Source organism: Spea bombifrons, chromosome 3 (genome assembly GCF_027358695.1).
Source record: "Spea bombifrons isolate aSpeBom1 chromosome 3, aSpeBom1.2.pri, whole genome shotgun sequence".
NCBI lineage: Eukaryota > Metazoa > Chordata > Amphibia > Anura > Pelobatidae > Spea > Spea bombifrons.
This window is the reverse complement of record NC_071089.1, coordinates 121,800,201-121,941,298: the sequence shown is the minus strand read 5'-3', so window position 1 is coordinate 121,941,298 and position 141,098 is coordinate 121,800,201. Positions and strand designations below refer to the sequence as shown.

The window sequence follows — 141,098 nt, the reverse complement described above, 5'->3', positions numbered from 1 at the left end:
CAATACAGCAATTAGTGCTGTTGGAGCACTGGCCCACCCCGCTCTTCCAGATGCTCCGCCCCAGGGACCCTTACCATGTTTTGCAAACTGCCAGTAGTGCAGTTTGTAGTCAAACATCTTTCCCTGGGACATATTTTAAGGCAGACTACTATTGACCAAGGCTGGTCTAATATACCTGCCATCTACCACTTTACCAGACCTTGTGTCACATATCCTCCCCCCCAGCTCAGACCTAAGGGGTTGAGCGACCATGGACATCAGAGCATGTACCCTGGAAAGGCCATCAGCATTTCCCTGTTTGAGGCCTGCCCTGTGTTCCACTGTGAAATTAAAGGATTGCAAACTTAAAAACCATCTGGTAATTCTGGAGTTTTTCTCTTTGTTTTGACACATCCAAGTCAAAGGTGCGTGATCTGTTATCAACCGGAATTTCCGACCTAGCAGGTAGTATTTAAGTGACTCTAATGCCCATTTAATAGCGAGACACTCCTTTTCTACAATAGAGTAGTTTTTCTCTTGTGGATTTAGTTTCCTGCTCAAAAAGAACACAGGATGTTCTTCACCCTGATATTCCTGGGAAAGGACAGCTCCTAAGCCCACATCAGAAGCATCTGTCTGAACTATGAAGCTTCTGGAGAAGTCCGGAGTTACTAAGACTGGCTGGGCACAGATAGCCTCCTTCAGTCTTTTAAAAGCTTTGTCTGCTTCAGGGCTCCACTTAACCATAACTGGGTACCTCGCCTTAGTAAGGTCAGTTAGAGGAGCAGCAATGGTAGCAAAATCTGGAATAAACCTCCTATAGTAACCAGTCAAACCCAAAAATGCCCTTACTTGTTTTTTCGTAAGTGGCTGTGGCCATTTTTGTATGGCTTCCACTTTTGCAGTTTGCGGTTTAACCAATCCCCTCCCAATTGAATATCCTAAGTACTTAGCCTCTTCTAAACCAATAGTACATTTGGAAGGATTGGCAGTTAAACCTGCCGAGCGGATAGAATCAAGCACTGCTTGAACTTTGGGAAGATGGGATTCCCAGTCTGTACTGTGGATGACAACATCATCCAAATAAGCAGCGGCATAGCGAGTATGGGGTTTAAGAATTCTGTCCATCATTCGTTGGAATGTGGCAGGCGCACCATGTAACCCAAATGGCAATACAGTGTACTGAAACAGGCCACTGGGTGTTGAAAAGGCTGTTATTTCTTTGGCCCGGTCCGTGAGAGGGACTTGCCAGTAACCTTTTGTCAGGTCTAGAGTTGTCAGATAGCGTGCTTTACCCAGTCTTTCTATTAACTCATCAACTCTTGGCATTGGGTAGGCGTCAAATTTTGAGATGCCATTCAACTTCCGATAGTCATTACAGAATCTCCATGTGCCATCAGGTTTTGGCACCAATACAATAGGACTGCTCCAGTCACTCTGGGATTCCTCAATGACTCCAAGTTTTAGCATTCTTTCGACCTCTAAGTTTATAGCCTCCCGCCGGGCCTCAGGTATTCTATAGGGTTTGAGATTAACCCTCTTCCCTGGTTCTGTCACTATGTCATGTTTGATAACATTAGTCTTCCCTGGGACTACAGAGAAAACATCCTTATTTCTTCTGATAAAATCCCTGACCTCTTGCTTCTGATGCATAGATAGCGTCTCGGCTATATTTACCTCTGGCTCGGCCTTAGGAGGCTCTGAAGGCTTTAAAGCCACCAAGACCTCTCTGTCTTTCCAAGGTTTCAGCAGATTTACGTGATACAACTGCTCAGGCTTTCTTCTACCTGGTTGCCTAACTTTATAATTGACGTCACTCACTTTCTCAATTATCTCGTATGGCCCATGCCAAGTTGCCAGGAACTTATTCTCTACTGTAGGGACCAGTACCAATACCCCGTCTCCAGGCTGAAACACTCTGATTCGAGCATTACGATTATAACTGTTTTTCTGAGCCTGCTGAGCTTTCTGCATGTGTTCCCTGACAATAGGCAAAATAGTAGCCATTCTATCCTGCATTTGAGCTATGTGCTCAATTACACTCCGGTGGGGTGTGCTCTCCTGCTCCCAGGTCTCTTTAGCTATATCCAGCATTCCACGGGGATGCCTCCCATACAACAATTCAAAAGGAGAGAAGCCTGTGGAGGCCTGCGGAACTTCCCTAATGGAGAACATTAGATATGGCAATAAAAAGTCCCAGTTTTTCCCGTCAGTGTCAATTACTTTACGTAACATACTCTTAAGGGTTTTATTAAACCTTTCTACTAAACCATCAGTCTGTGGGTGATATACTGAGGTCTTAAGGTGTTTAACCTGCAGGAATCTGCATAGCTCTTTGGTGACCCTGGACATAAAAGGGGTCCCCTGGTCCGTCAGGATTTCTTTGGGGATACCCACTCTGCTAAACATCAGCATTAGCTCCTTTGCTATTGACTTTGCAGAAGAATTACGTAAGGGTATGGCTTCAGGGTATCGCGTTGCATAGTCCAGAACGACTAGTATATACTGATGCCCTCTAGCGGATTTTATCAGTGGCCCTACTAAGTCCATAGCGATCCTTTCAAAGGGGACATCTATGATAGGTAGGGGAACTAGTGGACTACGAAAAGCCTTGAACGGGCCCTGTGCTGGCATTCAGGGCATGAAGAGCAATAGTTTGCTATAGCAGCAAGCACTCCAGGCCAGTAAAAACGTTTAAGGACTCTCTCTCTGGTTTTCTCAACTCCAAGGTGTCCTCCTAGTATGTGGCTGTGAGCCAACTTCAACACTATATTACGGAAAGCCTGTGGAACCAACAGCTGCTTAATAGTATCTGCAGCTTTCTTTTCTACACGGTAGATTAGGTCATTTAACGTTTCAAAATAAGGGAATGACAGTGCTTCCCCTGGCTGAGCAGCAACCCCATTTACAACCTTTATATTGTTTCGGGCTGCAACTAAAGTGGGATCTTCCCACTGGGCGCTTTTAAAGTTACCAGGACTGATCCCTATGTCTAATAATTCATCAGTCTCTGCAGTATTAGCCGGCTCCTCACTAGTTTGTACTGGGTTATCCCCCACTAGTACTGGTTTAGGGTAGTAAGATTAGCCCTGGTGTCTCTCCTGTTGGTCAAAATCCAATTCAGTATTGGCAAAAGGAAACACATAATCCTCATCAGCTTGATTAAATTCTGATGAGCTTTGGCCTTTCTTTTCTGCAGAGGCCCATAATTCTAGAAAATGGGGAAAATCTCTACCTATTACCACCTGCTGGGATAGTCTGGGTACTACACCCACTCTGTATTTTAGAGAACCATACGGGGTTCCAATATCTACCTCTGCTGTGGGATACTCTCTCTTATCCCCATGAACACAGATAATTCCCACCTTTTGCACATGATCAGACTTCACATAAGGTATTACAGATTCTGCTATTAATGTGACCATACTGCCTGAATCAAGTAATGCTTTAGACATTTTTCCATTCACATTCACATAGCACCAATAAGGGTTATCATAGTCATTGTTAATAGACGCAACACAATTAAACAAAAATGAATGCATTCCCTCATTTTCACCCATATTGCACTCCATAGGTTCATCCTTCAAGGGGCATTCCTTAGCCATATGACCAGCCTCATTGCATCTAAAGCACTTCACAACATAGTCTGACCCCCAATTAGTTCCTCTCCCAGGCCTATTACGTCTGGTTAACCCTCTGAGTCCTGGAGTATTGTCCCTGGTGTCCTGAGAATATAGCTGCAGTTCTTCAGCCCCCCTTAAACCCAGAACAGTCTTACCAAGTCTTGCAGAATCCTTGACCTTAGAATTTCGGGGTTTATCTGGTGAAGCAGGGCTTAACAGTTCTCCTGCAGCCACATATCTTTCCACCAAGGCAATTAGCTGATCCGCTGTATGTGGATCACTCTGGCTGACCCACCGACGCAGGGCTGCTGGTAAACCACGCAAAAATCGATCCATCACTAGGATTTCCACAATGTGGCTAGGTGAATTGACTTCAGGTTGTAACCATTTCCGGGCCAGATGTATGAGATCAAACATTTGGGATCTTGCAGCTTTGTCCTGGGAAAATGCCCATGAGTGGAATCTTTGGGCACGTACTGCAGAGGTTACCCCTAGACGTGCCAGGATCTCAGCTTTCAATTTTGGGTAGTCGCTTGCTTCTGCAGGCTCTAGGTCATAGTACGCCTTCTGCGGCTCTCCGCTCAGGAACGGTGCCAGTACACTTGCCCACTCGGTAGCCGGCCACTTCTCTCTCTCTGCTGTGCGTTCAAATGCCAGAAGGTAGGCTTCAACATCATCTGATGCAGTCATCTTTTGGAGGTAGTGGCTTGCCCGAATCATCTTTGGTCCTGGGGATCTTGCCTCAGGGTCCAAGTCCAGCTTTTCAGAAATAGCTTGGATCTCCTGCTGTAGCACACGGGTAGCATTTTGCTGCTCTTCACGGGTTACTTTAAATGCCTCAAGTTGTGCCACTGCAATCTGTTGCACTAAGGATTCAGTGCTTTCTATTTGTGCTTTGGCCAGGAGTTTAGCATTCTCTGCCTGGGTCAGTACCAATTGCTGCAGAACTGCACTGTTTTCTGTAGCTCTCCTGTTAGCCTCCTGTTGCACAGTGGTGGATTGGATCAACGCCTTGATAATATCCTCCATGTTGAGCTGTAACTGACTTCTACCCACAGACTTACGTGGATGCCCGCATTCTCCACCATATGTGACAAGCCTCCCTTTTCCTTGGGACTTTTGTCAAGGATCTTGGCTGTAACCACAGTCTTCTAGGGTAAATGAAGTCCAGGACACATCCAGCTCAGCTTCAATGTTTATTTTCAAGGAACAAACAGCAGCAGTTGTAAGCAGAATAACAGTCTTCGCTTAGAACAAAACAGGTCACAATTTACCATCAATATGGCTTTGCAGAGAGAAACCACCCCTCAGTTTATTCGCTCTCCTAGCTGGCATAACAGTGGCCTCCTCTCTGAATCAGGCTCAAACCCTTTTACCTTCTGCCTGCTAATTAATCAGCCACAGGTGAGCTGCTACTTACCCCACACCTGTGGAGCTCCTGTCCAGAACGCAGGCTCTGGACTGGACCAATACAGCAATTAGTGCTGTTGGAGCACTGGCCCACCCCGCTCTTCCAGATGCTCCGCCCCAGGGACCCTTACCATGTTTTGCAAACTGCCAGTAGTGCAGTTTGTAGTCAAACATCTTTCCCTGGGACATATTTTAAGGCAGACTACTATTGACCAAGGCTGGTCTAATATACCTGCCATCTACCACTTTACCAGACCTTGTGTCACACTAACCTACAGATTCCTTGGTTTGCATACCTGCAGCTTCAAAGTTATGTTGGTTCGGTCACTGCTCATTTCACCCACCATGACTGGCACAACCTTCTTGACAGACACATTTATGAACACAGAGGACATACACCTTCCATCAGTTTTTTATACAAATTTATTCGATCAGCATGTGACTCGACTGACAAGATTGGTGGACTGGACAGATGGACAAAATACATACCGACTGTTACCAGAGATGACATATGTAAAGCTACCGTTACCGCCTCCTCTGTTCTGCCAGTGGCGACGTATAAGGAAATGGCTTATAAAATAACTCATGATGTATATTTCTCTCCTGAGCGTCTCCACAAACTGGGTTTGCGGCCAACCTCTAATTGTCCTAAATGCAATGCTGAAAATGCACACTCCTTTCACTGCTTCTGGCAATGCCCTTTAATTCAAATTTTCTGGTCCCAAGTACATACTTTTGTTTTGAACCACAAGATTGTATCGTTTCCGCTATCTCCTGAGGTGGCGATGTTTGGTATGGCTGGTCCTACTGGCCGTTCTTCTAAAAAACTCACACATATTGTTACTGCTGTGGCCCGTAAATGTATACTTCACCACTGGATCCGACCTCAACCACCCACTCTCACTCTTTTCCAAGACAAATTGTTTTACCTATTTCGGATGGATTGTCTAGAAGCCACGCTGACAAAAGAAAAATCCACCAGTAAATTTTTTGACACTTGGGGCACATTTATTTCCACATTGAAAACAGACACACAATTGTTGATCCAATCCGCTTTTCAACATACCTCGTGGTACAGTCTCCAACTTTTTCAAGGCAGAAATCCAATTGTACCTGCATAGGTTCTGTCGCTGTGCACAACATGGTGTTTAATAACGGGCAATCCCCCCCCCCCTTTTTTTTTTTTTTTTTTTTTTTTTACCACCACGCAGGATGAGCAGAGGGTTTATTTGTTCTTGTTTGTTATGTTCTGTTTCATTTCACACTACATTTATACACGTTCACGTCTATGGATACATAATGTCATATTCACCTCACGACGAGTACCTCTGTACCTACCCATATGGCTGACACACACATTACCATCTCACCTCCTCTTTGTGGACCTCTACTTGATACCATGTCATTCTCCTCAAATGATGAGGACTACTCATGCTTTTCATTCTTTTTGCTACATATCCTCAACTTATACACATTCTTACTTATATTTATTTTACGACATTCCTATTGTGTTGGCTCTGTACCCTTTCACATGTACTGTGTGAATATGTTTGTCATTTGAAATTTACCATGGATCTGACACTGCATTTTATTTATTTTTTTATGACCCCCCCCTTCTTTCTTTCTGTATCCTTATCGTGACGAACCAAAGAAAACATAAAAAAGAAAAAAACTTTAAATAAAAAGAAGTTTGAAAAAAAAAAGAATTATAAGCCCTGGGACAGGACAGAGAAGGTGAGAAGGTTCAAATAAGGGTTTAAAGCTTTGATGATGAGCAAGAAACACATGGCAAAAAGCTCTCCCCGGACTGTGAGAAAAAATTAAAAGTCTACAACACCTGGTATTCCCAGGCGGTCTCCCATCCAGGTACTAACCAGGGCCAACCCTGCTTAGCTTCCGAGATCAGGCGCTTTCAGGGTGGTATGGCCGCAGGTGTGAAAGTTTTTTATTTTACTTCTCTTATTCTGTTGCCGCTGCTGCCGCTGCTGCTGCTGCTGCTGCTGCTGCTTGTCGTCAGACAGAAAGAATTATAAGCCCTGGGACAGGACAGAGAAGGTGAGAAGGTGCTGCTGCTGCTGCTGCTTGTCGTCACACAGAGAGCCCCCTTTCCGTATCTTGAGCTACACCTTTGCTTGTGAAATAATTTTATGAATGGCGTACATTCTACGCGCTCGGCTTCCCGAGTATATTTGGTCTAATTTATTACTTAAAAGAAATAACAAAGCTCACGAAGCTCAACAGTTTTTGGCCAAAGAGCACCTTTTCCCCTGTTATGTTTTGGCCACACGTACGGATATCGCCGCGACGCGCAGAATGTAGTGAAGACGACGCGCTGGGGGGAGATGTTTATTCTCTAAAGATAAAGTCAAGGTCCATGAACCGTCCTCCCCTCCAAGCCGGGAAGACTCGAGGACACGAAGATAACAAGAAATGTGAAGGATGCATAGAAATGGTGATGTCGTAGGTGATCTAATCTGCCCCGGTCAGCTGATGAGCCCTGGGGCAGGAATGGCTGGGGTGGCATTGGCTGCAGTCCCTCTGCTTTCCGTGACATTTGGTGAAGGAGAATCTGCCGGGAATCGGTGTTATTCCTGCATTCGCATGCAGGGGGCGCCAATAGCCTCGTCTCACCTGTGCATTTTTTGGTCAGCGACCTAAGTCGGAAACATTCAGCCAATCAGAACGCATCCCTGGAACAGCCTCCCAGCAGAGGTTGTCCCTCAGGGTTTTTACCCAAGTCTCGGGCTGAATGGGTAGATTCTCAGGGTTTTTACCCCAGTGATATAGCTGGAATCCCTCCTGCTTTATCACTCCTGAATCTCAAACGAGAACAACGACTGATTAAGGTTTGAGTTGTTTGAGTTGTTACAGTAGGAGAAACGGGCAACTAGGCGGGGGGCTCATCCTACACAGATTGGGGCCACAGGCACAGGGCCCGCCGGGCCTCTCCCTGCTGCCTCCGATCACATTGTGTCTCTCTGACCTGGAACCCACAGAGCCGCCGGGTCCGAGGGAGAGGGCGGGATGCGGAGCCTGAAGCAGGGTGACCCCATCCGCCATGTTTTCCAGAACATATAGAATATTCACATATTGCTGATCAGTGCAGGTAAAGTGCTGCCCCCTGCAGGGTGTGAGGGGGTATAAACCAGAGGGAGCAGCAATTTACCTGCACTGGTCACCAATTAGCTAAAAACATGGCGGACGGGGTCGCCGTCGCCCTTCTTGATAAGAGCGCCACCCACGTGCCAGCCAGAACCGCATGTCAGGCCCCGGCCGCGGTGCATGCAGGGCGCTACAATCTATAGACTGCTTGGTGAAGAAACTCCCTTTACAAACATGGCTGCTGCTTGCTTCCGGAGGGGCTCCAGCGCCTGCGCTGTCCGATAGTGGGCTGACACGGAAGGTTGAGGACAGAGGGCTGTGATTGGCTGGCACCTGTCAATTCCTCCGCCCCCAGCTGTCACTACGGGGCGGCACTGTCCTTGTGCTACACGCTGCTAGTGCTCGGGCATTACGGAGGGACCGGACTGGTACGGAGCACGCTGACACCGCCTGCAGGTACCCGCCGCACCCGGGAGAGGCTGCCGCCTGCCCGGGCTCAGTCCCCACCCACACCGGCACACCGCCCCGGGGCAACTGGTGGCTCCTGGCGCTCACCTGGACAGACACGGGGCATCTGGCAGCCAAGGGGTGTGTGTGCTGGTGGAGGCGCTCGCTAGCAGGGGCTTATGACCGTAACACCGGGCAGCTGGCAGCTATGGTAGATGTGATTCTGTGTATAGCCCTCGGTATGTGGACTGTCCCTGTAACTCCAGGGCAGCTGGTAGCTATAGACACTGTAGATTCTCGTGTACCAGACAGTAGTGCTGAAGTCTGTTTCTGTAACTCCAGGGCAGCTGGCAGCTATGGCTGTGCATGAACCCTGACACCGGGTTCCAGACCCGGGGGGGGGGGTGTTCTCTCTGCCCCGGGTGTCTCCCCCCCCGGGGGTTCTGTCTGCACCGTGCCCTTTTTGAGCAGATTACCCCAAAACGTACGGTTTCCTGTATTCCGTTACTCCTTGTGCTCCTGAATTTCAGGGGACAGTCCTGAGGTTTGAGCGGCTGCGCAGGAGGATGATGGGTAATGTCCCCTTTCTGCGCTCAGACACCTGGCGCCTGTGGCCCCTGTGAGTGTGGCCCCAGCTGTCACGCAGGGCCGGTACTCGCTGTGTTTGGGGGGGGCACCGTGTAACTTTCTGCTATTAACTGCCCCGTATTCCCCCCCCAGACTCAGTCCAGCTGCTCCCCAGGACTTGCCGGTGAGATCGGGACAGTGTGGTAAGTTGGACCGGATCATGGCACTGACTCCAAGCCACTCTTCTCTTTTTCCTCCCCTTTTTCGTCACACGGGTCATCTTCCTGGGGCCGTCTCTGGACGGCATTCATTCAGCTGCCTCGCTGGTGCCAGCTGTGACGAGCCCTGTGCCTGTGGCCCCCGGTTTGTGGCTGTGGCCCCCGGTTTGTGGCTGTGGCTCCCGGCTTGTGGCTGTGGCCCCTGGTTTGGGGTGTAAAGACGATGCAGCTCAGGCGGTTAAGGGTTAAGCTAATGTGGCGTGTAGCGTGTCCTCGCGTGTTATTGGCATGATGAGGCCACACGGCCCCCTGCTCTGTAACCTGTACACAGAGAGCCCCCGTGATGAAAGTGCAGGGATGTTCCATTGGTTGCTATGACAACTGCTCCACCTTTTATGTTTGGCGTGTAGAGTTGCTGCTAGACCCCGGTTAACCCTTTCATCTGTGCAGGCATTTGGGGGGGAGCCGTGTTACCCCCGCAGCAGGGGGCCGCCTGTGGGGTTTGTGATGGGCGGAAGGGGTAGATGTGTGTAGTTTTACCCCGACAGCCTCCAGCACAGCCCCAGATATACAACTCCCATCATGACAGCCACTGGCTATACCGGCCCCAGCTTGGGGGAGGGGGGTATTGCTGGCTTCTCTGTAGCCCCAGGAAGGGGTAATGCTGTCCTTTAACCCCTCCAGAACCAAGGCTTTCTATGTTTCAGTTGTATTTGGATTACCCCCCCATCTCTCCGTTTAGTTTCTCTTCCTCCGGGATCTCCTCTCGGTGTCTCCGGACTCCCGGTACACGCGCGTCACAAATACCCCGAAAATGTGTAATTCCAAAACGCAGGAAACTTCCCCTTTCACACCGGTCGTTCCGCGCAGCCCCCCTGCTTAATACCTGGGGGGGGACGGGGGGGTGCGCATTTACGCAGTCTGTGCGGTGCACGGCGGCTCCCGTCGGTAACGCTGCCCACAGCCGTGGATGGAAAGGGGTTAATCGCGTTTTGTTGCCCCGGTAACGGGATTATAGAAACTTTCTGCAGATTCCTGCTTCATAAACCGGATTACATCGCAGAGTCGGGCCGGGGCGGCCCCCGCAGGGCCAATCGCAGGGGGTCCGGGGCATTAAAATTCCCATCATATCGGATTAATGGCAGAGGAATGTGCCCTATATACTTCATCCATGATACAGGGCACCTCGCCCCTTTATACATTATACAGGGGGCCAGTCGCTGATTTATCTATACATTATACAGGGGCCGGCTCGCTGGTTATAATATACATTATACAGGGGGGCCGGCTCACTGATTATAATATACATTATACGGGGTATGATTGGGAGCTGATATAATGGGGGGGCTTTATCGATGGCTCCATGGCTGTCACTATTGAGTCTGGGTCTACCGCCACCGCCCTCTTTTTTGTTCCTGCCCCCCGCTCCAGCACTGAAGGGGTTGGCGGGCGCCCGCGGGCTCCTCGCGTTGCCGTTAATCATTGTCACCGCCAATAACGGCTGTAAATCTGTAACCATCAGCGGCCATAACGGGTAATCAGTCACCGAGTGTGAACCCCGTCACCCCCGCGGCCCTCGCCCCCCCCGCACGGCCCTCGCCCCTGGGAGTGGGATTTGGGTGTTTTTACCCTGAATCAGCGCATTCTCGGCTTGCGGAGCGGAGTTACCGGGGTCCCCGTACCCGAGGCTGAGGAATCACCGGTCAGCCCCTCATACGGAGCTCCCGCTCTCCACGGGTCAGTCAGACCCCCATTCACAGCAAAACAAGAACTTTATTTACAAACACACAAAACTTTATATATAACCTCAATTCAATGAGCACCGAACCCAACTCCCATCACTCACATCCCATCACAAATCCCATCAGTATACAGGGGATGTATCAGGTGAGGGGATTAAGGGATACGATGGGTTCCCCCACCTGTGTTATCCCCCCTGTAGTGCGGGGGCCGGTGGGGCAGACAGGGCAGACACAATAATACACAATATAAAAGTCACACAGACATATCAGCCGGCTAGCCCGGCCCTGTCACAAGCGGCGGGTTTGGTCCGGGGAGGAATAATCCGCGTAGAATTTAGGTGCCATGTTCAAGGGTCCAATGGGGAGGCCGACTGCCATGAAGATTGGACTCTTAGTTGCCATGGTGACACTGGGTAAATATATTTATATTATTTGGCCCCCCCGTTTGGTGTAAAGCCCCCCGTTGCTCCTGGCCGTTCAGTCTCTGCACATGCGCAGGCGGCGCTGCCTCGGCTCCCACAGGGTGTTCGCTGTGAGTCTTAATCCTTCCTTATGTAAGTTACCCAGAACTGTACTTTAACCCCATAACCTCTGGGTCGCCCCGGCTCATTTCCAGCAGTGAGCTATTAACTATTGCTGCACCAGATTGCGGTTTGATTGGCCAATGAGAATGCGGCTTGCTGGAGATATATCTGACTTGTTAAACGTTCTTTTCACAGACCGCCGTGCGAGAGCGTCCGAGACGTCCAGAGGAGACACCGAGACCCTCTTCCCCTCCGCCAGACGTTAGAGCGAGCGTGACGCCCAGAGCATGCTGATAGCGTGTGCGCTGCGTGTTCCTGGCTTTATGGGGCTGTCTCCGGCATCATGCGCGAGTCAAAGGCTGGACTGAGCGCCGCTGATCCGTCAGAGAGACACTGAGGGGGGGGTGCTTCAGCGCATGCTTGGCTCCCCCACCGGGCTTCACCATGCGCTTCTCCACCGCCGATTACATCATCTTTGCGCTGCTGCTGGTCCTGTCCTCGGCCATCGGGCTGTACTACGCCCTGAGCGGCGGGAAGCAGCGCACCACGCAGGAGTTCCTCCTGGCCAATCGCAGCATGAGCTTCCTTCCCGTGGCCCTGTCTCTCCTGGCCACGTTCCAGTCGGCGGTGGCCATCCTGGGGGTCCCTTCGGAGATTTACCGCTTCGGCACGGAGTACTGGTTCCTGGGCTGCTCCTACATCATCGGCCTGCTGGTCCCGGCGTACATCTTCATCCCCATCTTCTACCGGCTGAGACTCACCAGCACCTACGAGGTGAGGCCCGAGACCGCTGGGCCGCTCAGCCTGCGGGGGGTCTCTCTGAGCGAGAGGAGTTACCGCGTGCGGCTGCTTTACCCTCGCACGCTCTGATTCTCTGATTTCCCCCCGCCCCCTCGCGCGCTCTGAATCTCTGATTTCCCCCGCCCCCTCGCACGCTCTGATTTCCCCCGCCCCCTCGCGCGCTCTGATTCTCTGGATCTCTCCCTCGCGCGCTCTGATTCTCTGGATCTCTCCCTCGCGCGCTCTGATTCTCTGGATCTCTCCCTCGCGCGCTCTGATTCTCTGGATCTCTCCCTCGCGCGCTCTGATTCTCTGGATCTCTCCCTCGCGCGCTCTGATTCTCTGGATCTCTCCCTCGCGCGCTCTGATTCTCTGGATCTCTCCCCGCGCGCTCTGATTCTCTGGATCTCCCCTCGCTCGCTCTGATTCTCTGGATCTCCCCTCGCTCGCTCTGATTCTCTGGATCTCCCCTCGCTCGCTCTGATTCTCTGGATCTCCCCCCGCGCGCTCTGATTCTCTGGATCTCCCCCCTGTCCCCTCGCTCGCTCTGATTCTCTGGATCTCCCCTCGCTCGCTCTGATTCTCTGGATATCCCCCCGCGCGCTCTGATTCTCTGGATCTCCCCCCTGTCCCCTCGCTCGCTCTGATTCTCTGGATCTCCCCTCGCTCGCTCTGATTCTCTGGATATCCCCCCGCGCGCTCTGATTCTCTGGATCTCCCCCCTGTCCCCTCGCGCGCTCTGATTCTCTGGATCTCCCCCTCGCCCGCTCTGATTCGCTGGATCTCCCCCCTGTCCCCTCGCGCGCTCTGATTCTCTGGATCTCCCCCCTGTCCCCTCGCGCGCTCTGATTCTCTGTGCTCCTCTCTCCCGCAGTATCTGCAGCTGAGGTTCGGGAAGGCCGTGCGGATCTGTGGTACCGCAACATTCATATTCCAGATGGTGAGTAGCTGCTAACTGTCCCGTTTTGTTGCATTCTGTGACTTGGTATTGAATGGTGGACTGCGGCCTCCTGCCCCAAGAGGCATTGGGGGTTGTTTTACCTGCAAACCCCGTGTGACTCTCTGCCCCGGAGGCATTGGGGGGTATGTTTGTGATCAGCCTCTGTGCTGGCGTAGGCAGTGAAATGGTTAAAGTGCCTCCTCTCTGTTACCTTCTTGCCCCCGTGTCTCCGCAGGTGATATACATGGGAGTGGTGCTGTACGCGCCGGCGCTGGCCTTCAACGCAGGTAATGCCCTCCGCTGCCACCACATTGTCTTTAGGGATCTTTAGTGAATTGGGGCCCCCTGTAATGGATGCGTCTCATCGCGGGGGCAGCTCCCGGGTATAGATAGCTCTGGGTCCTGCGTGGCCCCCGGGCCCCCTAGTGTTTAACAGAATGCTGTGTTTGTGGCCCCTGTTGCCAGCACTCTCTCTTACTGGATAGGCTGGCAGATCCCCGGGGGGGGTGTCACTGGTGATAAATGCCCAGAACCCCCCATTCTCTGCTACGTGGTGCGGCCCCCGGGACTGGCTCATCTGTAAGATTCTTTCTCTTGTGTATGGTATTGTCACGCGTGTGCGGAACATGCCTGCAGTAATGGCTGTTTGTATGTTTTGTTGCAGTTACTGGATTCAGCCTCTGGGGGGTGGTGTTGACCATGGGACTGGTCTGCACTCTTTACACCACGCTGGTAAGCTGCTCCGCGTCCGCTGGCTGGCAGAGCGTTATGAGAGTTGTAGTTGGCGGTCTGTCGAAGAGGATGAATGTCGATGAATGACCGAGCGTGTCTGTCTCGTGGGGGGGGGGTGCTGTGTGACTGTCACATTGTACATAGACTGTCTGACTGTCGCCGACGGTAACCCTTCCCCTCCGCTCCTTCCAGGGGGGTCTTAAGGCCGTCATCTGGACGGACGTCATCCAGACCCTGGTGATGTTTGCCGGGCAGCTGGCCGTGATAATCGTCGGCACCATGAAGGTGGGGGGCATCGGGGAAGTGTGGCAGATCGCCACCGAACACAACAAGATCGCCGGCGTGAAGTGAGTCGCCGGGTGACGTGAGAGCGGGCGCTGGTTGGCTGTTGCCGTAGAAGGGAAAGGTGCCGCGTTTGGCGTGTCTGTTAACCGCCTGTCCCGTTTTCTTGCTCCGCAGCTGGAACCCCGACCCGTTCGTCCGCCATTCCGTCTGGTCTCTGGGCATTGGGGGGATCTTCATGATGCTGTCCCTCTACGGGGTGAACCAGGCCCAGGTGCAGCGCTACCTCAGCGCCCGGACCGAGAAGGAAGCCATCTTGTGAGTGGCAGGCGAGCAGCGGCTCTGAGTCGCGTTACCCCCGTGCGGGCAGGGGAGGGAGTTGGGGGGCATCATGGAGTGAAGATGGGATGGAGGCTTTTGATATCAACTGGTAGAGACTGCTATGAGCCGTTCATGCGCGAGGCCTTGGCCGCCCACCCGCCGCGTTTCACCGCCGTCTCTCTCCTCCTCCTCCTCTTACCGCCGCCGTCTCTCTCCTCCTCCGCCGTCTCTCTCCTCCTCCTCCTCCTCACCGCCGCCGTCTCTCTCCTCCTCCTCCTCTCACCGCCGCCGTCTCTCTCCTCCTCCTCCTCTCACCGCCGCCGTCTCTCTCCTCCTCCTCCTCCTCTCACCGCCGCCGTCTCTCTCCTCCTCTCACCGCCGCCGTCTCTCCGCAGGTCGTGCTACGCGGTGTTCCCCTGTCAGCAGCTGGTGCTGGCGCTCGGCTGTATCACCGGCCTGGTGATGTTCTCCTACTACCAGAAGAACGAAATCCAGCACCCGGAACTGATCGCCACGCCCGACCAGGTGAAGCCCTGCCCCCGGCACCATAAATAGTTAAATTAGTGAATGGAGGCGCCCCTCATCCTCCATCATCCCGCAGGTGAGGCCTGCCCTCCGTGATGCAGTTAGACTCCAATATGGCCGACCCATGGGGAACGGGACGCTGCGCAGGGGTGTAATAATATTATATTATGATTTGGGGAGGGCCGTGGCTTATGCCGTTGTGACCGCCATGTTTGTCCTCCCCAGATGGTCCTGTATTTCGTGATGGACGTGCTGAAGGACCTGCCCGGCCTCCCCGGACTGTTCGTCGCCTGCCTGTTCAGCGGGGCTCTCAGGTCAGCACGTGGGGGGCGTGGCTCTCAGATCAGCACGTGGGGGGCGTGGCTCTCAGATCAGCATGTGGGGGGCTGGGCGGGAGAACTTTCCCATATGCGTAATGATGTCATAAGCGGTGGCATGATGTATATGATGGTGGCGGTGTGTCGGCGGCCTGTGGCCGGCACTCGCTCCCCGTGGCTTTAACGTCTCTCCCCTCCCCCGCAGCACTATCTCCTCGGCGTTTAACTCCCTGGCCACGGTCACCATGGAGGATTTCATTAAGCCACATTTCCCGGGCCTCACGGAGGCGAAGGCCACCCTGCTGTCCAAGTGCCTCGGTGAGTGGCTGGCTGAAGTGATGGGATTTGTGGATTTCATGTATTTCCGCGGCCGGGTTTAACCCCGTCTTGCCTGTGTTTGCAGCTCTGGGTTACGGCCTCCTGTGCCTGGCCATGGCGTATCTCTCGTCTCTGATGGGCTCCGTCCTACAGGTAACTGAGGGGCCGGATATGGTGCGGCGGCCCCGGGGCAGGGAGGCAGGTTTGGTCACTCCTGAAATCTTCACCTCGCTAGGGGCCCCGGACCTGTGGATTCATGTGGGATGACTTGTTTTTCCTCCCCAGGCTGCGCTCAGTATTTTCGGCATGGTCGGCGGCCCTCTCCTGGGTGTCTTCTGTCTGGGGTTCTTCTTCCCCTTCACCAATTCCGCGGTGAGTGCCAGTTATGTCCAGTAATACTCATGTGGTTATATATATCTCTGTTCCCGTGTTGGGGGGTGACACGCCTTGTGCTGCGTGTTTTGTTGACCCCCCCCCGTCTCCTCCGTGTAGGGTGCCATTAGTGGTCTTGTCACTGGGCTCGTCATGGCCTTCTGGATCGGGATTGGCAGTTTTATGTCCAGAATGTCGCCTGTGGCCCCCCCTCTGCAGAACGTGACCGGGGTCCCCGAGGTGGCAAATCTCACCACAGCGGTTATGACCACGCTGCTGACATCACAGGCCCCCCAAACAAGGTGAGGGCACGGGGGGGTTCCGGGGGGGGCTTCTCTGTGGTAACGGGGCATTTTCACTGACCGGCGTGCCTCTCCACAGCGTCGGCGGCCTCCAGAAGTTCTACTCGTTGTCGTACATGTGGTACAGCGCCCACAACTCCACCACCGTGGTCATCGTGGGCATCATCGTGAGCCTGCTCACGGGTAAGTACCACTGCGTGGGGGGGGGTAAATTCCATACCCCCTGTATGAGAACCCCCTGTATGAGAGCGCGTTGGGACGGCCCCAGCTATAAATGTATCCGTCCTGTACTCTCTGCTCAGGAAGCGCTCGCTGGGTGGGTGCGCCGGAAAATGGTTTCCCCCGGTGGCGAAGCAGTGTATCCCAGTTTTGTGTTGTGTGTTTTGTGTGGCTTCGCCTCCGGAGTTATAACTCGCGTGTCGCTGTGACTTGCCAAGGTGGCAGCCTGAGGGCAACTGCTGTGCAAGCATCCCGGTGTCCGTGCCTGCGCATGTCCGGCAGGAGATGGTAACGGGGAGCGTTTTACAGACTGTTATTCTGGTGGATTTGTCTTTTTAGGTCCAATCAAGGGGGAGGACATTAACCCCCGCACGGTCTACCTCGTCCTGCCCAAGCTTTTGTTCTTCTTACCGAAGAGGTATAAGGAGAAGCTCCGCTTCGGGGTCCCGCACATTGCAGAGGTAGGGGAGCGTCCAGCCGCCAGACTCCTGCAGGTACCTCGGCTGGGGAGGAAAAAAAAATACCTACATCTGGGTGGCTTTTGGTTTGGTTTATTGCATTTTGCAGAATGGGGAAGGACTTTCCTGTTGCACCCCAGGTGCCGGTGACCAGGAAGTGGGGGGCGGGTGTGAGATTTATAGGGGTGTGGGATTTATTTGTTGAATTAAGTTGTGTCTAACCCCCCTCCAGTCAGTCGGTGGGATTTGGGGGGCATTTAAATGTCCGGGGCCCGGACAATAGTTCTAACTTCCGGTTATACCGGGAGGTCCTGCGCGGAGCTTACACTCTGCAGCACAAACCGCCTGGGCCCCCCGACGCACCCCATCTGCCCCGAACCTGCCCCAATCATCTCTTACCCCAAACATCTCTTACCCCCCTCAGGAGCTGCCGAAAGCCCCGGACGCTGAGAAATCCTGCAACGGCTTCCTCAACGGCAGCGTGAAGCCAACCGAGAAAGAGGAGATGGAGGAAAGCCACGGGGGCTTTACCCGTCCCGACGGGGGCCACTCGTACGTCGTCCAGGAGACCTCTCTTTAGAGAGCTGACGGACACGTGAGATACGGAGGGTCTCACGCTGTCGCCCGGCAGCCCCTTTAACAGAGGAGCACGCGGGGGACTGAATGTTGGATCTCCGGGACAGATGGTTTATCTGATTCATCGCGATACCTGCCGAGTTCTGCCCCCGCTGGGTGTTTAGAACGTCTCCCGTCAGCTGCTTTGTCTAATGTTACCCGGCAGAGAGCTGAAAGGGTTAACCGGTGCGCCCCTCTAGCTTTGGGTTTGCCTTTTCTGCCGATGGGGGGACAGAAAGGGTTAATGTTGTAAGATGCCAAGAAGCTGCCGCGAGCGCATGCATGCCACCCCCGGGGGCTGCGCAGACGCCGAGCCCAGGGGGTATTTACCGTCCCTGGGGGGGTATTCAGAGGAAGCCTGGTGCAAAGCTTAAATTGTGGTCTTATCACCATAGCAACCAGTGGACCGTTCCTGGGCCATCCCAGTTTTTTTGCTGTATTAATAAGACCAACCTTTTTAAAGCTGCCCCAGAGTCCCTCTGATGCCCCGGGTGCCGGGTTTAATGCCTTGGCCGTATGCGGCGTCGGCATGGAAACGCTTGGAAATGACCGTAATTACTGTGTTTTTGGGGTATTTTGGATCGGTTTGGTGTCGCTGCTGTCACGCGGTTACGTCATAGCCGCCCGTTTATTGGTCAGACATTTTCATGGCTTGGACTGGAATGTGGGGGGCATCTGGTGGGGGGGGCGGCAGAGGGGTAACTGCAGGCTGCTTCCTCCCTGAGAAATGGTTAAATTAATCAAATCTTTGTGTCTTTTTAAGGCACTTTAATCGTATTTCGCTGCTGAGCTGTTTTAGCGGGGTGGAGGTTGCCGGCCGGTTGCCAGGGGTCTGTGTGATTTGGATCTGTGATGATTATGCAGGGGGGTTTATTTCAGTTTAGGGGTCTCCAATGCCTTAACCCTTTCTCCTCCCTGGGTGGATGGGGATCTGTGTGGCCCCGGATGGACGGGGATCCGCGTGTCCGTGTAACGTGGCCCCTCTGCCGCGCGTGCTCAGGTTTCTTCGGCTCGGAGTAGTTATTTAGTGAAACGCTGCTGGACTCGGCTGGGATAAAACCAAGTAATCTCCGGCCCGTCTCCCCCGGCCCGCTGAGACCGCGGAATGCGTTGGGGGGGGCAGTGTATTTATTCGGGGTTCTCTTGGAATTCTTACTTTTGATGTTCAGTAATTCCGGTCGGGTTTAGAAGCGGTCGCTGCGGTGGGAGTAAAATGTGGTGCGTGTGTTTAATGTGTGGGGGCAGCGGCTGCGCAGGTGCGGGGGGCCGCGCACAATACAGACCTGGCTGACTGTGATCTGATTTATGTAAATGGGTATAGCGCCTCCGCCTGGCTGGCGTGGGGAAGAGTCTTGATTTTCTTCCCCCGTAGTTGCTTAATGTGATGTATTTAAAATGAAAAGTGTTAGTCCTCCCCAGCCGGTGCCACGGCGCGCTCCCTGTTCTGTCGTGGCCGGTAACTGATCTCGTGTCGTGCCGCTCCGTGGCCAAAGTGATTCTTGAAATCCTTTCTGGGATTAATTGCACTGATTTTTTTGTAACGTGAAATATTTGTCCATTTCCTGTCATTCCGTGATTTATAAATAAAAGCAATAAAGTGACGTGGAGCCGGACGTCATGTATGTGTAATTCTACATATATAAAACACACACGTGAGCGTGGAGCTGGACGTCATGTCTGTGTAATTCTATATACCGTATTTGCTCGATTATAAGACGAGGTTTTTTCCAGAGCAAATGCTCTGAAAAATAACCCTCGTCTTATAATCGGGGTCGTCTTATAATCAGACCTCAAATAGGTCTGATTATGAGACTATGATCCAGATCCCCCGCAGCGATGCAGAGGACCTGGATCCTCCTGTGTTAACCCCCCCCCCAACTTACCGGTGCTTCTGAGTCCCCGGTGCTTAGTCCGGGCTGCGTGTAGAGCTCTACGCGATACAATTGCGTTGAGCTCTACACGCTGCCCGGACTAAGCACTGGGGACTCAGATGCAGGGGACCTGGATCCTCCTGTGATACAATCGCGTAGAGCTCTACACGCTGCCCGGACTAAGCACCGGGGACTCAGATGCACCGGTAAGTTGGAGGGGGGGCATAACACAGGAGGATGCAGGGGACCTGGATCCTCCTGTGTTATGCCCCCCCCCTCCAATTTACCGGTGCTTCTGAGTCCCCGGTGCTTAGTCCGGGCAGCGTGTAAAGCTCTACGCGATTTGTGTGGAGCTCTACATGCTGCCCGGACTAAGCACCTGGGGCTCAGATGCAGGGGACCTGGACCTTCCTGTGTTATGCGCCCCCCCCAACTCAGAAGCACCGGTAAGTTGGGAGGGGGAGTGTTAAAGGGGGGGTGTAAGGCACTTCTGGAGGCAGAGTGCTCTGTGAAATGCCTTTTAACCCCTTTAATGCCACTCTGCCTCCTGAAATGCCTTAAACCTCCCTATATGCCACTCTTCCCCATAATATGCCTTTTAACCCTCTAAGTGCCAGAGTGGCATATAGGGTTAAAAGGCATATCATGGGGCACAGTGGCATATAGGGTTAAAAGGCATATCATGGGGCACTGTGACATTTAGAGGGTTAAAAGGCATATCATGGGGCACAGTGGCATATAGGGGGTATAAGGCACTTCTGGGGCAGATGTGCATAACTGGGGGGCAGGTTGGAAAATAGAAGGAAATAAAACCAAAATATTTTTCTCAAGCATAGCTTTTATTAAAAAAATAGTTTACATGAATTAACATTTACTGGTAAAACTTTTTTCCTATAGGGTCGTCTTATATTCAGGCTTTTTCTTTTTTCCTAAATTAATATCAAGATTTGGGGGGTCGTCTTATAATCAGGGTCGTCTTATAATCGAGCAAATACGGTATATAAGAAAAACCATTACATGAGTTATTATATAAGAAAAACCATTACATGAGTTATTATATAAGAAAAACCATTACATGAGTTATTATATAAGAAATACAAATTACATGAGTTATTATATAAGAAATACAAATTACATGAGTTATTATATAAGAAAAACCATTACATGAGTTATTATATAAGAAAAACCGTTACATGAGTTATTATATAAGAAATACAAATTACATGAGTTATTATATAAGAAATACAAATTACATGAGTTATTATATAAGAAAAACCATTACATGAGTTATTATATAAGAAATACCATTACATGAGTTATTATATAAGAAAAACCATTACATGAGTTATTATATAAGAAATACCATTACATGAGTTATTATATAAGAAAAAACATTACATGAGTTATTATATAAGAAATACAAATTACATGAGTTATTATATAAGAAAAACCATTACATGAGTTATTATATAAGAAAACCATTACATGAGTTATTATATAAGAAAAACCATTACATGAGTTATTATATAAGAAATACAAATTACATGAGTTATTATATAAGAAATACAAATTACATGAGTTATTATATAAGAAATACCATTACATGAGTTATTATATAAGAAATACAAATTACATGAGTTATTATATAAGAAAAACCATTACATGAGTTATTATATAAGAAATACCATTACATGAGTTATTATATAAGAAATACAAATTACATGAGTTATTATATAAGAAATACAAATTACATGAGTTATTATATAAGAAATACCATTACATGAGTTATTATATAAGAAATACAAATTACATGAGTTATTATATAAGAAATACAAATTACATGAGTTATTATATAAGAAAAACCATTACATGAGTTATTATATATGAAAAACCATTACATGAGTTATTATATAAGAAATACCATTACATGAGTTATTATATAAGAAATACAAATTACATGAGTTATTATATAAGAAATACAAATTACATGAGTTATTATATAAGAAATACCATTACATGAGTTATCATATAAGAAAAACCGTTACATGAGTTATTATATAAGAAAAACCATTACATGAGTTATTATATAAGAAATACAAATTACATGAGTTATTATATAAGAAATACAAATTACATGAGTTATTATATAAGAAATACCATTACATGAGTTATCATATAAGAAAAACCGTTACATGAGTTATTATATAAGAAAAACCATTACATGAGTTATTATATAAGAAATACCATTACATGAGTTATCATATAAGAAATACCATTACATGAGTTATTATATAAGAAATACCATTACATGAGTTATGGTGAGTAAAGGTGATGGAAACCCTTCCACTAAAATTAATGGGATAGTAGAAGTATTATTATTATTATTAATCACTCATCTACAGACACCAGACACGCCAGAAGACTTGTTTTTCCCTCAGAAATCTCATGGTGCTGCCACAACCACAAGGGATTCTGGGTAGGCGCATGCAAATAAGGTCAACAATAATCACCTTTTGCCTCTATATCCCCTTTATACACAAATCCGGTGAAAGTAATCGCCCCGCTGCACAGGACAGACTTTACACAAAACCCGGGTAAGAGGAGCAGTAACCAGATCACCGCTCATTGTGGTTGTAGCAGCACCATGAGATTTCTGAGGGAAAAACAAGCCGTCTGATGCCTGTAGATGAGTGATTCTACTTCTACTACTACCCCCTTATATATATATATACACGCAGCCTCCTACCTACTGCTTCCTGCATATAACCCTCCCAGCACTCAAAGGGTTAAAGAGTCACCTGTGCGCAAGTTTATGACCATTAGGCAGTCATTGGGCCTTCCTTATAACCCCCTCCTTGCGTGATGATAGTAATTCCCCCCGTTTCCCTGCGTAATGGTAGTAATGTCCCCCGTCTCGACTGTGTGATGATAGTAATGCGCCCCCCCACCGTCTCCCCCCATGATAATAGTAATGCGCACCCCCCCGTCTCCCCGCGTGATAACTAGCCCGGGTTGCTTTGGCCGTGTGAGAGCCGGATCTGCCCCGTTCACTGGCTGGGCTCTGTGTAATTGGGGTGAGATTGTTGTGGCCCCGGCCCCCGGGTCAGCCGCCTCTCCGTGGGAAGCTTTTGCTGCTCAGGTTCACGTTGGCAGTCTGGCCGGGTCTGATCTGCCTGATTATGGGTGAGAACGTGGCCCCCCGGGCCGTAACACCCCCCCCCGTGCCGTGGCCCCGTGCCGAGGAGCAGAAGGTGACGGGCGGCTTAGCGTTTGGCCGGTTAATGAGCTCGTTGGCTTTGAGCCTCTGGAATCCGCTTTCATCGCATTACGGCCGGGATTAAAGCGGATTTTTATTTGGGTTACAGGCACCGCAGAATAGTCCAAAAACGGTGAAAAGAGGAAAATAACGTAAATAATATATAAAGTGCCGCGTATGGAGCGTCTTCGCCCCGGAGTACGAGCCACTGCGGCCTTCAGTCACATACTTCCTTCCATAAAGTCCTGCTGTGTGCCGTGTCACGTGATCTGTCACATGATATATATGTAATATATATGTAATGTACACACACGCCTGTTCTGAGTGGCCCCGAGGAGCTCCCACGCAGCTCGGGGACACCATTAGGGGTACGCATGTTGTGTGAATCAAATGATCCGAACCCCCGACATCTCCATCTTCACGCCTCGCTGTAATGCCACACAATGGGGCAGATGCCCCCGGTGGGGGTAAACACTTTCGCGAGGCGCTGCAGATAACCACATCATTTAAAAGTTACCTGGCTCTGTCCGTGGTGCCGGCACCAAGCGCATGCGCCGAGGGACCCCCTGGCAGGAAACACGGCACAGATGGGCAACACCACGCAGAGCAGGGATCACACACGTGACACACGACTGCTCTAATCCCCCAAAGCACAACACGTGAAGACGCAGCAGGTCCGTGTGTTCCGGCCTCAGCACAACTCCACTCACTCTCAGCCGCTCACTCTCCATGGTTCCCAAACACATGATGCCTATTCTAAGAATGTGGGCGGAGCTGACCTTTACCCCAACATGTCGGCCACGCCCTCCGGTCTTGCCTTTTTAGGAGTTCTGTCAAGATTGATACAAATTGGTGAAGATGGTAACAAATTTCTCCCTCCCTCTCTCTCTCTCCCTCTCTCTCTCTCTCCCTCTCCCTCTCTCTCTCTCTCCCTCTCTCTCTCTCTCTCTCTCTCTCCCTCTCTCCCTCTCTCTCTCTCCCCCTCTCTCTCTCCCTCTCTCTCCCTCTCTCTCGCTCCCTCTCTTTCTCTCTCTTGTTCGCTCGCTCCCTCTATCTTTCTTGGTCGCTCTCTCTCGCTCCCTTTCTCTCTCTCTCTGGCTCGCTCCTTCTCTTTCTCTCTCGCGCTCCCTTTCTCTCTCTCTGGCTCGCTCCCTCTCTTTCTCTCTCTCTGGATCGCTCCCTCTCTCTCTCTCTCTGGCTCACTCCCTCTCCCTCTCTGGCTCACTCCCCCTCTCTTTCTCTCTCTCTGGCTCGCTCCCTTTCTCTCTCGCTCTCTCACTCTGCCTCTAGGTGTCTCGAATTGGGGAGAGATCTGCAAACAGAGACAAAATAGCAGATTTTTTTTTACCGCTTTTCATATATTTTGATCATTAAACACCAAGCGGGGAAGCGGACGCCGCGCATGAAGTTCTGCCGGGAGGAGACGTGGAGGCAGCCGGCGGGGAAATCAAGAAGAGACCATCCTGGCTTTCAAGCTCATCAGCCCCTAGGCCTGGTCCGGGGCGCATCGCGCAGGCACTTCTGCCTCCAGGGCTCCGGCGTAAAGACGGGATCTCATGGGCCACTTCTGGAATACAAGATAAACGAGGGTAAAAACGCGGCGGGGCAGAAGGGGCAAAAAGAAAGAGGAGGCCGAGAATATCGTCTGTTGTTTGTTTTAGAGGGAGCCGCATGCAAATCAGCCAAAGAGCCGGCAGCTAATTTGCATAGAGGGGCAGCGTTTATAGTGGAGGCCGGAGGGAGGTATATAACAGATATCTATATGTGACATATTTACGTTATAAGATTAACCCCGCTGCTGCCGGTCTCACTGCCGGTCCCAATGGATAGAGCGAGGAGAATAATCGGCTGATACCTTCATGGGGTGCAGGAACCCCCTGCTGAGGTGCGGGGCCCCCGGGAAGCGGCCCTCCTGGTCCAGGGTTTGCGTGAGGTGGGCGATGTAGCTGGTGGCCAGGACCAGTACGTCCAGTTTGGAGAGCTTGGTGTCCGGCGGCACGGAGGGCAGCGCCGCCTGCAGGGACAGGAAGGCCTGGCGCAGGGTGCGGACGCGGCTCCTCTCCCGGGCAGCGTTCTCGGGGCACGGCTTCAGGGGGCCGGATAAAGCCTGAAGGGTAACAGAGACGGGGCGGACGGGCAGTTAGCGGGTTCTCGCCTGCCCCCGAGCTGTCATTTACCGGATGTCACCCCGGAGGCCCCAACGTCGCCCTCAGGCAGCCTTTAGCTAAAGCCTTATTGTAAGACTGGCGGTAACAGCATGTCTGGGTTTCCGGTCTGTTCTCATCACACCTGCTGTACGGTTGTTCCAGGAATCCACTACTCTTTCAGTATTGGAAGCCGCCCACATGTTGAATCCACCCTGCCAGGTGTCTAAGGGCCACATTATCGGAACAGAACCGAGACAACTCTAACCCGTAGGCACGTTTCTAGGGCGATTAATGAAGATTTAGCCGTTTGGCCCCCAATTACCCCAGTCGGCCCCGATAAAGCCCTCTGGTGATGTAGAAGGTACTCACAGACGGGGCTGCTTTCTGCCTCTTCGTGCTCCAGCTTTGGGGTGGCCGGTCCCCCACATCTGCCGGCCCGTGTTGTCTTCTCTCTGCCGTGTCGGCCGCTAGAGTGTCGCCGGCCGGCCACCCCTGCAGGTCTGCTGCTCCAGTAAACGCTCCCTCCATACTCCTCGCCTCACACATTAAATAACAGCCGATCTCCCCGGCGCCGCGTTGAAGGAGTTGGAAAGAAGAGCGGATTCCGGGGATGATTTACGGCGGCTCTCTGAGGCGTCGCATCCCCCAAAGCGCGGATAATGAGGCTCCCGTCCGGCGATGTCCTCCTTATCTGCTGCAGACGGGTAATGAGGGAGCGGACGGCTCGCTTGGCTCGCGCCGTTATCTCGGTGACCATCCCACGTTGGCGGCTCGCTCACAACCATCCAAAGAGAGCGAGACAGCACCCCGCGAGACGTATTCACCGAGAAGGGGGTAGATGAGTGGAAAAGCCTCCCAGCAGAGGCGGTACAGTGTAATACAGTGAGGGAATTAAACATGAATGGGATAGACATACGGCTCCTGAATCTAAGACGAGACCAACGACTGATTAAGGTTTGAGTCTTTACAGCAGGATAACCGGGTGACTGATTATTATTATTATTTATTGGTTTGTATAGCGCCATCATATTCCGTAGCGCTGTACAATGGGTGGACATAACAACAAGTAGTATGTAACATAACAAATTGACTACCAGAGACAGCAGGTGAGGAGGGCCCTGCGCACAGGAGCTTACAGTCTAAAGGATTAGCAGTATGTGAGCGGCCCCTCTGCCGGGGTAATGTGAGGAGATTACCGGATTAATCCAGTCAGAGCGGCTCCTCCCCCCAGCACCATCCCCACCCAGACAGAAAGAGAGGGAGGGCTTTAGGGCACAGAGTGAGCTCTAATTGGCTGTTCAGCCTCTTCCCTTTCCCTCCATTTTGTGCGCAGTCACAGGCCGCGCAGGAGCCGCTACCTGCTGGGGAGAGGCCGGCAGCCCTGGACAGCAACGGCTGAAGGCGGCTCCAGGTCAGTTTAAGGGACTAGTTTCTCCACCCAGAGCTGTGTGGTATCTGTGATATTATGCTGCGCCCCACATTATATACCCCGCGTATCTAATATAATGTTCAATTACATCTGATCACACACTTTAATGCACTTTTGCTTTAGTGGGTGTGGTATGGGGCGGGGCTATATGTGTAACTGGGCGGCATTGAGAAGAAGAATAATGGGTTTATTTATCCCGTTTAATTTATAAAGCCGTTATCGGGGCTTCTAGGGCCGTAGAACCCTGCGATACCCTCATACCCAGCAAACATTCTCACCTCCTAGAAAAGAGGGGCATCAGGGGAGGGGAGAGGGGCATCGGGTGGCATCAGGGGAGGAGAGAGAGGGGCAACAGGGGAGAAAAGAGGGCCTCAGGGGATGTGAGAGGGACATCAGGGGTGGAAAAGAGGAGCATTGGGGAAGCAAAGAGGGGCATCAGAGGAGGAGAGAGGGGCACGGGGGGAGGGGGCATCAGGAGAGGAAAGAGAGAAATAGGGCATTGAAAAAGGGACTGGTCAAGCTAAATAGGGATAGTTAGGAGGTATGCTACCTCAAGCTGCCTTCCAAGTGTGCTTTTGCAGAATGAATAATCTTTTCTTTTCTGTTTTTCCTCCCCGCTGGGCCTTCCCAGGTGGCAGCGAGTTACTGTGAAGGCCACGAGCCTCCACGTTCTCACCGCAGACATTTCCTCTATGAAACAAACATCTCTCGCCAAATCGTTTATAAGAAATGCCTTAAATCACCCGAAATGCTAAAACCTTCAAGGACAGGACAGAAACGAGACGAAATAAATCAGCCACGATGAGGCTGTGGGGGCGGGGCTGGGGGCGGGGCTGGGGGCGGGGCCAGAGTGCTGGCTTCATAAACCATACATTTATTTCTAAATAGATCTAGAATTATTCTCACATCTTGGTTTTCCACATTATTGACCATCTTTGAAAGGCATGTGGGTGGAGAGAAGCAAAGGCCCAACCCACTCCTGCCACTGTCTTGGGTGGAGACAAACACAGACCCAGCCCACTCTTGCTGCCAACATTTTAGTGACTTTCGCCTCGGACACACCACTGCTAAAGGCATCGCCCAAATCCCACAATGCAACAGAAGCGTTAGAAGGACCGTCTGAAGGACTCCCAGCAGTAGTCCAGAAACGGTCCCTCTCTGTCCAAGCCTTACGATAGGCCGTCCAGGTAGTGGGGGCCAGTGACCGCTGGGGCAACTCTATTGCTGACCGACCACGAAACGGCACATCCAAGCCAGGCAAGAATGACCTTCCAACTCCGCCTCTGGTGCCGGCGGCCGGAACCGAGCCCATTGCTGCCGAGATAGAGTGTCAGTGATGACCATGTTTAACTGTAAACACCGAAGGACCAAGTGCCAGAGCAACCCAACCACCAACGGAGAGGAAGCCGAAGCCACCTCCATGTCATCACACCGGAACTCAATCCTCCTGTCCCGCAACAAGTCGCTCCATAACTCAACGGCCACCACAACTGGATTCCTAGCCACATCCGCTCCGGACCAACCTGCTGGCCACGTGCCGGGGCCACCTACCCTTCAGATGTGGCGGACGTGGCGGTAAACAAGCCAACCTCCCGATCCTCGACCTCCTCCACCAACCAGAAAACCCCCCCGAACCGCCAGATCATCCTCCAAGAAAATGGTGGGGAGCCTCCATGCCGGCCGTCGCCAGCGCCAGCCGCACCCCCCCCTACATCTAAGATCCAACTAAGAGAGCGCCGACAACTAAGACAGCGTCACCTCCAATTCCCAGACACCTCGACCCGGACCCGCGATCCAACCCCGCGCGCGGGGGCCTCCTCGCACTGGGCTCCCTTGGCACTGCCACTGTGTAAAGGTCACATGTTCATCGTTTGGGGGGCTCACTGGGACACTGGGGGGTCCTGTTAATAAGGTCAGGGGTTAACTCTTTGCACCCTGGGTACTGTGACAGGTCTCTACAGAGTGCAAAGGTGTCGGGGGTAATTAGAGAGGGAGGATCGGTGCGAGGCGAGCACAGCGGGGAGGTTGCTGTGGATGTCGGGTCTTAATGACCCTACAAACACGCGGTGAGATCGCGTCACAGCAGGCTGTGTTTGTGTAACGTTCCGTGTCAGCAAACATCGTACGGAATCCGGACACCATGATCTGATTAGGAATGGGGGCCTCTGGGAATTATTTGGCCCCTGGAAATATATCCATGCGCGGTTATGGAACGAAAGCATCGCAGGGATGCCGCTCGCAGCACGGTACTTCCATAATTGCAAGCCTCCCGACTGTCCTGATTGCGCAGGACAGTCCCGATTTCTATCCCGCCTAGCTCTACCTTCTGCCCCGTGTCTCGCACGGTTTCCCAATTTCATCCTGCGGTGACTGGGACCCCGGGGAATGCACACGCTGTGATGTCACATCAGGCTCCGCCCACATAAAACGAACTGCGCGGTGATGCGCCAGCACGGTACTCGATCTCCGCTAACGGATGGAACACAAGCCTGTTTGTCCTGACTGTTGCAGCAAATTTGTGACTGTTGACAGCTATGCACCCAAGAGGAATCTGTGTTTTAGAGCAAGAGGTAACGTCTCGGGTCTTATCGGCCAATCAGAAGACAGCCTGGATAATGCAGAGGAAATAGCGCCCCCTATCTGCAGTAAAAGCACCGGACTCCCAGCTCTGTTAAACGCTGTTAATGTCTCTTTAAGTCCCCACGAGCTGCCCACAGAGCTAGCACTCTATGGATCACACAGCGCAGGCAGATGGGACTCGGGAGTCTCCCCGTCACCCTCCGCCGCTTGTTTATGTGAAAAAGGCCTGATTTGGTTATTTATTTAAATGGTTAAAGTTTGCAGAGCCGGCCCGGTATGTGTCTTATGGAAATGAGCGCGTGCGGAGCGCAGGCGGCTGTGTTTGTAAAGTACACAGCGCCAGCCGGGGGGCGTCTGATGAGCTGGAGGGTATGTCACGCAGGGGCAGCTCGGGGGCAAAATAAACCCGGGGCAAAAACATGGGCTGGGCAGTAAGGGTGTTCCCTTACTGCCCCGTAATTTGCCCCGTGTCCCCTGATGGCCAGTGATTTCCCACGTGTCCCCTGATGGCCAGTGATTTCCCACGTGTCCCCTGATGGCCAGTGATTTGCCCCGTGTCCCCTGATGGCCAGTGATTTGCCCCGTGTCCCCCGCTGGCAGGTGATTTGCCCCGTGTCCCCTGATGGCCAGTGATTTGCCCCGTGTCCCCCGCTGGCAGGTGATTTGCCCCGTGTCCCCCGCTGGCAGGTGATTTGCCCCGTGTCCCCTGAAGCCGGTGATTTGCCCCGTGTCCCCTGATGGCCAGTGATTTGCCCCGTGTCCCCTGATGGCCAGTGATTTGCCCCGTGTCCAGTGTTCCCTCTAAGCTGTGCGCTTGTGCGCGCGCGCATATCTTTTTTAGAGAGCGCACATGTCCAAGAATTGTGCGCACAACCGTCCCCCCCCAAGAAAAAAAAAAAATTTGGGAAACTTTATACGGCGCGGGTATTCTGCGCACAAAATTTTTGCTCTGTGAAAGTTTTTGCACAAGAGAAATTTTCTGCGCACGCCAACTAAGAAAAATTAGATGGAACATTGCCCCTGTCCCTGATGGCCACTGATTTGCCCGTGTCCCTGATGGCCAGTGATTTGCCCCGTGTCCCTGATGGCCAGTGATTTGCCCCTGTCCCTGATGGCCACTGATTTGCCCGTGTCCCTGATGGCCAGTGATTTGCCCCGTGTCCCTGATGGCCAGTGATTTGCCCCATGTCCCTGATGGCCAGTGATTTGCCCCATGTCCCCTGATGGCCAGTGATTTGCCCCGTGTCCCCTGATGGCCAGTGATTTACCCCGTGTCCCCTGATGGCCAGTGATTTGCCCCGTGTCCCCGTTGGCCAGTGATTTGCCCCGTGTCCCTGCTGGTAGGTGATTTGCCCCGTGTCCCTGATGGCCAGTGATTTGCCCCGTGTCCCTGGTGGCCAGTGATTTGCCCAGTGTCCCTGATGGCCAGTGATTTGCCCCGTGTCCCTGATGGCCAGTGATTTGCCCCATGTCCCTGATGGCCAGTGATTTGCCCCATGTCCCCTGATGGCCAGTGATTTGCCCCGTGTCCCCTGATGGCCAGTGATTTACCCCGTGTCCCCTGATGGCCAGTGATTTGCCCCGTGTCCCCGTTGGCCAGTGATTTGCCCCGTGTCCCTGCTGGTAGGTGATTTGCCCCGTGTCCCTGATGGCCAGTGATTTGCCCAGTGTCCCTGGTGGCCAGTGATTTGCCCCGTGTCCCTGGTGGCCAGTGATTTACCCCGTGTCCCCTGATGGCCAGTGATTTACCCCGTGTCCCCTGATGGCCAGTGATTTGCCCCGTGTCCCCTGATGGCCAGTGATTTGCCCCGTGTCCCCTGATGGCCAGTGATTTGCCCCGTGTCCCCTGATGGCCAGTGATTTGCCCCGTGTCCCTGTTGGCCAGTGATTTGCCCCGTGTCCCTGCTGGTAGGTGATTTGCCCCGTGTCCCTGATGGCCAGTGATTTGCCCAGTGTCCCTGGTGGCCAGTGATTTGCCCCGTGTCCCTGGTGGCCAGTGATTTACCCCGTGTCCCCTGATGGCCAGTGATTTACCCCGTGCCCCCTGATGGCCAGTGATTTGCCCCGTGTCCCCTGATGGCCAGTGATTTGCCCCATGTCCCCTGATGGCCAGTAATTTGCCCTGTGTCCCCTGATGGCCAGTGATTTGCCCCGTGTCCCCGTTGGCCAGTGATTTGCCCCGTGTCCCCTGATGGCCAGTGATTTGCCCCGTGTCCCCTGATGGCCAGTGATTCGCCCAGTGTCCCTGGTGGCCAGTGATTTGCCCCGTGACCCTGGTGGCCAGTGATTTGCCCCGTGTCCCCTGATGGCCAGTGATTTGCCCCGTGTCCCTGGTGGCCAGTGATTTGCCCCGTGTCCCCGTTGGCCAGTGATTTGCCCCGTGTCCCTGCTGGTAGGTGATTTGCCCCGTGTCCCTGATGGCCAGTGATTTGTCCAGTGTCCCTGGTGGCCAGTGATTTGCCCCGTGTCCCTGGTGGCCAGTGATTTGCCCCGTGTCCCCTGATGGCAGAATGGTGAAAGTGTTTTATTTTACTTCTCTTATTCTGTTGCTGCTGCTGCTGCTGCTGCTGCTGCTTGTCGTCAGACAGAAAGAATTATAAGCCCTGGGACAGGACAGAGAAGGTGAGAAGGTTCAAATAAGGGTTTAAAGCTTTGATGATGAGCAAGAAACACATGGCAAAAAGCTCTCCCCGGACTGTGAGAAAAAATTAAAAGCCTACAACACCTGGTATTCCCAGGCGGTCTCCCATCCAGGTACTAACCAGGCCCAACCCTGCTTAGCTTCCGAGATCAGACGAGATCGGGCGCTTTCAGGGTGGTATGGCCACAGGTGGGAAAGTTTTTTATTTTACTTCTCTTATTCTGTTGCTGCTGCTGCTGCTGCTGCTGCTGCTGCTGCTGCTGCTGCTGCTGCTGCTGCTGCTGCTGCTGCTTGTCGTCAGACAGAAAGAATTATAAGCCCTGGGACAGGACAGAGAAGGTGAGAAGGTTCAAATAAGGGTTTAAAGCTTTGATGATGAGCAAGAAACACATGGCAAAAAGCTCTCCCCGGACTGTGAGAAAAAATTAAAAGCCTACAACACCTGGTATTCCCAGGCCGTCTCCCATCCAGGAAGCAGAAATCTCAGGTGACCAGATGTGTGGTAGATACATGGAACAGGCTTCCGGCACGAACGGTAGAGTTTAATACAGCAAGAGGGGGTTAATAAAGAACGGGGGGGGGTTTATTTCAAAGCAGGAGAAAAGTTACAAAAAGAGACCGGAATCTAACACTAGAGAGTCAGAGACTGAGATGGAATGGAAGGAAATTTTACTTGACTGAGAGGGTGGTAGATACGTGGAACAGCCTCCCAGCAGAGGTGGTAGAGGGTAATAAAGGGAGGATATTAAACATGCACGGGATAGACATACAGCTCCTGAATCTAAGACGAGACCAACAACTAATTAAAGTTTGAGTCTTTACAGCAGGAGAAACGGGCGGCTAGACGGGGGCCATAATATTCTCGTTATGTCCAGACAGGAGTCTTTGAATCCATGTGAGCCACAAGAGCTTGCACTTCACACACGGCGGGTCTGCTCTGAGTTACAGGATAAATGGCGCTTTGTACAGATGCCGATTAGTATTATTTACAACAAGCCGTGCTAGAAACAATTTGTACTGGAAAAAAGAGGACGAGAGCCCTGCGCCCAGGAGCTGACAATCTATAGCAGGGGTGTCCAAGTTTTTTCTGCAGTGAGCCACTTCATCAGAATTGTATACGTGCGCGGGCCACACTCATTTTTCACTGTAAGAAAATATGGCCTTTAATAAAATATGCAGATTAAAATAAAGTAAATGACACAAAACCTTTACTTTTGTGACTAGAAATTTAGGATAATTAAAAATGAAATAGTTCTATTCATTCTAGGGAGGCACCAAAATGAAAATTCTGGACCAAAACATTCACGGTTCACTTAGCCAAAACCAAAAATGACCCCCCACCTTTATAAATAAAAATAAAAACTCACATTTTTAATAAAAGTAGGTAACACACCACAATTGGACAAAAAAAATTAGAAATCACACTCCTATCATACCCAGGCAACCAGTAAATGCTGGTACCAAGGCATGATGGGACTGTGCTTGCTATGATTGCTGTTAGCAATCACACTCCTATCATGCCAAGTCAGCCAGTACATGCTGGTACAGGGTGGCTGTAAGTGATGTGCAGACCCCATACTGCTGGCAGCATCAATACACAAGGGGGGCAGCTTGCTAGGTTTCAGCATGTACTGGCTGACTTGGAATGATAGGAGTGTGATTGCTAACAGCAATCACAGTCCCATCATGCCTAGGTTCCAGCACTTACACATCCATGCTATCACACACACACTCATTCATTCATATACTCATTCATTCACAGATTCATTCCCTCAATCACGCATACTCATTCAAACACCCTCCCCACCCCCTTACCAGCACTGCAGCTCCTCGATGCCGCTCACAAACTTCAGCAGGGGCGCGGCCTCCCTCTGCGTTCTCTGGTACTGAACAGAGGAAGCAGGACTGGAGCCATGTGATGTCACGTGGACTCTGCTGGGTTCCGCTTACTCTGTGCAGTACAAAAGACCCTCCCACAGGTAAGTACCAGGGCTCTTGTTGTAGCAGGGCTCGAGGTGCAGCCCGCGTAAGATCGGTTGCCCTGGCTGCCGATCTTACGCGGGCCGCACCTCGAGGTCTCACGGGCCGCATGTTGGACGCCCCTGATCTATAGGTAACCCCCACCAAAACCACACCTTCCAAAGACCCCCACCAAAACACACTCACTAAAGCCACACCCACCAAAACCACACCCATTAAACCACACCCACCAATATATCCAGATTTATTCACACACACTGATATATCCAGACACACAAACACTAGTTTATTCACACACACTGATATATCCAGACACACACACTAGTTTATTCACACACACTGATATATCCAGACACACACACTAGTTTATTCACACACACTGATATATGCAGACACACACACACTAGTTTATTCACACACACCGATTATTCATTTAAAGATGTTTTAAGGCATCGGATTATTCATTTTCAGCCCCCGGGGCCGACGCGCTTCGCAGGCAGGATCACGGCTTTTGTCTTTATTACTAAATGGAATCCTTTTATCTTGTTTTTATTTGGTGAGGGAGCTGATAAGACGCCGCGGGCGCAGAGAAGCCGTGGCTGGTGTCAGCCTGACCCCAAAGGACATTCCGAGGAATCTCGTGAGGTTAAACTAGTTGGCTTTAGAAGATTTTGTTTTCATTCTGGAAAACAAATGTGGTGCAGAGCAAGCGGCTCCGTAAAACTTTTCCCAGTCCTTGTCTTCAGGAGCCATATACCTATCCCGTGCATGTTTAAACCCCCTCGCTGTTTTACCCTCTACCACTTCTGCTGGGAGGCTGTTCCAGTAATGTTAAACTCTATTCCATCTAATGTAATCGGTGCTGTAATTCCGGACACGCGGCTGTGAATTATATATATTTTCCAAAAAGCTCCTTTTTGAGGGTAAAATCCCACCCCGTTTCGTGCCACGAGGCAGCCGCTGCAGTGATGCGTCTTGTTTAAGGATGAATTTGCATCGGAGTTCTCCTGGTCAGAGGAGCAGCGCGCGCTCCGCTTACACATCGCTTGGCTGATCTGCGAGGCTCCAGGGATGGACTGGTCGGTCAGTTTGCTCAGCTGTCTTCTGCTGGTCTTCATCTCCTTCTTCCTCCTCCAGGCGGAGGCTCTGGAGCTGAATGTGAGTAGGACCTTCTCCGAGTGCCTGCAACCTGCGGGACGGGACGCGGAGCAGGACCCAGAAATTTAATAAATGGGCCCCAGGGGCCCTTGTAAAGAAAACTGCGTGTGTCTGAGACAGGCCCAGGAGCCAGAGAGAACATCTTCCTGCCTCCGGCTCTTACATTAATCGCATCTTCTATTTCAGTTAAGTGCTTTTGGGCAGTACGGGTGCTATAGAGAGAGCGCTATAGAGTGCTATAGAGAGTGCTATAGAGAGCGTGCTATAGAGAGTGCTATAGAGAGTGCTATAGAGAGAGTGCTATAGAGAGTGCTATAGAGAGTGCTATAGAGAGCGTGCTATAGAGAGTGCTATAGAGAGCGTGCTATAGAGAGTGCTATAGAGAGCGTGCTATAGAGCGTGCTATAGAGAGAGCACTATAGAGAGAGCGCTATAGAGAGTGCTATAGAGAGAGCACTATAGAGAGTGCTATAGAGAGAGCGCTATAGAGAGCGTGGTATAGAGAGAGCGTGATGTTTCTCCGGGGGCTGCAGACTGCGCATGATACTTCAGGATGGCTCCACGTCTCGCAGACGCCTCGGACTTTGCGTTTTGTTGCCGCTGATCCAGGGTCTGCTACGAGGGGCAGAAGAAGCTGGCCGGGCAGGAATTGCCCCCCTAGCCATTTTTCCCACCCCAACATGTTTCTCTCCTCTCACAATCTTCTAACTTTACTCCCCTCAGAGTTGTTCTCTTTCTCATCCCTCCGTCCCCCCCTCCCCCTCACACCAGCCTTTCCCTTTCTTGCCACATCGACGTTTTTTTTATTTTATTTTTTAATTCTGTGTTTTTTTTCCCCAATTCCAAATTTCTTCTTCTTCTCTCTCCCTACATTTTCCTTCCATATCTCACGCCCTCCAATCTATTCTTGCCCTCCCTCTCTTTTTTTTTTTTCTCTGCCCTCCACTCTCTAAAGCCTTTTTTCACCCCAGTGGTGGGAGCAGAGCCTGGCCCCTCGTGTAGTTAAATGGTGCGGGGATCTGTCCCTCGTGGGCAGGGGTCTCTGTAGAGTTACCCCCGGTGTAGTCATACGCCCCGCGTGATACCCAGTAACAGAGGGTATCGGGGTAAGATGTCATATCCACGTGGATCCCATCACTCACCCCTGGTACTAATTCCCATTAGCGCTAATGCGGGGGTGGGGTGGAAACATTTAAGTTGGGGGCAGATCCCAAGTAATAAAACTGCGCAACGTGCTGCATGTGCACCCCCAGAACGCATAAAACACATTTACAGAACGAGACCGCACAGAAAAGCCATCAAGCATGCCCAGAAAGGATCTGCTCACGGGGTAACTGCTGCCTGCCGCATATGTGTTACGCTATGTGGCTGTAAGTGGAACTGCAAGTAAAACATGAAAAAGCTGCAGGTCCAAGATCTGGGAAGCAGAGAAGCCCAGGGGCCGCTTGTCTCCACTGCGCTCCTCGGCAGCCACCCCCTGCACCCAATGTAAAAGAAGGAATATAATAATAGTCTGCGGGTCCATGCGCGGGTCCATGCGCGGGTCCATGCGCGGGTCCATGCGCGGGTCCATGCGCGGGTCCATGCGCGGGTCCATGCGCGGTTCCAAGCGCGGGTCCATGCGCGGGTTCATGCGCGGGTCCATGCGCGGGTCCCGGGTACCAGGGCATCATTTAGCTTTTGGGTAAAAATGCTAATATTTAAAAAGAGATAATAAACTATAATCTGTGATTTTATATCAGGAATTAACCCTACGTTAACTATCTTTATGCTAAAAGCCCTAAATGCTGTGCTTTCTGCCTCGCAGGGGAACACCAGCCTGGTGGGCAAAGACTTATGGCTTCCTGGAGCAAGAGGCAAGAGAGCTGCGGGTAGGTACCGCGAACACCCCACGGAACCCCACGGAACCCCACGGAACCCTCCCCACCAGTCAATGAATTCCTGATTAATATCCAATTACATTCCCAAAATATTCATATATATATATATACCGTATATACTGCCCCACCGGTAGTTTTTGCCCCATAATATAAATGTTTTCAGGCAGCTGCCGTTTGTATGATTCTCGCTCTGTTATCTGATCCCCGATCTACTAAACCCCCCCGACTCCTTATCATACTGCCTGTGGGGAACAATAGAATTGCTCAGTCTCAATCACCCAGCCAGAGTCTTTGACTAATGAAAGTCTATGGAGGAAGGGACTTCATTAGCATCGCCATAAAGCATCAGCTCAGTGTGGTGTTGGAGCCAGGAATGAATGCAGGTTTATTTATTTTATACATGAGGGTAACAGAGGAGTCCGGAGAAAAGAAAAATGGGGTTCATTACTTCCTGATTCTGAATGCCCGGCATGGAAGAGGGAGGCACTTCGGGGTATTTAGAACTCGCAAAGACAGCAGCCCTATCTGCCCCACCAACAAACCCCCCGCTATTAAAAATAACAGATAAACAAAAGTCCTGTGAGCCCCCAGGACAGCGTCCGCGCAGGCATGCACCTGGGGTTTATTGGGGGCAGGTAGCTTGCTGCAGGAAGGGTAAGTGAGGGTGAGACCTTGTGATGAAGGGGCAGTTTTTTTAGAGGGTATAGTGGGGCAGACAGTGGCTGGTCCAAGGGAACGCATGTCTGTCTGACCTCTACCACCTCTGCTGGGAGGCTGTTCCACTTTACTACCTCCTTCTCAGTAAAGTAGAACTTCCTGTAGCGTTATTCTCTTGTCATGCCGTGCATGTGATGGGGCCGTTACCGGGTTACCGGGGTTACCGGGTTCTAATAACGTTTCCTCGTTCTTTCTCAGCTAAAGGCCCTGAATGTTACTTCCCGTTCGTGGCTAACGGCGTGCCATACAAGCAATGCACCATGGTGGGACAGACCAGAGCCTACTGGTGCGCCACCACGGACAGCTTCGACCGCGACGGACAGTGGTCATGGTGCACCGGCCCAGGTGAATTGCCGTTCCATCATCACATGTGCCAAATGCCCCTGTTCCGTCGGGCCAGTCCCTCCTAGCTAGCAATAGGTCACAATTAGGAACAGTCCAACTTCTCCAAAGAACTTCATGCAAATGCCCCCCCCCTGTGATGTCCATGTGACGATGTTTTAATGAGCATCCTGTGATGGGGGTCCATACATGAGTGGGGCCCTCAGCAGCCGCTTTTATTTTCCTGCAGGGACCAACAGCTACCTCGCCTGCTACTTCCCGTTCCTGTATAAGGGGGTCCTCTACTCGGAGTGTCTCCTGGACTCTCGGACCGGGGATAAATGGTGCTCCATCACGGCCAACTACGACAGGGACCTAAAGGGCATCTACTGCTTGGTCGTCGGTAACGCATCTCTCCGGGGGGGGGGCAAAGCGTGATACGTCTCACCTATAGGAGCCATTTCAGGGCCTGTCAAGCCACGCTGGGCCGAGAACTCGTCTTCCCAGCCCTGTCCACAGAAGCTCACAGTCTAGTTTGGGCAGACTAAGGCAGGATGACCTTGTTTTGCCTTCTTGCTGTGATACTCTTTGGACGTGTAAGGGGGCTAACGAGGAACTGCCCCTGAGACCCCCCAATAACTCGCTAATAACCCATCGCACTTCCTAATGTTGCAACCAACTGGTTCTTGGCCCTTATGGAAACCAGGACTTGTCAGGAGGTAAAGATATTCTCAATGAAGTCACCTGTATGCAAGCAGGGATCCCAGCTGTGATATAGCAGGGAGAAAAGCACCAATCAGCAGGCTCAGATTTCATTAAATCAGAGGAGAGTATGAAGGGGTCGGCTCCAGACTGTGTGACCCCAGAATCTGCCCATTCCCCCCGAGACTGGGGTAAAACACTAAAAATCTGCCCATTCACCCTGAGACTGGGGTAAAAACCCTAAAAATCTGCCCATTCACCCCGAGACTGGGGTAAAAACCCTAAAAATCTGCCCATTCACCCTGGCACTGGGGTAAAACCCTGAGAATCTGCCCATTCACCCCGAGACTGGGGTAAAAACCCTAAGAATCTGCCCCTTCACCCCGAGACTGGGGTAAAAACCCTGAGAATCTGCCCCTTCACCCCGAGACTGGGGTAAAAACCCTGAGAATCTGCCCCTTCACCCCGAGACTGGGGTAAAAACCCTGAGAATCTGCCCATTCACCCTGAGACTGGGGTAAAAACCCTGAGAATCTGCCCATTCACCCCGAGACTGGGGTAAAACCCTGAGAATCTGCCCATTCACCCCGAGACTGGGGTAAAAACCCTGAGAATCTGCCCATTCACCCTGAGACTGGGGTAAAAACCCTGAGAATCTGCCCATTCACCCCGAGACTGGGGTAAAACCCTGAGAATCTGCCCATTCACCCCTAAAGCCCCCTCTGACCCTCCCCCCCACGGCCTGTCACATTGGGTTACAAATGTTTCCGGAACCATCCATGGCCAGAAAGTCCCAAATCTGACTCGTGGTGAATCCGAAACAATGTTTCCCGGCAGAGATTCCCCGATAAACCCCCGGGGGCCGGCGGTGACTTCTTTCCGCTCGTTGCAGATTTTAGGATCGCCGACACCAGTCTGATTCCGAGTGACGTCGGCGGCGGATTGCTTGCCACGACCGCGATGATCTCCACAATGAACTCCACATCTGCGGCCACAGAGACGGCGCCCCCCACTGTCACAGCCGGGGCGTCCGCCGTGCCGGGACTCCTTCACTCCCAGACAGAGCCGTCATCAGCCACAGCAGCCACCAATTATAAAGACGGGTCAGAGGACGAGCCGGTATCTGCCGCCACCACCGGCATAACAGGTACGCTTCACCTCGTAAAGAAAATATACAATTACTAAAACATGCAAATATATGGCACTCGCCACACGTATGTAAGCGGACTAAAACACGGCTTCCTCTGCCTCAGTCGTGAGCAATTAATCGCGGCCTCGAGTCCTGGGCGATTCCCACGACACGCGATGGGGTGCAGGATCCGTCTTTCTTATCTCACTACACAGCGGGTATAAAACCAGCTCTGACCACCGGGAAAAAACTCAGCAGGAGAAAAGCCATCAAATAGAAACCCAGGACCCGCCGGCGGATCGGCCCCATCCGGCCCCCGACTAGTCGCCCGTTTCTCCTGCTGTAAAGACTCAAACCTTAATCAGTCATTGGTCTCGTCTTAGATTCAGGAGCCGTATGTCTATCCCATGCATGTTTAATCCCCTCACTGTATTACCCTCTACCACTTCTGCTGGGAGGCTGTTCCAGTAATGTCTATTGGAAACTACATTTCTCTCCCGTTTAGTGTTAGATTCTGGCCTCCTGTTGTAACGTTTAAGCCAGCGTGAAGAGCGTTTGTGCGGCCGGGGGTTTGTTGGCTGGGATGGGGGATACTGGGAGGCAGACCTACGCGAGGGGCTCGTGCCCCCAACACTGCATGAAAAAAACTGAAGAAGTGTCATTTATAAGCTGATAGCGTGAGCCGCGGTCTGAGCTGCCGCCTGGTGGTCAGATGGGGTCATTGCACCCATTTATATGAAATGCTCCATTCAGGGTCTTGTTTCTTGTGGGTCTCCCCATCGAGCTCAGCGCCCGCTTTCCATTCACTGTATACCAAGGCCGTGCTGACGATTTAAGACACGTATGTTATATCTGAAGCATACGTGCCTTGGTTGCCATGGTAACAGAAAAAACCTGCGCAGCCATTAGTAGCCGTTAACCTAAGACCATTATCCTGTAACCTTTATTGGGTTATAATACAAATATAAAACATAAGAAATATAAAATAAAATCCCCCCATGAATTTAATTAATTAATCAGCAAAATATGGGGGTTCGGTTTATAATTTCTCTATTTGGATGTTTTTTTTCTGCAGATTATAAGGATTTAGGGACCACTGAAGCCCCAAATACCTCCAGCGTAGCGGGTAAGTGGAAAATGTAGAAAATAATGTTAATAAAAATAATTATGGTTTAAGTGATGAAATAAATAGCTGGACAGAACCCCTGGTGATGTCGCTGAGATATTGTTCCCCGGGTTCTAGGGGCAACAAGGCAGCACGTGGTTGGCTTTGTAAGGAAAAGACCGGGGGTTAAAATCCAGATGGGCCCTTTAAGGCCAGCGGCCGATGAACCACCTGCGTCCAGCCGCTCGCTCTAACACCACATGCAGGCGCTGTGTGTATCCAGCAGGTGGCAGCAGAGCGTTAGCAGCAGCAATAAAGGGAAGAGGCACCGCGCGGCGGCCCACCGGCCAGGTGTACCTGGTGGTCTGTCCAGGACCGGGGCTTGTTGTTCTGTTGGGGTACATGTGGGAGCAGCTGTGGGCCCCCATTTTGTGTTCCAAAAGACTAGGTCAAATCAGGCCAGGAGGTCAGCAACTGAGGTCAAGCAGCAAAGGGGCAAACCACAAGTGCAAGTCCAATAAACAGGCCAAGGTTGTAAACAGGTAACGGGGACAGGTAAACAGGTAACGGGACAGAGAAACAGGTAACGGGACAGACAAACAGGTAATGGGGAAAGGTAAACAGGTAACGGGGACAGGTAAACAGGTAACGGGACAGGTAAACAGGTAACGAGACAGACAAACAGGTAACAGGGACAGGTAAACAGGTAACGGGGACAGGTAAACAGGAACAGGTAACTGGACAGGTAAACAGGTAATGGGACAGACAAACAGGTAACGGGACAGACAAACAGGTAATGGGGAAAGGTAAACAGGTAACGGGGACAGGTAAACAGGTAACGGGGACAGGTAAACGGGGACAGGTAACGGGACAGGTAAACAGGAACAGGTAACAGGACAGGTAAACAGTTAACAGGGACAGGTAAACAGGTAACAGGGACAGGTAAACAGGGACAGGTAACGGGACAGGTAAACAGTTAACGGGGACAGGTAAACAGGTAATGGGACAGGTAAACAGGTAACGAGGACCGGTAACAGGACAGGTAAACAGGTAACAGGGACAGGTAAACAGGTAACGGGGACAGGTAACAGGAACCGGTAATCCTGCAGGTAGAGTCACAGGGCGAGGAAAACCAGGTTCAAGCAGAACAGAACACTAAGTCACGCTGGTGCGGGCAGACGGGTACGACTGAGCACCTGTCTACAGCTGTTCCGGGTTTAATAATGGGGTATTGTGTGTGGGTATGCTCCTCCTGGAATTAGGTTGTGGGGTCTGTAGGAGCGCAGGGTGGGCGCAGGAAGAGGCCGTGTAATGCGATGAGGTTGAGGGGCATTATGATGACGCCCACCGCAGGGAGGACCTGGAGACGCTGAGGCGTAGCCCCTCGCGGGAGGACGGCCCGGTGTGCGATGGGCACCAGAGCACCCACCGCGGGGGTTATGTCGGTGTCGGGATCGTGACAGCTGGACTGTCAAGGGTTACAGCAGCCGGGTCTGCTGACCTAACGGCCGACCCCAAAGCTAATAAAGAACCCAGAAACATGTATTATTGGCATTTCCTCGGATTTTCTAATTGGCGCCCTGTTCTTTGTTGAGCAGATAGTGAGGGGAGCTCAGGACCCACGCGCACTCGGGGTGAGTACAGCTTATAACAATGTAACAACAGTATGTGACGGCCCGGGGGAGGGGTGAATAAGACAGAGGCATTCTAATGAAATAAACGCAAATAATTCCCTACTATTTTAGTTTTTGACGAAGCGGGTTCAGTGACGTCGAGCTCCCCGAAGACGTTTTATATTAAGACAGGTGAGATGTTTACATTTTCTACCTGCGCCGGTGGGTCTCCTTATAATATAATCTGAAATCTAACAATAGAGCGGCACTGAGTATCTGTGATATACCTCAGACGTAGCCAATAGGGGCAGCCGCAGCATTCAAATAAGACAAACTAATCGTATACAAGGGGGTGTGGCTAACAGGTAACCCCACCCACTCACTCATTTTGACCAAGCAGTTCCCATCTACACAGCCAAATGTCCTTGTCTCTTGAGAGGGCAGTAGATAAGTGGAACAGCCTCCCAGCAGAAGTGGTAAAGGCTAATACAGTGAGGGAATTCAAACATGCATGGCATAGACATAAAGCTATCCTCACTATGGGACCAGACCAAGGACGGATAGGGGAAATAAAGGTGGTTCTTATCTGGCGTCATATTCTGCGGGTCTATGTTTCAGTATGAATGTTCCTTTATTGACTTGTTATAATGTGATGACCCCGATAGGGACTTCAGCAGGTCGGGGTCCGGAGACCTCGGGGGATTATTCCCCAAACTCCACCAAGTGGCATCAGCTAGAGCAATGGCTGTCGCTGTCATCCTGGGTAGGTGCAACTGATGACTTTTAACCCTTTTAATGTCCACGAATCATTATATATATATATTATTATTACTATACATTATATCATCGCTTTTACTGCCTCCTGTAACCAGAACAGCTCAGCAGACCTGGGCACGGGGATCATCCCCGATTTGCAGGAATACGCGGACGCCAAGAGTCCTTTCGGCTTTCATAAGGATGAAGTGTCGTTAATCCTGTACATTCTGGGGAATATAACAGAAAAAGCCGTCCAGTCGAACCAGAGCTTCGGCGTGGCCACGGTGCTGGTGAGTTCATTGCTGTATTGGATTGGAGGGCCGAGGACGCTCAGAAGCCACTAAATTATTCTTTATTACCCCCTATACCCCACTCCATGGTTTTGGTAGCGGTGGTTCTCAGAGTCAGACAAAGCCTAGGTCAGGGCAGGAGGACAAGTATCAAATATTTGTGTCGTTGCCCAAAATCCACGTTAGGGGCCATCTGTTAAACCCAAGCTGGGTATGAAACCAGAGGTCAAACCGGGTCAAGGGAGCCAACTCGCTCCTTCCACGGTCAAGAAAGCCATGACCACAGATAATCATATCCAGAAGCGTCATTAAAGTGACACCGTCAGGGGCTCTCAGAAAGACTCTGCAACAGCGAGTCCAGCGCGGACTCTGTAATGGTCAGAAGAGGTCTTCTTCTCTCTAGAGGACAAGGACATAAATTAGATTGTCCTAGATACAACTCTTTCATTAAGACCGTTCATGGCGTGGTTAAACTATTTTAAAAATGTCTCTTATCAGCTATCTTGTTGGGGCAAAGGCTGCAGTGCCAATTTTTAAGGGTTTCCTGTTGTATGAGAGCCTATCCACCAGACTCTATGGTTTCCTTACAGGATATCCTATATATTGCCAACCAGCTGCTCAACGTGTCTTCGTGGAAGCCGGCAGCCAGCACAAACACCGCCCTTGGCCCCCACGTGCTCCAGTTCTTTGAAAGTATTTTGGGTGCGATGGAAGAAACTAACCAGACTTTCAGCGTCTCTTATGAGAACATCGAGTTTCACTGCCTCAGCAGGCCGTGCAGCAGCATGAGGAATCAGACCGCGCTGGGGCTTCCCACAAACGTCAGCGTTTCACTACACGAGGAAGACAGCGAGCACGACTTCCATGCTTCATGTTTGGTCAACATTATGTCCTTGTCCTACAGAGGTCTCAGCATGGACTTCCCAGGTGAATATGCCCACAATGAAGATCCAAGCATCTCCTTCGAACTGGAGAGCCGCATTCTGACAAACTCCATGCTATTTGACAAGAAGAGCTACCATTCAGCGCACGTCAACATGAGTTTCCTTTGTGACTCTAGAGATTGCCACCCGGCAGCCATATGCGTATTCTGGAACTTCTCTCTAGGAAAGTGGTCTTCCGAGGGGTGCAGCACAGAAATCGTCGACGGGGTGGCCAACTGCTTTTGTCATCACCTGACCTCCTTCTCTGTGTTAATTTCAAAATTCCTACCACAAGGTCTCCTAAACTCCTCTGTTCTCGATTACATCACAAAAATTGGTCTGATAATCTCCATCATCTCCCTTGTTTTGTGTATTTCATTACAAGCCTATCTGCTTAGGGTTACTCTGAACCTCGTCGCCTACTACAGACACTTGGCCATACTCAACGTGTCTACATTCCTCCTTTTGAGTAACATCTCTTTCGTGGCAGCCACTTATATCACACCCAAGGATTATCTGAGGCTCTGCATCGCGCTGACCTTCTGCACACATTTTTCTCTGTTGGCTTTCTTCTGCTGGACCTTGGTGCAGAGCTTTTTTCTGTTCTGCCGTTTGGTCTTTGTCTTCCACCACATAACAAAGCGAGAATTCATGACCTTGTCCACCGTGCTGGGCTACGTGTTTCCAGCATTGATTTCCATGGGCACCTTCCTGTACTACACTCCAACCGATGAGTATCGGAGGGAGACTGTGTGTTGGCTACAAAGTGACTCAGGGGCTTCCCAGGCGTTTACAATCCCGACGATAATCGTCTTATCTGGAAATTTCCTGGTGCTGATCGTCGTGATCCGTAAACTTCTCAGACCGTCCATTTCTGAAGGCAGCGGCGAGGACGAGGAGGTTGTCAAGAAGCTGGTCAAAGCGGTTGTCTTCTGCACCCCCCAGTTTGGGTTGACTTGGGCCATTGGGATCCCACTTCTCACTGATTCAAACTCCCTGGTTTTACATTATATGTTTGTGCTGCTCAACCCCCTGCAGGTAACATAACTGAAGAGATGGTTAGTTAAGGGTTAACTCGGCTGACCACATTTAACTCCGGTCGCATGCACTCGTAGGCTAACACTTGATTGTTATTTGCAAGATCATGCAACTACGTTTTGTGACTTACAGGCGAGGGCATGTGAGTTTAATGAATCTGCATATCCTCATCTGAAACTCGCAAAAATGATGCCCTGGGGAACAATTTAAAATAAAAAAAATAATTTAAAAAAAAACAAAGAAGGGGAGGGGCCATGTTAACTCCCTGCCCAATCCCCTGCTCATGAAGATGGGGATGGTTAAATGATATTTAAAACACCTATGGAGGCACAGAGCCCATCACCCCTAATCTCATTCCTGGTGGAATGGAGGGTTACAATAAAACAAATGAGTCTCAGAGGACCATCTTTGCCACCCCTGCCCTCCACACCCTGCCTTTTGGGGTGATGGGGGTTAAAAAAATACTTTGAAGGGGGTTAAATTACAGCCCCCCCCAAAGAAAAAAATCTGATAAAAAAACAGTCCTCACCTGATGGCTGTAGGTTGAAAAATGGCTGCCGCGTTTGGGTGAACTCTGCAGCCAACAACCGTTTCTCGAGCCAGTGCCGTCCCGCTCTCATTAACCCATGGTTTTAGGACCCCCTACACCGGGGATAAAATGGCAGCTCTGCCAAGGTTAATCTCCGAACATATTGAGGAGCGCAGTTCATGTTTTAACTAAGTGGAACAGCAGCTTTAAAGTAACAGCTCGTTTAAAAAGGTTTCTGTGACGACGACTGTGATAACCGTTTCTAACCAGATAATAATCTGCTTCTCCGCAGGGATTTTTCATCTTTCTCTTTAGTTGTCTTCTGGATAAAAAGGTGAGTCGGTTATGGAGATCTCAGCATTATCTGTCGCACGTCGCGCTTCACTAACCCCCAGCGCTGTATACAGTAATATCACCCCCAGCGCTGTATACAGTAAAATAACCCCCAGCGCTGTATACAGTAACATAACCCCCCAGCGTTGTATACAGTAATATAACCCCCCAGCGCTGTATACAGTAATATAACCCCCCAGCGCTGTATACAGTAATATAACCCCCAGCGCTGTATACAGTAATCTAACCCCCAGCGCTGTATACAGTAATATAACCCCCAGCGCTGTATACAGTAATATACCCCCCAGCACTGTATACAGTAATATACCCCCCAGCACTGTATACAGTAATATAACCCCCAGCACTGTATACAGTAATATACCCCCCAGCACTGTATACAGTAATATAACCCCCAGCGCTGTATACAGTAATATAACCCCCCAGCGTTGTATACAGTAATATAACCCCCAGCGCTGTATACAGTAATATAACCCCCAGCGCTGTATACAGTAATATAACCCCCCAGCGCTGTATACAGTAATATAACCCCCAGCGCTGTATACAGTAATATCACCCCCAGCGCTGTATACAGTAATATAACCCCCAGCGCTGTATACAGTAATATAACCCCCAGCGCTGTATACAGTAATATAACCCCCCAGTGCTGTATACAGTAATATAACCCCCAGCGCTGTATCCAGTAATATAACCCCCCAGCGCTGTATACAGTAATATAACCCCCAGCGCTGTATATAGTAATATAACCCCCCCAGCGCTGTATACAGTAATATAACCCCCAGCGCTGTATATAGTAATATAACCCCCCCAGCGCTGTATACAATAATATAACCCCCCAGCGCTGTATACAGTAATATAACCCCCAGCGCTGTATATAGTAATATAACCCCCCAGCACTGTATACAGTAATATAACCCCCAGCGCTGTATACAGTAATATAACCCCCAGCGCTGTATATAGTAATATAACCCCCCAGCACTGTATACAGTAATATAACCCCAGCGCTGTATACAGTAATATAACCCCCAGCGCTGTATACAGTAATATAACCCCCCAGCGTTGTATACAGTAATATACCCCCAGCGCTGTATACAGTAATATAACCCCCAGCGCTGTATACAGTAATATAACCCCCCAGCGCTGTATACAGTAATATAACCCCCAGCGCTGTATACAGTAATCTAACCCCCAGCGCTGTATACAGTAATATAACCCCCAGCGCTGTATACAGTAATATAACCCCCAGCGCTGTATACAGTAATATAACCCCCAGCACTGTATACAGTAATATACCCCCCAGCACTGTATACAGTAATATAACCCCCAGCACTGTATACAGTAATGTCAGTCGGTGACAAAAACCTGGTTTTATGTCATTTTCTCCCAATAAACTCCCTTTATCTGCAGAGCTGGAGCTGCCATCGTTGTCGGCTCCAGCAAACTGATGCTTTATGGCAATGCTAATGAGGTCCGTTCCTCCATAGTCAGTGTCAGTCTGGGTGATTAAGACTGAGCCATTCTAGTGTTTTCTACAGGCGGTGGCATATGTATGTGTGTTTATGTTAGAGTGTATGTGAGGAGTGTCTGTTACCATGAGCTTGTGTGTTAGCATGAGTGTGTATGAGTGTTAGCGTGTGTAAATATGTGCTCCAGCATGTATGTTAGTTACCTAGTGGGGTAACTTTACATGGGCTAGGAGGCGCCAGCCTTCTTCTCCCTGCTATTAACGTTTCTTCCTGCTGTTCAATCACTTGTTTCAGATCATGGATCTCGTGAAGAAGAGGTTTTCTAAAAACTCGGCTTTCAGCAGCACGGTAAGAATAATGGTGGCTGGTGGCAGACTTTTGGGACCTCAGATATCTATTTTGTTGAGCAGGAATTGAGTTCCCCGTCCCCTTGGTCTCGAAAGCTCGCAATTAAACTCTCAGTTAGCCAATAAATGGTATCATTTAGTAATGTCTGCACATTTATCCAGTTTATTAGTACTGTCTGTCTATATATCCACAGTTTATTAGTAATGTCTGCATTTATAGCTACAGTTTATTAGTAATGTCTGTCTATATATCCACAGTTTATTAGTAATGTCTGCATTTATATCTACAGTTTATGGTGTCTGTAGCCAGAATACTTGTTTTTCCCTCAGAAATCTCATGGTGCCGCCACAGCCGTTCATGAGCGGTGATCTGGCTGCTGCACCCCCGGGTTTTGTGTAAAGTCTCTCCTGTACAGCGGGGCGATTACTTTCACCGGATCCGCGTATAAAGTGGATATAGAGACAAAAGGTGGTCATTATTTACCTTATTTGCATGCGCCTACCCAGAATCCCTCGTGGTTGTGGCAGCACCATGAGATTTCTGAGGGATAAACAGGCCTTCTGCACTTATAGTTGTTGACTGTGTTAGCGTGAGGAACACCTTTCCACTTGACCATTTGGGCGTGTGAGACGCAATTTTTTTTCATTTGGCTGCGCAGATATGGCCGGACACTTATTTATTTCACTATTTGCACTTTCCGTTGGTTCCTATTAATTAGGATGGATTCACGGGCTTTTGATACACGGCCTGAACATGATTTTCTTTGGACACGTTTTTAGTTTGATGTTTTGGAGCACTGGACTCCAGTCATTTGTTGGGAGAGGTCTCGTGGCTTCCCACCTCTTCCGTACAGCGGATCTCCTCTTTGGAGGGAACCAAGAAGATCTGACCCTCCTGCAGGCCTTCTGGCCGGGGTGGGAAGGAAAGGCCCTGGCATACCCCTTTGTGCTGGATTCACGGAGCACACAAAGAGAAGCACGACACCTCAGGCTTCCAAAAAAATAAAACAGCCGTCCATGAGCGGTGATCTGGCTGCTGCACCCCCGGGTTTTGTGTAAAGTCTGTCCTGTGCAGCAGGGCGATTACTTTCACCGGATCCGGGTATAAAGTGGATATAGAGGCAAAAGGTGATCATTGTTGACCTTATTTGCATGCGCCTACCCAGAATCCCTTGTGGTTGTGGCAGCACCATGAGATTTCTGAGGGAAAAACAAGTCTTCTGGCGTGTCTGGTGTCTGTAGATGAGTGTTTAATAATAATAATACTTCTACTATCCACAGTTTATAAGTAATGTCTGTATGTATATCCACAGTTTATTAGTTATGTCTGTCTGTCTGTATACATGTATGTATACACAGTTTATTAGTAATGTCTGTGTGTGTATATATATATATATATATATATATATACGGTAATGGTATATCCACAGTTTATTAGTAATGTCTGTGTGTGTGTGTGTATATATATATATATATATATATATATATATATATATATATATATATATATATATATACGGTAATGGTATATCCACAGTTTATTAGTAATGTCTGCACACATATGGTTTGATAATTATTACTTTTATCTATTACAGGCCACAACACTCAGTTCATATTAATGATCCTGGACTTCATGGTGAGATATTATTGGATGATTTTTCTGCTCCCACCTTCTCTCGTCGGTCAGTGTGAGATGTCGGTAACTCCATGGTTACCGCTGGGGTCACCACTGGGGTCGCTTAGCAGAGTACAGAGTAGGAGCATTGTCCATGTGTTAGTCGCCGACCGTATCCCAGATCCCTGCCAAGAACCCAACTTCCTTAGAGGTTCTGAACTGGAGGCAGCGGAGGGGGTTAACATCAGACCCAGTCAGTACCAGTCTAGCAATGGAAAGGACTGTCCTGTCCCAGTTTAACACCCCTTTAACCCTTTTACTGACAGTGCTTCAAATGCACCTCTAGCACCCATCTGAATGAAAAATATTTTTAAAAAAATGATTTGACTAAAAATATTGATAATTTATTTGTAATCATTTTGAATTTATTCATTTTTTTGCACCCATTCAGCACAGGATCCAGGAAACCCACATGGAAACTCAGAACCGGGCCACAGACATAACGATGAGACCAGCTCAGAGTGTACGGTGTGAGACCCCGCTTCATGTTACCATGGCAACAGATCCAGGGAATGGGAGGAAATCTCTGACAAATCAAAATTTTCAGATGCTTCTCAGAGAATCCGATCGAAAAAAGAGATTAGATTTGAATATTTCTGTAAATTTCTCTTTTTGGAGAGTAAAATTCCTGAGTATTGTTCCTGATTTTGCGTCTTTCTTGATTACGGTCTTTCTAGAAGTTATTTTCTGGAATAAAGCATCGCAGATTCACCGGCAGTGGATTCCGCATCTCGACTGCCTTTACTGTCACCGGGAATGAAGCTCTGTGTGTGGCAGGGGCCCCGGGCGTTAGAGCCCAATGTCTCAGCCAGGAGCCCTCCACCATATTATTATATATATTATATAAAATATTCATGTTCTGGTTTCAGGGGCCACGGGCGTTAGAGCCCAATGTCTCAGCCAGGAGCCCCCCCACCGTATTATTATATATATATTATATAAAATATTCATGTTCTGGTTTCAGGGGCCCCGGGCGTTAGAGCCTGAGTGTAATGTCTCAGCCAGGAGCCCTCCACCGTATTATTATATATATATTATATAAAATATTCATGTTCTGGTTTCAGGGGCCACAGGCGTTAGAGCCCAATGTCTCAGCCAGGAGCCCCCCACCGTATCATTATATATATTATATAAAATATTCATGTTCTGGTGGCAGGGCCCCCGGGCGTTAGAGCCCATTGTCTCAGCCAGGAGCCCCCCACCGTATCATTATATAAAATATTCATGTTCTGGTGGCAGGGGCCCCGGGCGTTAGAGCCCGAGTGTAATGTCTCAGCCAGGAGCCCCCCACCGTATCATTATATATATTATATAAAATATTCATGTTCTGGTTTCAGGGGCCCCGGGCGTTAGAGCCCGAGTGTAATGTCTCAGCCAGGAGCCCCCCACCGTATCATTATATATATTATATAAAATATTCATGTTCTGGTTTCAGGGGCCCCGGGCGTTAGAGCCCAATGTCTCAGCCAGGAGCCCTCCACCGTATTATTATATATAGTATATAAAATATTCATGTTCTGGTTTCAGGGGCCACAGGCGTTAGAGCCCGAGTGTAATGTCTCAGCCAGGAGCCCCCCACCGTATTATTATATATATATTATATAAAATATTCATGTTCTGGTGGCAGGGGCCACGGGCGTTAGAGCCCGAGTGTAATGTCTCAGCCAGGAGCCCCCCACCGTATCATTATATATATTATATAAAATATTCATGTTCTGGTGGCAGGGGCCCCGGGCGTTAGAGCCCGAGTGTAATGTCTCAGCCAGGAGCCCCCCACCGTATTATTATATATATATTATATAAAATATTCATGTTCTGGTGGCAGGGGCCCCGGGCGTTAGAGCCCGAGTGTAATGTCTCAGCCAGGAGCCCCCCACCGTATTATTATATATATATTATATAAAATAACGTGAATGGAGGACTGGCTGTAATCATTATTTATTTAATGAATTCAATCATTTAGATAATAGAATTTCTTTGGTTATTTCCCGTTTATTGATAAATACTGTGAATTATCTTTTTTAGTTATAGATATTGGTGTAAAAATTCACTTTCTTATCGGGGAGGAAAGAGGATTCAGTTTTAAGGAATAAAGGGTTTTTTCCTTCGAGTTCCTGCTGTAAGGATAAAGTGCTGTTGGGACGGTGACATCACGCCCAGATACTCTCTGTGGGGGGGGCATTTTGTTGTAGGGCGAGTAAACACTCACCAGGTGCTTATTCAAATGAGTGCTGCGGTGCCCGCTGGTCTGCCCTTCCCTGTACCATTGTAACGCGGGTATTATCAGCAGCACGCAGAGTCCCGGCCCCCTCCCCGGCATGGACCCCCCTCGCTATTCGCTCGTTTTCACCTTTCTTCTAATCTCCGGCTCTCCTCTGAGGACTCGTGAAATCCCCCCGGACGACGCGGTGAGTCTCAGATCTACTAAATGGCGTTTATTGCGGCTCCCGGGACGCTTTACTCAAACTGTTCCGGATGGTTTGTCGCTTTTCCTCCGTTATGGCGCATTCTATACAGGCTGTCCTACCCTGGCTGTGATGAGCTTCTGCCGTGGCAATGACATGGTCTTATTATCCGCACAGGGGTTAGGACGTGGAAGTGGCGCATGCATTCGATTCGCTGCTTCGTGGGCATTTCCCGTAGAGACCTCTCGAGTCTTAATGTCATTTCACACAAAAGCAACTTTTTTTATCCCAGTAAAGGTGTGGCTGGGGCTGATGAGAGTTATTTTCCATTGACCTAAATGGGAGATAATCCTCAGCACCCTCAGCCGCCTTCTGGTAACGTTTCTTTTTCATTCCGCCGAATGCTTTCTCCGTCCGGCATTGATATCCCATTACGCCGATTAATATAGCGCCCGCAGATTCCATAGCGCTGTTACAACACGGGGGGGGCTTAACAATAATATAATGAAAACACATGAAGACAAGAGGAGGAGAGAGCCCTGGTCCTAGGAGCTTACAATCTATTAGGAGGATGAGGGGGGATGAGACGGAAGGAGATGCATGGCTGAGGATGATGGGATTGTAGTGAGCCGGAGATCTGGAAGGTGGGGAGGATTTCTTCAGGATGCTGGCTGAGGGTATTAGATTGCAAGCTCCTCTGAGGTTTTAAGGTTAAGTAGGGGAGAGTCTGACAGAGCGGGGCGGGAGATCCCCGAGAACAGGAGCGGTGCGGGTGACATCACGGAGATGCTGGGGGGGAGAGGGGGTAACGGATGGAGGGACGGAGGGGGGGAGAGAGGAGAGGTGATTTAGGGGAGTATTTGGAGATAAGGGATGTAGAGAAAGGTAATGGATGGAGGGGGAGAGCGGAGAGGTGATTTAGGGGAGTATTTGGAGATAAGGGATATAGAGAGAGGTAAGGGATGGAGGGGGGGAGAGCGGAGAGCGGAGAGGTGAGTTAGGGGAGTATTTGGAGATAAAGGATATAGAGAGAGGTAAGGGATGGAGGGGGGAGAGAGGAGAGGTGAGTTAGGGGAGTATTTGGAGATAAAGGATATAGAGAGAGGTAACGGATGGAGGGGGGAGAGCGGAGAGGTGAGTTAGGGGAGTATTTGGAGATAAGGGATATAGAGAGAGAGAGGTAAGGGATGGAGGGGGAGAGCGGAGAGGTGAGTTAGGGGAGTATTTGGAGATAAGGGATATAGAGAGAGGTAAGGGATGGAGGGGGAGAGCGGAGAGGTGATTTAGGGGAGTATTTGGAGATAAGGGATATAGAGAGAGGTAAGGGATGGAGGGGGGGAGAGCGGAGAGCGGAGAGGTGAGTTAGGGGAGTATTTGGAGATAAAGGATATAGAGAGAGGTAAGGGATGGAGGGGGGAGAGAGGAGAGGTGAGTTAGGGGAGTATTTGGAGATAAAGGATATAGAGAGAGGTAACGGATGGAGGGGGGAGAGCGGAGAGGTGAGTTAGGGGAGTATTTGGAGATAAGGGATATAGAGAGAGGTAAGGGATGGAGGGGGGAGAGCGGAGAGGTGAGTTAGGGGAGTATTTGGAGATAAGAGATATAGAGAGAGGTAACGGATGGAGGGGGGGAGAGCGGAGAGGTGAGTTAGGGGAGTATTTGGAGATAAGGGATATAGAGAGAGGTAACGGATGGAGGGGGGGAGCGGAGAGGTGAGTTAGGGGAGTATTTGGAGATAAGGGATATAGAGAGAGGTAAGGGATGGAGGGGGGGAGAGCGGAGAGGTGAGTTAGGGGAGTATTTGGAGATAAGGGATATAGAGAGAGAGGTAAGGGATGGAGGGGGAGAGCGGAGAGGTGAGTTAGGGGAGTATTTGGAGATAAAGGATATAGAGAGAGGTAAGGGATGGAGGGGGGGAGAGCGGAGAGGTGAGTTAGGGGAGTATTTGGAGATAAAGGATATAGAGAGAGGTAACGGATGGAGGGGGGAGAGCGGAGAGGTGAGTTAGGGGAGTATTTGGAGATAAGGGATATAGAGAGAGAGGTAAGGGATGGAGGGGGAGAGCGGAGAGGTGAGTTAGGGGAGTATTTGGAGATAAGGGATTTAGAGAGGTAAGGGATGGAGGGGGAGAGCGGAGAGGTGAGTTAGGGGAGTATTTGGAGATAAAGGATATAGAGAGAGGTAAGGGATGGAGGGGGGGGAGCGGAGAGGTGAGTTAGGGGAGTATTTGGAGATAAAGGATATAGAGAGAGGTAATGGATGGAGGGGGGAGAGCGGAGAGGTGAGTTAGGGGAGTATTTGGAGATAAGGGATATAGAGAGAGGTAATGGATGGAGGGGGAGAGCGGAGAGGTGAGTTAGGGGAGTATTTGGAGATAAGGGATATAGAGAGAGGTAATGGATGGAGGGGGGAGAGCGGAGAGGTGAGTTAGGGGAGTATTTGGAGATAAAGGATATAGAGAGAGGTAAGGGATGGAGGGGGAGAGCGGAGAGGTGAGTTAGGGGAGTATTTGGAGATAAAGGATATAGAGAGAGGTAAGGGATGGAGGGGGAGAGCGGAGAGGCGAGTTAGGGGAGTATTTGGAGATAAGGGATATAGAGAGAGGTAAGGGATGGAGGGGGGGAGGGGAGAGGTGAGTTAGGGGAGTATTTGGAGATAAGGGATATAGAGAGAGGTAAGGGATGGAGGGGGGAGAGCGGAGGGGTGAGTTAGGGGAGTATTTGGAGATAAGGGATATAGAGAGAGGTAACCGGAGTGTCACGGAGTCTCTGATATCTCTCCAAATATGAAAATGTGATATGACAGTTGGGGGTCTCGGGGGCAGTGAGGCTGCCCCGGGGTATGTATATCATATGTGTCTCGCACCCCCTGACCCCTTCGCTCAGGGTCACTGCCGCATATATCTGCCAGTAATGATTTGTTTATTCAAACGGCCCCCGCGGACGGATACACAGCTTGGTAAATACTCCAGCACAGCTCTGTTTGCACAGCTCAGGTTTGCATGCTTAGAACACAGCTTGGGTGTCACACGCATGTCACATCCTCAGCTCCGAGTCAGGGGGGCAATAATATCATTACTCACTACCTCCGGGGTACCCCAGGGCTCAGAAGGGGGGCAATAATATCATTATTCACTACCTCCGGGGTACCCCAGGGCTCAGAAGGGGGGCAATATTATCATTATTCACTACCTCCGGGGTACCCCAGGGCTCAGAAGGGGGGCAATAATATCATTATTCACTACCTCCGGGGTACCCCAGGGCTCAGAAGGGGGGCAATAATATCATTATTCACTACCTCCGGGGTACCCCAGGGCTCAGAAGGGGGGTAATAATATCATTATTCACTACCTCCGGGGGGGCCCAGGGCTCAGTAGGGGGGTAATAATATCATTATTCACTACCTGTGCCCCAGGGCTCAGTAGGGGGGTAATAATATATTTACTTTTTCGATACTTCCTATACTGTAAACAAAAGCGAATGTTCTGGAATTTTGCAATTAAAAAAGGCTCAGTCTTAATCCCCCCGCCGGACTCTCATATTAATGAAAGTCTATGGACGAACGGACTTCATTAGCATCGCCATAAAGCATCAGCTCAGTGTGGTGTTGGAGCCGGGAAAGTCACCCAAAATATCACATGACTGACACCAGAAATCTGATAGCAGAAATCCCGGCCGCTGAGGTTGATATCGTTACCCCCGGTAACATCAGCCGAGACGGAACCCCTGAGGCTCAGCCAGGAACTCCTGACGTCATCACCAATCAAACATAATGAATGTAAAACAAAATACGTTTTTTGCAGATTCCGCCGCAATCCTTCATGATGTCACTTCCTGTTCATATTAAATGATGACATTACATTATGCCCCCCCCCATTCCAAGGCCCGGACGGTGCATACACAATCCGTGTTTCCCGGTAAAATTGGCGCTGCGCATGTGCAGCCAGTGAAAGGCCAATCTGTGGTGACAGAACCGTGGGCAAATGGCACAGAACTCCTGTCAGGACTGGCCCGGTTATATCAGGGCAACTGGTACAAATATAATGTGGGGCGCAGCATAATATCACGGCCTGTGACTGCACACAAAATGGAGGGAAAGGGAAGAGGCTGAACAGCCAATCAGAGCTCACTCTGTGCCCTAAAGCCCTCCCTCTCTTTCTGTCTGGGTGGGGATGGTGCTGGGGGGAGGAGCTGCTCTGACTGGATTAATCCGGTAATCTCCTCACATTACCCCGGCAGAGGGGCAGCTCATATACTGCTAATCAGGGAAATCTACCCTCCGGGGCCCGGGGCAATTGCTGCATGTGCTCCTTGGTTAATCGTGATCTGATTATACCCCCCATATATCCCATTGGATCTGCAGGATTATTCCTCCCCTTTGAGTTGCTGATTGGTTCAGGCAGCCTCTGTAATGGTAATCAGATAATGCTGGCTCTGCCACGGCTGCCTCCGATCCCGGCTTCCCTGAGGTAAATTAGAAGGTTTTAAGCCAAATATTTCGGAAATGATCACTGATTGATAAATACCGAGCTGTGTGGAGATTTTCCCCAATCCGGAGATTATTACCCCAAAAAGTTCAGGGTGTTTTTTGCCGCCATCTTGTTCTTTGCATTAAATGGAAGCTGTGACTGACTGTTTCAGGCCGGAAGCGTTTGCCCCCGCGCAAGACTCCGGGTCCGAAGCTCTGGATCCGGTGAGTATTTTATATCCTTTTATTATCATTAGAATTTGCCTCTACCTGGGGCAGAAAGGATCTCGGCTTTCACTTTTCTAGGGACACCCAGGAGGCAGGTGGGAGGGGCTAAATATAAACCCCACCCACATTGTGCCTTAGCCTCTGCCCCTGCGGGGTCACTGTTTGTATCCACATATTTTGGGGGGTCCCTGAGATGGGGTGGGGGTAGTTAATGAACGATTGACGGCAGTAATGTCTTGCAGGCGCGGTTTCCGCGGCGACGTACGTAAAGTTTACCCCGCATAGCTGGGATGCGGATAACTTCCAGCTCGTCACAGAAATTCTCCAGAATGCGGTCTTTCCAGAGACCGCCATCAAAATCACAAAGATCGAGACAACAACAGGTGCGTGGCACAGACGCCCAGAACCCGCCGGCGCTCCGGGCCCCTCGGTCACTGTATCACCATCTACCACCTCTGCTGGGAGGCTGTTCCACTTATCTATCACCTCAAAGCCCAGGCCTCCGGCGTCATGGGTTTCTGACGGGTTTCTCGGGGATACATTTTTGTTCCGTTTTAGTAAATAATCTGTATTTCGGTGACGGATTCTGCTGGTTAAAGGCTGATGTTTCCGTGTCTCTCTCTAGAATGTTCCAGAAGACCAGGCGGGATTCAGTGCCAATGTCAGCCCGGCTATTTATTCAACATGACCAAGTGCCGAGCGACCCCGTCGTGCAGCGTCCCGATGGGAATCGACTCCTACTGCATGTGCGCTCAGGGGTCCGCGTGGAGCATGGTCTACTGCGAAGAGCCACCCCCCAGTACGAGCGGGGCACGGGGGGGGTGAGGGGGGCACAGGGGGGGCACGAGCGGGTTAGATCGCCAGCTGGTGACTACGGTCCTAGTGTGCTGATTAGCAGCGCAGATTATGCCCTCTCCCTGAGAGGAGAAGCCGCCATCTTGGTGCCAGCGCTCGGATTTGCTCTCTGGTCGGGGGTCTATGTCATTGCGTCGGGGGGTCAGACTCACCGGCTCGTAGTTATCGATCATCGCTCTGTTGCTAATCGTCAGCTTGTTTCGTAGACCCCGGCAGCATATCGCTGTTATCGAGCCACGTCGGCGTGGGGGGGGACGTCCATCTGCTGTTCAGCTCCTCCGAAGAAGTCACCAACATTCAGTGGTTTTTGGTAAATGTGATTCAGAAACAGACGAGGGAACTTCATAACGGCACGAAGACCACCATAGTGACGACCGGCGCGGGCTCCGTCCTCAGCATACGGGAGATATCCAGGAGCTGGGAAGGTATAAGCACTGTGTTTAGCAGATACAGGTATCAGAGTTCCGGCTGTCAGCTGGGTAATATGTTTGCTGCGTGTCACAGGTGTATACGTGTGCAGATACAGGTATCAGAGTTCTGGCTGTCAGCTGGGTAACATGTTTGCTGCGTGTTGCAGGGGTATACGTGTGCAGATACAGGTATCAGAGTTGCGGCGGTCAGCTGGGTAACATGTTTTCTGCGTGTCACAGGTGTATACGTGTGCAGATACAGGTATCAGAGTTGCGGCTGTCAGCTGGGTAACGTGTTTTCTGCGTGTCACAGGTGTATATGTGTGCAGATACAGGTATCAGAGTTGCGGCGGTCAGCTGGGTAACATGTTTGCTGCGTGTTGCAGGGGTATACGTGTGCAGATACAGGTATCAGAGTTCCAGCTGTCAGCTGGGTAACGTGTTTGCTGCGTGTCGCAGGTGTATACGTGTGCAGATACAGGTATCAGAATTTACTGTGGCAGTCGATCTTCACGTTCCACCTGCCGCTGCAGCCGGGAGAGATCCGGACGAACCCCGCGTCGCTGACTCTTTGGAGAGATGACCCTGATTTCGGGGGGGTTACCCTGGAATGCTGCATCCTGGATGACGGGGAGTTTTATAACGTGGTCTGGGAGCCCCACAGCACCCCCGCAGGTAACACGGAATGCACCCGAACACAAGCGTGACTGTGTGACCGTCCCGTGTGAGCATACGGTGTGAGCGTGCGGTGTGAGCGTGACTGTGTGACCGTGCCGTGTGAGCGTGCGGTGTGACCGTCCCGTGTGAGTGCGCGGTGTGACCGTCCCGTGTGACCGTGCCGTGTGTCTCTTTCAGACATCGAGGTGAGGCACGGCGAGGTTTGCTTCTCGCTCTCTCTAGACGTCGCTCCGGAGAGTGATACTCGCTACCGCTGCGTCTTCCAGGACAGCGCCAATCGCTCTGTGGCCGTCGGCGTCCCCGTGGCGGTCATACAAGGTGCTTGACGTGTAACATGTTACCGGGTCCCTACAGGTGGGCCTAACAGCGCTGCTGGGGGCCCCTAAAATCTTTTCACTGAGGGCCCCTATAACCCCAGGGGGTTGAAATCAGCCCCCACCGATCGTGACCCTGCGCATGGCCGCCCGCCTGCTGCACGTGTAATGTGGGGGGGGGGCTGCAGGGCAGGGCACGGCCCGCTAAGTGCCTGGGTTGCCCAGCGATCCGTCCCGGGCCTGATACACAGTTATATAAATACAGGGGAGGGGTATTTAACCCCTTAAGGACAATAGGGGTTTTTACTCGTAGTATATTGCGGGACAATGGCTATTTTAACATTTTTCGGTGTTCCTGTTTAGCTGTGATTTTCTTCTTTCTCATTTCATGCTCCCACACATATTATATATTGTTTTTTTCAGGACAAACAGGGCTTTCTTTAGATACCATTAATTTTATCATATCATCTAATTTACTATAAAAAAAATGATAAAATATGGGGATTTTTTGTTAAAAAATTACTTTTTCTCACTTTTTAAAACAAAAAACTTTTACTCATCTGCAAAAACGAATGAAAAAACCTGCTAAATAGATTCTACTATTTGTCCTGAGTTTAGAAATACCCAATGTTTTTATGTTTTTTTTGCTTTTTTCTGCACGTTATGGGGCAATAAGTACAGGTAGCGTTTTGCTATTTCAAAACCTTTTTTTCCAAATCTGGTAATTCTTCCCCCCATGTGCCATTTCGGGTATCTTTGAAGCCGGCCAATGCAATTTACCCCATCAAGTCATATATTTTTAAAAACTAGACACCCCAAGGTATTTCACATGCTGGTAATTTAACCCTTTCCATGCACTAATTTTACCACCAGCCTTTGTGAAACTTTATGGTAGTACATTTTTTTGTATTTTTTTCACACACGTTGTACTTCAGGTATAAATTTATCGCTCCTGGTATATGTCCGTGTCACACAACACCCCAATATGTGTTCAGTAACATCTCCTGAGCGCAGTGATACCCCACATGCATGGGTTTGTTGGGTTATTTGGGAGGTAAAAGGCCGCCTTTGTGAGGTGTGTATTTTTTGCCATTTAGACATCTGGTCCTACTGCCCTCATGTCCCATATTTGGGACACCTTTGAACCCCCCGGCCAATTCAATTTATCCCATCCACTCATGCATTTTTTAATACGAGACACCCTATGGGCATTTGTAATGCCAATATGTTAACTCTTTCCATGCTGGAATTTTTGTAAAGATAAAGAATTTTAGGACTTGCTTATTCATTTTTTTTTTTTTTTTGGTCACAGTGGGGATTTTTATGTTACCATATTATTTTTATTTTTTTTAAAAAAAAATTTTAAATTTATTTATTTTTTTTTAATTTATTTATTTTTTTTTTTTTTTTTACTAATCACTCATTAGTGAGCTGGGCTCCATTTACCTTGCATGGTTGGATGCAGTACCTGCATTCAACCTGCAGGAGGAGCTCGAGAGTTCACAAGAGGGTCTGGATAGACCCTCTATGAACTCAAATCTATTGTTGTTGATGCCATCCTGTGAATGACGGCAACGTCATTTACAGGATGGCACTTGTGGTTGCTCTTCGGAGCAATCACAAGGTGATCGGGGTAGGGGGGTAGTGTTACTGACATGCCTCGATATCGAGGCATGTCAGTAACACCATTTATGCTTAGGAAGCGATTCAGATCGCTTCCTAAGCTGTTTTAGCCGGGCGCCGCCGCGATCTTTCATGATCGGTGCGGCGGCGGTCATTTTTCTTCCGGGGAGGGCTGCCAAGGGCTGCCCTCCCCGGATCCACGGTCAGCCTCACTTGGGAGGCTTCCGTGGATGCTGCAAAGCCGCCGATCGCGGCGAAAACGCCGCGATCGCGGCAATGCAGCTATTTAACGGCAGCCCGTACATGTACGGGCATTGTCGTTAACCCGTTGCACGGCAACCCCGTACATGTACGGGGATTGTCGTTAAGGGGTTAAAGGGTAAAGACGTGGGGGAGGTGCGTTTTGCGCATGTGGTTCTTACTCATAGTATCTGATTGCATGCCCCTTTTTCCTTTACATTCTGTTTTTCCTCCCCACAGTCACAGATGTATTCTGCCCCGTTGAATATGGTTATAACGCCGTATGGAATGTCACCAAGGTGGGGCAAGTGCAGGAGATTCCCTGCCCGCGGGGTAAAAGAGGCAGGGTAACCCGGAGGTGTTTGAAAGACGGGGAGTGGGAAGCCCCACAAGCCCAATGCGTGGACGCCGCCCTGCTGGCCCTGCTGGGGCAGATACAGGTGAGATACAGATTCATTTCACTAATTCCTCCCCAATTACAGGCACCGGGGCAATAACCGTTACAGGTGGCGAGTCACCCTGCAGAGGGCGCTACACGCATTGCCACCAGTGTCTCATATATACTACATAGTCCGCACCCTACCCACAATCCTCCGGAGATTACCGGGACCACTAAAAAAAGTTTTCTTTATTTAGTGCGTTGGGGTAATATGACAGCGTGACACGGATAGGTAACGGGAACAGCCTCCCAGCAGAGGTGGTAGAGGGTAATACAGTGAGGGTATTAAACATGCGCGGGATAGACATACGGCTCCTGAATCTAAGACGAGATCAACGACTGATTAAGGTTTGACTCTTTTCAGCAGGAGAAACGGGCGACTAGACGGGGGCCGGATGGGGCCGATCTCCGGACAGGGTCTATGTAAAAAAAAATGTTCTTTGTCAGCCAAAGAATTAACGCAGAATTTAATGATTTAATAATTTAATAATTAACCCTGAAAGTATTATTATTATTTATTATATTTAACTATTAGTGAAATACAGTATTATTATTTTATTATTGTTCTATTATTATTACTATTATTTATATTATTATTATTATTTATATTATTTTTATTTATATTATTATTATTATTACTATTATTTATATTATTTATATTATTATTATTACTATTATTTATATTACTATTATTATTATTATTACTATTATTTATATTACTATTATTATTATTATTATTACTATTATTTATATTACTATTATTATTATTATTATTATTATTATTATTATTATTCTATTTTCAAACCCAGATGAAAGCAAAAAAAATAAAAAAAATACTCAGGCCAAATTCCTTAATTTGTTTTCTTTGTGAATAACCTGTGTGGATCTTTTTCCCCCCCGAAATGCCTTTAACTTCGTTTCACGTGAATAACGGGGTAACGGGGGGCCGGGTTCTCTTCCTCCATCAGCGGCTCCGGGCCGGGCTGGGAATCCCGGAAGAGGAGATTCCCGGGAAGATTCAGACGTTGAGAAACTACACTCTGCGGCTGGAGAAATCCGTCCATTCCTTCTGGGAGGTCGTGACCTTGGTGGAGGCGATACGGGGCATCTCGCTGGCAGCCACCGAAAACCACGTGAAGATTAACAGCAGCACCATGGCGGTCAGTGCCAAGAGACCATTTCTAAAAGTGGAGGTCCATCCAAATACAGATAGAGCAGCCCCATTATTGCCCCCCCCCCAGAGCAGAGGGCAGTAAAGTCATAACAAGCAGGTTATACGGAGTAAAATCTGTAAAGGGACCCTAGGGGCCCATATCTAGCCAATGGACCTGCGCAGGTAAACCTGGCCATGGTGTTTAGGATGCATGTTGTGGTGGGCCTGGCGCTGAGCTTTATGTCAATTTACTCTTTGTAGGACTTTGCGACCGCGTGCAGTCAGGTTTTGGACCTGGAATCCCAGTCCGCGTGGGCCGATGCATTCATTCGCTTCCCTTCGTTGGGGGCCGTGTTCATGCAATCTGTAGAGAACATGACTAAGAGTCTAGAACCCAACGGGAGAAGTCTCAACCTCATCCTGCCCAACGTTCAGATGAAGGTTCTGGCGCTCAGCAACCTGTCAGCGAGCGACTACAACCTGACGTTCTACGCAAACCCCGCGGTGGAGGTGTACATCAAGAACGCCACGTTACAGAGGCTCCTGGACCTCGGCAACCTCACGGCGGCCAGCGTGGTGCTTAGAAAACTGGCGCCGTTTCTTCCAGGTCATTACGGCGAAGGCCTAGAGGACTCCAGTTACGTCACTAAAAGCAATATCCTCATCAACGCGATTGTAACACAGAACGGCAGCATGAGACAGGCTGATGTGGATTTGGTTTTTGCCCAGGACTACGGGGTAAATGACACGAGGACCGGCTTTGGTCGGTGTGTGTTTTGGGATTATACGTCCTTTGGAGGCGTCGGGGGATGGTCCACCGAGGGATGTCTCTCTTTCCCCGAAGATAATGACACTTTATGCCGTTGCGACCGTCTGGCTTCCTTCTCGATTCTGATGTCTGCCTCCGAGGCCCCCGAGGATTTCTCCCTGAAATTTATCAGTTACTTTGGTGTTGTGACATCCGTCGTGTGTCTCGTTATCTGCCTCGTCATATATGCGGTGGAGTGGAAATCAATGGTCACCAATGAAATTTCCTTCTACCACCAAATGGCTATGGCCAACGTGGCCTCGTCTCTGCTCATCGCTGACGTGTGGTTCCTGGCCTCGTCCTTCATGGAGAAGAATCACACCAACTCACTCTGCATATCCGCGGCCTTCTTCCAACATCTATTCCATTTGGCGATCTTCTTCTGGACGCTCTTCCAAGGCCTTGTTCTTCTTCATCAACTCGTCTTCGTCTTTCAACAGCCCAGCAGACTGGCTGCCTCAGCCATCATGGCGGCCACCGGATACCTCTGTCCGCTTGTAATTGCCGTAGTGACTCTTGCTATATATTATCCCATGAAGTCGTACATCGAGGACGGAGCCTGCTTTCTCAACGGAGACAACGGAGCCATACATGCCTTCTCGATACCCGTACTCTGTGTTGTTGTGGTGAACATCTTCATAGCGACGCTCGCGGTCTGGAAATTACTGCGATCCGCGGTCCCCGAAGGACCCGACGGGGAAGACAAAGAGGCGTTGATGTCAATCTTTAAAGCACTCATCGTCCTCACAATCGACTTCGGCCTGACCTGGTTGCTTGGAATAATAACCATGGTCATGGATGTGGACGTTGTCTTCCATTATCTATTTCACGTGACTTCATTTCAGGTGAGTGAGAGGATGCGGCATACGGCGGAATCTGCCCCGGTTACAGCAGATTACCGAGCCGCTTACACGCGCCAAACGCCGGTTAGTAAGGAGCATAGAGGCAGTAGATTTCCAGGAGGCTCCTTACTGAGGTCCCCAAACCGTGGTTTTCCCAGCCAACCCAAAAAAACTGCAGAAGATGGAGTTTCTTAATAACCGGCACATTTTCCTCCACTTTAGCCGTGTCACGGGGGGTATAGCGTTTAGGGGTTTAGACCCCCATCTCTGGGATTGTAACCGTATACACGGTAAACTAACCCCCGCCGTTACCCATCCGCCGTTACCCATATATATATATATATAGTGTATATACATGCATGCAGACCATATACATTACATGTGACGCATCAGCGAGAACGATGAATGTTACTGGAAATAACCCGAGAACGTTTATTCATTGTTACCCCTCAGGGGCTGTTTATCCTTCTACTCGGATGTCTCACGGACAAGAAGGTAAGTCTCGTGCCTGTATCTGTTGCACGGTCGCATGGCGGGGCGCGGGTCTTTTGGGGCGTCTGATGGACGGTAGCTCGGAGCTCACGTTCTCTCTTCTTCGCAGATAAGAGACGTGCTTTCCGAAGGGTGCCTGAAGCTTCGCGCCCGGTGTCCGGCTCTCCCATCCTTAAACGTCTGCGGAAGAGACTCATACTCCATGGTGAGAGCTTCACCCCGTTTATAAACGTCACCGTGAGATTTAGGGACAAGTCCCCGTAAATCTGCGTTTTACTCGCCCGGATCTCTCGCGCCTTCACAACTCGCAGCGCCGTTCAGTAATTTTGTTCTTTCGTTTCCTTCACAACGTAAAACATGGAAAAACTTCATACAAAATATCTGGAAAAAGTGTTTTTTAACAGAATTAAGCGCATTTTTTTTAAATCAAAAAATCTTGTTTATTGTCCTATACTCAATGACGTGGGTTACGGTCGCTCCGGCAGACGCTTAGGAGGTAGATTGCAGCTCAAATTGTGCAATAAAATAAAAGAGCATGTTTGGACCTCACAGGCATCTAGAAAGCCCCCGTCTCAGCTCCCGGTACAGGGGGTGCGAGGGGATTTTACCCGCTTGTGAAAAACCAAAAGACGGACTTCATGCTTCATGTTTTCTTTTGTCAGGACCAGGGGAGCGAGGAACAGTCTTTAGAAATCTACAAGCCGACGGAGAGCGGCGTGTCGGGCGACGGGTAACCTGGGATCCCGAGGAGAAAGAGCGGCAGATGCCGTGAATCCCACCGCGGTCCTGACCAACGCCACAAATCCCGAGACTCACGACGGCCGTCCTGACCAAAGCCATAAACCCCGTGACCCACGGCCGTCCTCACCCATGCCACAAATCCCACCGCAAAGCCCGAGACCCACCAGGGTCCTGACCGACGCCGCAAATCCCGAGACCCACCGGAGTCCTGACTGATGCCGCAAATCCCAAGACCCACCGGAGTCCTGACTGATGCCGCAAATCTCAAGACCCATCATGGTCCTGAACGCCGCCGCCTGCATCTGCTGATCACCCCAGACAACCCTCATTAGAAGCGCTAATACTGTCTACCAAGAGCAAAGCCTCCCGCCCTCCCCAACGCTATTAAACTTACTTTCAGAAACACTTTTTGCATTTGTATGCATTCAGGTTGTCACGGGAACCAGGACCTTAATCTCGGTTTACATGTAGGAGATATCTGCCCGTCTCTATGCGTAGAACTCCCTTCCCGTATCGGCCTCCACAATGATGCTGATTCGCTTCTCTTTCTCTGCAAATCTATCGACATTATTCCAGCCTCCGGGTGCACTTCTGCAAAAGGGGTGGATCCAAGGGGCCGGCCCCGTTCCACCAAACAGGGGAGGAGGGTGTGTCCAGAGGATCTCCGCCCTTTCACAGAAGTGCACCGGGAGGCCCGGCTGACAGAGAAGCGGATGGAGAAAAACGACACGGGGAGAAGCGGACTAAGACAGGACTAGCAGAGGGATGAGAAGCGGATCCGCAGTAAAAGAGACGGTCACACGGAAACAGTTGGTGGAGAAGTGAGACACAGACAGACACGAGAGAGTGAGAGTGCCATAGACACGAGGGACATGGACACAGAGACAGAGAGATATAGACAGAGAGACATAGACACAAGAGAGAGAGAGACATAGACACAAGAGCGAATGAGAGACATAAACGCGAGAGAGAATGGGACTCAAAGTACTTTACAGGAGTGAATTATCTGAAGGATTGGGAGAAAAGATGGGTTTTAAGTCTTTTTTTTTAAAGTCTCTAAAGATGGAGCCTCTCTGATTGACAGCGGTAGAGAGTTCCAGAATGTGGGAGCCGCGTGACAGAATGAGTTGTTGCCGGATTTCGTGCGCACTTTGGGTAATGAGAGAAGAGACATATGTGTGGATCGGAGGGGGCGAGCAGGGATGTCGGGAGTTAATAGCTCTTTCAGGTAACAGGGTCCCTGGTCCTTTAGGGCTTTAAATGACAACACGCCTATCTTAAAGTGGATTCTCCATTTGATAGAAAGCCAATGGAGTAACCGTAAAACAGGTAAAATAATATGGCAAGAGCGGGGTTGATTTGTTAATAGTCTGGCTGCTGCGTTCTGAGCCAACTGCAGTTTGTGAAGATCTTTTTCTGGGAGGCCTACATACAGAGCATTGCAATAATCCAGACGAGATGTCACCAACGCACGGATTAGGGCGCCGTATCCTCCGGTGGGATTAGGTGCTTTATCCTGGCTATATTCCTCAAATGGAAGAAGGCAGATTTTGTTGCAGCAGAGATTTGACGTTTAAGTGACAAACCACCGTCACGGAGTACAACGAGATTTCGCACTTCACTTGACCGGAGTAGCTCTAAACCCCCGAATTCAATGCCAGTTGTGTTAGTATTTCCTAGGATCGGCCGAGTTATCTTTTGTCCTCTGATCCACAGGACTTCCGTTTTATCAGGATTTACCTTTAACCAGCTGGCCTGCATCCATTCTAAGAGATCTGCTAAGCATCTGTTGAAAGGAGATGTTGGCTCATTAGTTCCTGGTGTAACGGGAGGTGGAGCTGCGTGTCATCTGCATAGCAGGGGTATCTTAATCCATGATGATGCCCCCCAGTGGCAGCAGGTATAGGGCAAATAGAGTGGGAGATAGAATGGATCCTTGTACTCCACACGTTGGTGGTGTGGGAGCGGAGGAACACGTTCCTGATGACACCCTCAGTGACCTGTTTGTGAGGAAAGATTTAAACCATGTTAGAACTGTGCCTCCCGGCCCGCGTAGGGCTTTCAGCCGCTCAATCAGAATCTTATGATCAATGGTGCCCAATGCTGCTGACAGGTCTAGAAGAATTAGGATTGAATGATCGCCCTTGTCTCTTGCCATCAGGAGGTCATTCAGAACGCGAATCAGGGCAGCTTCAGTGCTATGAGGTTTTCTGAAGCCTGACTGGAAAGAATCAAATAAATTATTACTTGACAGATGGGCCTCTAGTTACATTAACACACATTTTTCAATGATTTTTTTCAAAGGTTGGAGACGGGCCCTTTTAGAAGAGGTTTCACGATTGCTTCTTTCAGTAGGTCTGGAAAAACTCCGGCGTCCAGAAAACATTGGATATTTTTGTAAAAACCGGGCCTGCTGTTTCTGATGTAGGGAGGAGATATGCAGGTCCACGATCTAAGTCCCAGGTTTTGTGAGATTGAGAAGATTTCTTCCTTGCCCAGAATGTTAAAACTTGTCCACAGGGTGGGGGAATTTGAACCCCCGTTTTTTTACCTCTGTAATGCCTTTGGCCGTCCTTCTGGAATAGAGGTCTGGAGGGAAGCTATCTTATCTGAAAAGTAGGCTGCAAGATCTTCACTTTGGACTGTGTGAGATTTGTGGAGGGATGCGGGCAGAGCCTTTCTACGCTGCGGAAGAGCTGGGCTGGTCGGTCTTGCACAAAGCTGATTTCATGAGACAGTAAAGTAGATTTTTTCTTAGTTATTGTGAGTGGGTGGTCGGTAATGCGCTCGGTGAAGGAACGCTTATCATCCTGGTTGTGTGTTTTATGCCACCTTCTTTCAAGCTTACAGCCTTTTTTTCTTCAGCATTCTGATGGTAGGGTGACCACATTTTATTTGCCATTCTGGGACACACTATGAAGCCCATGAGATCACACACACAGATGTATATATATATATATGTTAGACATGCATTTTTAACTATATAATATGTAATTATCTCTTTGAAGTAAAGACTATGATTGAAACATGATTTCAAAATAACAGCTGAACTGCTCAGTTTCTTTAATATTAGACCCTGCTGCCGATATACATAAATTTTAGCCCCAACTGTCAATATATATATATAAACTCAGCACCGAAGGTATAGATCAAATAAACACATGGAAACAGCACTGCAGATATTTATCAACTGAATAAGACATAAAAACCCTGTACTTGCAAATATACATAATGTATGGAAACATAGCACAGCAGATATGGATCTACAGAATAACACACAAACCCAGCTTTGCAGGTACAGATCAATTGGAATTTGCATAAAAACTCAACATTAAAAAGGTATAGATAAAATCCCATAAATTACAGGCACAGATCACAGGTTGCACCCCAAAGCCAGCCCTGGCATCCACATCCCCCCACATAGAACCTGACCAGCACCCAGATAACACACACAAGACTTGCCATCTTTGTCCCCAAACAGCCCAGCATGAGTCAACTTTGTCTCCAAACAGTCCATCCTATTCCATCTTTGTCCCATAAACACCCTGCTTGTGCCATTTTTGCCTTTCCACATATAAATTATACATCTATGATACACACAAACACTTTTACAGTCACTCACCGATTCACACTTTCATTCACATAATGGTTTATTCTCTCACTCACACAAATCATTTACACAAATTTATTAATGCATTCTCACAAATTAATTCTCTCCCTCATTCAATTCATCCACACATTAATTCATTATCTCCCTCATTTAGACAATTCATCCACAGATTAATTCATACTCTCTCATTCAAACAATTCATCCACACATTAATTCCTACTCTCCCTCATTCAGACAATTCATCCACACATTAATTCATACTCACCCATTCACACAATTCATCGACACACTAATTCATTTATTCTCTCACTCAATCTCACGCTTTATTTCAATATTCTTACAACCCTCTTCCTCACTATCTAGCCCCCCTCTCCCTCCCAATGCATTGTCCTGGACTGAGGCTGCCTGGGACCCGGGACTTAAAGTCCCATTGCGGGACTGTCCAGGACGCGTGGTCACCCTGACGGTGTCATAAAAACCATCAGCCATGCTCCGTAGTTTGACAGGTTCAATGCGTAGCGGAGCAAGACTGTTCAAGATATCGCTCACCCTCTTGTTATACTACTTGGACTAATAGGTTGGGGTCTTTGCAGGTGCCCAGTAATTCTGTTAGGTGGAGGTTTGATAAAAAGATTGGTGAAGTCAAACCCTTTAATGAGCGGCGTTTGGCTAGCCTTGGAGGGGGAAGTTTGGTTCGCTCTGAGGAGATGGAGAAGTTTAGGCAGTGATGATCTGACCATATTACTGGGTTTACTTTTACAGCAGGGATTTCAAGTTGGAACACCAGGTCGAGTATGTGGCCTCTTTTATGCGTGGCAGACGTGACAGTTCGTGCGAAGCCAAGACTATCCATCACGTTTAGGAGCTCCTGCCCCAGTTGGGAAGCTGTGTCATCAATCCAGGCATTGAAGCGCCCCAGGATTAGCCATCTTGGGTGTTCCAGGATTAGTCCTGTCACTGCGAGTTCCTCTGTGAATCTCTTCCTATCACCAGGTGGCCTGTATATCAGTATACTCCTGAACCTATTCACAGTGGAGATGCGGGCAGCAATGCATTGAAAATGCTTTGCTGTATTAACGGAGTGGACCAGGATTTAAAGGAGACGCAGACACGAGAGCGATAAAAAAAAAAAAAAATTCAAACCAAAACTCAGAGCTCTTTGCTTCGTTTTCGTTTGTTTTGCGGCGCCCTCTCTACTTCGAGACATCCGTACAAATTTACAAATTTCCGTAATATTAAAATTCGTACAATTCCGACGACACACGTCTAATGTTGTGGGGCGGAGCGGAGCGGGTAATAAATGAGACGACTGCAGCCAAACGAGCCGATTTATTAGGAATGGAACCAGGTCTTTCATCCTCCGCAGAGCAACAGGAAGGCGATAAAACCCAACAAATTAAATCAGGCTTAAGAATAAATAAACCAATCTACAGAGAGGAGCTACAACAAAGCAACCGCGCAGGCAGATCATCTAACCCACTTCGGGGGGGGGGATGGAGGATCCCCTCTATGCCTACGTTCTCCATGCTCTCATACATTCAACCAATCAGATCAGTGGCTGCCTTTTCCGTGCCCAATAGGGATCGGTCCAGGCCGCCTCTTCTCCGAGGCACCGGAACTCCAAATTCCACCCATCACACCAAAGCATCGCGCCAACGCTATCGGCTGCCGGGAGACGCGTGCCTCTGCCGTGTTGGAATAATAAATGATATAATAAAGGAAGGGCGTTGGGGCCGACGCGCCTCACATCTTCCCAGTTCAAGGGTATTAAAAAAATAAATAAATAAATAATAATAAAAAAAAAACCAAAACAATATTTTGCAACTAAACGGCCTTCCCAGGAGTATTTTTTTGTGTAACTTTTTTTTTGCCATAAGAGAAAAGCAGGCACTGACGGGTCGGGCAGCTTTTATGGGGTTAAACCTTCAGAGTAAGGAAGAAAAAAAAACGTGCTTAATTCACACAGAAGACACGCTGGGATTCATTGGTCGTGGCCATCAACATATTAGATATATATCACATACGCACGCACATATACACACACACACACTTTTTAATTAGCACTATAGTCTATCGCCAAGGTTTTACTTAAGCGTTCAGGCCGGACTTTAGAGCGGTAACTTTCTCTTTTCCCCATCACTAAACCTCCCCGTCCACCAGCCAAGGGCAGCACAACGCAAGCCCACAGGGGCCACAAACATGCCCAGGACCCCAGCCTGAAAGCAGTAGCGGGTCCTGTGAGCCATCAAGGGCTGGAGTTGCACGGTCGGGGAAACTGTAAGCAGCCCCCGCGAGGCGGCCGGAGAGCTTACTATTCGGGATCTTGTTTCCTCGGCGTAGATTCTCAGCCAGGCTGATGAAACCTAAGTTGCCCTGAAAGACAGGCGGACGGCGAGGAAAGCAGAAGACAGAAGACAGGCGTAACGTTCACATTTATTAAAGCTGAAACCCCACCAGTGAACATCCTGCCCGGGTGGGGGAGCCGCACAGTGAATACACACGCGTGTGCCAGGCGTGTGCTCTGGGTCATAGTACGCAGTGTAATAACTCGCTTATGAGCGTTGAGCACATCGTAGCCAGTCGCCCCCGCATACAAACTTACTTCCTATAAAAGGGTTAACAGGAGGGTGGTAAGATTATGCGGGGAGCGGGGGGGTGTTAGTGCCAGTCCCCCCCCCCCCCAAATACAAATGTTATTTACTCCAGATTGCAGACGAGGCGACTAAAAAATATTTACAGAACTGCAATGTTTTCTTAGCCGGAAAGAGACTTTAAGGCATTTAGTGCATCGCCGGCGGCAACGGCCGGGAAATCAGTGAGGATAAACTTCTACGATCATCCCGTGACCCTAAAAACACAACAAACAGTCAGTTACACATTCACTAACCACACATTTAACCATCACGACCGCATGCTCGCCCCGGGGCCGCCGGTGAACCAGCCGGGGTATTTACCCCCCACGAATATAACTTTCTAAAACAAATTCTAAAACAAATCTTTTTGCCTGAAAAAGCATTCATTGCATCGCATAACATTCTTAAGCTGTGCTTACTACACATGTAACACACGCGTGTGCGCCTGGCACTCACCTGCCCTCCTGCCGCACACGCAGCCACAAGGCCGTACTGCCCTCCTTCCTTCTTAAGCCTGTGAGCGGCGGCCATGACGAGGCGGCAGCCGGTGGCTCCGAACGGGTGTCCCAGCGACAGAGATCCGCCCCACGTATTAAACTTCTCCAGCGGCGGGGCCCCGACCTGCGCGAGACGGACTTATCAGGTGGGGGGCGAGACGGACTTATCATGCGGGGCGAGAGACGGACTTATCATGCGGGGCGAGAGACGGACTTATCATGCGGGGCGAGAGACGGACTTATCAGGCGGGGCGAGAGACGGACTTATCAGGCGGGGCGAGAGACGGACTTATCAGGCGGGGCGAGAGACGGACTTATCAGGCGGGGCGAGAGACGGACTTATCAGGCGGGGCGAGAGACGGACTTATCAGGCGGGGCGAGAGACGGACTTATCAGGCGGGGCGAGGGCGCGACCTCTTACCAGCAACCCCGAGTCCCGTCCCCCCCAAACACAGGCCTCAACGTCCAATCAGCAACCCCTGTGTATAATTATTTATATAGCGCCATCATATGCCGTAGCGCCGTACAAAGGCTTGGTTTGTTATAACGCACAGCCGGCCTTTTATTACCTTGGTTTTCCGTCCCATGTAATTCTCCGCAAACCAGTCGGACTCCATGGCTTTTAGGTTGGCCACGATCTGCCCCTACGGGAGAAAGGACAAACTTCAGCAAGCGGGCTCGCAAGGGTTAAACCCGCTCCTTCCAACATGTGTGGGACACACAGCTCCTGAATCCGAGACGGTGGAACAGCCTCCCAGCAGAAGTGGCAGAGGGCAGTACGGTGAGGAAGTCAGAAGGAGCAGGTTTAACCCCTTAAAGACGCCATCCATTCACACAAAACACGAGGATCTTACAGCAAACGCCTCGTGGAACTCGAAGACGTCGATGTCGGCCAGGGACAGTCCGGCTCGCTCCAGAACTTTGGGCGTCGCATAGGTCGGGCTGAAAAGAGAGAGAAAAGGTTCATCCCGGCGCGGCCAATGAGAGCGAAGACAGTAAAGGGGGCCGGCCTACGCCACACGCGGGGCATTATCCAGAAGTCAGGGGGAAATCCCCGCGCGTCACCCGTGAGGGCCACATACCCCAGAAGCAGCTGGTCCTTGGGGTCCTGAGACACGTACACGAAGTCCCTGTGGAGAAGAAAGGGTAAACGATCATTCCCAAGACCCTCGCCCTAAACCGGCGTTCCTGCAGCGCTGGCACTTAACGCGCGGGACGGACGTCACATCGAGACGGCCGCCATTTCTTTCCTCCCGCCCGCCGCTACGGACTCGATAAACGCGCAGCGAGCGCAGTAACGGAGTGTGTTGAGAAGTGGCCCCTATTCTGCGTTTTCTCTCCCCAAACACTTTTGAAGAGGGTGACGGGAAACGCGGCCGCATGAAGGATGGCGGAAGAGGAAAGATTACATTTACAGGCAGCGAGACGCGCAGCACGATATCTGCCGCCGCTCATTCTGGGTGCGGGAGAATGGCTCTAAGGGGTTAACCTGTAACCTACCGGAGGTACGCCTTGGGCTTGTAACCCATCGCCAGGGCCTTCTCCTCTGACATGATCAGCACCGCCGAGGCTCCGTCCGTCTGCAAACGACAACACGGTGAAATGAGGTCATGAAGGAGTGCACGCTCGCCCCTGCCCCCGACGGAGCGCACGCTCGCCGTTCTGAGACAGCATCTTATATAACATTCACACGCATATCCCTACAGACCGCCGGCCACACCGGTATCTGCCTCCCATTTCACATATATGACATAAGATCCCATATCCTCTGACAGGTAACCCGCAGCCAACGTACTGCGCATGCACCCAGCGGGCGAGCCGCGGGGACAGTTACCAGGAACCTGTAGCCCGCCGTGTGGACAGTTACCAGGAACCCGTAGCCCGCGCATGCACCCAGCGGACGAGCCGCGTGGACAGTTACCAGGAAGGAGGAGTTCGCTGCCGTGACGGTGCCGTGCGGTTTGACGAACGCAGGTTTCAGTTTCGCCATCTGCTCCATCGACGACGGACGGATCCCGTTATCTTTGTCAACCGTCGCTTTGCCTGCGAAGAGGAAGAACCGACTGATACCGACGACACAGAGCGGGGTGATCATACTAACAGCACGGGGGGGGTCACACGCAGATCAAACTAACAGCGGGGGGGTCACACGCAGATCATACTAACAGCGGGGGGGGTCACACGCAGATCATACTAACAGCGCGGGGGGGGGATCTCGCGCAGATCATACTAACAGCGGGGGGGGATCACACGCAGATCATACTAACAGCGGGGGGGTCACACGCAGATCATACTAACAGCGGGGAGGATCTCACGCAGATCATACTAACAGCGGGGGGATCACACGCAGATCATACTAACAGCGGGGGGATCACACGCAGATCATACTAACAGCACGGGGGGGTCTCGCGCAGATCATACTAACAGTGGTGGGGGGGTCTCACGGGGGGTTAGTGTAGAAGAGACGTAAGCGGCAGCGGCTCGTTACCTGGCACTTTGTAGGCGATGACATCAGACAGGTGGCCGGCGTCTTGCGCTTTCTTGGCCAGGTTGTGCGAGCGCAGAGCGTATTCATCCTGCTCCACGCGAGACACGGAGAACGCGGCGGCCAGCCTGTCCGCAGAGTGCCCCATCGTCTCGCTGGTCGAGAACTCGGCCACCGCCGGGAGCTACGGGAAGACGACAGCGAGGATAAGACAAGCGACTCGTCGGCAGCAGCCCAGCGCAAGCGAACCCGCGGCCAAGCGGCCTCTTACCTCCGGGGCAAAGTAATCGGGCCGGATCCTGGAGATCATGGAAAGCCTCTGACCCAAGGTCTTGGCCTTGTTCAGACCCAGCATAGTCTTCCTCATCTTCCGGCTGTGGCGAATGGGAACATCCGACATGAACTCCACGCCGCCGGCCACCACCACGTCACACTGGCCGGAGGCAATCAGACCCACCGCTGCGGACAAGACAGTCAACGCGTTGAGCGAAGGTCCGAGGGGGCCGGGTCTCCAGCGTTACACACATGTACGCATTCCCAGTGAGGAGCACACCAACATTATATTTGCTAACCCGCAGTATGTTGGAAAACCCCCTGTACTTCTATATGTTCTGTAACACGAAAGTGTGTGACGTGCCAGGTACGTCATTGGTCCTCTAGGGACATCCTTTCATGATGTACAGGGTACGTCATTGGTCACGAAGGGGTTAGACAACATGTAGCCTCGCTGAGGCCTCAGAGCCAGCTTTACCTGTAGTCATTGCCTGGTTGGAGGAGATACAGGCCATGGTGACGGTGTGAGCCGGGGTTTTATCGGAAAATCCGGCCCCGAGAGCCGCCTGGAGGAGAGTCGGGAGCAGAGAGAGGCAGTTAACAGCTGTCACCGGTTCAGCAGCAGCCCACAAACACCGGACACGGGCTGGCACCTCAGCAATAAAAGAGTTAACAAGCAGCGGGTCCTCACCTCACGCGCCACGTTGCTCGTCTTCACTTCTTGGATAACCGTCCCGTACACGATATAATCAACGACCTCGCGGGGAACGTTCGTACGATTCAGCAAACCCCTGGCAGGGAACAAGTCAGTTCAATGGAGCGCACGGCTAGTGCATGCGCGGGATTTACTGGCACGGGCACGACTGCTACGTGCCAGACTCATAGCCATGGAGATACTTACTGCAGCGCGGTCCTGGCCAGGTCATGCGGCATTAAGTCTGCGTATCTGGAACAGACAGAGGGAGAGTGAGCATGCGCAGAAGTGTGAGCGCATGAGACCACAGGACTGCTGATTAATGCAGAGACTGTTAGCAGCTATATATCAAATGTATTTATTATAAGAAACCCCCCACCTCCCCAGGTACCGAGGCAGGGGTAGGAGGAGCATTTATCCAGCAGGGGGCAGTCTGGACGGACGCAGGCCTGCCCACTCTCTCTACACGCAACGGTCACGTATGTAAGCGCTCAGGATTACAGTCCCGCAATAAATAGAGAGATATATACACACACACATATACACACGTTGGACTCACGTGGTTCCCGAGAGCAGAAACGGGGTGCGGACGCCGTCAACCACGACGACATTCTTCACGCCCGGCCGGGCCAAAGTCTTCTTGCTTTTGGTCTGGACGGCTGGAACGAGAACGGCCGCTTTTATGACTTTAATATAAAAATAATCAGGGAACGCGGCAGATATCACCGGAGACGCGGCCGCTCGGCGGGAAAGGACGCCACGTTAACAAAATACACCCCAAATCCCAGCGCCAGCACCCCCCCCGGAATCCACCGCGCAGCAGAAGCTGGGATCGCCAGCTCTAGCAAGACGAAGCATGTGATTGGCTGGAAGTTTGCCAATGGCGAGATCAACCCCCCTCCTCCCCATTGGCCGATCCCGTAGCGCATACTACACAATGCCCCCGCCACAAAACAGTCGCAGGAAATTAACCGTCTGAGCGCTGTCTGGAAACAGAGAACCCGACGGGAACCCAGATGGGCAGAGTCAAAACCCCAAACATTACCTGGAGCCAGCACGGGGGCCGAGCCGCTGAGGCATCTGACGCCTGCAACACAACAGACAGCGTAAAGGAGCAGCCGGGGGCCACACGGTCAGTATACATTACTATATACGTTTATATATACGGCGCGGAGAAGCCACACTGCAGCCGGCGACCGGATGAGATGGTAAAAGGTAACCGAGTCCCGTGTATCCTACAGACCTAGACCACGGCGGCTCAGGGGATTCTGGGTAATAAACATGAAATCTCACAGCACGTTCGGCTCATCTACTCCGCTTCTTCCCACAGTAAAGACCCCGATTCTTAATCAGTTCTTAGCCCCAATACCCCCCTCACTGTATTACCCTCTACCACTTCCGCTGGAAGTCTGCTCCACTTATCAACCCCCTCTCCGTAAAGGGAAACTTCCTTCTGTTCCATCTCAGTCTCTGGCCCTTTAGAGTTATATTCCGGTAACGTTTCTCGTCCCGTCCTTTATTAACCCCTTCATGTAAGAGTCTCCCCTGGGGTCCGGGCGGTCACGCCGTTAAAGTCTTACCGTATCTGGACGCCGCGGGGAGGCCTCGGGCGCTCTGTCTCAACATGAAGGCCATCCTGAGATCTACAAGTAAGAAGAAGCATCATTCGCTGGCGTGTGGCAGAAAATCCCCCATAGACACCCCCCAAAATCCACCCCGAAGCACAAACACCTGCCCTGGCCCGCCGCGGCACCTGCAGACAGGGGCAGCCTTTCTATTGGAAGGTGATCGGTTAGGGTAGTTTCACACAGACAGCCGGCGTTGGGCTATTTTGTACCCCCCCGAGCTATAATGAATTCATACGTGCAGGGGGGGTTCCACCGGTGTCTGCGGCACAGCTCAGGCCACAAAACATGGAGAGAAAACGGTTAATAATTATTTTCGCTATCATTAAGGGGGGGGCATGCCCACTGCTCCTGGCTCCTCCCCCCTGCATGTGAACCTTCCCCTATATCACGTCTGAGCCACAACCTTTCACCCAGTTCCCCAGACTCACCACGTGGCCCATACCATGCATAACACAGAACAAGGTCACGCACTAGTCCAAGGGCACCCCCTCCCCCACAGACGGGCGAGGAGCCACACAGGTGGCCCAAATATTCCAGGAGAGGGGTGACCCTCAGCCCAGCGAGTACATATCATACAGGGCCCTACCCACAGAGGTTAACCAGGACAGATCAACCCTGCCCCTGTAGTGTATAGATAAATCAGTGACCGGCCCCTGTATAATGTATAGATAAATCAGTGACCGGCCCCTGTATAATGTATAGATAAATCAGTGACCGGCCCCCTGTATAATGTATAGATAAATCAGTGACCGGCCCCTGTATAATGTATAGATAAATCAGTGACCGGCCCCCTGTATAATGTATAGATAAATCAGTGACCGGCCCCTGTATAATGTATAGATAAATCAGTGACCGGCCCCTGTATAATGTATAGATAAATCAGTGACCGGCCCCTGTATAATGTATAGATAAATCAGTGACCGGCCCCTGTATAATGTATAGATAAATCAGTGACCGGCCCCCTGTATAATGTATAGATAAATCAGTGACCGGCCCCTGTATAATGTATAGATAAATCAGTGACCGGCCCCCTGTATAATGTATAGATAAATCAGTGACCGGCCCCTGTATAATGTATAGATAAATCAGTGACCGGCCCCTGTATAATGTATAGATAAATCAGTGACCGGCTCCTGTATAATGTATAGATAAATCAGTGACCGGCCCCCTGTATAATGTATAGATAAATCAGTGACCGGCCCCCTGTATAATGTATAGATAAATCAGCGAGCCGGCCCCCTGTATAATGTATAGATAAATCAGTGAGCCCGCCCCCTGTATAATGTATAGTTAAAAAGCCTAAATTTAACCTGATTTCAACAACTCCTCCCTCACACAAACCTGTGTATGGCGCGAGGGTGCGTGTATGGCGCGAGGGTGCGTGTATGGCGCGAGGGTGCGTGTATGGCGCGAGGGTGCGTGTATGGCGCGAGGGTGCGTGTATGGCGCGAGGGTGCGTGTATGGCGCGAGGGTGCGTGTATGGCGCGAGGGTGCGTGTATGGCGGAGTTGTGTAGGGTGTATTTATAGTATGGGGCTGTATGGTTGTGAATAGTGTAGGGTGTGAGGGTGTATGTAGCGTGAGGCTGTAGCGTTGCATAGGGTGTGAGGCTGTAGCGTTGCGTAGTTGTATGTATAGTATTAGGGTGTAGAGTTGTGTAGTTGTATGTATAGTATTAGGGTGTAACGCTGTGTAGCTGTATGTATAGTATTAGGGTGTACCATTGTGTAGTATGTATAGTGTGAGCAGTAGAGTTGTGTAGTTGTATGTATAGTATTAGGGTGTACCGTTGTGTAGTTGTATGTATAGTATTAGGGTGTACCGTTGTGTAGTTGTATGTATAGTATTAGGGTGTACCGTTGTGTAGTTGTATGTATAGTATTAGGGTGTAGAGTTGTGTAGTTGTATGTATAGTGTGAGGCTGTAGAGTTGTGTAGTTGTATGTATACTATTAGGGTGTACCGTTGTGTAGTTGTATGTATAGTGTGAGGCTGTAGAGTTGTGTAGTTGTATGTATAGTATTAGGGTGTACCGTTGTGTAGTTGTATGTATAGTATTAGGGTGTACCGTTGTGTAATTGTATGTATAGTATTAGTGTGTACCGTCGTGTAGTTGTATGTATAGTGTGAGGCTGTAGAGTTGTATGTATAGTATTAGGGTGTACCGTTGTGTAGTTCTATGTGGTGTATTAGGGTGTGCCGTTGTGAGTCTGTACGGTTGCGTTAATAAGCCCCGCTTCTCGCCTCGCACTCACCTCTGTGTCCGGTGTCCGCTCTCAGGGCCTCTGAAGCGCCGTGTGACGTTCCTGTCAGTGTGAGGCCCTCTGACCACGCCCACCGGGGCTGCCCTCCATCTGCCTGATCGTTTTCGAGCTCTCGTTACCGGGTATTCCGGGGTCTGCGGGGTGTCTTCGGGGCATTTCATGGGGTTACCTGTATCAAACTCCTTCCTCCGCCGTATAGCTCCTGGTTGGGGATTAATCTCCCGACAGGCCAGAAAGGCACCTCACGGGGCAGCCCCATCCCTCAGAAAAGCCCCAGCACGGCCTGTCAGTGTCACACCGGGCAAGATGGCAGCAACGAGGATCATCGGGGTTCTGGCGCGCCTGGGCGGATGCCCCACGGCAGGTAACCCGGGACGGCAGCTAAGTTTACCTCGGGTTTATGATAATGTCCCGGGCAGCAGGAAGGAGATGGGGCGGGTGGGTGCGGAGAACGGGGCAACTAGTCGGGTACACGGGGGTCATGAGCCGGTTTCGGTAATAACCCGGGCTGTGTATTTGAGCTGTAACTGCCTCCTGAGCCTGGGGGTTATTTACCAAACACAGGGCTTAACAGTCGTGACCTGCCCTTCACACCCTCTCCTTGGGGTCAAGGAGAGTTGTGTAGTTGGGTGGAGGAGTCGGGCCCCCCTGTATAATGTATGGTTGGGTCGGGGAGCCGGGCCCCACCTGTATAATGTATGGTTGGGTCGGGGAGCCGGGCCCCCCCTGTATAATGTATGGTTGGGTCGGGGAGCCGGGCCCCACCTGTATAATGTATGGTTGGGTCGGGGAGCCGGGCCCCACCTGTATAATGTATGGTTGGGTCGGGGAGCCGGGCCCCACCTGTATAATGTATGGTTGGGTCGGGGAGCCGGGCCCCACCTTTATAATGTATGGTTGGGTCGGGGAGCCGGGCCCCACCTGTATAATGTATGGTTGGGTCGGGGAGCCAGGCCCCACCTGTATAATGTATGGTTGGGTCGGGGAGCCGGGGCCCCCCTGTATAATGTTGGGTTGGGGAGCGGAGCCAGGGCCCCCCTGTATAATGTATGGTTGGGTTGGGTCGGGGAGCCGGGGCCCCCCCTGTATAATGTATAGTTGGGTCGGGGAGCCGGGCCCCCCCTTGTATAATGTATAGTTGGGTCGGGGAGCCGGGCCCCCCCTTGTATAATGTATAGTTGGGTCGGGGAGCCGGGCCCCCCCTGTATAATGTATAGTTGGGTCGGGGAGCCGGGGCCCCCCCTGTATAATGTATAGTTGGGTCGGGGAGCCGGGCCCCCCCTTGTATAATGTATAGTTGGGTCGGGGAGCCGGGCCCCCCCTTGTATAATGTATAGTTGGGTCGGGGAGCCGGGCCCCCCCTTGTATAATGTATAGTTGGGTCGGGGAGCCGGGCCCCCCCTTGTATAATGTATAGTTGGGTCGGGGAGCGTATAATGTATGGTTGGGTCGGGGAGCGTATAATGTATGGTTGGGTCGGGAAGCGGGCCCCCCTGTATAATGTATGGTTGGGTCGGGGAGCGGGCCCCCCTGTATAATGTATGGTTGGGTCGGGGAGCGGGCCCCCCTGTATAATGTATGGTTGGGTCGGGGAGCGGGCCCCCCTGTATAATGTATGGTTGGGTCGGGGAGCGGGCCCCCCTGTATAATGTATGGTTGGGTCGGGGAGCGGGCCCCCCTGTATAATGTATGGTTGGGTCGGGGAGCGGGCCCCCCTGTATAATGTATGGTTGGGTCGGGGAGCGGGCCCCCCTGTATAATGTATGGTTGGGTCGGGGAGCGGGCCCCCCCTGTATAATGTATGGTTGGGTCGGGGAGCGGGCCCCCCCTGTATAATGTATGGTTGGGTCGGGGAGCGGGCCCCCCCCTGTATAATGTATGGTTGGGTCGGGGAGCGGGCCCCCCCCTGTATAATGTATGGTCGGGGAGCTGGGGCCCCCCCTGTATAATGTATGGTCGGGGAGCTGGGGCCCCCCCTGTATAATGTGTAGTCGGGGAGCCGGGGCCCCCCTGTATAATGCTATACGCCCTTATAGTTAAAGGGTTACTGCGGCCATTGAATGCACTTTAATGTATATAAGTTGCTGTTCAGCCCCGTGGCATGCGCAGAAAGCGCTCCTTTGCTTTCAGGCGGCCTCCTTTCCTGCCTCTGATTGGCTGCGTGTTATTGTTAAAGCCCTGGCAGGGGTCGGGGTGACCCGCAGGGCCCTGTAACATGCTTTGTCTCTGAATGCACCGGGTTGAGTCCGTGACCTTCAGCGGGACAGGAACGCGGGGGGGGGTTCATGAGCTATTAATACCGCAAGCACGCGACGGGGCTTCACATGTTCCGTGTTACCGTCCTCAGATGACCTGCTGTGTGATATTGCACATGTTCTGGGTTCGAAGTGGTCCTGAAAGCTTGCACTCTAGTGCCGTCGGCTGAATTCATCCTTCGTGTCCTAAAGAACCAGAGGCCGTAATCAAAAACTGTGCTCTGTATATATCTATATAATCTATATACTAATCATCTATATCATCTATATACTAATCTATATACTAATCATCTATATCATCTATATACTAATCATCTATATCATGATCATCTATATACTAATCATCTATATCATCTATATACTGATCTATATACTAATCATCTATATCATCTATATACTAATCATCTATATACTAATCATCTATATCATGATCATCTATATACTAATCATCTATATCATCTATATACTGATCATCTATATCATCTATATACTGATCATCTATATCATCTATATACTGATCATCTATATCATCTATATACTGATCATCTATATACTGATCATCTATATACTAATCATCTATATCATCTATATACTAATCATCTATATCATGATCATCTATATACTAATCATCTATATACTGATCATCTATATCATCTATATACTGATCATCTATATCATCTATATACTGATCATCTATATCATCTATATACTGATCATCTATATCATCTATATACTGATCATCTATATACTGATCATCTATATACTAATCATCTATATCATCTATATACTAATCATCTATATCATGATCATCTATATACTAATCATCTATATACTGATCATCTATATCATCTATATACTGATCATCTATATCATCTATATACTGATCATCTATATACTGATCATCTATATCATCTATATACTAATCATCTATATCATCTACATATCATCATCCATATCTACATATTGGTAGATAAGTGTCCGCCTCTTCTGTTGCCATAGAAACTCGGGTATTGGCGATGGCGAGCGCTTCGGTTTCGGTCTGGATTGGATCCCCTCCTATGGCCAGGATTCTATCAGACGCCCGATATCTCTCTACTGATTGGATGATTGTTGTTGTTTATTGATGTATATATCGTCATCATATTCCGTAGCGCTGTACAATGTGTTATTTATTGGTTTATATAGCGCCATCATATTCCATAGCGCTGTACAATGTGTTATTTATTGGTTTATATAGCGCCATCATATTCCATAGCGCTGTACAATGTGTTATTTATTGGTTTATATAGTGCCATCATGGGTGGACAGGACATAAGTGGTGTGTAACATAACAATTTGACTTACAGAGACAACGGGTGAGGGCCCTGTGTACAGGAGCTTACACTCTAAAGACAGGGTGTATTGCGCAATAGGTAAAAGGTATAATCGGCACCGTTGCCATAAATCCTGTTTCTCTGTGACGCGGCTGGCTTGTGCCCCGCGTGTCGCTCATGTATGTAGGACAAAGGTTGCCGTGTAGATGGAATGATAAGATGTAGGTTAAAGGTCTGCCGGCTCACGCTTGGCGGGGGGGGTAGCCGTGTTTATGTAACGGGGGGGGTATGTATATGTAGTATGTGTGGTATTTGTACGCCGGCATTTCAGTTATGCGTGTAAACTGTCTACGTGAGACATCCAAACCCGGAGTGTCTGAATAGTGAGCGCTACGCATCGGAGCAGTCTAATGCTCAGCTGGCAGCGTGGGAATGTGTATGGGCTATACTGCAGCCGGGGGGGGGCTGGCATTGTGCTCCGTGAACCCCTGTGTGTTAGGGCGGTGTGAATGTAAGTCTGCGTGTGGCTGAGGGTGCTAGGAGTCTGTGTTTTATGTTGGTGTGAATCGCAGCTGACAGTATGGTCAGTGGCTCGTGTGGCAAACGTGGGCAGTATGAGTAGGTGCTAATTGGGTTGCGAGTGTGGCTGGCTGAGAGTGGTGAGTGTGGTTGGCTAAGCGTGTGTCTTTGGGTCACGCTAAAGAAATGGTCCTCTGTTTTGGGGAAAAAAAAACCCTGTGAAGACTACTGGCTGTCCAGCTCTTCGTAATATTACGTGTTGTTATGACGTATACATAGGCTGGTAAGTCTGGGGCCCGCCGGACGGCCCTGAGCCTCTCATTCTGCCCTCCGCACCGTGTTACTGCGACCGGATACATGCGTTTATTTAACCCCTAACCGTCTGTTATCTCCATCCAGCAGGCTTCACATGCAGACCCCTGTCCATGTCTTCCGCTGTACTCAGTAAGTAGCGTGGTGCCCGGCCCTCGCGCTCTCCCCCGGCCCTCGCGCTCTCCCCCGGCCCTCGCGCTCTCCCCCGGCCCTCGCGCTCTCCCCCGGCCCTCGCGCTCTCCCCCGGCCCTCGCGCTCTCCCCCGGCCCTCGCGCTCTCCCCCGGCCCTCGCGCTCTCTAACCCCCCCCCGTGTAACGCTGTCATTCCATATTCTCTTGGCAGCGAGGACACACGTCAGCTACGAGCTGAAGAACGATGTGGCCGTCGTCCGCTTTAACACCCCCAACTCAAAGGTAAGCGAGGGGGCGCACGCTGTGTTACTGTATGCGATATATAATGCGTACTCCGATACGGAGGCTGTCTAACCCCTCATACCTTAGGTTAAAGGATGATATATATGTGTAATATGATATTACATATATGATGTGTGTAATGCGTTGTGTGTAATACGATATATGTAATATGATATATGTAATATGTGTGTTATGACGTTGCAGGTGAACACTCTGTCCAAACAGCTGCAGTCAGAGTTCGGGGAAATAATGAATGAAATCTGGGCCAATGATGCCGTAAAGAGCGCCGTCCTGATATCCTCCAAACCGGGCTGCTTCATCGCCGGGGCCGACATCAAGTGAGTGTTAGAAACGTGCCGGCGCTCGCTCAACCTGCTGTACCGGCCGCTCGCTGACTACCACGCGAGTGTCAGCCGCCGTTCCCCGCCGTTTATAAACCGCACTCGCCCCGTGGAATGGCGTCCCAGTCACCCGCTCGCTCTGCTCTCTTCCCAGCATGATCGAGTCCTGCGCCACGGCTCAGGAGGTCACCCAGCTGTCTCAGGAAGGCCAGAAGATGTTTGCCAAGCTGGAGACGTCTCCGAAACCCATTGTGGCCGCGATTAACGGCTCCTGCCTGGGCGGGGGGCTGGAGGTAACCCCAACACCCTGACTCTGTGCTTACCCGCTCCGCTCGGGGGGGTCCTAACCGAAGCCTTCCGCGCGGTGCCGGCCGTGACTGTGCGCTGTCTGATTTCAGGTGGCCATCGCTTGCCAGTACAGAGTGGCCACAAAGGACAAGAAGACTGTTCTGGGCACTCCTGAGGTCTTACTCGGGCTCCTGCCAGGCGCCGGAGGGACTCAGAGACTCCCCAAAATGGTGAGTGAGCTCTGGCGGCTTCCATAAATGTCTTCCTCGTGTGATCGTGGGCATGCGCGCCCTGGGTGCATATCCGCAGGAGCACATGTTATACACATTGTTATACACGTGAAGGGTATATAGCTTGCTGCGTCCCTTTCGCATGTGGGGGTTATTTAACGGTCTTGGGCAGCTGTCCCTTCTCTAATACCCCCGCTGTCTGGGGGTTACGAAGCCCCTTCATGGCATCGTTTTCAGAATGGCCTAGTGCTTCCCTGTTTTATGGCGTTCTGGTGACCTTCTACGCAGAGGTCATGCTGGGGTTGCCCTTTGGCGCTGTGTGGGGGGTGCCGGTGGGGGATATACTTGCGTTTCGGCCCTCTCGTGTAACCCTGCTCTGTGTGTAGTTGGGGGGGGTGCCGGTGGGGGATATGCTTGCGTTTCGGCCGTCTCGTGTAACCCTGCTCTGTGTGTAGGTGGGGTGGCGGTGGGGTTGGCCGGTGGGGGATATACTTGCGTTTCTGCCCTCTCGTGTAACCCTGCTCTGTGTGTAGGTGGGGTTGGCCGGTGGGGGATATGCTCTGTGTGTAGGTGGGGGGGGGGCGGTGGGGGATATACTTGCGTTTCGGCCCTCTCGTGTAACCCTGCTCTGTGTGTAGGTGGGGTTGGCCGGTGGGGGATATGCTCTGTGTGTAGGTGGGGGGGTGCCGGTGTGGGATATGCTTGCGTTTCGTCCCTCTCGTGTAACCCTGCTCTGTGTGTAGGTGGGGTTGGCCGGTGGGGGATATGCTCTGTGTGTAGGTGGGGTGGGGGATATGCTTGCGTTTCGTCCCTCTCGTGTAACCCTGCTCTGTGTGTAGGTGGGGTTGGCCGGTGGGGGATATGCTCTGTGTGTAGGTGGGGTGGGGGATATGCTTGCGTTTCGTCCCTCTCGTGTAACCCTGCTCTGTGTGTAGGTGGGGATCCCGGCTGCTTTCGACATGATGCTCACCGGAAGAAACATCCGTGCGGACCGAGCCAAGAGGATGGGGCTGGTGGACCAGCTTGTGGACCCTCTGGGTGAGTCTGCGCTGTCCGCAGGATAACGGGAGTATGCGGGGGGCACAGCAGGGTACCTGTCTATTATCCGGGCACCACCTCTTATTAAAGTAAATAGTATTCATAACGCTTTATTTTTTCTCCGCTTTCTTGGGAAAAGTAATATTACAACCAAATAATTTATTCGTATTCGCTACTTCAAGCAGCCAATCCGTGACAAGAAAGTGAAATCGTATGAATAGGATTTTTATTGGGTTACTGTAGAGATTCTATACCTGATGCTGGGAGCCCCCCTCTAATAGGCGCAACTGATAATAAAAGGTTTTAATGTGGGTCTTCTCTTCTTATCCATGCCAGGCCCGGGGCTGAAGAGTCCGGAGGAGGGAACCATTCAGTACCTGGAAGAAGTGGCTGTGGATTTCGCCCGAGGAATCGCCAACAAGAAGATCTCATTAAAGAAAGACAAGGGGCTGATCCAGAGTAAGAGCCTGCGGATACCGCCGCCGGGTCTAAACACGTTAACGCGCGGGATCCGTGTGACGGGGGGGGGGCTTCCGTGTGACGCGTGGGCTGTTTGCGTGAACGTTTATCGCTCGCCTCACGTTCACCTGACATTAAAGAGAAGGTGAAGCCACCCCTGCGGCGGGGAGATATGCGGCGCTCTTGCTCCGTGGGGGGGGGTGGGCATCCCGTGGCGGGGTAGGTACGCTCACAGGTTACAATGCTTTCCTCCTGTCTTCCAGAGATCACAGACTATGTCATGTCCGTGGCGTTCGTGAGGCAGCAGATCTATAAAACTGTGGAAAACAAGGTGAAGAAACAGACAAAGGGGCTCTACCCAGCCCCCCTCAAAATTATCGAGGTACGTTCACACCAACCAAAACCCCCACCCCACCGGGCCGCCTCTCTCCGGTGCCCGCGGCCAGTTTCATGCCGCTCTTTTATTCCAGGTTGTGAAGACCGGTTTGGAGCAGGGACAGGAAGCTGGGTATCTCGCAGAGTCTCAGGTCAGTTTCTCCATGCTTCGTTCTTCCCGTTGCAGCTTCTACTTCAGCGTCTGCGTTCCGTGACTTTATAACCCCTTCTTGGCTCTTCTGCAGAAATTCGGTGACCTGGCGATGACCAGCGAGTCCCGCGCACTGATTGGCTTGTACCACGGACAGGTCCTGTGCAAGAAAAACAAATTCGGAGCCCCTCAGAAAGAAGTGCAGTAAGTCGCCGTTAGAAAGCCCCTCGGAGATCAGGTCGCTGTGTGTGACTGTTTTATGCCGCGTGTTTCCATTTCCCTCAAATAGAAGCTGAGCGTCGTGTATGTTGGGGACTCTGTGATGCCGCGTCAGGGCACGGGGGGGGCTCTGTGATGCCGCGTCGGGGGGGGCGCACTGTGATGCCGCGTCAGGGCATGGCAGGTGGTATTGGTATTCATCTTAGGTCACGCTGTATCCGTCGTCGATTTTTCTTCCTGTCCGTGTATTTTAGGACACGTATGTATATGACATGAATGCGTGTATGTTCCTGCAGGAAGCTGGCCGTCCTGGGGGCCGGGCTCATGGGCGCGGGTATAGCCCAGGTCTCTGTGGATAAAGGTCTAAAGACTATTCTGAAGGACACGACCGTGGAAGGTCTGGGCAGAGGACAGCAGCAGGTCTTCAAAGGGTAAGGATGAGTGCGAGGGCCGCGTGTCAGCCTTTCAGTACCTCTCGTAAATCCCGTAACACCTCCGCTCCGCAGCCTGAACGATAAGGTGAGGAAGAAGAACCTGACGGCCTTCGAGCGAGACAGCCTGATGAGTAACCTGACCGGCCAGCTGGATTATAGAGGCTTCGACGAGGCCGACATGGTGATCGAGGCGGTGTTTGAAGATATCCGAATTAAACACAAAGTGCTGCAGGAGGTGGAAGCCGTGAGTATCGCGGGCAGTCGGTCGGGAGGTCTCTCGGGATCGGGAGCTGCTGCTGTGTCACGTGTGGTTTTAACCCCCGATGGCGTTCCCTTCTCCTGCAGGTTGTTCCCCCGCACTGTATCTTCGCCAGTAATACGTCCGCGCTTCCCATCTCTCAAATAGCTGCCGCCAGTAAGAGGCCTGAGAAGGTGAGACCCCCGAGCTGTGGCCGCCGCCGGTCCTCGGATTATTTTACCCCCTGTCATCTGGAAGTACTTCTGTTAAATGTCTAGTTAAAGGGAGAGTGTCTGGGCTGTGTGCTTTCCGATACAGACGGGTGTCCCACGTGCTCCTCTCTTCACCAGGTTATCGGAATGCATTATTTCTCCCCGGTGGACAAGATGCAGCTTCTGGAGATCATCACAACAGACAAAACATCCAAAGACACCACGGCCTCCGCTGTGTCTGTTGGCCTCAAGCAGGGAAAAGTTATTATCGTGGTTCAGGTGCGTGAGCTTTGACTCGTGGAACTGTAGAATTTGCTGGCAGATCGGCCCCATCCGGCCCCCGTCTATTCTCCCATTTCTACTGCTCAAACCTTAACCAGTCATTGGTCTCGTCTTAGATTCAGGAGCCGTATGTCTATCCCATGCATGTTTAATACTCTCACTGTATTAGCCTCTACCACCTCTGCTGGGAGGCTGTTCTACACCTTCTCAGTAAAACTCCTTGCCTTACATCTATTAAAACGGATTTCGTGTGGCCGTGATGAAAGCAGCGGACTCTTTCAAAGCGGATGTGTATGCACCGTAACGGGATTCCGGGTCTTGTTTTGGGCGATCGACGGGGAGATGCCGCTGATCTGACGGCTCTGCGTTTTGTGTGATTTCAGGACGGACCCGGGTTCTACACGACGAGGTGCCTCGGCCCCATGATGGCGGAGGTGGTGCGTGTCCTGCAGGTAAGCGTTGCGATGCTCTGTGTGTAATGAGGTATAATGTGTGTTTGCAGATTTTGTAAGCGCAGCCTCGTTTCCTGTGACGTGATATCTGCTGTTAAAGCCAGGGGGGTTTGTGTGCTTTGTGCTGGTTGTGTTGGGCCAGCTCGTTCTATACGGCGTTACCGGTGATGTTACAGCGACCGGTGCTAGATATTACCGGCACGCGGAGGAGGAGAGCTGCTCGTACCGGGCTGAGGGGGGGATGAGTCTCTGGTTGCAGGAAAGGAGAGCGCGAGGTGGTTCATGGATGGGCAGAAGGGGGGGGGATAACGGCGTATCGGTTATAAAGCACAGACGGGCCGGTAAAAGGCTTTATAAGAGTAATCTGCATCTTATCGCTAATTCGATTTCCGAGTTTTCAGAATTCTGATGCCTTCTGTGAGGTTCACGCTGCCTTCTCCCAAAGCGTTTTCACTCAAAATGCACCAGAAAATAATCATTTGGGAAACGTGGTTTTGCAGGAAACATTTTTTCTTTGATTAATGCAGAATTGCTGTTACTACTAACAAAATAAGGAAATTCCTGTTTTCCCACAAGCTGTTTTTTATTCATATCAAAAATTGACGTCGCTGCAGTAAAATTTGATTAACAGACGTTTGTCACTATATGTGAACGTGCGTGTCTATTGAGATATATTATATATATATATATATATATATATATATATATATATATATATATATATATATATATATATATATATATATATATATATATATATATATATAATATTTATTTATTTATTTTGGGGGGGGGTTTTTAGGAAGGGGTTGACCCCAAGAAGCTGGATGCCCTCTCTACCGGCTTTGGTTTTCCGGTTGGAGCCTCAACGTTGGCGGATGAAGTCGGCATCGATGTTGCGGCTCATGTTGCGGAGGACCTTGGCAAAGCTTTCGGGGAACGATTTGGTGGCGGAAACATTGAGCTGTTGAAAGCCATGGTAGCCAAAGGGTTTTTGGGTGAGTGAGAGGCTGGGAATTAAATTAGAATACCCGTTATTGTGATTCATTCGTTAGCTGTCCTGGCAGATGTTCTCTGCTCATAGAAACAATGTCTTTCTCAATAGGCCGTAAATCAGGGAAAGGTTTTTATATTTACCAAGAGGGAGTGAAGAACCGAGCAAAGAACTCTGGGACTGAGGAGATCTTGGAGAAGTTCAAGCTGCAAGCAAGGCCTGAGGTGTAGGTGACCCCCTTTTTTACTGGACTGTCGGATGCCTAGGGTTCTACACCCTGCTCTTCTGGAGAAGAGTACTAATAAAGTATTGTGCGCCTTCCCGTTTTCTACGCTGGTCTGATCCAACAGATGCTCAGCATAAACCCTACGTGGATGCAGTTCCTATCCATATGTCGATGCCCATAGCTGAAGTTTCTGCATAGAAGTGTCGTAAATATTGTTGCTATGTACCCGGTTTAACTTTTTTTCCCTAATTTTTTTGGTAGCTCGTCCGATGAAGACATCCAGATGCGTCTAGTCACGAGATTTGTGAACGAGGCCGTGATGTGCTTGCAGGAAGGCATTCTGAGCAATCCTATAGAAGGAGACATCGGGGCTGTCTTCGGCCTGGGATTTCCACCCTGCCTTGGAGGTATTTGTTACAATGTAACATGTCGCATGTTGTGATTATTTTCGTGTCGCTAGTCTCACATTCGGACACACACACTCTCCGCTGTGTAATATGGGACCGTCGATCCTGGCTAAGACTTTTTGGATTAAAATGAGTTTAACATTCCTTTTTATTAGGTCCGTTCAGGTACGCTGATGCCTATGGGGCTGGGCGCCTAGTGGACAGAATGAGGAAGTATGAGAGTGTGTACGGCAGCCAGTTCACTCCGTGCCAGCTGCTTATTGACCATGCCAAGGACCCCAGCAAGAAGTTCCACCATTAGACATGTGTCCGATGTGGGCATGCTACCACGGATGAGGAGGCGCGACCATCCCTGGCCATCGTGTGATGTCTGCCGTCCAATTACACAGGACAGTACGCTCTTCTAACCTCGCTAATGAGCCGGATGTGCCTTACCTGTTCCCCGACCCAAGCACTGGGTCCCAGCACTATTGAAGCTTTTGTTTAAAGTTTTAGTGTTTCATTTTTGCACTTACTGCTGCCGATGAGAAGGCATTTAAACTGTGGTTTCTGATCCGGGTGAGTTGTTCTGGTGCAGTGCATCCATTCCATTGCAATGTGGACAGTACCAATAAAACAACTAAATATATTGTCATGGATTGCGCCTTTATGCTTCTTCACTTTCAGAATGAAAAAAATTAGCATTTTCCAATTAATGAAAGTTTAGAACAAGAATGCTGGATTCTATTGTCTCATGCTTATTCTTAATTGGACAAAAAATAAATCAATAACAATAATATTAATATAAATATATATAACTGCAATCACACTCCTATCATTAGTGGATCTTCTTGGAAGAATGTGTATTCAAAGTAGGAGGCCATTTAAAGCATGAATAAGGACGAGAACCCAAAACAAAGTACTGCATCTGTCTCGTTTCATAGCGGGGATTTTGCATGTGAGGCAAACGTGATAACCACTACACTACAGAAACCTGATAAGTCTTATGTGTTGTAGCCTCTCTGACGGTACCCTTTATGTGAAAACACAATGATGGAAAAACTCGGTGTGTGACGACTGCGTGAAAATGTGGTTTTAAATAAGTAGCAAAAAGAAAGCTGTTTCTGCCCGGTTTCGAACCGGGGACCTTTTGCGTGTGAGGCGAACGTGATAACCACTACACTACAGAAACCAAGCTGTGTGATCCTTGCTGAAAACTGTGGCTGTAGCTGAAGCAGGAAAACTTCACCGGTGACGGGACTAAGAATGTTGGGGTCAGCAAAACGCTGAGACACGTCACAGTTCACATGATTTACACCCCTGTGACGTAGTTAACAACTTACAACCATGCACCAGGTCTTCAGCGCTAACCAGAATTTTCCTCCGTTTCCAGGGATCTTGCTAAGGACCTAAAACAGTCTTAGATTTTCCTATGTTCCTGATTAGTGGCTATTATTAACATGGAACATGTGACATCAGGTCTTTGTGACATGATTGGATCCTCTCCTAAAGAAGTATGTGTGTATAAATAGCATAGCGATAGAAGCATGGACGGCATGTTCAGCGGGTCTGGGATTCTCGGCGCGCATGCTTCAACCTGTCCTCTCCTCTGCTAGCTAGGGAACGTTTAAAAGTCGAGCCGTCTCTTGCAGTCTTATTGGTTGCTGACCTCGATTGTTACAACACTTATTTTTTCCTCCTCTGTTTGTGACATCATACATACATAAGCTGCCCGTTTCGGACGTAGAAAGGTACACGGACTGTGAAGAAAGTGACAGAAATCGTAAAGCCTAAGTCACGCTTCACTATTAAATGGTTACTGCTTTTTATGATCACAATAATCTTTGAGATGTAATTATTATCTGCCGTCTGATGTTTTGGAAGATGTTCTCCTTGGGCTGTGACGGCTTATAATTATTCCTTTCAAAGCAGTTACTGCTCAGGCTTTGAGTATCTCCATAACAGAGTCTTTACCCACCTACCCCCATATTATCCCTCCCCGTTCCGATTGTCTTTGTGCATTAGATCCGTGGTACGCAGATACAGGAAAGATCTTTGAGCTCTCCATTAAATGAAGGTCTACTTAGCTCTTCACCTTTTCTCCTTTTACCCCGAGCTGTCTTCTTTTAAATGCCCGTAATAACGCACGTCTTCTGGAATCATAGTCATTTCTTTCATTGTTCGTAGCTGAGCCTTAAATATCGTCGTTCCAGCCACACTTTCCAGCATGAGTAGTTTTCACATCGAGAAAGTCACAGCCTCATGCTGACGAGCCCCATTAAGGATGAAACGGCCGTCCACGAGCGGTGATCCGGTTCCTGCACCTCTTACCCAGGTTTTGTGTAAAGTCTGTCCTGTACAGCGGGGCGATTACTTTCACCGGATCCGCGTATAAAGTGGATATAGAGGCAAAAGTCGATTATTGTTGACATTATTTGCATGCGCCTACCCAGAATCCCTTGTGGTTGTGGCAGCACCATGAGATTTCTGAGGGAAAAACAAGCTTTCTGGCGTGTCTGGTGTCTGTAGATGAGTGTTTAATAATAATGCTTCTATTACCCCCTAAATTTTAGTGGAAGGGTTTTCCCTCATCTTTACTCACCATAACTCATGTAACTGGTATTTCTTTATTTATGAATCAGAAAAATACACTAACATTATCTGCAATGCCCACTACATGCAAGATTAGAACAGAAAAGAGCTTACACTCTAACCGAAGTGGTATAATAAGAGAAGGGAAGGCGCAGTGCGGAGGGAATCTCCGATATCTGTCTCGTTATTTTTCCTCCCCTGTCTGTATTTCAGTACATTGCTCACCGATGTTCCGCCTGCACTCACCATCCCTTCTCCCAAACGGTGAGTATAAGGGAGATCATGCAAGCTGAGCCGACTCCACTGTGTCCCTTTTAACATCATCCGCCGGACGACAGATGCAATGCCAACTACCATCTCTTTAATGAGAACATTTTGTTATTTTCACAAAGAAAAAAAAGGAAAAACAACATAACAGGAATAAAAAAAGAAGAACAGCATAATAACGACTTGGCCGGTAGCCGGCTGTTAAATACTGGCTTGGTATTTACAGCCCTATTTGCACGATCAGCGCAGTTTCATATCAGTCAGTGTTGCTTTTGTGTTGCTTTTGTGTTGATTTTGTGTGTTTATCATAAAATGGTGACTCATGTCATCCCTTTTTGCACCTGTTTTTTGATCTGATACAAATCCTAAAGGTAGCGCGACCAACAGCTGGTCGAACCGAATCGTAGGTTACGTTCTGTGCAAATTGTGCTATTTATACCGCTGAGCGGATCACACAGGGGCAGACCCCGAGAGACGTCCACCGACAGCCCTCGGACGAGACCGCTCCAGTCAGGCGCTGTTACTAGGCCTAGGGGTTAGCATTAAGTCCGTAGGAGACGGTCTCAGTCATATTTTCGGCCTCCAGCCCTTGATAAATTGCATGATTTTTTTCACTTGAAGCTTGGTGAGTTTGAAGTCGTCGGAAAGAATTTCCTCCGTGAGCTGCACGAAAATGCTCCCGTCGATGCGTTCCTTTATGAAGAACGTCACCACGTCCTCCGACAGGCCGATAAACCTGAGGCACCGAGACACCTCCTCCACCGACAGGGTGGATAGGTCGGAGGGTGGGTGCCAAGTGTGGGGGTCCCCGGGGAACATTCCTGGAGTGTGAGGAGATGACGCGTTTGAATTCATTCTGGAGGACACTGGCGGCACCTCAATGACCCCTTGGGTCAGGTAAACTCTGGTGATACCCCCTTCTGCCCCTCTCAGGATAGTAGGGGAGAGCGGGGCTGTGCTCCTGATGACAATATTTTCAGTCTCAAAGCCTTTTGTCATCCTGGGTGGGGGCACGGGACACGAGCCGGTCCCACCGGCTTTAAAAATGGGTTCGGGGATGAAACGCAGCTCAGATCCAACAGAGAGAGAATCTGGAGAGCTGCTCTGACCGCTACTCACATCGAAAGGGTCAAGGACGTCAGACGCACAGGACGGGGGCGACTTCTGCCTCTCCAAGGGGTCCAGCCGCTCTCCGGAGGACGAGGGAGTGGAGGCAAAGGCCGGGTTGGCAAATGGATTGAGAGCTCCGAAGGGGGCAAATCGTTTCTGAGTTTGAGGGGGCTTCAGTCTAGGGCAGCTGTAGTATGTTTTAATCGCGGCGTCTGTACTCAGGAGCGGAGTCGTTCGGCCGCTGGCAACGCTAGGGCCGCTGTCAGGGTAGGCCCAAGAGTCTGACCATGATGTGTGCGTGGGCTGCGAGGTGGAAGCCATGGTTCCTGACATCTGGCGGCTGGAGGCATCCCCGGCCTTGCAGTCCCCCCACGTGCAGGGGTAACAGTACAGGGAGTAGGAATCCGGAGAAGGGGAGCAATTCCCGCTGCGATTTCCTGATCTGTCGGGAAAGCAAAAGAAACATTTCAGCCACGGACAGCCACGGACAGCCAGAGGGCTCACATAAGATTGCAATAAGATTCAGGACAGGAATAAAGAAACAAGAGCTTGCGATCGGTTGCAGGGCTCTGGGGTGCGATGGGGGTCAGGCTGCCGGCTTGTGGTCCGTGTCGGGGACTCACAGCGTGTATATATATGTATTTAGTTGTATATAGCGTGTATATATATATATATATATATGTATTTAGTTGTATATAGCGTGTATATATATATATATGTATTTAGTTGTATATAGCGTGTATATATAAATATATATATGTATTTAGTTGTATATAGCGTGTATATATATATATGTATTTAGTTGTATATAGCGTGTATATATATATATGTATTTAGTTGTATATAGCGTGTATATATATATATGTATATATGTATTTAGTTGTATATAGCGTGTATATATATATATGTATTTAGTTGTATATAGCGTGTATATATATATATATATGTATTTAGTTGTAAATAGCGTGTATATATATATATGTTTTTAGTTGTATATAGCGTGTATATATATATATGTATTTAGTTGTATATAGCGTGTATATATATATATGTATTTAGTTGTATATAGCGTGTATATATATATATAGATGTGTATTTAGTTGTATATAGCGTGTATATATATATATGTATTTAGTTGTATATAGCGTGTATATATATATATATATATATGTATTTAGTTGTATATAGCGTGTATATATATATATATATATGTATTTAGTTGTATATAGCGTGTATATATATATATGTATTTAGTTGTATATAGCGTGTATATATATATATATATATATATATATATATGTATGTATTTAGTTGTATATAACGTGTATATATATATATATATATATATATATATATATATGTATGTATTTAGTTGTATATAGCGTGTATATATATATATGTATTTAGTTGTATATAGCGTGTATATATATATTTAGTGTTAGGGAGGAAGACCCCGTCGGATTCACTCACATGTCCTGAAGACCCGGCGAGTAGTAGGACAGACTCGGACCGGGGGACTGGGTGGACAGAAGAGGCGCCTTTGGAATCCGCGGTGGGACGGGGGGGCTGGACGAGGACGGAAAAAGTCTCCCGCCGCGCGGAGGCACTGGGGGGGCGTTGAGAAGGCGACATTCTTCCCTCACCTGTAAGAGAGAATCCATTAGGCTTCACGAAAACATTTAACCTCAAAGCAAAAGCTTTACTGAAGGAAAGCCACGCGGGCGCCATTTACAGGAGCGCCATTCACTTATTTGCTTGGTGGGTTTGCTGCAGGAGAGCTTTTGCTGGACGATGAGACAGAGAAATTAAAACAAATTTCATTTCCAAATGAAAGAAAAATCTGAAAGGGCAGAAAATGAAATTAATTGCCCCAAAACGAGGGAAAAACAAAATGAAAACTTCACCCCAAACCATGTCTGGAATCCATTCGACCCTCAAAGCTGCAAATGAGGAAAATCCCAAAGACCTTAAACATTACAGAGCTACTGACTGCCAGTCCCATCATCCCGAGGAGGACACAATCCCCGGATGGAGGATGTCGTGGGTTTGGAGGCTTTTCTTATGTCTCAGCGGGCACTTTGCAGACACTTTGTGGCCCCTGGGAGCCGTCTGTGTGTCTCTTGGCCCCTGGGCCCTGTGGCTCTGTCGGCGCAGCCAGCACATCTTTTGGAATCGGGCTAAAGTTAATAAAGTGTCTGCAAGCCCCCTCCCCCCATCATGAAAATTAACCCTTTCCGTTTTTGGTTGTGGATGGCGACACTGGGCCATCTGGAGCCAAATGGGTTAATGCCTTAAAAATCATCAAAATGGCGAACAATCGCTCCAGAGGGTCTTCAGGGTTTAATGCCCCCGACGAGCGTCTCTAAGATACCAATCCCCCCGCGTCTCCCCGGATAAAGGTTACGGGGTCTCAGAGCCAATAATATCGGAGCAGCCGGGCGTCCCGGCAACCGCAAGTAACCAGCGGCGCCGACGTGCTATTTATTGACATTATCACACTTTGGGGCGAGATGTTCCCACGGGGGGAGGGGGGCATTAACTGGAGACCGGACCTCAAGGGGTACGAAGAATGACGGCGTCTCTGTGCGGGGGGGGGGGCTAACAAAGACTACCCAGAATGGGGTCACTGCTTCAACTACTTCACATCAGAAAAGAGGGTGACCTTTAATAACTTTTAACAGGATTCTGTTTGAAAAGGAGCCAAACCTCTTAGGTATTAAATGTTCCGCGAGCGTCAGCCTCGCCGCAGGAGCCTACAACCAGCTGTTGCAGCTTTATTCCTCCCCCGGTCTGCCCCCCCCAATATAATTGTAATAAAAGTAACATTTTTTATATCTGATGTGTTAAACGAGTGTCTCGATCCTAAAGTATCAGTCCGACCCTTTGAATGCAGGGACTGTAGGAAATGCTGCGGGACTTGCTGGCGCTATAGAAATAGAAGATAATAATAATTCCATTTGCATGCAGGGATCGCAGGTCCCACTAGATGGCGCTGCATCGCATTTCATGGAGGAGAATTCCTCAGGCTCAGGGCGATTCTTTTGGCCATATGGAGTCACAGGGACACGGAAAGAGGGGCATTTCCCCCTGGAAAGATGCCACTGCCAACCATAGAGACTAAAGCAGCTCATTCCAGAGCGTCTCTCGAAGTGACGCTACCGTATACTACAAGAAATGGTTGCATTTGCCCTGTTTGGGTGATTAGATGGGGGCCGAATGGGGCCGATCTGTCTGCAGGTTCTGGGTTTCTATGTTTCTTATATTTATTTAAAATTAGTAATTTTTCACTCTGTATTGCCGGAATTTCACTTTATCCAGAATCTTTGCGTTCCCTTTGAGATGTTGAAGTAATGTGGACGCACGTTACACATGGCCACCCCGTTCCCTGAACTCAACAAAACCAAACCAAAAAATCAAATAAACGCTGATTAACGAACAAACTAGAGGACTCACAGCATCAGATTTTGGAGGGACTGGAGGTGGCGTCTCTGTCCTTTTCTCCTCTTTATTTAAGGCCGGTGGAGAAGACGAAACTCCTTTGCCCTCCAAGGGAGGAGAGAATGTGGTGAAGGAGATTAAGTCCTGCTGGACCTTGTTGTAGCTCTCCAGATCGATGGGTTTGCTGCTGGGTTCCGAGTAATTGTCAGAGTTCTGGTTGGTCCAAAGTTCTTCGTATGGAATTTCAACCTGCTCCTGAGTCCTAAAATCCCGTTCCACCCAGTCGGGGGTCATGTACTCCCTATCGAGGTCTGAGTTCTCTGAAGATGACCCCAAACCCTGGTGTGGAATCTCCCCACAGTTTTGTGGACCGGGGTTCTCGGGTAACGTTCCGCTGTAAACACACAGGGAGAGTCGCTGGAGACCCTGGCTGAGTTCCTCTCTGGTGTAGTTGATGGATCCGGTAGAGAAGCCTTGAAGGCAAACCCGGATCTTTCTGGGGCTGGCACATTCTTCCCCGAAGTCGGTCTTGGTCTCGCGGACAGCCTTGGAATACTCATCCGGGTTGAACCTCTGCTCTTGGCAGAAAAGGGAGCAGTCCCTCACCAGTTTGTCAAAGTGGGGGTCTCCGCAGAGCAGACCTTCAGGTAGAGAAAACCGTGGCATGTCCGTGAGGAGCAGGAAGTGGAAGGGGTTCACCTCCTCCCTGCGAAGGAGGCAGCAAAGAACTACAGTCTTGGAGATGATGCTCACCAGCTTATAGCGGTGACCTTCTCGGATGACGTGAAGGTCGTAAGGGTTGCGGGCCGGGCGCGTGGGCACGATGACGTTGACAGGCAGCCGCACCTTCTCGATGATGCTCCTGATGGTATGTTCACCTTCCTGCATCTGAAGCTCCAGCGGGCTGCGGGTGCTGAAGCTTCCCTTGCACTGGAAGGGCAGGCTGAGGCTTTCGTTGGTCCGGTGGTTCATGCAGATCAGACAGGGCATCTTGCCCTTCACCTGTTTGCCGAGGGTCCCCGTCTTCCCCAGCTTTCTCAGGATGGTGTTGAAGCGGGACTTTTCCTTCACCGTCTTGGCACACAGAATCTCCGCCTGGCCCATGAGCGTCAGCTCGTCGCCGGCGTGCAGCGTAAAGTTATAGACCTCGCTGTCCTCGCTGAATTCTCCTGACACCACCTGGGAACGAGACAAGGAAGTCACTCCTCTCACTGGGTCCAGCTGGACAGCTCTGCTGTGCTGCCCTGCCCAGAGGATAAAGACTACGTCGGGAAAGACTAAGGGAGCTCGATATCTCCAGCTTGGGGGACAGAAGAGAGAGACAGGGGGAGGAAACAAGAGATAGACAGAAGAGAAAAGGGCATGGGAGAGAGAGAGAGAGGGGGAGGATGTGGAAATCAAAGAGAGAGAGAGGGGATGAGAGACAGAGACGGGGAGAGAAGAGAGAGGATGAGAGACAGAGAGACGGGGGAGAGAAGAGAGAGAGAGAGGGGATGGGAGACAGAGAGACAGGGGAGAGAAGAGAGAGAGAGAGGGGATGGGAGACAGAGACAGGGGAGAGAAGAGAGAGAGAAAGGTGATGGGAGACCCAGACGGGGGAAAGAAGAGAGAGGGAATGGGGAGACAGAGGTGGAGGAGAGAAGAGAGAGAAAAGGGATGGGGAGACAGAGACGGGGAGAGAAGAGAGGGGATGAGAGACCGAGACGGGGGAGAGAAGAGAGAGACAGGGGATGGGGAGACAGAGACGGGGGAGAGAAGAGAGTGGATGGGAGACAGAGACGGGGGAGAGAAGAGAGAGAGAAAGGTGATGGGAGACCGAGACGGGGGGAAAGAAGACAGAGGGAATGGAAGACAGACACAGGGGAGAGATGAGAAAGAGAGGGAATGGGAGACAGAGACGGGGGAGAGAAGAGAGGGGATGGGAGACAGAGACGGGGGAGAGAAGAGAGAGAGAAAGGTGATGGGAGACCGAGACGGGGGGAAAGAAGACAGAGGGAATGGAAGACAGACACAGGGGAGAGATGAGAAAGAGAGGGAATGGGAGACAGAGACGGGGGAGAGAAGAGAGGGGATGGGAGACAGAGACGGGGGAGAGAAGAGAGAGAGGATGGGGAGAGACAGTTGAATATATAAATGGATTTAAAGACAGACAGGAAAGAGGACAAAGGAGGAGAAAAGTTACAACAAGAGACCGGAATCTAACACTAGAGAGTCAGAGACTGAGATAGAACGGAAAGGGAGATTTACTTTACCGAGAGGGTGGTAGATAAGTGGAACAGCCTCCCAGCAGAAGTGGTAGAGGGTAATACAGTGAGGGTATTAAACATGCATGGGATAGACATATGGCTCCTGAATCTAAGACGAGACCAACGACAGCAGGAGAAACGGGTGACTAGACGGGGGCCGGATGGTTCTGGGTTTCTAGGTTTCTTGTGCCTGTCCCATGCATGTTGAAATTCACTCGCTGTAATAATCTCTACCACATCTGCTGAAAGGATGTTCCACGTATCTACAGCCCTCTTAGTAAAGTAACGCATCTGATACGTGGACTCGCTTTACATCCCGCATTTCACGCACGGCACTCAGGTTAAGGCCCGGCTGCGTTGCGTATAAAAAGGGACTTCTGGGAAGGTCACTGGAGCCCGGCACTCCTTGTAGTTTTGCCGACGTGCGCGAGGCGGCCGCAGCCCTGACCTTGACGCTGAAGGTGATGGCTTCCATGACGAAGATGCGGTCGGGAAAGACGCTGGCCACCTCCTCCACGCTGCTGAAGTACTGCACCGGCTCGCGCACGTCCCGGTCCTGATCCAGCAGCTTGAACTTCCCTGGGAGGTCAGAGAGAGGAAAGTCACCGGATGAAAACAGCCCTGCACGGGGCATTTCAAACTGAATACCAGCCCTGTATAATGTATAGATAAAGCAGTGAGCCGGCCCCTGTATAATGTATAGATAATTCAGTGACCGCCCAGGGGGGCGGCTTGCTGATTTATCTATACATTATACAGGGGCCGGCTCGCTGATTTATCTATACATTATACAGGGGGCCAGTCACTGATTTATCTATACATTATACAGGGGCCGGTCACTGATTCATCTATACATTATACAGGGGGCGGCTCGCTGATTTATCTATACATTATACAGGGGGCCGGTCACTGATTTATCTATACATTATACAGGGGGCCGGCTCGCTGATTTATCTATACATTATACAGGGGCCGGTCACTGATTTATCTATACATTATACAGGGGCCGGTCACTGATTTATCCATACATTATACAGGGGGCCGGTCACTGATTTATCTATACATTATACAGGGGCCGGTCACTGATTTATCTATACATTATACAGGGGCCGGTCACTGATTTATCTATACATTATACAGGGGCCGGTCACTGATTTATCTATACATTATACAGGGGCCGGTCACTGATTTATCTATACATTATACAGGAGCCGGTCACTGATTTATCTATACATTATACAGGGGCCGGTCGCTGATTTATCTATACATTATACAGGGGCCGGCTCGCTGATTTATCTATACATTATACAGGGGGCCGGTCACTGATTTATCTATACATTATACAGGGGCCGGTTCACTGATTTATCTATACATTATACAGGGGCCGGTCACTGATTCATCTATACATTATACAGGGGGCGGCTCGCTGATTTATCTATACATTATACAGGGGGCCAGTCACTGATTTATCTATACATTATACAGGGGCCGGTCACTGATTTATCTATACATTATACAGGGGCCGGTCACTGATTTATCTATACATTATACAGGGGCCGCTCACTGATTTATCTATACATTATACAGGGGGCCGGTCACTGATTTATCTATACATTATACAGGGGGCCGGTCACTGATTTATCTATACATTATACAGGGGGCGGTCACTGATTTATCTATACATTATACAGGGGGCCGGTCACTGATTTATCTATACATTATACAGGGGGCCGGGTCACTGATTTATCTATACATTATACAGGGGGACGGCTCACTGATTTATCTATACATTATACAGGAGCCGGTCACTGATTTATCTATACATTATACAGGGGGCCGGCTCGCTGATTTATCTATACATTATACAGGGGGCCGGTCACTGATTTATCTATACATTATACAGGGGGCCGGCTCGCTGATTTATCTATACATTATACAGGGGGCGGTCACTGATTTATCTATACATTATACAGGGGGCCGGTCACTGATTCATCTATACATTATACAGGGGCCGGTCACTGATTTATCTATACATTATACAGGGGGCCGGTCACTGATTTATCTATACATTATACAGGGGCCGGTCACTGATTTATCTATACATTACACAGGGGGGCCGGCTCGCTGATTTATCTATACATTATACAGGGGGCCGGCTCGCTGACTTATCTATACATTATACAGGGGGCCGGTCACTGATTTATCTATACATTATACAGGGGGCAGGTCACTGATTTATCTATACATTATACAGGGGGCCGGTCACTGATTTATCTATACATTATACAGGGGGCCGGTCACTGATTTATCTATACATTATACAGGGGGCCGGTCACTGATTTATCTATACATTATACAGGGCATCTCAGTGATTTCTCACTTTATTGTTTGTGTGATGACAGTTTAGTAAATATCTTTAGTCTGGAACAAGTAACTCCCTCCGGTCACCACTAGGCGGCGATAAAGTCATTTCTCAATATAAGGAGAAGCATTTAATATTCTTCAGCACCAGGGAGAGTTACTGACCCCTGCAGGGAATGGGGGGGTATGGGGCAGTTACTGACCCCTGCAGGGAATGGGGGGGGTGTATGGGGCAGTTACTGACCCCTGTGGGGAATGGGGGGGTATGGGGCAGTTACTGACCCCTGCAGGGAATGGGGGGGGGGTGTATGGGGCAGTTACTGACCCCTGCGGGGAATGGGGGGCTGTATGGGGCAGTTACTGACCCCTGCAGGGAATGGGGGGGGTGTATGGGGCAGTTACTGACCCCTGCAGGGAATGGGGGTGTATGGGGCAGTTACTGACCCCTGCAGGGAATGGGGGGGGTGTATGGGGCAGTTACTGACCCCTGTGGGGAATGGGGGGGTATGGGGCAGTTACTGACCCCTGCAGGGAATGGGGGGGGTGTATGGGGCAGTTACTGACCCCTGCGGGGAATGGGGGGCTGTATGGGGCAGTTACTGACCCCTGCAGGGAATGGGGGTGTATGGGGCAGTTACTGACCCCTGCAGAGAATGGGGGGGTGTATGGGGCAGTTACTGACCCCTGCAGGGAATGGGGGGCTGTATGGGGCAGTTACTGACCCCTGCAGGGAATGGGGGAGGGCTGTATGGGGCAGTTACTGACCCCTGCAGGGAATGGGGGAGGGCTGTATGGGGCAGTTACTGACCCCTGCAGGGAATGGGGGGGCTGTATGGGGCAGTTACTGACCCCTGCAGGGAATGGGGGGGTGTATGGGGCAGTTACTGACCCCTGCAGGGAATGGGGGGTGTATGGGGCAGTTACTGACCCCTGCAGGGAATGGGGGGGGTGTATGGGGCAGTTACTGACCCCTGTGGGGAATGGGGGGGTATGGGGCAGTTACTGACCCCTGCAGGGAATGGGGGGGGTGTATGGGGCAGTTACTGACCCCTGCGGGGAATGGGGGGCTGTATGGGGCAGTTACTGACCCCTGCAGGGAATGGGGGTGTATGGGGCAGTTACTGACCCCTGCAGAGAATGGGGGGGTGTATGGGGCAGTTACTGACCCCTGCAGGGAATGGGGGGCTGTATGGGGCAGTTACTGACCCCTGCAGGGAATGGGGGAGGGCTGTATGGGGCAGTTACTGACCCCTGCAGGGAATGGGGGAGGGCTGTATGGGGCAGTTACTGACCCCTGCAGGGAATGGGGGGGCTGTATGGGGCAGTTACTGACCCCTGCAGGGAATGGGGGTGTATGGGGCAGTTACTGACCCCTGCAGGGAATGGGGGGGCTGTATGGGGCAGTTACTGACCCCTGCAGGGAATGGGGGGGTGTATGGGGCAGTTACTGACCCCTGCAGGGAATGGGGGGTGTATGGGGCAGTTACTGACCCCTGCAGGGAATGGGGGTGTATGGGGCAGTTACTGACCCCTGCAGGGAATGGGGGGGTTGAGGCAGTTACAGACCCCTGCGGGGAATGGAGGGGGGTTGAGGCAGTTACAGACCCCTGCGGGGAATGGGGGGTGTGCAGGGCAGTTACTGACCCCTGCAGGGAATGGGAGGGGGTGTATGGGGCAGTTACTGACCCCTGCAGGGAATGGGGGTGTATGGGGCAGTTACTGACCCCTGCAGGGAATGGGGGGGGTGTATGGGGCAGTTACTGACCCCTGCAGGGAATGGGGGGGTATGGGGCAGTTACTGACCCCTGCAGGGAATGGGGGGGCTGTATGGGGCAGTTACTGACCCCTGCAGGGAATGGGGGGGGTGTAGGGAGCAGTTACTGACCCCTGCAGGGAATGGGGGGGCTGTATGAGGCAGTTACTGACCCCTGCAGGGAATGGGGGGGTGTATGGGGCAGTTACTGACCCCTGCAGGGAATGGGGGTGTGTATGGGGCAGTTACTGACCCCTGCAGGGAATGGGGGGGGTGTATGGGGCAGTTACTGACCCCTGCAGGGAATGGGGGGTGTATGGGGCAGTTACTGACCCCTGCGGGGAATGGGGGGGCTGTATGAGGCAGTTACTGACCCCTGCAGGGAATGGGGGGGTGTATGGGGCAGTTACTGACCCCTGCAGGGAATGGGGGGTGTACGGGGGGAAGTTACTGCCCCTGTGTGATTCTATAGGGGCCACATCCTGCGGGCCGGGATCCCCAGAGCCCAATAAATCCTCTCATGAGCGGCGATCCATCCGGAAAATGTCTGTCAGACCGCAGGCCGCAGGCGCTTCCTTCCAGTCCACGTTCGCTGACATTAACCTGCCCCCCCCCAGCAGTTAATGGGTTAAGTGCAGCCCGAGTGGCCGCCTCGGCTCCCCGATCGGCTCGCTCTGTTCCCTGCGTCCCGAACACAATCGCCGTTATCGATTCAATGAGCCGGGAGCGTCAGGCGGCGGGGGCCGGGCGGGCCGGTATAAAAGGGCCATGTCTGCTCCATGCATTATTAACGAGCGTCATTATATATATATACGGTGTATATATATATATCTAGTGCCTCCTGACACTGCCGCTGACCATTAACCCTCCGAAGCCCTCCAATCAGCCTTTTCCTCAAATTTTGCAGATTACGGTGTTTTTTTTTTTGCATAAAACGAAATATTTCATTTTTGAGTAAATTGTAACAAAAATAATTTATACAGCCCGCAATAAATAACCCACATCCGCTGACCTTTAACCCTCTGAATGCCAGACGGGGAAATACAAACTCAACACGTAAGAAAAGGGCTTTTTGTTTACTAAAAAAAAAAAGAAATATTTTTGAGTAGATTCTAATAGAAATAATTGAGCCTTTTTGGGGTTATTAGCGGGGAATAAATTCGATTCTCTTCCAATAATTAAAAATAATAATTATAATGAGAATGGAGGAAATACGCTTTTGTCTGGATTTTGCGGCTTTTGCCCATTTTGGGCTGAGCGATGTCCGTGGAGAGGGGGGCCGGGGGTAGTGGAATTTGGGGCTGTGTGCTCTGCGCTGTGTACCCAGGGGCCACGGTCAGAGTGATCTGCACCCAGGGGCCACGGTCAGAGTGATCTGCACCCAGGGGCCACAGACAGAGTGATCTGCACCCAGGGGCCACAGACAGAGTGATCTGCACCCAGGGGCCACAGACAGAGTGATCTGCACCCAGGGGCCACGGTCAGAGTGATCTGCACCCAGGGGCCACAGACAGAGTGATCTGCACCCAGGGGCCACAGACAGAGTGATCTGCACCCAGGGGCCACAGACAGAGTGATCTGCACCCAGGGGCCGCAGACAGAGTGATCTGCACCCAGGGGCCACGGTCAGAGTGATCTGCAAACAGGGGCCACGGTCAGAGTGATCTGCACCCAGGGGCCACGGTCAGAGTGATCTGCACCCAGGGGCCACAGACAGAGTGATCTGCACCCAGGGGCCACAGACAGAGTGATCTGCACCCAGGGGCCGCAGACAGAGTGATCTGCACCCAGGGGCCGCAGACAGAGTGATCTGCACCCAGGGGCCGCAGACAGAGTGATCTGCACCCAGGGGCCGCAGACAGAGTGCTCTGCACCCAGGGGCCACGGTCAGAGTGATCTGCAAACAGGGGCCACGGTCAGAGTGATCTGCACCCAGGGGCCACGGTCAGAGTGATCTGCACCCAGGGGCCACAGACAGAGTGATCTGCACCCAGGGGCCACAGACAGAGTGATCTGCACCCAGGGGCCACAGACAGAGTGATCTGCACCCAGGGGCCGCAGACAGAGTGATCTGCACCCAGGGGCCACGGTCAGAGTGATCTGCAAACAGGGGCCACGGTCAGAGTGATCTGCACCCAGGGGCCACGGTCAGAGTGATCTGCACCCAGGGGCCACAGACAGAGTGATCTGCACCCAGGGGCCACAGACAGAGTGATCTGCACCCAGGGGCCGCAGACAGAGTGATCTGCACCCAGGGGCCGCAGACAGAGTGATCTGCACCCAGGGGCCGCAGACAGAGTGATCTGCACCCAGGGGCCGCAGACAGAGTGCTCTGCACCCAGGGGCCACGGTCAGAGTGATCTGCAAACAGGGGCCACGGTCAGAGTGATCTGCACCCAGGGGCCACGGTCAGAGTGATCTGCACCCAGGGGCCACAGACAGAGTGATCTGCACCCAGGGGCCACAGACAGAGTGATCTGCACCCAGGGGCCACAGACAGAGTGATCTGCACCCAGGGGCCGCAGACAGAGTGATCTGCACCCAGGGGCCACGGTCAGAGTGATCTGCAAACAGGGGCCACGGTCAGAGTGATCTGCACCCAGGGGCCACGGTCAGCGTGATCTGCACCCAGGGGCCACAGACAGAGTGATCTGCACCCAGGGGCCACAGACAGAGTGATCTGCACCCAGGGGCCGCAGACAGAGTGATCTGCACCCAGGGGCCGCAGACAGAGTGATCTGCACCCAGGGGCCGCAGACAGAGTGATCTGCACCCAGGGGCCGCAGACAGAGTGCTCTGCACCCAGGGGCCACGGTCAGAGTGATCTGCAAACAGGGGCCACGGTCAGAGTGATCTGCACCCAGGGGCCACGGTCAGAGTGATCTGCACCCAGGGGCCACAGACAGAGTGATCTGCACCCAGGGGCCACAGACAGAGTGATCTGCACCCAGGGGCCACAGACAGAGTGATCTGCACCCAGGGGCCGCAGACAAAGTGATCTGCACCCAGGGGCCGCAGACAGAGTGCTCTGCACCCAGGGGCCACGGTCAGAGTGATCTGCAAACAGGGGCCACGGTCAGAGTGATCTGCACCCAGGGGCCACGGTCAGAGTGATCTGCACCCAGGGGCCACAGACAGAGTGATCTGCACCCAGGGGCTGCAGACAGAGTGATCTGCACCCAGGGGCCACGGTCAGAGTGATCTGTACCCAGGGGCCACGGTCAGAGTGATCTGCACCCAGGGGCCACGGTCAGCGTGATCTGCACCTAGGGGCCACGGTCAGAGTGATCTGCACCCAGGGGCCACGGTCAGAGTGATCTGTACCCAGGGGCCACGGTCAGAGTGATCTGCACCCAGAGGGGGTATTCTGGAGGGGTGGTAGGGGTACATGTTATTTTGTGCACATGCCAGGCGCTCCCATTACGTACAGTGGGGAGGAATAACCCAATTATCGGGGAAGCAGTCTGGCCCGTGGTGGGAGATGCCTGGAAGCAGCGCCTTACAGACAGACGAGGAACCGCCGGCAATAAGTGGTCAGCTCTTGGTCCCGGGTGACCGATCAATGCCATGAAATGGATCCGATGATTACCGGGAAAAATGCCTGCCCCCCCCCGAGCCCCCTCCATGGGCTGTAAATGGAGAGGATGGGGGGTGAGGGGCAATTATCAAAGAGCTCCCAGTCAAGGTAATAAACCCAGGGCATTCCACGCGGGTCAGATCCGAGGGGCAAACACCTGGGCCAATGTCTCCTTCACGGCACTCAGCTGGTTAATGGAGTGATTGCATCTGTCTGGCACTGGGTCGGTTAAAAGAGTCTAGAATAAGATCAATTCCTGGCATTAAATGGGTTAACAGCTCTCAGCGCTAGTGTTCATTTTACATAAATGCCATCAGCGTCATCCTTGTGGCACTCAAAGGGTTAATAAGATTAGGTGGAAGGGCAGAATCCCATGACCAGCTTCTGCTACCCAGCACGTTAATGGTTAACAGGCCCCAATATTAATCCCTCTGGGCCTCCCGCATTTATTGAGTTAACACGGTTTAGTTGGTCGAGCCCTAGCGGCCGGTCTCTGAGCCCGGAGGCCAATCAGGGAGTTGACGGTTTGTGGCGTTTCCTCTGCTGAGGTCACCTTTATTGGCTCCCTCCCCCGGGACTCTCAGCCATGGATCGTATGACAGGTTTAACGTGCACACCCGGCATTCAGAGGGTTAATAATAAAGGTCCCGGGGGTCACAGAGGATGTCTGCGGTCTGCCGCTGGCACTCGAAGGGTTATCAATATACTTCCCTATTCAGAGGAGATGACTCCCGTCAGATAACGCAGATCGGCCCCCGTCGGCCCCGTCTAGTCGCCCGTTTCTCCTGCTGTAAAAACCCAAACCTTACCCTCGCTGTATTACCCTCTACCGCTTCCGCCGGGAGGCTGTTCCACTTATCTACCCCCTCTCAGTAAAGCATGAGCATTAATGAGCCCGGCCCGAGTCTCTTGCATGCATTCCGTCTCCTTCCCCAGACGACGGGGGGCCGCGGGAAGCTTCGCTCCGAGCCCCCTGTGCAGGGGACGGTTACTTCAGGACCGCGGACAGCGGCGACTGCTTCCCTTCCAGCAGCCCCCGTGCGCGCGACACAGAGGGTCCAGAAATAGCCGGGGGGCAAAACGATCCCCCATGTCTGGATCCATTTATAGAGGAGCCTGTGCCGGGGCATTAACCCTCGCCACGCTGCCCTTCCTTTAAGAACATGTTGGTTTTGTGACAATTATTTAAAGGGGCGATTTAAGGTCCGGGGCAGAATGTGCCCCAAAGCGCCCCGAATCATACTAATAATAATAACAAATAAACAATAATAATAACAAATAAACAACAATAATAATAACAAATAAACAATAATAATAACAAATAAACAACAATAATAATAACAAATAAACAATAATAATAATAATAAGCATCCTGTAAAAATGTATACAAATATATATATATATATTGTTGCACCAACAAGGAACTGGGCAGCTGCAGCTTCTCCCTAAGGAGAACAATAATATTCCTCGGGTGAAGCTGCAGCTGCCAGGCTCCTCCTTGGTGCAACAATCAGTGCAAACGCCATACATGCGCTGCGGAATCTGACGGCGCTAAAGAAAACAATAAATAATAATAATAAGTAATAATAATAATAAATAATAATGGAAATTATAATAAATAATAGTAATAATAATTTTAGTCATAATAAATAATAATAGTCATACTAATAATAGTAATAATAATAGTAATAATAATAATAGTAATAATAATAGTAATAATAATAGTAATAATAATAGTAACACTAATAATAGTAATAATAATAATAATAAATAATAGTAACACTAATAATAGTAATTATAATAAATAATCAGTAATAATAATAACAATACTAGTAATAGTAATAATAGTATTAGTAATAGTAATAATAGTGATAATAGTATTAGTAATAATAGTAATAATAGTATTAGTAATAGTAATAATAGTTTTAGTAATAGTAGCAATAATAATAGTATTAGTAATAGTAATAATAGTATTAGTAATAGTAATAAAATTAGTATTAGTAATAAATAGTAGCAATAATAATAGTATTAGTAATAGTAATAATAATAGTATTAGTAATAAATAGTAGTAATAATAATAGTATTAGTAATAGTAATAATAGTATTAGTAATAGTAATAATAATAGTATTAGTAATAAATAGTAGTAATAATAATAGTATTAGCAATAGTAATAATAGTATTAGTAATAGTAATAATAATAGTATTAGTAATAAATAGTAGTAATAATAATAGTATTAGTAATAGTAATAATAGTATTAGTAATAGTAGCAATAATAATAGTATTAGTAATAGTAATAATAGTATTAGTAATAGTAATAATAATAGTATTAGTAATAAATAGTAGTAATAATAATAGTATTAGTAATAGTAATAATAGTATTAGTAATAGTAGTAATAATAATAGTATTAGTAATAGTAGTAATAATAGTATTGGTAATAGTAATAATAGTATTAGTAATGAATAATAGTAATAGTAATAAAAGTATTAGTAATAGTAATAATAGTATTAGTAATAAATAGTAGTAATAGTAATAATAGTATTAGTAACAGTAGTAATAATAATAGTATTAGTAATAGTAGTAATAATAATAGTATTAGTAATAGTAGTAATAGTTATAATAAGTAGTAGTAATAATAATAGTAATAATAATAGTATTAGTAATAGTAGTAATAATAATAGTAATAGTAATAATAGTATAAGTAATAGTAATAGTATTAGTAATAGTAATAATAGTATAAGTAATAATAATAGTAATAATAATAGTAATAGTAGTAATAATAATAATAGTATTAGTAATAGTAATAATAGTAATAGTAATTATAGTATTAGTAATAAATAGTAGTAATAATAATAGTATTAGTAATAGTATTAGTAATAGTAATAATAATAGTAATAATAATAGTAATAATAATAATAGTATTAGTGGTAATAATAATAGTATTAGTAGTAATAATAATAGTATTAGTAATAGTAATAATAATAATAGTATTAGTAATAGTAATAATAGTAATAGTAATAATAATCGTAATTATAGTATTAGTAATAAATAGTAGTAATAGTAATAATAATAGTAATAATAATAGTAATAATAATAATAGTAGTAATAATAGTAATAATAATAATAGTAATAGTAGTAATAATGATAATATTAGTAATGACTTGCACCGTGGGGTCCGCAGCGCTGGGGGGGCTCGAGGCGAGTTTTCCACAGGGAGGAAGAGGATGAATTATTTAGGATCAGCTCATTAACTATTGATGAGCCGGTGAGTTAAAAGCCCCCACGGCCAACGTTGCCTCATTTAACAGAGGTGGGGGTCTGACCCCCATCCCGTACACCCTGAAATTAACCCTCTCGCTGCCCAGCCCTAAGAGGGGGTGTGACCCTCCTGCTGCCCCATGATGGGGCTTTTAATAATAATAATAATAATGTTTCAGAAAACCCTGCAGCCGGCATAGTATATAACAGGATACATTTTACTGCCCGGGTGGGAAAGGGTTACATTTACAATGATTGGAAGAGAGATTTTAATTCATCATTAATTCTACTGGCCAAGAATGATCTGCATCCCCCCCCCCCCGCTAACCCACACGTGGCCGGATCTCTGCCCCCCGGTAACCCACACGTGGCCGGATCTCTGCCCCCCGCTAACCCACACGTGGCCGGATCTCTGCCCCCCGGTAACCCACACGTGGACGGATCTCTGCCCCCCGCTAACCCACACGTGGCCGGATCTCTGCCCCCCGGTAACCCACACGTGGCCGGATCTGCCCCCCGGTAACCCACACGTGGCCGGATCTCTGCCCCCCGGTAACCCACACGTGGCCGGATCTCTGCCCCCCGGTAACCCACACGTGGACGGATCTGCCCCCTGCGCAGGCTGAAGATGGACTTGTTTGCCAGTTTCTGTACCAAGGGGTAACATGTACCCCTTGGAGGGGCAAATCATGGACCAGTGCTGGGGCAATTACTAGAACAGCTCAATGAGTGGCATTCTCTTACATACTGGGGTAACTTCAGCCAGCAACCTCCGACCCTCCCCCAACATATGAATAACCCCCACCCCATCGACCCAGACCGGGGCAAACTGCGAGACTGTGGGCAGCATTGGAACGCGGGACCCCCACAGTGCCCCCACCCGCTCTCTGTATGATCTCGCGCAGGCACTTTATTGCCCTGACCCAGCATAACCTCTTTACCTTGTGCACTTAGCGTCCCCGCGGGGCCCCTGGGACTCGGAGCCGGGATATCATCTGCCTTCCTTCCGGAGTAAAGATTGCATTCTATGCACTAAAACATCCGCCTTCCCGGAACGCCAGGCATCCTCCGGCCGGGAGAGATAACCACGGGCTCAGGGGCATCTACCTGAGAGGGCAGGGTGGGGATGGGGCAATTCAGGTAACATACCCCGCACCCCCCCATCCCCTGCCGGGCGGTCAGCAAGAGACCGGAATCTAACACTAGAGAGTCAGAGACTGAGATGGAACGGAAGAGAGTTTTACTTTACTGAGTGGGTGGTACATAAGTGGAACAGCTTCCCAGCAGAGGTGGTAGAAGGTAATACAGTGAGGGGGTTAAACATGCATGGGATAGACACACGACTGGTTTGAGTTTTTACAGCGGGAGAAACGGGCGACTAGCCGGGCCGAACTCAGTTTCTGAACAGCGAGGAGATGCTCTGTAGGTCTGGGTATTGCACGGTGCGGACATGTATGTGCTTAGCGTGTGCCCCTTCGCGCTGCGTGTCTGCGAGGATGTGCTAGAATGATGGGAAATTGATGCAGCTTTATGAATGGGACGGGGGAGGTTATTCGTCCTTCCTGAGTGGCCGGGATGCATTCTCATTACTTATTCATCAGCTGAATCGCTGCCATCAGAACGCGCATTAAAGCCGAAGCTCAGCGGGAATGACCTCAGATCCCTCGCACATCCCCGCAGCCAGAAACAAGAAACCGCTAAGGAGCCGCTGAGGCCGGGGGGGCCGCGTTCAGGCAGAGCTGGGGTCGCAGCTCATTGGAGGCTCAGAAGGCCCCTCGCTACTTTGTTAAAGAATCACATTTAATGTTGCCTCGGCGTACACTCAGTGCAGTGAGTTACAAACGTTCATCCTGAGAGGTTAATTGCTAGACGTGTTATTCATTGATGCATTCAGCCATTCATTCCTCCAATCCTCCATTCATTCCTCCATTCATCCTTCGAATCATTCCTCCATTCATTTTTCCAATAATTCCTCAAATCGTTCCTCCATTCAATCATTCCTCCAATAATTAATGCATGCATTCCTCCAATCATTCCTTCATGCATTTATTGAATCATTTCTCCATTCATCCATCCAATCATTCCTCCATCCAATCATTCCTCCAATCATTCCTTCATGCATTTATTGAATCATTTCTCCATTCATCCATCCAATCATTCCTCCATCCAATCATTCCTCCAATCATTCTTTCATGCATTTATTGAATCATTTCTCCATTCCTCCATCCAATCATTCCTCTAATCATTCCTTCATGCATTTATTGAATCATTCCTCTATGCATTCATGTTGATGCAATATATTAAAGCCTTAGACACAACTCTCATTCATTGGGGTGCAGAGGGGTCTCCAGGTCTCAGGGGGGCCCCAGAGCTTCTACACTAGAGGCCCTGTTAACGTCACTCGTAATTATTCATCACTGGACCTGCGCCGGGGTTATCATATTGCTTTGGTTTATTCACTTCATCGTATGAATTCACATTAACGAGCACATTTCTTACCTGCGCAGTCACGTCATCCAAGAGACAGCCAATGAGAGACATGCGCAGAGAGGGTGCCCCGGCATCTGTGTTACATATTCACATCTTCACACATTCATTACATTTAAAGCTCTCGCCGGCAGAGGAAGGAGAACCCCGAGGCGGCCTGGAGAGGAACATTCAGGTCTCCGTCCCGCTGTATGTGAAGTCCACAGAGAACCTACAGCGAGGTCCATTGTGCATGGGTTGGGCCCTAGGGGCCCCTTACATATCCTGGGGCCCATAGTTTAGGGATATTTTTTCTCCGGCCCAAATCCCCCCAAACTGTCCCGGGCTGGACCTCCTGAGTAAGGACAGGTTACTAGAATATGAGCTCATTGCCCCCCCCCGGACCCTCCAGTTATGGTAGAAGCTGCAGAGACCCGGCACAAGTCCCGGCACAAGACCCGGCACAAGACCCGGCACAAGACCCGGCACAAGACCCGGCACCAGCGGCAAACGTTTTATGAATCAAGGTTTGGAATAAACTCCGTCGGGCAGAACTCCAAGTGAGAGCAACCAGACGGCGTGCGGCGGGGGGACAGCCTGCGGACAGCCGCTATTAATCCATGCCGGGGGTCACGTCAGGTCACAGGCCTCACCGGCAGCCCAATACCCGTATAAACCGACTAAACCTAATCAATTAACCCAAGTGTGGCCAAGAAGAATGACCGTGTAGAAACAGCAGCTACCGGGCTACTAAAAGTGGAGCAGTCACCACGGCAACCGATATACTGTAACTATAGGGGACCAAGGAAGCAGCTACAACACGAGATTTGCCCCAAAAGGCCCAGTTACCCCCTCCGTGTTCTAATACCCCACCTGGCTCGGCCCCCCGCATCCTGCTCACCTGGGTATTGGAGGGGGATGTCTATCTTGGGTCCGATGACGTAGTGGCCCTCCTCCAGGCTGTGGGCCGTCACCGTGGTCCACTGTCGGCAGGAATGGATCAGGATGACATCCTGGTCGCTGACGCCCTCCACGCGCTCCCCTGTGGTGACAAGACGGGGTTAAAAACTTTATTTATAAATCTATTCCACGACAGCGGCAGAAAAATGGCACGGACCAACAGCAAGGGGCAAGGGTTTTACCCCAGTCTCGGGGTGAAGGGGCAGATTCTCAGGGTTTTTACCCCAGTCTCGGGGTGAAGGGGCAGATTCTCAGGGTTTTTACCCCAGTCTCGGGGTGAACGGGCAGATTCTCAGGGTTTTTACCCCAGTCTCGGGGTGAACGGGCAGATTCTCAGGGTTTTTACCCCAGTCTCGGGGTGAATGGGCAGATCCTCAGGGTTTTTATCCAGTTTTGGGGTAAACGGGCAGATTCTCAGGGTTTTTATCCAGTTTTGGGGTAAACGGGCAGATTCTCAGGGTTTTTAGCCCAGTCTCGGGGGGGAAGGGGCAGATTCTCGGGGTCACACAGTCTTCTCTGATTTAATGATATCTGAGCGTTCCGATTGGTTCTTTTCTCCCTGCTATATCACAGCTGGGATCCCTGCTTGAATACAGGTGATGCCATTCAGAATATCTTTACCTCCCGACAGGTAACGGTTTCTTCTGATCTTAAAAAACACTGAAATAATTAAAAATGGCTGAGGGTGCTGATGATGGGAGTGGCAGTCTGTGGCAGAGCCAGCATTAGCTGACCAATTCCCTGTCTTGAAGACCCTAATACCCCTCCCCCCCACACTGACAGAGGCTGTCTGAACCAATCAGCAACAATCAGCAACTTGACAACAGGGGAGAGCTAATCCTGCAGATTCTGGGAACAGGAAGTTCTGATGGCCGCTCCCATTATACACAGATATGGGGGGCTTTCTATCAACAAACATCGTTAATATGAAAGAAAATGCATTTAACCGCGTGTGATCCGGCTACTCTCAGTCATTTTTAACCCCTCGTTAAACCTCATGAGGTGCGTGGGGTGATTAACGCAGTGATTAATCCCAGCCATCGCGAGGGGTAAGAATGCGGGGGCAGCCGGCGGGGTCATAATTACCACCGATTCTCTCTAACTCCCGGCTGTCAGCTCCAAACCTGGAATTACAGAAACTCTAGAAACTTCTCGCCTCTGGGTGTCACGGCAACCGGTGGGCAGAACCCCCCCTTTCCCTATTGGCGGGGTCCTGGCCTATGAGCTGACACTCTAAATATCGCTGACGTTTTAACCCCTGATCCATGAAATGCTGAAATATCTCTGGACGGATTTGCCGTGACAAATCGTGGGGTTTTGAGATCGATGGTCACCTCGTGGCGCAGAGGGGCATCACTCGGCTACCCAGACCGTGGCAGATGCCCCCTACAGCCGGCCGCCCGGGGCTGTTGGTTCTTCACGCCGGTCTAGGGCTTTGGGGTGTTGTAGTCGGGCTAGAGAAGAGGCGGTTTCGGAAGACACGAGGGTTTGCTCTCCTGCCCGTGGACATGGTCATCAGTTTACCCGGGGGGGGGGGTTCGTTTTTAAAGCTACAAACCAAGGATTTCCCACGGCTGAGTGTGATAGAGTTGATGCCGAGTCTTCCAGTTGAGCTGTCGGTGGCCACGGCTGCCGGTCCCAGATCGGTTATTGCCCTTCTCAGTCATCTGATGTCTTCCGGAGTCTTGGGGCCACCGGCCGACTCCACGGGATTCGGCTCAAAATGGCGGCCAAAAGAGGTTGCCCTGAGAAATTTCATTGGTCTGTCGCCTGACCCATTTCTAACCGGCAGTAAACCATAGGGGGGGTATGAGGGGCAATTAGCAGAGGGCCTGGGACCGCATGCCTGGAACAGCCGCGAAACGTGCGGAAGATGGCCCTGAGCTTCTAGCCAGGCCGGGAATGGGGGGGCACGGGGGACGGGTCAGAGACATCACAGTTTGTGTCTCCGTGAAGCGCGTCGGATCTCACGCTCTGGGCGCATTCACTAAGCTCGCAGAATGTCTCATTGCTAAGTGCAAGCTCCACAGACCGCGAACCTCCTGCCCAGGGGCCACAAATAGTAGTGGCGGGGGCCACAAATGCGGTGACAGCCATGGGAAAGCTGCATTTACCATCCGCGGGGCGCGTTCCTCCGGCTCCGGGGCAGGTGGGGCTTTTGTCACCCCGCGGATCACAGATTCTCACCCTGCTCAGGGGTTGTATTTTTTTGCCCCGCACCGCGCTACATTCCTGATGGACAGATGGGGTCTGCTGGTAAATTAACCCCTTCGCTGACCGCTTGAAGATGTAGTTCCCAGACGTGTGCAGAGAGAAGCCCTGTGCCTGGCCCTAAGGGGTTAATACTTGTAGTCGTCCCCCCCCCCATTCAGGGTTTTGGGGGAGGGGAGCGGGACAGGAGCTCTGTGTGTGGATAATACAGGCTCTGCCATCTGCCCCACGCACCCTGCATGCTAATGAGGGGGACAACGCAAACACCCCCAGCAACTGAAGTGGGTGCCAAGAGGCGCAGGGGGGCCCATGGGAAGCTCATTTATTAGCGCCCGCACTAAATCAGCCCCCTCCCCCTATTCACAGTGTCTGGGGTCCAGCGTGACCCACATTCTACATTCACACACAGACTGAAAACTGCCCCGAGCCACCCACAACTCCCATTACTCCCATACAGTGGGTGATCGGGCATGACGGGAATTTTAGCAGCCCCCCCCCGACTGAAACCCCCCAGGTTGCCCCTCATTAACTGAAACATGGAGCTGAAGTCACTTTGTATAAACAAATAACATCTTAGATTTCCCAAAAGTAGATTGCAAGCTCTTTAGCATAAATTGGGAGCCCCGCAGTGTGCCTGTGCTAAAGAGCTTGCAATCTGTTTTATGCCAGGGGGTTTGCCAGGGTCAGTATAGCAGATTTTTTTTTTTACCCAACGGTTAGCGTCTGATCATCTGGCAGACACGGGGTTAACGCGCTGACCCGGAGAGATCGATTATTTTCAGTCTGACGGCAAAGCGAGCGGCCTTATCAATCAATGCGCCGGCCCCCCGCGGCCCGCTCTGCTTCCGAGCCGGTGAGAGGCCTGCCAGGCATGGCGGGTGGATGCATGGGACAGACTCCCAGGAGAGGCAGTAAAGAAACGGCCTGGGATAGACATGGCCCTGTCCAAAAATGGCTCAAGGAGTTAAATAACTGAGAGTTGCATCAAAATGCGTTGCTGGAAAGATTCCCGACTGCCGGACCCCCAATCCACTGCCGGACCCCCAATCCACTGCCGGACCCCCAATCCACTGCAAGCTCCACCACGAGAGAGATCCCCCCTGGTTACAGAATCCTCCCTGTGTTTTCCAACTGAAGAAGAGACCGCCGAGGTCAGCACCATTTGCCCCCTTACTGGATCCTTACTGTGCTCCCACCATCACGGGCTTTCTGTTAGTATGAAGGACGGGGCTTTTCCCCAAACCGCTCCATAAAATACAACCTACAGACCCGGGAGACGCCGCAGAGAAAGTTCTTCCACCCCAGCATCAGCTACATGTTTAGTGAATCTGCCCCCGGCCCCCGTCTCTCCCTCCTAATCTACGTCTCTCATGGCCTCAGCCATCAATACCCGCACCACGGCCAGTGCCGCCTGGAGCCCCACGTGTGGCCCCTGGGGGGCATTCACATTACGTCAAGGGCACTCGCCCAGCTAACGCACTTCGACCTGCGCAGATAAATGCCCTGAGACGCAGCCCTGTCCGGCTATATATAATGTGCAGCCAGAATCTGCAACTCCCATCAGGCCAGCCGGAATCCACACCTCCCATCAGGACAGCCAGAATCTGCAACTCCCATCAGGACAGCCAGAATCTGCAACTCCCATCAGGACAGCCAGAATCCACAACTCCCATCAGGACAGCCAGAATCTACAACTCCCATCAGGACAGCCAGAATCTGCAACTCCCATCAGGACAGCCAGAATCTACAACTCCCATCAGGCCGGCCAGAATCTGCAACTCCCATCAGACTGGCCACAATCTACCCCTGTGCAGCCGGTGTATTTAACCCTTCAGTGCCCAAGATACCCTTCCCTCGACATGAATACACTTTGCCCCCATCCCTGAATAAATCACCCGCTGCCTCTGCTCCTCAGAAACCAAAATTAAATTGTAAGCTCCTAGGGCAGGAAATATCTAGAGAAACTTAGTTAAGATAGTGGGTCCTGGAGCAGGTTCCCTGTCTGTTCTAGATGTCTCCATTCAGACATTCCCAGCTGAGGCATGACTCCCAGCATCACTCCCAGGCAAGGCATCACCCTCAGCCGAGGCATCACTCCCAGCCAAGGCATCACTTCCAGCCTCAGCATCACTCCCAGCCGAGGCATCACTCCCAGCCTCAGCATCACTCCCAGCCCCAGCATCACTCCCAGCCGAGGCATCACTCCCAGCCGAGGCATCACTCCCAGCCTCAGCATCACTCCCAGCCCCAGCATCACTCCCAGCCGAGGCGTCACTCCCAGCCTCAGCATCACTCCCAGCATCACTCCCAGCCAAGGCATCACTGCCAGCATCACTCCCAGGCGAGGCATCACCCTCAGCATCACTCCCAGCCGAGGCATCACTCCCACCCGAGGCATCACCCTCAGCCTCAGCATCACTCCCAGCATCACTCCCAGCCGAGGCATCACCCTCAGCCTCAGCATCACTCCCAGCATCACTCCCAGCCTCAGCATCACTCCCAGCCGAGGCGTCACTCCCAGCCTCAGCATCACTCCCAGCATCACTCCCAGCCAAGGCATCACTGCCAGCATCACTCCCAGGCGAGGCATCACCCTCAGCATCACTCCCAGCCGAGGCATCACTCCCACCCGAGGCATCACCCTCAGCCTCAGCATCACTCCCAGCCGAGGCATCACCCTCAGCCTCAGCATCACTCCCAGCCGAGGCATCACTCCCAGCCGAGGCATCACCCTCAGCCTCAGCATCACTCCCAGCATCACTCCCAGCCTCAGCATCACTCCCAGCCTCAGCATCACTCCCAGCCGAGGCATGACTCCCAGCCGAGGCGAAGCGCTCCGTCCCGTTACCTGTTCCCAGTCTGACGAGGGTGGGGAGTCGGAATTTGCTGACGATGACGTCCAAAGGTAAAGCGACGGAGCTCCAGGTGAGCGCGGAGACGCCGGCTGAGACTTTCTCCATGGTCGCCGTCTGCCGGCAGCATAACCCTCGGCAAAGAGCTGCAGCTCAGGGCTCCTGGGGCTTCGCCAAGAGTCCCACCAACCCCACCACGACCAGCAGCCCCACCGCCAGCAAGAGGTCCGAGGGCAGCGCTGGGAAGGCACGGCGGGACGCGGCTCCGGGAGGTGCCATGGTGCTCCCACTCAGAAGCTTCATGACATTCCCAGACTTCTGAGCAGGACCAGTCGGAGGCTCCCTCCACCCCCAGCCGACGAGTCGGAGGCTCCCTCCACCCCCAGCCGACGGTCGGAAGCCCGGCCCCCACCCCCCCCACCCGTGGGACTTTCAGAGAGTTTGGCCCTCGCCCCTCCTCAGGAGACGGGGGGGGGGGATGCGCTGGTGATCGCATCCCCTGCAGGGTATCGGCCGCTGTCCTGGAACTCCGTCACTAACGCAGCAATCAATGGGTTAATCCCGATCTATACTAATCAGCTCATTAGCAACTCTGCAAATCAGTGCAGCACACAGTGTACACACGTGTATTGGTGTGTGTCAGTGTGTACACGCATGTATAGGTGTGTGTCAGTGTGTACACACGTGTATTGGTGTGTGTCAGTGTGTACACGCGTGTATTGGTGTGTGTCAGTGTGTACACACGTGCATTGGTGTGTGTCAGTGTGTACACGGGTGTATTGGTGTGTGTCAGTGTGTACACACGTGTATTGGTGTGTGTCAGTGTGTACACACGTGTATTGGTGTGTGTCAGTGTGTACACGCGTGTATTGGTGTGTGTCAGTGTGTACACGCGTGTATTGGTGTGTGTCAGTGTGTACACGCGTGTATTGGTGTGTGTCAGTGTGTACACGTGTGTATTGGTGTGTGTCAGTGTGTACACGCGTGTATTGGTGTGTAATAGCGTGTGTGTGTGTCAGTGTGTACCTGTGTGAATCCGTGAGTACCGGTGTGTGTCAGCGTGCATTGGTGAGTATCAGTGTGTTCCGTTCTATCGGTGCGTATTAGTGTGTATCAGTGTGTGTTGGTGTGTATTCGTCTGTGTCAGTGTGAATCAGTGTGTGTCAGTGTGTGTCATTGTATCAGTGAGTATCGGTGTGTTACATTGTATCAGTGTGAATTAGTGGGTATCGTGTGTGTTGGTGTGTTACATTATGTCTGTGTGAATCGGTGTGTTACATTGTATCAGTGAGTACTAGTGTGTGTGTTGGTATGTATCGGTGTGTGTAATTGTATCAGTAGGTATCGGTGTGGGTATTAATGTGTGTGTCGGTGTGTTACACTGTATGGGTGAGTATTAGTGTGTGTTGGTATGTATCAGCGTGTTACATTGTTTCAGTGAGTATTAGTGTGTGTGTTGGTATGTATCGGTGTGTAATTGTATCAGTAGGTATCGGTGTGGGTATTAATGTGTGTGTCGGTGTGTTACACTGTATGGGTGAGTATTAGTGTTGGTATGTATCAGCGTGTTACATTGTTTCAGTGGGTATCGGTGTGAGTATCAGTGTGTTACATTGTATTGGTGTGCATTAGGGTGTATCAGTGAGTATTAGTGTGTGTTGGTGTGTATCGGTGTGTTACATTGTATCAGTGTGAATTAGTGGGTATCGTGTGTGTTGGTGTGTTACATTATGTCTGTGTGAATCGGTGTGTTACATTGTATCAGTGAGTATTAGTGTGTGTGTTGGTATGTATCGGTGTGTGTAATTGTATCAGTAGGTATCGGTGTGGGTATTAATGTGTGTGTCGGTGTGTTACACTGTATGGGTGAGTATTAGTGTGTGTTGGTATGTATCAGTGTGTTACATTGTTTCAGTGAGTATTAGTGTGTGTGTTGGTATGTATCGGTGTGTGTAATTGTATCAGTAGGTATCGGTGTGGGTATTAATGTGTGTCGGTGTGTTACACTGTATGGGTGAGCATTAGCGTGTGTTGGTATGTATCAGCGTGTTACATTGTATCAGTGGGTATCGGTGTGAGTGTCAGTGTGTTACATTGTATTGGTGTGCATTAGGGTGCATCAGTGAGTATTAGTGTGTGTTGGTGTGTATCGGTGTGTTACATTGTATCAGTGTGTATCGGTGGGCATTAGTGTGTCGGGTCTCCTCGGGTACCGGCCTCCGCTGGGGAGTGGGTCTCCTGGGGTATTGGGCCTCTCATCCGGACCGGGTCTCCTCAGGTACCGGGCCCCCGCGGGGTATTGGGCCTCTCATACGGGCCGCGTCTCTTCGGGTACCGGGCCCCCACGGGGTATTGGGCCTCTCATCCGGACCGGGTCTCCTCAGGTACCGGGCCCCCGCGGGGTATTGGGTCTCTCATACGGGCCGGTTCTCCTCGGGTACCGGGCCCCCCGCGGGTTATTGGGCCTCTCATACGAACCGGGTCTCCTTGGGTAGCGGCCACCGACACGGACCGGGTCTCCGCCGGGAATCTTCCCAGGTTTTTTGCCCCGGAGTGGTGGAGGTTTGGGGCAGATTCTGTGGATTTTGGCACCTGCCTCGCCGCGTGGGACTAGTAACTGAACGGCGTTAATCAGAGATTCACCGGCAGCAAAGGGTTAAACCACTAATTAGCTGCGAGGCGGGGGAGGTGGAAGTCAGTATCGATCTAGGATGGGGGCTCCCGGCGGGGGTCAGATAATTGGATTAATACCCAGGGCAGGAAGTGGGTGGAGGGACAGAGGGGGTATTAAGGCTCACGTTAAATTAACCCCTTTGTGGATGGAAGTCAGCGGGTCCGTGATAGAATCCCTTACACTTTGGGGGCCCCTGGAAGAGGGTAGATCTGCTTCCTCACACGGGGGGCATTTCCTGCTCCAGATGCCCCCCACAATTGCCCGGCAGCCTCCTGAGGACTCAGGGATCTGGTTCACAGACGGCCCCGACTTCTTTTAGGGGTCTTCGGGGGGCTGCAGAGCTCAGTGGACGTCCACGGACAGCGCAGAGTTTAGATAATCCGGCTCCCAATGGTCCGACCCAACAAAGCGACCCCAAACCGCTGAATGCTTTGAGTCTGGCGCCACCCGGTGGCTAATTTGGATAATGTCTGCAATTACCTCCTCTACCTGCTCAGAATAAAGGGGGATCTTCGTCAATGATGCTTCAGAGACTAAAGAGTTAATAGCCAGATCTAGATCTATATGAGAATCATTAAAATGCGATTCGAAATGAGATTCCTGCACCGGAACAAACCGGCAGCTGCCTGAGTCGCATTATATGGAACGGGAGGAAGTTTTACTATACTGACAGGGTGGTGGATAAGTGGAACAGCATCCCAGCAGAGGTCGTAGAGGGTAATACAGTGAGGGTATTAAACACGCATGGGATAGACATACGGCTCCTGAATCTAAGACGGGACTGAGGGCCAGGTCTGGGTTTCTATGTTTCTAGAAGAACGCGAATGATAATAGTGAGGAATCCAGACATGGCTGCTAGTCCCAGACAAGACGGCCCAAATAATCCTGTGACGCTCACAGAGTAAGTAAAGAGTAACATAAACTTTCAAGGCCTCAGAGGTCTCCTGTTCACAAAAAGAAGGCATATCCTGTGCGTATGGAGCGGCCGGACCTTGCACAAGGTTATCGATACGGGAGGACGGGTGGACTGAGGCGAGAAGACGCTGCCCGCCGCCTCACGCCTGAGAACCACGAGACGTCAGAGGCGTCTATTTATACCCCGCCTGACATCCTCTCACCGCGTCATAACCCGCCACACCGCGGAAACAGGGGGGTAACGGAACGGACCAAAACAGAGCAACCTCTCTGCTGGGCGGCGGCTCCGCAGCTTTCTCTGCAAGAGTGATGATAATAAGTATAATAATAATCTATAGATCTGCCGGGGGCCGGCAGGTGATAATGGGGATTCGTCGGATTCCAGTACTGTCTTCCTGACGCTTCTGGGGATTGTGGGACTTTAAGTCGCTGCAGCCATTCTTCCCATCCACAGAGCGTCATATCCCCTGATTTGGTACTGAGTGTGCTGGACGGTACATGCCGAGTGCCCTTCAGCCAGGCCGTCTGATTCAGCAGTCATTGTCAGGAAGGCGTGGCCCCTAGGGGCCCATCATACTTTACTAGCCTACGAAGCAGGTGACATCATCTTCCATACAATATATTTAACTCATTATCTACCAAATGACCAGGAAGTCACTGGACAAAGCAGGCGCCACGCAGTAATATAACCCCGGCGCTGTACACAGTAATATAACCCCGGCGCTGTATACAGTAATATAACCCCCCAGCGCTGTACACAGTAATATAACCCCGGCGCTGTATGCCGTAATATAACCCCGGCGCTGTATACAGTAATATAACCCTGGCGCTGTATACAGTAATATAACCCCGGCGCTGTATGCAGTAATATAACCCCGGCGCTGTACACAGTAATATAACCCCGGCGCTGTATACAGTAATATAACCCCCAGCGCTGTATACATTAATATAACCCCCAGCGCTGTATACAGTGATATAACCCCCAGCGCTGTATACAGTGATATAACCCCCAGCGCTGTATACAGTGATATAACCCCCCAGCGCTGTATACAGTAATATAACCCCCCAGCGCTGTATACAGTAATATAACCCCCAGCGCTGTATACAGTAATATAACCCCCAGCGCTGTATACAGTAATATAACCCCCAGCGCTGTATACAGTAATATAACCCCAGCGCTGTATACAGTAATATAACCCCCCAGCGCTGTATACAGTAATATAACCCCCAGCGCTGTATACAGTAATATAACCCTCCAGCGCTGTATACAGTAATATAACCCCCCACACTGTATACAGTAATATACCCCCCAGCGCTGTATCTAGTAATATAACCCCCAGCGCTGTATACAGTAATATAACCCCCAGCGCTGTATACAGTAATATAACCCCCCAGCGCTGTATACAGTAATATAACCCCCAGCGCTGTATACAGTAATATAATCCCCCAGCGCTGTATACAGTAATATAACCCCCCACACTGTATACAGTAATATACCCCCCAGCGCTGTATACAGTAATATAACCCCCAGCGCTGTATACAGTAATATAACCCCCAGCGCTGTATACAGTAATATAACCCCGGCACTGTATACAGTAATATAACCCCCCAGCGCTGTATACAGTAATATAACCCCCAGCGCTGTATACAGTAATATAACCCCCAGCGCTGTATACAGTAATATAACCCCCCAGCGCTGTATACAGTAATATAACCCCCCAGCGCTGTATACAGTAATATAACCCCCCAGCGCTGTATACAGTAATATAACCCCCAGTGCTGTATACAGTAATATAACCCCCAGCGCTGTATACAGTAATATAATCCCCCAGCGATGTATACAGTAAAATAACCCCCCACACTGTATACAGTAATATAACCCCCAGCGCTGTATACAGTAATATACCCCCCAGCGCTGTATCTAGTAATATAACCCCCAGCGCTGTATACAGTAATATAACAACCAGCGCTGTATACAGTAATATAACCCCAGCGCTGTATACAGTAATATAACCCCCAGCGCTGTATACAGTAATATAACCCCCAGCGCTGTATACAGTAATATAACCCCCAGCGCTGTATACAGTAATATAACCCCGGCACTGTATACAGTAATATAACCCCCCAGCGCTGTATACAGTAATATAACCCCCAGCGCTGCATACAGTAATATAACCCCCCAGCGCTGTATACAGTAATATAACCCCCCAGCGCTGTATACAGTAATATAACCCCCCAGCGCTGTATACAGTAATATAACCCCCAGTGCTGTATACAGTAAAATAACATTATATACTCTCCGGTCCGTATAACTAATCCCGTCCTTATAACCCGTTATATCCCTGTATATTACTCATATTATATATCATATACTCTCCCCCCGTATAACTAATCCCGTCCTTATAACCCGTTATATCCTGTATATTCCTCATATTATATATTATATACTCTCCCCCCGTATAACTAATCCCGTCCTTATAACCCGTTATATCCCTGTATATTCCTCATATTATATATTATATACTCTCCGGCCGTATAACTAATCCCGTCCTTATAACCCGTTATATCCTGTATATTCCTCATATTATATATTATATACTCTCCCCCCGTATAACTAATCCCGTCCTTATAACCCGTTATATCCTGTATATTCCTCATATTATATATTATATACTCTCCCCCCGTATAACTAATCCCGTCCTTATAACCCGTTATATCCCTGTATATTCCTCATATTATATATTATATACTCTCCATCCGTATAACTAATCTTATCCTTATAACGCGTTATATCCTGTATATTCCTCATATTATATATTATATACTCTCCGGCCGTATAACTAATCCCGTCCTTATAACCCGTTATATCCTGTATATTCCTCATATTATATATTATATACTCTCCGGCCGTATAACTAATCCCGTCCTTATAACCCGTTATATCCTGTATATTCCTCATATTATATATTATACACTCTCCGGCCGTATAACTAATCCCGTCCTTATAACCCGTTATATCCCTGTATATTCCTCATATTATATATTATATACTCTCCGGCCGTATAACTAATCCCGTCCTTATAACCCGTTATATCCTGTATATTCCTCATATTATATATTATATACTCTCCCACCGTATAACTAATCCCGTCCTTATAACCCGTTATATCCTGTATATTCCTCATATTATATATTATATACTCTCCGGCCGTATAACTAATCCCGTCCTTATAACCCGTTATATCCCTGTATATTCCTCATATTATATATTATATACTCTCCGGCCGTATAACTAATCCCTCCTTATAACCCGTTATATCCCTGTATATTCCTCATATTATATATGATATACTCTCCCCCGTATAACTAATCCCGTCCTTATAACCCGTTATATCCTGTATATTCCTCATATTATATATTATATACTCTCCGGCCGTATAACTAATCCCGTCCTTATAACCCGTTATATCCCTGTATATTCCTCATATTATATATTATATACTCTCCCCCCGTATAATTAATCCCGTCCTTATAACCCGTTATATCCCTGTATATTCCTCATATTATATATTATATACTCTCCAGCCGTATAACTAATCCCGTCCTTATAACCCGTTATATCCCTGTATATTCCTCATATTATACATTATATACTCTCCAGCCGTATAACTAATCCTTATAACCCGTTATATCCCTGTATATCCCTCATATTATATATTATATACTCTCTCACCATATAACTAATCCTGTCTTTATAACGCGTTATATCCTGTATATTCCTCATATTATATATTATATACTCTCCCCCGTATAACTAATCCCGTCCTTATAACCCGTTATATCCTGTATATTCCTCATATTATATATTATATACTCTCCGGCCGTATAACTAATCCCGTCCTTATAACCCGTTATATCCTGTATATCCCTCATATTATATATTATATACTCTCTCACCATATAACTAATCCCGTCCTTATAACCCGTTATATCCTGTATATTCCTCATATTATATATTATATACTCTCCCCCCGTATAACTAATCCCGTCCTTATAACCCGTTACACCCTGTATATTCCTCATATTATATATTATATAATCTCCGGCCGTATAACTAATCCCGTCCTTATAACCCGTTACACCCTGTATATTCCGCATATTATATATTATATACTCTCCGGCCGTATAACTAATCCCGTCCTTATAACCCGTTATATCCCTGTATATTCCTCATATTATATATTATATACTCTCCGGCCGTATAACTAATCCTTATAACCCGTTATATCCTGTATATTCCTCATATTATATATTATACACTCTCCCCCCGTATAACTAATCCCGTCCTTATAACCCGTTATATCCTGTATATTCCTCATATTATATATTATATACTCTCCGGCCGTATAACTAATCCCGTCCTTATAACCCGTTATATCCTGTATATTCCTCATATTACATATTATATACTCTCCGGCCGTATAACTAATCCCGTCCTTATAACCCGTTATATCCTGTATATTCCTCATATTATATATTATATAATCTCCCCCCGTATAACTAATCCCGTCCTTATAACCCGTTATATCCTGTATATTCCTCATATTACATATTATATACTCTCCGGCCGTATAACTAATCCCGTCCTTATAACCCGTTATATCCCTGTATATTCCTCATATTATATATTATATACTCTCCGGCCGTATAACTAATCCCGTCCTTATAACCCGTTATATCCTGTATATTCCTCATATTATATATTATATACTCTCCAGCCGTATAACTAATCCCGTCCTTATATGCCGTTATATCCCTGTATATTCCTCATATTATATATTATATACTCTCCGGCCGTATAACTAATCCCGTCTTTATAACCCGTTATATCCTGTATATTCCTCATATTATATACTCTCCGGCCGTATAAGTAATCCCGTCCTTATAACCCGTTATATCCCTGTATATTCCTCATATTATATATATATTATATACTCTCCGGCCGTATAACTAATCCCGTCCTTATAACCCGTTATATCCTGTATATTCCTCATATTATATATTATATACTCTCCCCCCGTATAACTAATCCCATCCTTATAACCCGTTATATCCTGTATATTCCTCATATTATATACTCTCCCCCCGTATAACTAATCCCATCCTTATAACCCGTTATATCCCTGTATATTCCTCATATTATATATTATATACCAGGGGTGTCCAACCTGCGGCCCTCCAGCTGCTGCAGGACTACATCTCCCATCTTCCTTAGCCAGCCCCTTAGCTGAAAGAGCATTATGGGAGATGTAGTCCTGCAGCAGCTGGAGGGCCACAAGTTGGACGGCCCTGTTATATACTCTCCCCCCGTATAACTAATCCCATCCTTATAACCCGTTATATCCTGTATATTCCTCATATTATATACTCTCCGGCCGTATAACTAATCCCGTCCTTATAACCCGTTATATCCTGTATATTCCTCATATTATATATTATATACTCTCCGGCCGTATAACTAATCCCGTCCTTATAACCCGTTATATCCTGTATATTCCTCATATTATATATTATATACTCTCCCCCCGTATAACTAATCCCGTCCTTATAACCCGTTATATCCCTGTATATTCCTCATATTATATATTATATACTCTCCGGCCGTATAACTAATCCCGTCCTTATAACCCGTTATATCCTGTATATTCCTCATATTATATATTATATACTCTCCGGCCGTATAACTAATCCCGTCCTTATAACCCGTTATATCCTGTATATTCCTCATATTATATATTATATAATCTCCGGCCGTATAACTAATCCCGTCCTTATAACCCGTTATATCCTGTATATTCCTCATATTATATATTATATACTCTCCGGCCGTATAACTAATCCCGTCCTTATAACCCGTTATATCCCTGTATATTCCTCATATTATATATTATATACTCTCCGGCCGTATAACTAATCCCGTCCTTATAACCCGTTATATCCCTGTATATTCCTCATATTATATATTATATACTCTCCCCCCGTATAACTAATCCCATCCTTATAACCCGTTATATCCTGTATATTCCTCATATTATATATTATATACTCTCCCCCGTATAACTAATCCCGTCCTTATAACGCGTTATATCCTGTATATTCCTCATATTATATACTCTCCCCCGTATAACTAATCCCGTCCTTATAACGCGTTACATGTATATTCCTCGTATGTTATATACATTTATTTACTTTGTATAATGCCTTCTCTGTGATGTAAAGGAATTCCTCCCCAGCCTTTCTTGGTCGCGGTTCTCGTGTTATAGAGATGATTTCAGAGATATATCAGGCTGTTGTCAGCGATCACCTTTAGTTTTAAGGGTTTCAGTCGTCAGGCGGTTTCTCTCACCCTCAGTAAATAGAAGACCGTAACAGCGTACAAAAGGCTGTAACCCAATTCCAGGGCATTAAACAAGGACCCTGATAAAATATTCATGTGCAGGGGCTGCTCGGCTCACTGCGGAGTTAATCATGATATCTTTTAGCTGTAATTTACCCACAGGCGGGCAAAATGGGTAATTCAATCCGACCGGCTGCTCCGTATCCTACCAGCAAACCATGGGTTAAAAAAAAACAATAGACTTTTGCTGGAAAACCACACAAAAATTGTTAAAAAAAGAAAACAACCAACCAATAGAATCACAAAAGAGGAGCGCCTCTCACCCCGGCCACATCGCCCCCGTTCGAGGGTTTGGTGCCTTTGAAGTCGGGTGAAGACAAGGCAGCGCAGTACCCTTCCTGTGCACTAGAGGGCGACAGCACGGAAGTCTTCTACTCGCTGACTCGATCATCTGCCCCAATCATTGTGAAGAACGCGTATTAAAGCCCCGACGCGGGGTAACGGTAATACTGCCAGAAGGAGTTTGGGGGGGGCCACGAGGTTATGGGGGGGTCCAGGATCTCACATTATAGGTAAATAAAGCGACAGGACGTGACTGGGGGGTGGGGAGGGGGTGATGGGAGCACGCCGTCAGAGTACAAACATCCAGCTCCGTCGCTCAGTAGCTGGTGGTAAACGTCAGGGAGGACCACCAACCATAGAGAGGAGGAAGACTATTCAAAGCCTTGATTCAGTAACAAAGTATCAACCAATTAAAAGGCAGAGAGGGTCCGGACGCGCTAGGGCTACCGGATGGTTATGGCCTGATGACCCCCCAAACCCATCACATTTATACCGGGTTAGCTCCTGGACATCCCGCGCAGTGACGCCGGGGAGGAATAAGCGTTATTTTACAGTAAATGGACACAAAAATCACCAGGAAACGCCGTCTGTTATGGATACAAAAGAAAGGATTATTTCTAACCTTTATTGTTGTACAAGTTTGTTTTGTTTTTGTGTTTTTATTATTTTTTTTTTGCTTTATTCCCAGAAACGAGTCGTAATTATTGTGGTGCGGCTCTCCGGCCAGCTTCTCCGCGTTAGTAGTAACAGAACAGGGCGAGGCGGTAATACAAGCAAAATGTAGTGACTGGGTCGCTTAAAATGATATATGTGTCACAAACATGATTTGTTTACGGTGCGCCGGTGGAATTGGGGGGGGGGCAGGGCTCTCTTCCGTTACCTATACATTTCTTCCAGAAAAACAAAAAAATAAGACACCAGCAAAGCATTAGTTACACGGACCGGGGGCGGGGACATTCATTTAGAGGTTAAAAAGGAGGTTGAAGAGGGTAAAGTGGTTTATGTTGGGGGGGGTGTAAGTGAGGTGGGGGGTCAGGGGTCCCAAACAGACTCAACAACATTTGCTCTTCCAGCCCGTGACGCCCCCCCCGCTGCTGATATCTACATTTTCACTGTTGGGTTCTTTCACTGGAGTCTGAAACACAAAACACACATAATGTCATCATCATCATCTCGCATCACAGCGGGGAGGAATAAAGCGGCAGGAAGTTACACGCGTCCATGTATACGGCTCGGCACTGGCCGTGGGGGGTAGGTTTACCCGGCGCTGCGCAGGCGTACCTTTCGGAGTATGTCTTCCGCTAACGTGAGGAATGCCTTCTCGATGTTTACGTTCGCTTTGGCGCTCGTCTCAAAAAACCTAATCCCGTGTTCCCGAGCGATCTGCGGAAGGAGAGCACGGCGTGAGAACAGGCGGGGGTCACGCCAGCCACACGCATCGCGTGTATCCAGACCAGCCGCGCACACACACACACACACACACACACACACGTTAAAATGACATCACAGACGGTTTAGTGACATCAACACACGGCTGAGAGTTGGCAGCACTCAGCGCCGGCCCCGCTCTCTCACCTGCTCGCCCTTGGCCTTGGGCACCACTCGCTTGTCCTCCATGTCGCACTTGTTTCCTAGAAGCATGCGCTCCACGTCCTCGTTGGCATGCTGCAAGACAGGAACAAAGCACATCAATCCCAGCCATCACCGGCACTTCAGAGTGTGTGTGTGTGGGGGGGGGCATTTAAATCCATAAAGGGTTAATAAGGGACGGAAGGGAATTTTATTTGAAAAGGAGGAGAAAAGTTACAGCAAGAGAGCGGAATCTAACACTAGAGCGCCAGAGACTGAGATAGAGCGGAAGGAAGTGTTACTTTACTGAGAGGGTGGGAGATAAGTGGAACAGCCTCCCAGCAGAGATGGTAGAAGGTAATACAGTGCGGGGATTAAACATGCATGGGATAAGCATATGGATCACGATTAACGTTTTTGGCAGATTTGTCGCTCGCTGATCACATGATCCACATGGATTCCTACACGCAGCCTCCAGGTGAAGGGGGGACCTCCGAGGCCTCGCACGCGTTTGTGACTGAACGTCATTAAGCAGAAAACACAGCGCAGCGAGAGAGGCGCCCTGCAGCCGCCGCTACGCAACAGATATCTATCAGACGCGCCCCGGCACACCCAGAGGGGCAGGGAGGCTAAAGCTTCAGCACGACGAGAGCCACTCCCTGCTCTCACCACAGACACCGCGCCCGCGCATGCGCACACACATACCTGCACACGCACGCACACACACACATACCTGCACACGCACACACACGCACCCGCCTTCCTGCCCCATCGTGGGCCGTGTTACCCAATCCAACGTGAAAGCGAGGCTGTGATTTTTTTCAGTAAAGGGGCATTTTCTACCCGAACACGTTTCCTTAACCCTTCATACACCAGAGCGTCCGCAGACTCCTCCGGTTGGCACACGCGCTCCCCGTCACGCCCCGCGGGCCCCGCCCCGCTTACCTCATCTATGTTTCTCAGCCACTTGCTGATGTTCTCGAAGCTCTTGGCGTTGGTGATGTCATACACCAGCATGATCCCCATCGCCCCACGGTAGTAGGAGGTGGTGATGGTGTGGAAGCGCTCCTGCCCGGCCGTGTCCCTGCACACAGAGAGAGAAGGGGTTAATGTTGCCTGCGCCCAGCACTCTGGCAGTCAACGGGTTAACAGTAACAATAAACAGCCTTTAACCCTCGGGATGCTGGATGCATGGTACTTTCAGAGCCATTCCATTGGCTGTAACAGTGACCACTTTCCTACCGACGCCATGATTGTCCCGCCCCCTTTTAGTTACCCCACTTCTTGCCCCTATAAAATCCACACAACCCCCCCATTCCACCCAACACAAGACGCAAGCTGCGCCAGTACAGGGATGGAGGGCCAGTAAGGGTTAAGCTGATAAGATGCTGACCGAGTGGCCCCTGCTTCAAAGAAACCGAACGTCCTCACACAAACCTCAGGGACTACAAACGCTGGCAGCAACGCCGAGTGTCACGGGAATGTCAGGACTGGCCGGACAAGCATCGCATTACAGGGCGAGTTTTTTAAACTTGGAGTCCACATTAACATCCCCTCTGCCTGTGTAATGTATAGATAAATCAGTGACCGGCCCCCTGTATAATGTATAGTTAAATCAGTGACCGCCCCTGTATAATGTATAGATGAATCAGTGACCGGCCCCCTGTATAATGTATAGATAAATCAGTGACCGGCCCCCTGTATAATGTATAGTTAAATCAGTGACCGCCCCTGTATAATGTATAGATAAATCAGTGACCGCCCCTGTATAATGTATAGATGAATCAGTGACCGGCCCCCTGTATAATGTATAGATAAATCAGTGACCGCCCCTGTATAATGTATAGATAAATCAGTGACCGCCCCTGTATAATGTATAGATAAATCAGTGACCGGCCCCCTGTATAATGTATAGATAAATCAGTGACCGGCCCCCTGTATAATGTATGGATAAATCAGTGACCGCCCCTGTATAATGTATAGATAAATCAGTGACCGGCCCCTGTATAATGTATAGATAAATCAGTGACCGGCCCCCTGTATAATGTATAGATAAATCAGTGACCGGCCCCCTGTATAATGTATAGATAAATCAGTGACCGGCCCCCTGTATAATGTATAGTTAAATCAGTGACCGCCCCTGTATAATGTATAGGGCTGCAACTAACGATTATTTTATTAATCGATTAATCGGCCGATTATTTTTTCGATTAATCGATTAATCGGATAAAAAAATATTTAATAAAATGCCCTGCACCCACCCACACTCTGCCCCATCAGTTTCCCAACCGGCAATCATTCTCTCTCTCTCTCTCTCTCTCTCTCTCTCTCTCTCTCTCTCTCTCTCCGTACGTACCTCCGCTACCGAATCCTTCCACTTACAACGTGCAACCGCAAAACTTTATTCAAATCTTCATCGTACACGCGCGTCACATCCGTCATTACGTAACGTCAAGCAGACGGACACTACAGAGCTCTGCTGCAGGAACGGGGGAACGCCGGCGGAGGTAAGTGAAAGGAGTCGAGCGCTCCAACGACGACTCGATTAATCGATAACGGAAATCGTCGACAACGATTCCCGTTATCGATTATTATCGATTTTATCGATGCGTTGTTTCAGGTCTAATAATGTATAGATGAATCAGTGACCGGCCCCCTGTATAATGTATAGATAAATCAGTGACCGCCCCTGTATAATGTATAGATAAATCAGTGACCGCCCCTGTATAATGTATAGATAAATCAGTGACCGGCCCCCTGTATAATGTATAGATAAATCAGTGACCGGCCCCCTGTATAATGTATGGATAAATCAGTGACCGCCCCTGTATAATGTATAGATAAATCAGTGACCGGCCCCTGTATAATGTATAGATAAATCAGTGACCGGCCCCCTGTATAATGTATAGATAAATCAGTGACCCGGCCCCCTGTATAATGTATAGATAAATCAGCGAGCCGGCCCCTGTGTAATGTATAGATAAATCAGCGAGCCGGCCCCCTGTATAATGTATAGATAAATCAGTGAGCGGCCCCCTGTGTAATGTATAGATAAATCAGCGAGCCGGCCCCCTGTATAATGTATAGATAAATCAGTGACCCGGCCCCCTGTATAATGTATAGATAAATCAGTGAGCGGCCCCCTGTATAATGTATAGATAAATCAGTGACCGGCCCCCTGTATAATGTATGGATAAATCAGTGACCGGCCCCCTGTATAATGTATAGATAAATCAGTGACCGGCCCCCTGTATAATGTATAGATAAATCAGTGACCGGCCCCCTGTATAATGTATAGATAAATCAGTGACCGGCCCCCTGTATAATGTATGGATAAATCAGTGACCGGCCCCCTGTATAATGTATAGATAAATCAGTGACCGGCCCCCTGTATAATGTATAGATAAATCAGTGAGCCAGCCCCCTGTATAATGTATAGATAAATCAGTGACCGGCCCCTGTATAATGTATGGATAAATCAGTGACCGGCCCCCTGTATAATGTATAGATAAATCAGTGACCGGCCCCTGTATAATGTATAGATAAATCAGTGACTGTATAATGTATAGATAAATCAGTGACCGGCCCCTGTATAATGTATAGATAAATCAGCGACCGGCCCCTGTATAATGTATAGATAAGTCAGCGAGCCGGCCCCCTGTATAATGTATAGATAAGTCAGCGGGGCGGCCCCCTGTATAATGTATAGATAAATCAGTGACCGGCCCCTGTATAATGTATAGATAAATCAGTGACTGTATAATGTATAGATAAATCAGTGACCGGCCCCTGTATAATGTATAGATAAATCAGCGAGCCGGCCCCCTGTATAATGTATAGATAAGTCAGCGGGGCGGCCCCTGTATAATGTATAGATAAGTCAGCGGGGCGGCCCCTGTATAATGTATAGATAAATCAGCGAGCCGGCCCCTGTATAATGTATAGATAAATCAGTGACCGGCCCCTGTATAATGTATAGATAAGTCAGCGAGCCGGCCCCTGTATAATGTATAGATAAATCAGTGACCGGCCCCCTTTATAATATATAGATAAATCAGTGACCGGCCCCTGTATAATGTATAGATAAATCAGTGAGCCGGCCCCCTGTATAATGTATAGATAAGTCAGCGAGCCGCCCCCTGTATAATGTATAGATAAATCAGTGACCGGCCCCTGTATAATGTATAGATAAGTCAGCGAGCCGGCCCCTGTATAATGTATAGATAAATCAGTGACCGGCCCCCTGTATAATATATAGATAAATCAGTGACCGGCCCCTGTATAATGTATAGATAAATCAGCGAGCCGGCCCCTGTATAATGTATAGATAAGTCAGCGAGCCGCCCCCTGTATAATGTATAGATAAGTCAGCGGGGCGGCCCCTGTATAATGTATAGATAAGTCAGCGGGGCACACATGCGCGGAGGGCTCCCCGTCGCTCACCAGATCTGGAGTTTGATTTTCTTTCCTTGCAGCTCCACGGTTTTGATCTTGAAGTCGATTCCTGTAAGAGATGAGAGTCGGGGGTTAATAACGCTTCACTGCTCCTCCAATCAGAGGGTGAGGTCAGGCGAGGGCCGCCCGTGGACCAGAACACGCGATTTTCATGGATTTCAACGAGACGCCTGGGCTCCAGGTAGGACATTGTGGCCCATGTGTGGCCCCCGAGGACTGGGGTCCCAGAGCCCCGGTTTGGGTATTTGCTTTTGCATGAAGTGGCCGAGACCGCGACAGCAGGGAACCGCCTCCCAGCAGCAGACCCGACAGGGGGCCGGCTGGTTATGGGTATCACGGCCCCTATGGACACAAACTCCTGTTCTGCCAGTCTGTCTCCGCAGGGGCCGGCATCCAATGGCAGATTAGATACACTGTGCTCTGCCTGCCAATAAACAACCGCCCACATGCGCAGCCCCCCCCGGCCGCAGCAACAGTCACATGCGGAGCCCCCCCCGGCCGCAGCAACAGTCACATGCGGAGCCTCCAGTCCGCCACAGCGACAGACACATGCGCAGCCCCCCCCCGCAGCGACAGACACATGCGCAGCCCCCCCCCGCAGCGACAGACACATGCGCAGCCCCCCCCCCCCGCAGCGACAGACACATGCGCAGCCCCCCCCGCCGCAGCGACAGACACATGCGCAGCCCCCCCCGGCCGCAGCGACAGACACATGCACAGCCCCCCCGCCGCAGCGACAGACATGCGCAGCCTCCCCCCCCGCCGCAGCGACAGACACATGTGCAGCCCCCCCCGCCGCAGCGACAGACATGCGCAGCCTCCCCCCCGCCGCAGCGACAGACACATGCACAGCCCCCCCGCCGCAGCGACAGACATGCGCAGCCTCCCCCCCCGCCGCAGCGACAGACACATGTGCAGCCCCCCCCGCCGCAGCGACAGACATGCGCAGCCTCCCCCCCGCCGCAGCGACAGACACATGCGCAGCCCCCCCGGACGCAGCGACAGACATGCGCAGCCCCCCCCGGACGCAGCGACTGACACATGCGCAGCCCCCCCCCCCGGACGCAGCGACTGACACATGCGCAGCCCCCCCCCCCGCAGCGACAGACACATGCACAGCCCCCCCGCAGCGACAGACACATGCACAGCCCCCCCCGCCGCAGCGACAGACACATGCACAGCCCCCCCCCGCCGCAGCGACAGACACATGCACAGCCCCCCCCGCCGCAGCAACAGACACATGCGCAGCCCCCCCCCCGGACGCAGCGACTGACACATGCGCAGCCCCCCCCGGACGCAGCGACTGACACATGCGCAGCCCCCCCGCCGCAGCGACTGACACATGAGCAGCCCCCCCCGGCCGCAGCGACAGACATGCACAGCCTCCCCCCGCCGCAGCGACAGACACATGCGCAGCCCCCCCGGACGCAGCGACAGACATGCGCAGCCCCCCCCCGGACGCAGCGACTGACACATGCGCAGCCCCCCCCCCGGACGCAGCGACTGACACATGCGCAGCCCCCCCCCGCAGCGACAGACACATGCACAGCCCCCCCCGCCGCAGCGACAGACACATGCACAGCCCCCCCCGCCGCAGCGACAGACACATGCACAGCCCCCCCCGCCGCAGCAACAGACACATGCGCAGCCCCCCCCCCGGACGCAGCGACTGACACATGCGCAGCCCCCCCCCGGACGCAGCGACTGACACATGCGCAGCCCCCCCGCCGCAGCGACTGACACATGCGCAGCCCCCCCCGGCCGCAGCGACAGACACATGCGCAGCCCCCCCCCGGCCGCAGCGACAGACATGCACAGCCTCCCCCCGCCCGCAGCGACAGACATGCACAGCCTCCCCCCGCCGCAGCGACAGACACATGCGGAGCCCCCCCGGCCGCAGCAACAGACACATGCGCAGCCTCCCCTCCGCCACAGCGACAGGCACATGCGCAGCCCCCCCCCCGGCCGCAGCAACAGACACATGCGCAGCCCCCCCCGCGCCGTGTCGCTCCAACCAGGGCCTCTGTGTAGGAAAATCATACACAGATACGTGCCTGGGATCCATCACACGCGTGTTCCACATGCCAGTCCGTGCGTAAGCGCAGACCCTATGTATACACGCCAGACGCCAAACACAGGGGAGGAATGTCTAAACAGCACAACGCTCCGATTAACAGCATTTACCCCGGGCCCCGCAAAAAAGATGGCGGCTGCAGCACAAAATCATATCAACCGAGCAACGGAGGGGTTTCTGCCCCATGAATGAGAACAAAGCACCGCGTGAGAAGGGGCCGTCTGTGCCGCCACATCCACGGCGCCATTCAGCGCTCGCCGGGAGCCGCTCCACAAAGAGACCATTAACCACAGAGTCCGCCCGGCAACAACCTGCCCCGGGAATGGGCAACAACCTGCCCCGGCAATGGGCAACCCGCCCCGGCAACGGGCAACCTGTATCACACACGGGCAATAAAAGGAACGGATCTCCAGCGATATCCCCCGTGGAGACCGCTTGGGCTGTGCATTTACACCGCGGGTCACATGATGGGGGGGGCTGTCTGCATGCGCGGATCCGACGGCCCCCGGCTTCGGTGCAGGTCACACACCCAATCGCATGGCCACACAGCACCCGGGGGCCGGAGGGGGACACGAGTTTAGAAATGCCCATGAGGGGGTTTGTTGGATAATAACACATAAAGGGAGGGGGGGGGCAATGATTACAGTGCAGACTTTTAGTGATGTCATCAGCTTCTCATCTTACCCAATAACTTGATTAGATCCAATGATTACAAGTCACAGTGAGTGTGCGGCAGATAAGTGGAACAGCCTCCCAGCAGAAGTGGTAGAGGGTAATACAGTGAGGGGATTAAACATGCGCGGGATAGACATACGGCTCCTGAATCTAAGACGAGAACGACGTCTGAGCAGACCAGGCGGGCCGAACGGGGCCGCTCCGCCGGCAGGTTCTGAATACACGTTACAATGAACACGTGAGCTGTAGCGCAGTACATTAATGACACAGCAGCCCCGGTACCGGCAGAATGTAAAGCGCCACCTGGTTTTAACTCCATATACTCCCGGTGCCAGACTTTACACGGCGTGACAGGCGAGGGTTAAACAGGCAGCGTATCTTGTTTCATGGAACAAAACACGGAGAAGGAGCGGCCCCCGGAGACAGCGGAGCCGGAGATTAAGACGGCGGCGCTATCACGGCGAACAAACACGCAGAACAGGGCCAACGGCACACCCTGAGCACACCGCCGGCACGGCCTGTCACCGCGGCCCATACACCCCGTGGGCAGCACCCTCCCCCCGAAACCACGGCAACTACACCCCACAGACAGAGCCGCCCCCCCCCCGAGACCACAGCCACTACACCCCGCAGACAGAGCCCCCCCCCGAAACCACGGCAACTACACCCCGCAGACACCCCGCTATACAGGCAGCAGCGAGAGCGTGGCCCTTACTGCTGCACTAGACAGGAAGTCACTGTGCGGACTACTACACCTCCCAGGGAGATACATTCAGCCTGCGCGGCCCCTCCGCGGACCCCTTTCCTATTACAGAAAGCAGATCCAAGCGGTCTCACCGCGACATTATAACAGGTACAGAGAGTGCTTTTCAGCGTCGGCCCTCAGGGGCCACCCTGGACGACTTCCACGGCCGTATCATGTTCTACAAACAACACGCAAGTATCTGGGTGATGAACCCGGCCACGTCCAACGTGACAAGTTATTTATATCCCAACATGCCTCCGACACGGGGAGGAAAAACCCTTCCAGCCTCCAGTCTCTCAAACCCACTCAAGGGAGACCTATTAACCCCTAATATTCCTCTACTCCGCAGAGAGACAGCCAGAGGAACCAAAGGCAGACCAACGAGACAGCTTTTCCCAACCCCAGAGACGCCGAACGGCCATCGAGGCTCCTGAACGTTGGCAGCGGCCCCCGCGGTGTGAGCTCACGGGGTGGCTTTCCAGGAACCCCACGTGGAACCCGGTCTGTCTGCCAAGAGACGGCGCGGGGAAGAGAGAGGCGGCGCGGGGAAGAGAGAGAGAGACGGCGCGGGGAAGAGAGAGGCGGCGCGGGGAAGAGAGAGAGAGACGGCGCGGGGAAGAGAGAGAGAGACGGCGCGGGGAAGAGAGAGAGGCGGCGCGGGGAAGAGAGAGAGAGGCGGCGCGGGGAAGAGAGAGAGAGAGGCGGCGCGGGGAAGAGAGAGAGAGAGGCGGCGCGGGGAAGAGAGAGAGAGAGGCGGCGCGGGGAAGAGAGAGAGAGGCGGCGCGGGGAAGAGAGAGAGAGACGGCGCGGGGAAGAGAGAGAGAGACGGCGCGGGGAAGAGAGAGAGAGACGGCGCGGGGAAGAGAGAGGCGGCGCGGGGAAGAGAGAGAGAGACGGCGCGGGGAAGAGAGAGAGAGACGGCGCGGGGAAGAGAGAGAGAGACGGCGCGGGGAAGAGAGAGAGAGACGGCGCGGGGAAGAGAGAGAGAGACGGCGCGGGGAAGAGAGAGGCGGCGCGGGGAAGAGAGAGAGAGACGGCGCGGGGAAGAGAGAGAGAGACGGCGCGGGGAAGAGAGAGAGAGCTCCTTGTAGCGCACAGAACTCTAAAGAGACCGGCGAGCGCGGGACCAGCGGGGAGATCCATGGGGGGGCAGATAGCGGCCCCTGCCGGGGTTACCCCGTAACCCTGCGCTCACCACGAGCGCTCTCGCACCGTTCAGCCGTCTGCCTTCCCACCGGATGACGGGAGAGACAGGCGCTAACGGAAGCCGCTGTGAGGCTGCACCGCCGGGGCCCTCGGGGCCACCGGCTCCATACCCTCCGCTGCCACCAGCCCATTGTCTGTGCCGGAGACGCCCCCTCCCCCGACGCGGGGAAGCGCTGGATGTATGGATTCCATGCGATCTGTATAGCGGCAACAGAGTGCGGAGGGATGTACAACGGTGCCACGGAATACACACAACAGGTAACACGCACACGCGTGTATATTCACTAAATAACACGCTCGCCTCTCTACAGACCCAGCCATCCACACCGGCAGAGCGGACGG

General features: G+C 50.3%; 8 protein-coding genes, 2 non-coding genes and 1 pseudogene across 12 annotated transcripts in view; 4 read left to right on the top strand and 7 right to left on the bottom strand.

Moving 5' to 3' along the window:
• Positions 1–6,837: 6,837 nt before the first annotated feature.
• LOC128487750 (uncharacterized) lies at positions 6,838–6,946 on the bottom strand (annotated as a pseudogene).
• Positions 6,947–11,884: 4,938 nt separating this feature from the next.
• On the top strand, positions 11,885–17,793 carry SLC5A6 (solute carrier family 5 member 6). Of its 2 annotated transcripts, none has more exons than XM_053461306.1 (15): positions 11,885–12,386; positions 13,267–13,332; positions 13,568–13,619; positions 13,997–14,064; positions 14,257–14,411; positions 14,524–14,664; positions 15,063–15,192; positions 15,418–15,506; positions 15,715–15,827; positions 15,913–15,980; positions 16,113–16,199; positions 16,320–16,501; positions 16,581–16,684; positions 17,060–17,181; positions 17,603–17,793. In XM_053461306.1, the coding sequence occupies exons 1-15, from the start codon at positions 12,057–12,059 to the stop codon at positions 17,756–17,758; spliced, it is 1,863 nt and encodes a 620-aa protein (XP_053317281.1). In that variant the 5' UTR covers positions 11,885–12,056; the 3' UTR covers positions 17,759–17,793. The 2 variants fall into 2 exon arrangements, with proteins under 2 accessions (XP_053317281.1, XP_053317280.1); XM_053461305.1 differs by having other exon boundaries at positions 17,060–17,214.
• A 6,470-nt stretch (positions 17,794–24,263) lies between these two features.
• Positions 24,264–25,776, bottom strand: TCF23 (transcription factor 23). The gene is made up of 3 exons (XM_053461317.1): positions 25,437–25,776; positions 24,776–25,027; positions 24,264–24,487 (listed from the first exon to the last, which is right to left on the bottom strand). Exons 1-3 carry the CDS (start codon positions 25,611–25,613, stop codon positions 24,407–24,409), a joined length of 510 nt encoding a protein of 169 aa, XP_053317292.1. The 5' UTR covers positions 25,614–25,776; the 3' UTR covers positions 24,264–24,406.
• A 6,013-nt stretch (positions 25,777–31,789) lies between these two features.
• LOC128484882 (5S ribosomal RNA) lies at positions 31,790–31,908 on the bottom strand. Its single transcript, XR_008351245.1, has one exon. It is a non-coding gene; the product is annotated as a 5S ribosomal RNA (ribosomal RNA).
• A 9,203-nt stretch (positions 31,909–41,111) lies between these two features.
• Positions 41,112–50,289, top strand: LOC128484228 (adhesion G-protein coupled receptor F3-like). Its single transcript, XM_053460551.1, has 11 exons — positions 41,112–41,251; positions 42,063–42,145; positions 42,308–42,343; positions 42,455–42,514; positions 42,988–43,085; positions 43,195–43,368; positions 43,959–45,329; positions 46,151–46,192; positions 47,970–48,023; positions 49,618–49,658; positions 50,089–50,289. Exons 1-10 carry the CDS (start codon positions 41,112–41,114, stop codon positions 49,639–49,641), a joined length of 2,082 nt encoding a protein of 693 aa, XP_053316526.1. The 3' UTR covers positions 49,642–49,658; positions 50,089–50,289.
• Positions 50,290–57,481: 7,192 nt separating this feature from the next.
• Positions 57,482–65,385, top strand: ADGRF3 (adhesion G protein-coupled receptor F3). The gene is made up of 10 exons (XM_053460550.1): positions 57,482–57,596; positions 57,859–58,077; positions 58,522–58,737; positions 58,918–59,058; positions 61,158–61,357; positions 62,325–62,516; positions 62,771–64,162; positions 64,613–64,654; positions 64,761–64,856; positions 65,314–65,385. Exons 1-10 carry the CDS (start codon positions 57,482–57,484, stop codon positions 65,383–65,385), a joined length of 2,685 nt encoding a protein of 894 aa, XP_053316525.1.
• A 6,031-nt stretch (positions 65,386–71,416) lies between these two features.
• HADHB (hydroxyacyl-CoA dehydrogenase trifunctional multienzyme complex subunit beta) lies at positions 71,417–79,535 on the bottom strand. The gene is made up of 16 exons (XM_053461313.1): positions 79,467–79,535; positions 77,165–77,227; positions 76,630–76,671; positions 76,144–76,243; positions 75,792–75,836; positions 75,582–75,681; positions 75,369–75,456; positions 74,889–75,076; positions 74,621–74,801; positions 74,054–74,175; positions 73,633–73,712; positions 73,215–73,262; positions 72,987–73,074; positions 72,702–72,776; positions 72,092–72,256; positions 71,417–71,850 (listed from the first exon to the last, which is right to left on the bottom strand). The coding sequence occupies exons 2-16, from the start codon at positions 77,217–77,219 to the stop codon at positions 71,815–71,817; spliced, it is 1,413 nt and encodes a 470-aa protein (XP_053317288.1). The 5' UTR covers positions 77,220–77,227; positions 79,467–79,535; the 3' UTR covers positions 71,417–71,814.
• Positions 79,536–79,730: 195 nt separating this feature from the next.
• HADHA (hydroxyacyl-CoA dehydrogenase trifunctional multienzyme complex subunit alpha) lies at positions 79,731–91,348 on the top strand. 2 transcript variants are annotated; one of them, XM_053461302.1, is made up of 20 exons: positions 79,731–79,839; positions 83,962–84,006; positions 84,218–84,288; positions 84,493–84,626; positions 84,784–84,922; positions 85,028–85,147; positions 86,083–86,185; positions 86,522–86,644; positions 86,908–87,026; positions 87,115–87,171; positions 87,265–87,374; positions 87,686–87,820; positions 87,896–88,067; positions 88,169–88,255; positions 88,412–88,552; positions 88,939–89,007; positions 89,810–90,005; positions 90,113–90,227; positions 90,489–90,634; positions 90,790–91,348. In XM_053461302.1, the coding sequence occupies exons 1-20, from the start codon at positions 79,782–79,784 to the stop codon at positions 90,933–90,935; spliced, it is 2,286 nt and encodes a 761-aa protein (XP_053317277.1). In that variant the 5' UTR covers positions 79,731–79,781; the 3' UTR covers positions 90,936–91,348. The 2 variants fall into 2 exon arrangements, with proteins under 2 accessions (XP_053317277.1, XP_053317278.1); XM_053461303.1 differs by having other exon boundaries at positions 79,738–79,839; positions 83,965–84,006.
• Positions 91,349–91,732: 384 nt separating this feature from the next.
• Positions 91,733–91,805, bottom strand: TRNAV-CAC (transfer RNA valine (anticodon CAC)). The gene has a single exon. It is a non-coding gene; the product is annotated as a tRNA-Val (tRNA).
• A 2,072-nt stretch (positions 91,806–93,877) lies between these two features.
• Positions 93,878–120,009, bottom strand: GAREM2 (GRB2 associated regulator of MAPK1 subtype 2). The gene is made up of 6 exons (XM_053461301.1): positions 119,701–120,009; positions 114,583–114,723; positions 100,715–100,845; positions 98,036–99,199; positions 96,053–96,225; positions 93,878–95,024 (listed from the first exon to the last, which is right to left on the bottom strand). Exons 1-6 carry the CDS (start codon positions 119,810–119,812, stop codon positions 94,040–94,042), a joined length of 2,706 nt encoding a protein of 901 aa, XP_053317276.1. The 5' UTR covers positions 119,813–120,009; the 3' UTR covers positions 93,878–94,039.
• A 10,632-nt stretch (positions 120,010–130,641) lies between these two features.
• RAB10 (RAB10, member RAS oncogene family) overlaps positions 130,642–141,098 on the bottom strand; it is an 11,614-nt gene continuing 1,157 nt past the window's right edge. The window contains exons 2-6 of the mRNA XM_053461316.1: positions 136,045–136,105; positions 132,547–132,685; positions 131,608–131,697; positions 131,314–131,415; positions 130,642–131,167 (exon numbers count right to left, since the gene is read on the bottom strand). Coding sequence (XP_053317291.1) covers positions 131,084–131,167; positions 131,314–131,415; positions 131,608–131,697; positions 132,547–132,685; positions 136,045–136,105 — 476 coding nt within the window. The 3' untranslated portion in view covers positions 130,642–131,083. The remainder of the gene's footprint in view (positions 131,168–131,313; positions 131,416–131,607; positions 131,698–132,546; positions 132,686–136,044; positions 136,106–141,098) is intronic.

What these genes read in the sequence shown, in the direction of transcription:
- SLC5A6 (XM_053461305.1), top strand. Translation starts at nt 12,057, where the DNA reads ATGCGCTTCTCCACCGCCGATTACATCATCTTTGCGCTGCTGCTGGTC. An exon ending in GGCGCTGGCCTTCAACGCAG is followed by an intron (nt 13,620 to 13,996) that starts GTAATGCCCTCC and finishes GTTTTGTTGCAG; the next exon opens with TTACTGGATTCAGCCTCTGG. An exon ending in TCACAGGCCCCCCAAACAAG is followed by an intron (nt 16,502 to 16,580) that starts GTGAGGGCACGG and finishes GCCTCTCCACAG; the next exon opens with CGTCGGCGGCCTCCAGAAGT.
- TCF23 (XM_053461317.1), bottom strand. Translation starts at nt 25,613, where the DNA reads ATGTGTGAGGCGAGGAGTATGGAGGGAGCGTTTACTGGAGCAGCAGAC. An exon ending in GGCAGAAAGCAGCCCCGTCT is followed by an intron (nt 25,028 to 25,436) that starts GTGAGTACCTTC and finishes GTTACCCTTCAG; the next exon opens with GCTTTATCCGGCCCCCTGAA. An exon ending in GGTTCCTGCACCCCATGAAG is followed by an intron (nt 24,488 to 24,775) that starts GTATCAGCCGAT and finishes CTTGTATTCCAG; the next exon opens with AAGTGGCCCATGAGATCCCG.
- ADGRF3 (XM_053460550.1), top strand. Translation starts at nt 57,482, where the DNA reads ATGACCAAGTGCCGAGCGACCCCGTCGTGCAGCGTCCCGATGGGAATC. An exon ending in CTGCGAAGAGCCACCCCCCA is followed by an intron (nt 57,597 to 57,858) that starts GTACGAGCGGGG and finishes CTTGTTTCGTAG; the next exon opens with ACCCCGGCAGCATATCGCTG. An exon ending in GCCCCACAGCACCCCCGCAG is followed by an intron (nt 58,738 to 58,917) that starts GTAACACGGAAT and finishes TGTCTCTTTCAG; the next exon opens with ACATCGAGGTGAGGCACGGC.
- HADHA (XM_053461302.1), top strand. Translation starts at nt 79,782, where the DNA reads ATGGCAGCAACGAGGATCATCGGGGTTCTGGCGCGCCTGGGCGGATGC. An exon ending in CTCAGAGACTCCCCAAAATG is followed by an intron (nt 85,148 to 86,082) that starts GTGAGTGAGCTC and finishes CTCTGTGTGTAG; the next exon opens with GTGGGGATCCCGGCTGCTTT. An exon ending in AGGTGGTGCGTGTCCTGCAG is followed by an intron (nt 89,008 to 89,809) that starts GTAAGCGTTGCG and finishes GGGGGTTTTTAG; the next exon opens with GAAGGGGTTGACCCCAAGAA.
- HADHB (XM_053461313.1), bottom strand. Translation starts at nt 77,219, where the DNA reads ATGGCCTTCATGTTGAGACAGAGCGCCCGAGGCCTCCCCGCGGCGTCC. An exon ending in CGAGCAACGTGGCGCGTGAG is followed by an intron (nt 75,457 to 75,581) that starts GTGAGGACCCGC and finishes ACTCTCCTCCAG; the next exon opens with GCGGCTCTCGGGGCCGGATT. An exon ending in CAGCGAACTCCTCCTTCCTG is followed by an intron (nt 73,713 to 74,053) that starts GTAACTGTCCAC and finishes TGTCGTTTGCAG; the next exon opens with ACGGACGGAGCCTCGGCGGT.
- LOC128484228 (XM_053460551.1), top strand. Translation starts at nt 41,112, where the DNA reads ATGTGGGAGCAGCTGTGGGCCCCCATTTTGTGTTCCAAAAGACTAGGT. An exon ending in AGGACCCACGCGCACTCGGG is followed by an intron (nt 42,344 to 42,454) that starts GTGAGTACAGCT and finishes CTACTATTTTAG; the next exon opens with TTTTTGACGAAGCGGGTTCA. An exon ending in GACGTTTTATATTAAGACAG is followed by an intron (nt 42,515 to 42,987) that starts GTGAGATGTTTA and finishes TGACCCCGATAG; the next exon opens with GGACTTCAGCAGGTCGGGGT.
- GAREM2 (XM_053461301.1), bottom strand. Translation starts at nt 119,812, where the DNA reads ATGGAGAAAGTCTCAGCCGGCGTCTCCGCGCTCACCTGGAGCTCCGTC. An exon ending in TCCCTCCAAAATCTGATGCT is followed by an intron (nt 96,226 to 98,035) that starts GTGAGTCCTCTA and finishes TCTCTCTTACAG; the next exon opens with GTGAGGGAAGAATGTCGCCT. An exon ending in TCGCCGGGTCTTCAGGACAT is followed by an intron (nt 95,025 to 96,052) that starts GTGAGTGAATCC and finishes CTTTCCCGACAG; the next exon opens with ATCAGGAAATCGCAGCGGGA.